We start from the raw sequence: 144,179 nt of genomic DNA, 5'->3' as shown, positions 1-144,179 counted from the left end.
TGGTGAACATAGTTCAATAAGAAAATATTTTTTTAAAAAAGTCATGAAAATGGGGAGGAGGACCAGGAGTAATCATTCTTTTGCATTCTTTATCTCTTTTTTATAGGTCTAGTAACACAGTGTCCATGCAAATACCTAATGACTGACAGACAGTAGCCCTCTGGTACATGATTGTTAAAACTAAGAAAGGCAGGGATGCCTGGGTGGCTCAGCAGTTGAACGTTTGCCTTTGGCTCAGCTTGTGATCCTGGGGCCTGGGGATCGAGTCCCGCATCAGGCTCCCTACGAGGAGCCTGCTTTTCTCTCTGTCTGTGTCTCTGCCGCTCTCTGTGTGTCTCTCATGCATAAATAAATAAAATCTAAAAAATAAACACAAACAAAAACAAAGAAATGCAGAATCTGGTTCACATAATTCACTTATCCATTGCTTTGTCCACAAGGGCAGGGATTTTAATCTCTTTTGCTTTGTTTTGCTTCTCCTCAGTGCATAGAACAACTGTATGCACACAGCAGGTGCTTCATAAGTTATTCTAAACAAGATGACTAAAAGGATTCTGTTATCACATGCTTATTGCGCATCTGCTGTGTCCCAGGACTTAGGCCAACACCAGGGCCACAGGAATGCAAGTATGTTGGTCTTGCTCCTGAGAGTTCTTAACCATTGAGGGGGTGGGTAGGTGGAGGTCACAGAGAACCAGGATATAAATAAATACTTGTAATAATGTGCAGTTTCTTAAGAGCATGGCCTGAGAAGCATCTGAACCAGAATTGCCCAGAGCATGTGTTAAAAATGCAGATCCTTCCACCACAGCCAATTTGTAGAACCAAAATGGCTGGAGGATGGGACCTGGGAATCATTTTTTACCAGAATCCCAAATAACTCTGATATGCCCATGCTTGGCAACCCCAGCAGATGCGCATGCTAAGAACTGCGTTTGGGTTATTGCAAAGTTCTGTGACAGCTCTTGTCAGGGCCAAGCGGACTCGGGGAAGCCCTCTTAGGGTGGCAACATTGGAACTGTGGTTTGAGAGGTGAGGAAGAGATTGCAGATGAGGAAGGGCATAGAGACGCCTGGTCAGAGGGGAAGGCACAACACCAGACAGTTCCCCACAGTTTCTGAATCAGAGGAGGTCTGAAAGAGAAGAGAAGGGAAGACAAGTCAGTATAAGGAATTCAGACTTTATAAAGCACACCCTATAAGCAGATAACACAACCAGATTTTTAGAATTTAGGTACAATGACATGCAACGTTATATTAGTTTCAGGTGTATGATGTATTGATTCGATATTTGTATCCTTGCAAAATGATCACCATCAGTCTAGCTAACATCCATCATCACACTTAGTCACAATTTCTTTTCTCCTTGCAAGGAGAACCTTTAAGGTCAACTCAGCAACTTTCAAATGTGCAATACACTATTACTCTGGTTTGATTTCTTTATAACGAATAATCATGTGGATTAATTCAAATATAATCAAAACACTGAATTGACAGAAGTGCAGACAGATGTAGGACTGTGTTTTGGCAAACACACCCAAGGAGCATAGATGGATTCCTGAACAGAACCCGTGAGACTAAGAGGTGCTGGGAAATGAATGGGAACAGCGATTGGAGCCAAGCTCCACATCAGCACGAGCAGGACACTCAGGTAGAAACAGGGGAAGAAACTGTGAATCTATGAACAAGTTATGTCTGTCTGTCTGTCTGTATGTATGTATTTAAGAGAGAGCACACACGTGTGTGAGCGGAGATAGAGAGAGAGGGAGATGAAGAAAGAATCATCAGCAGGCTCCATCCTTAGCAGGGAGTCCAACTTGGGGCTCGATCTCATGACCCTGAGCTCATGACCTGATGTGAAGTCAAGAGTTGGATGCTGAAGTGACCGAGCCACCCAGGGGACCCATGAATAAGTTTTTTAAAGCATTCTTTATTTGTATATTTAGATTCCTTTTTTTTTTTTTTCATTGCCTCTGAATCCAACCTCATGTCTGGCTCCCCATTATTTTTTCTGGCTAAGATCAGGACACAAGGTGTGTTGGGGGCATGGTCAGGGAGGGGTGGCCTGGGAGAGGCAGGATTTGGGGAGCTGGGGTGGGCCTAGGTATCCGGGATTTGCCAGTCATAAACCTCTGGCTTTGCCCATGTTCTAGACCCTCCCAGAGTCTTAGCTTCATTTTGTACTAATGATGTAAATATTGGGCGTGGATAGTAATGATTTCCCAGGGCCATTTCAAGGGCTGACTGGTATAAAGCAACTAAAGAACTGGGCACGCAGGGGGTGCTTGGGGAACAGACGGGAATCATGGGAAACGGTGGCAATGATACAATCATTATAAAGATAGCATTTCTTTATTCCCTGGGGAGATGAGCCTGGAAGCTTCCCAACCACATTTTCGCTTAGAAGAGTTTGGCCTGGAAATAACCGAAACTGGGAGGATCCCCTCCCAAAAGCTGGGTGTAGAGTGCACCCACTTCACTCAGGACACAACAGACATGGCAAAGGCCCCTTGCGCTAGTGACTCAGCTCAGGCATCTACAGAGGGTGACCTGTGGGAAGCAGGTGCAGCATGCAGCCTCCTCCAGGACCTGAGCTGGCCTCCTGGCCACTGCCCCTCTGCCTGGGAGGTGCCCCTCTCCTACTGAGAAGATGGCAGGAGGGGCTGGGCCTGGCCCTAGAAAGCCCTTCAGAGTGGCAGCTGGAGCACCTCGTCCCAGCTGACTCACAGCCTGGGGCGGGGCACGTTGTTGGGACATGGGTGTTTCAGGGAAAGGGGAGCCTGTAGTGACACAGCCCCCAGACTCAGTGCTGAGTCACCACCTACGTGTCCTCAGCCCCCCTCCCTGCCTCTCGTCCCTGCCCAGGGTCCCTTCTGAATCTGATCATGCCCATTCTGGGAAGGCCTTAGGCAATGGATTGCCCAAATACTCGGTGCATAAACAGCCCAGGGAAGAGTTAAATAATTATCCCAGGAGTCAGGCAATTTCTTGGCTCAGAGAACCAACAATACTTAAGAGTTTGCTGTACACAGACTTTGAATGGGGTTGAAGTAAGTGCGTAGAGGATGACAGGGTGGCCAAACTGCTCCTGTGTACCTGGAACTGCTCAGTTTTAAACTGAGGAGTCCTGGGTCCCAGGAACCCCATTATCCCTGGCAAATAGGGGGATTGGTCTGTAAAGGGCCTGGGTGCTAGAGAAGGCAGGCATCTGTGCCCAGGGTTGCTGACTGGTGAGGACGTGCTGGTGCCTGATATTGAAGTGCGTGAGTGTCTGCTGTGTGCCTGGCACCACCATGCATTCCCTTGTGTAAGCCTCATAGCAATCCCATGAGGCAGGTACTATGACAATCCCCATTTTGCCAGTGAGTAAACTGAGTCACAGGAGGGGTGAGCAACTCTGTGAGGTTGCAGGGGTGGGGAGCACTAGTGTCAGTGTGCAAATCTCAGCAGTTTGGTCCAGACTGAGTCCAGTCTGAATTTACTGCCTAGATCAGTACATACACATGCGCGCAAAGACACACACGCACACACATGCAGGCACAGACACACTTAGACACAGATACCCAGGCACCCCCCACACACACACACACACAATGGGGTCCCCCATGACACAGTGTTGCAGGAAATCTCATTTCAAAGAAGCCCAGTCTAGCAGCGCAGAGTAACTAGAAAGAAACTGGGATCCTTCCATTGGTCTTCTTGAACAAGGCCAAAGAGAATGCAGCTCATGAGCCACCCTTCCTACGAAGCCTTTTCTCTCCATTCCTCACACCCAATCCACAGATACTCTGAATCCTTCCCTTTCTAAACTTGCACAACCTTCTTTCCCTTCTCCGCCTCCTCTCTTTCTCCCCTTTCCTTTAAAAAAAATCTCCCTCTTTCCACTTTCCCTAGAACAAGCCCTGCCAAGGGTCACCCCAAAGCAGCCCTCTTCCCTGCCTCCCGGAGCTCCCCCTCCAGGGTCTTGCCACAGCCCAGGACTCAGGCAGGTGAGATAGAATTTTCGGAGCCCCACAGGTGAAACCAGCCTGGTCTCCGACCCCTAATGCTGCTCCTTCCATACCCATGGCTGAGCGAGAGTCTGCACACCCCATCCCTGCCAGGACTCCCCAAGCCTAGGAAATCCTTTCAGACCCCATATCTACATCTCCATTTCAAACCCACCCGCTTGCCTCTGGGGTCTGTGCTATTATTCCTGGTGTCTGACTTTCTGCAGAACTCTTCAAAGAATGTTTAGCTCATTTTGTTTAATTAGTGCTGCTTTTCCCTCCTTCCTGGACTGGTGTTCTCAGTCTCGTTAGAATCGGGCAGCCCCAGTGGCTCAGCAGTCAGGCAGCCCCAGGTGGCCCTGGTGGGCCGCCTTCAGCCCAGGGTATGATCCTGGAGACCTGGGATTGAGTCCCACATCAGGCTCCCTGCATGGAGCCTGCTTCTCCCTCTGCCTATTTCTCTGCTTCTCTCTCTCTCTCTCTCTCTCTCTCTCTCTCTCTGTGTGTGTGTGTGTGTGTGCGCCTCTCATGAATAAATAAATAAAATCTTAAAAAAAAAAAAAAAAAGAATCAACCACCAACCACTTGGGGATCCCCAACCACTTGGAATCATTTACAATACGAACTGTTGTCCAGGCTCCATGTCACAGCAGTTGACTCAGACTAGGCTCCCTGGTGGGTCTGATGCACCATGATAATTGTAGAGTCTGCTTCACTCAAGCCATGGAGCTCCCATGCTCCATGCAAGTCCAGGAACGCTGAGACCACTCCCAGGGAAATAAATTCAATAATACCAACACCTTGTTAACATATACAACCATAACTACTAGAGAATATACACAAGATGAAGGCTGGTTCCCTTGCCATACATTCATTGAATGCCTCCAGTAAGCTAGACACATTTCTAGGTGTTGGTGTTGCAAAGATTTACAGAACATGGTCTCCGCCCTTGTACAGATACAAGCCTAGGTAGAGGGCTGGGCCCGTGGGCAAGAGCAAGAATGAAACAATAGGCTTCAGTGATGATAGTCACCTGGATCATGGATCACAGGACCACGGGAGAGGTGCTGGGAGAGATCAGGGAATATTTTACAGGTGCAGAGGACCAGCAGGATGAATCAGGAATGACAGAGGCACGAATCCCACCTGGAAAGAAGGGACTGTGCTAATGCTGGTAACCAACACGATGTGTGGTGCATTTTTATGGACCAGCACTGTGCTGGATGCATGCCTCAAAGCAGTGGATGAGACAGACATGCCCCTGCCTGCTGCAAGTGACAGACACAGAAGATGGAATTGCATGTGTCATCATTATTATTACCAAGAAGTCCAGAGTGTTATGGAATCATAAAACAGGAGGGTTTCCAGACCCTAGGGGATCTCCAAGGGCCTCCCTGAGGAACTGACATTTAAGCTGGAACCTAAAGCATGAGTGAGTTACTCAGATGGAGAACAGACACGTGTAAGAACCGCCACACAGAGAGCTGAATAACAGACCAAAGACATGAACGAGTGCGTCAAACTAGGCAGAGGGGGAATGCAGCATCGGCATGTGAGGGAGGGAGGCAGATGGAATGGTGGACCAGGACCACAGCCGAAGAGGCTGTGTGACCTAGTATTCAAGAGTTTGATGTTATTTCCCACAGACAATGCATAGACAGGAAATGCTATTCTCACTATTCCTGGAAAGTCAACAAAAAAACAAGTTTTTAATGATCAGTGTTACAGGACAGCCTTCCCAACATTTTTACAAAAGCCTGGATTGGGTTCCATTAAACCTTTATTAAATACACATGCCATGCTGAGTACTGGGCCAAACCCAGGCAATGGGAAGAGGGGTGCTGGAGATATATGGCCTTGGGAGCCCAAATCCTCATTGGGAGAAGAGACCAACACGCCAGTTGACATTGAATTTTCTAGTTTAAATTATATGGGTATCTGGGAGTGGACTGTGGACAGAGAGAACCACAAAATTATTCAACAGGAAAGGTGCGAATGCATGAAGGACTTAGGTGAATGGCTCTGAGGATGCAATAGTTGAGCTCAAATCTGAAGGTGGGAAAGGCATGGGTCACTTAAAGGGGTGGATCTGGGTGTTGTGGGCGATGGTGTGACTGCCCAAAGCAGAGCGTAAAGGTTCAAGGGTGTGCTGGCTACAGTGAGAGCCACCCTCTTCCCCACTCCCCACTTTTTTTCTTCTTTCTTTCTCCATTTCCCTTTTAAACCCTTGTTTTAAGAAAACTGTAAACCCACATATAGTTGTAAGAAATAACACAAATAGATTCCATATATGTTACACCTGCTTCTCCTCATCTAACACCTTGTGTAATTCTAGTATAATATCACCAGCAGGAAACTGAGAGTACATTGATTCCCCACCACCCATCTTTTTTTAAGGAAAATAAAAATGCACACGTAAATAATAAAAACAGTCATTATCAAAGAGCCCCAGCATCAATAGTAACTAGTTCACTTCCCTCAGACAAATCTTTATGTCTCCCTGGGCAAAAATGCATATGTGTACACACATATGTATGCATATATGTAAATAAGGGTATGGACACACACATATATAACTATATTATTTTTATAGCATATTAAATTGTCTAACTCAAATTTGGAATTGTTAAATTATTAACTAACAAAAGATGACTCCTCTCTTTAAGAAAAAAAACCCTAACTCTAGCTTTAAATAGAGTATTTGAAATAGGATATTAAGTTATAAGTATTTGGGATGAGGAGCTTGTAATAATTATGTTGAACAGCTCCCTTGGTTTTGAGAAGAAAGTGGGCAGTAATATTTTTTTCCCTTTTTATTTAATTCCGTTTGGCCCTGGAACACTCATCATTTTATAACAATTCCATGTGTCATCCCTCTACCATCATTCTATTAGAGTCTTGCTTCCCTCAGGATTTTTGAAATAGATTTCAAGGAAGTAGAAGTCAATGCAATGCCTTTTCTAACACACTAACATATTTTGCTTCTTGCTGCAGGTTCAGATTCCAAGTAAAGATTCTGTCCTGAGATACAGTTAGTCATATTTTCTGTCAGTAGGAAAAGATCGAAAAAGAGGAAGCAAAATAGAAATGTGAACCAATGCACAGGAATGGTACAGGATATTTATAAGAATCAAAGTAATGCAACTTTTAATAATGCACATAGATACTCTAACAAGAGATCTGGCTATTTAGTACCAAGAGGTGTTAGGTGAGGTCCTTTACAAATAACTTGACAAACATCTACAACAAAAATATAAACTCTGCATTATTCATGCCCATTTTCCAGATGGAAAAACTAAGTCTTAAGGGAGGATTATAAGTGGCCTGGAAGTCACTGTAAGAGAATGAAGTAGTGAGTCAAACTCAAGTCGACACAATTCAAAACACAGTGATCTTTCCACCGCATCACCTCACTGGCTTAGAGTTGATTTTTTTTTTTTTTTTTTTTTTTTTTTTAGATAATGCATCTCCGAGGACAAAGAGATATATCATGTGGTGATCTGAGATAAAAATCAAAGACCTCCAAGGTTGTGTTGAAGCCAACTGATAATGAGACTGGTTTTGTGACAAAATGAGGATCTTCTGGTAACTTTTGATCCTTAAATGGTAACTACGGATTCTTGTCCTTTCTCAGGTGGTTGAAAACTGCGTAGATCTTGAAATAAAAACCTTAATTATAGATCCCCTTGGGCCGTTTTTTTTTTAAGAGTTTAGTTATTTATTAATGAGAGACACAGAGACAGCAGCAGAGACATAGGCAGAGGGAGAAGCAGGCTTCCTGTGAGGAGCCTCATGCAGGACTTGATCCCAGGACCCTGGGATCATGACCAGAGCCAAAGGCAGATGCTCAACCACTGAGCCACGCAGGTGCCCCACTCCTACCTTGAGCTGTTTTGAATGGTAAAATATGGGCACTTCCCTAACTGGCACACATCCAGTCTTCAGAACTCCCTTCCATTCTGTCTGACTCTGAAAAAGGGTAGTCTTGAAGGTTTGCCTCTCTTGTGCCATGGTTTATTGAATCTGACCAGGGCTCCTGTCCTCTACATTTACTTACATTCTTTGCAACAACTTCTTGAGATAAGTTCCAATATTACCCGATTTACAGATGAAAAAACTCAGAGGGGTGAGGAACTGACCTCAGGTTACCCGAATAAGGAGTGGCACACCAGGGATTGGAATCCAGGTCAGACTATGCTAAAAGGAGCTGGCTAATAAGGACTTTGAAGCTACTTGTGACAGAAGATGCTCTCTAACATTTACTTTTCTAGATAAAATGGCCCAGACCACACCTTCTTCATCTTTTTCCAGTTGGATGGCTATCAAACAGCCTTTTCAGCCCTCTCAAAGGATGTGAGCATTAGACTTCATTTCATGTTTATGCCAAGGACGTATGTAAGGATACCTCTAACATGTACAGACAATTTTCATTATTTACACATTCAATATTTCCTAGGACTTATTTTGTAACTCCAGAATCAATCTTTGCAGTGTTTTTGTGGTCATTCATGGACAAGTGCAGAGTAGCAAAATATTTGAGTTGCTTGATGCACATGTTCCCGGTGAGGTCAAACAAGATGATGCTCTGCCTCTTTATTTCATACTGTAAAGAGTGTCCTTTTCATAGCATATTTAGTGTCATTTTTCACATTCTGTGCTTTTTTGTTGGTGATTTTGCTGTTTAAAATGCCCCCTAGACACAGAGCTGAAGTGCTGTTCCTGAGAGGAGGAACACTGGAGTGTGTCACATGGAGAAAACAGCTCTGCTAGATGAACTTCACTCAGGCAGGGGTTATAGTGCTATTAGCTATGAATTCAATGTTACTGAATCAACAATACATATTAAATCAAATGATGGTTAGATATTAATTGGTTGATGAAAATGACAGAGACTCTCAGGAACCCAACTCTGTATTTCCCTTAGGAGCATTATTTACTATTTCAGTATTCATGGTACCTTTAGACAACATAACTACCAAGAATAATGAGAATCGACAGTACATACAAAAATCTTTCATTGCTACAATAACTATAGAATAAGAGATGACTGAAAATAATCTTTGGATAGTAGGATACTCTTAAACTATGACTTATCCATACAAAGAAGTTATATACAGGCATGAAAAATAAGTAGTCAGAGAAATTTAAAATTATCATTATTTAATGCAAATGGAAGGGGTGGGAGCAGAGTATTCAACTATGTTAATCCCAGAATTTATCTAATTGGGACGTAGCTCTAAATGCTTACACATGAGACTCAACTTGGAAGGAGAATTTCATGGTGGTCATTTTTGTGTAATGTGCTTATATGGATGTCACAAAGTGCCTTCTTTATAATTTTTAATATTTTTAAGTTAATTATGCTATGTGCATTTAATTTATAATCATAAATGGTTCAAAACAGCTTCATCTTCTTAGAGTTACACATTGTAAATGGGTCTAATCCTTTTGGAATAACATACAGTCAGATACATCAATCACCACAAAATGTTCATAAACATTGGCCTGATAATTTGTACTTTAAGGAAATAATTTTTTGTCAAAAATTAGATGCATAAAGATATTTTTTGTACTATATCTTATTCAAGAAACACATCTGAAGCAAATCAGTGGACATGACAGTGGTGTGAAGTCAGGAATACTGCAAGAACACAACGAGATATCATGTAGCTATTATGTACTGTGTATTTAAGAAACAGTTAATGAGCACTTACTATGGGTTAGGGATATAACAGTGAGCAAAAAATGATACATTAAGGAACTTTTCCTCCAAAGGAAAGCAATATTAAAGAAACACACGATAAAACACCGATTAGTGTTGAGAAGAATGGTCCTTTCATGATTAAAGAGAGAATATTGACCAACTAAGGGAGTGAGGATACTCAGATATTTCCCCGAGGAACATGTGAGTAAGCTGAGATGTGATGTTTATTAGGACTCTGAAGACAGATGGATGGAAGATCTATAAATAAAAAATAAGACTTGTACTATAATTACAATATGTAAATATACATGTGTAGACACAGATAGAAAGGAATTTGCAAAAAAAATAGAAGCAGGTCTATTAGGATGGTGAGATAGTAGGCAGTTGCTCTTTCTTGAAATGATTTTTAATGTTCTTATAGTATTTTTATAGTTCAAATTTTTAAATGTAGTCATTTCTTACATTTTTACTTGAACCAATTATATTTTTAGGCATTCAAAACTACAAATTTATGTTCAAAATAGCATTCTAATAGTCTGGCATGCTTCATTATGTTATTATCTCTCCATATAAATATTATATCTTAGGTATTCAAATTAATATATGTTCACTATCAGAGCAATTGTTCAGGGTTAAAATGTTCTTATTCCTTATCCTACTGTCAGTCAAATGTTCATAATGTTTTTGTGTGTTTCTTTCCAACTTCCCTTCTCTTCATGGTTTTATTTGCTTTTCATATCAGAGTTAAATAAAATGTATCAATGCTATAATAAGCTTAAACCTGACTCTATTTAATTCCTCTCCATTAAAAGAACCAATTGATTTTATTAAAAAGAGAGTAAGAGGAAATATACACCACACTGCTGGTCCAATTATAACAAGTTGACACAGTCAGCACCTTGTCTAGAGTTTGCATTTTGTGGTCTGGGTCCCCCTTCCCCAGTGGGAGACAGCAGCGATGGATAAGACAAAAAAGGGCTTACAAAGGTTGTACTAAAGCCGATAAAACAAAGGGCTTGCACAGGTCATACAAACCCACTTGGGGGTGAGTCTCTACTCCAGTGTTGAGGAAAGAGAGCTCAAGTCCACTCATACCAAACACAGCTCCCATATAGGAGTCTGGGGTAAGGTGAGCTTAGAGTGGAACCTCTCCACCCCCAAGCATGTGCTGGGTAAATCAGTGCATTTCAAACCTGGACAAACTACTCTTCTTTGTGGAAACAAGGATATCTGGCAAAGGCTCCATCTAGGTAGCTTTCCTATTCTGACCATAGTGCTGAGCCCATGCCTCCCCCTGGGACAGTGGAGTATCTACAGAGTATGATGCAGGCCACCTGTCACCTTTTCATCATCTGCAGCAGCTGGAAGTTCTAGAGCATCTCAAGGCTCTGAGACCCGACCATACAATTCAAGACTAAATCAAACTTTCAAGGAGATGGAGAGACCACTGGGTTATGGCAAAACCTACAACAGCCCATCTCACCATCTCCCACTTCTCTTATTTCTTCTCTCTCTTCTCCCTCTGCCTGTCCCGCCACCTCCTTTTTCTTCCTTCTTCCATGTTGGTCCTACTCAATTCTCCTTATTCTTGATTTTGTTTCATAAGACTGGACCTTTCTTTTTGTTCCTCTGTTAATTCTCTGTAGCCATTTTCCCCCTCCTTTCAGCCTCAATATTAATCCTTTCTTGGTCCATCTCTTTAAATGGGAAAACTGATAACATGGCATTAAAATGTCTGCTGCTGACAGGTCTACTGTATGAGAAACCCTGCTCCCACAGTATAGCCAGGTGCCCAATCTCTCTCTCTCTCTCTCTCTCTCTCTCTCTCTCTCTCTCTCTCACACACACACACACACACACACACACACAAAGCACTGATCTGGGGCCCAAAGGCTTGAAGGCTTTATCAGGACTGTTCCTTTGTTCTGCAGAGCTTCACTTTGAAGAAGGAGCTATTATCCTTCCCTTTAGAAGTAAATGAACTCAATTAAAAACATAGCCCAAGTTGGGCTGGGTTGGGGGTCAGGAGAAGGCAGGAAAAGGGGCATTAACAAAGGACTCAAGACCTTTCTTGAACGATTTTAGGGCTCTGTGCAAGTGCTCTCCCTTAGAGTAGTATTCTCTGGCTGCCCTACCTTAAAGCAGGGTCTCTATGCTATTCTCTCAATTCACTATCCTGGTTGTTTATTTTTCTGGAAATTACCACACATAAAACTTAACTGTTGTATTCAAGTTAAATGTATATTTAATTTGTTTGCTTGTTTACATTTTGTCCCTACATTTTGTCTCTGAGAATGGAAGCTCCTAGAGGGGAGAACAGATGTCAAATCTTTGTGTACCATTCAATCCCCAGTTGCTAGGGTAGTGTGTGCTGCCTGAGATGGACTCAATGAACATTTGTTGGATAAATGCACAATTACATAAATAAAACTAAGTTTTTGAGTATACCCTATGCTCTGTTTCAATGAAGGGTTCCAAAGCTAAAAGACAAACAACTTCTTTAAAAAAGCAAACACATGACCTGACACTTAGTGATCTAAGCCAGCATGAGCCATGCATAAAATATTTAAATGATATGAAAGAAAAAACATTAATAAAAATAATGACACAAAAATATTTTTAAAGTATGAAAATTTTTAAAAGATTTTATTTATTTATTCATGAGAGACAGAGAGAGAGAGAGAGAGGCAGAGACACAGGCAGAGGGAGAAGCAGGCTCCACACAGGGAGCCCGATATGGGACTCAATCCCAGGACTCCAGGATCACTCCCTGGGCCAAAGGCAGGTGCTAAACTGCTGAGCCACCCAGGGATCCCCTAAAGTATGAATTTTTAAAAAAGTAAAAAGAAATTTGTGGATTAATTTTAGCAAGATGTTTTATTTAATCCTACTTGTCTAAGTTACTATGAATTCAACATATGTTCAATATCAAAGAATTATTTATGAATTCTTTTTCTCTGTTTGGAGCCTGTATTTGAAATCCAATGTGTGTTTGACATGTGAGCAATCTCCACTCCAACTAGCCCCACTTTAAGTGCTCCTTTGTAACTTGTGGCTGTAGCTCCTGGCATGGACAGTACAGTAGATCTAGCAAAATCTTTTCAATTTGTCATTCAGGACCCTGAGCCAAAGAAGGCTAGGGACTGCCCCATGGCCATGCCTCAGGGAGTCTGTTCTGACCAGAAACAACAGCTCTGAGTTCTCATTCTTCACATTGGGCACTATTCACCTCTCTAGAGGCTCTGCTGATTAGTGACTACCCGCACAGGCTCTTTGCCTGAGCCTCCTGGGTTTGGGCCTCGCTGAGACCTCTGTGCATCTGTGCAAACCTTGGACACATTATTTACTCCATCTGGACTCAGTTTCTTATATGTTATAGGAGGTTATTCATAATGAACCAGGATCAAGTTATCTTAAAAATTATAATTAATTAAGATAAACTCATGTTGTGGGATACATTATGCCTCCCCAAAAGATTTAAGTCCTAACCCCCAGTATCTCAGAACTTATTTGAAAATTGGGTCATTGTAGATATAATCATTAAAGTGAGGTCATACTGGAGTAGGGTACACCCTGCAGTCAGCATGAATGGTGTCCTTAGGAGAGACAGGACAGGAACACATAGGGACAGTTCCTAAGACCAGAGTGGAGAAGCAGAGATTGGAGTGATGTGCCCACAAGCCAAGGATTGCTGACCACCACTAGAAACTAGGAGTAGGCTAGGGAGGATTCTCCTCAGAGTCTCAGTGGGGGCCCTGACCTGCTGACACTTTGATTTCAGGCTTCTGGCCTCCAGAACTGTGAGAGAAGCAATTTCTGTGGTTTTAAGCCACCTAGTGCGTAATAATTTGTTACAGCATCCTTAGGAAACAAATACACCTATAAATGATTTGCCAGACAAAATACAGGATGCCCGGTTAAATTCTAATTTCAGGTAATAAAAACAAAAAAAAATTGTTTAGCATAAGTATGGAGTATTTGAAATATACTTACACTTAGTTAGTGCCCTGAGTTTCTATTTTCTAAATCTGGCAACCTTACCCATTAACCACTTTGCAGTGTGCCAACCACAGCATCATAAAATATTAGCTATTGTCAGGACATCATTATGGCTTCATTAGGAGGGGAAATACACACACATGTATATATATATATATATATATATATATATATATATATATATATATACATGCTGTATGTGCATAAACATATACATCTTATAAACATTCTAGTTTTTTATGTATTTACAAATGGATGTTGTAATACTCATTTTAGCATGGAGTGAAATCAGAACATCAACACAATATGACAAATAAAAATGAAATCAAATTGCCACATGCAGAAGGGCTCCTGGAGCTGCGCTCTGATTCCTCAGGGCTCTGCGAGGTTCAGTGTCATCACAAGTGGGCTGCTCCACGTGCATGCCCTAACGTGGGGTGGTGGCTGCATGTCTGGGCAGGCCTCGCTGCCTTGGAAAACCACTCTGTCCCAACAGCCCATCCCTCCAGCACTGCTTGTGTGTGTCCTTCCTAAATGCTCCCATTCGCTCCTCCTGCGGGAGCTACGGCCTGCCCGTGACAAACTCTGTCAATGGTAATAGCCAAGCAGATGCTGTCAATATCTGAGGGATGCACCCATCATTCTTTCAGTGATACCAATCAGGGACTGTTTCCTTTTCCGTCCCCTCCTTCTCCATCCCTTCCCGCCCCCCAGCTGTGGGCTTCCTGCCATTCATACAGAGATGGCTGCTCTTCCCGCAAGACTGTGTGGGGGCCTTTGGGCTAACATGATCTTAGCAGGCGGAGATGAACCAGGCTGAATATTTATGATCCTGCTTTTCGGGAAGAGCAGATTCTGGGTGTGCTAGGTTCAGGAAGTTGATGAAAAAGAAAGAAAAATGAAGACACAGATGTTTCTGGGATGTGCATGTGTTCGTGCATGTGCATTATAAATAACTATTTAATTTTGCAGATTCCAGATTCTTCCTAGGGCTTGATAAATCCTAGTATCAACTGCTAGTTAATCAACTCTACCAATATTTATTGAGAACATACTATATACCCATACTATATGTCAGCTATCCAGGAGTGAACAAGAAAGATTAACTCTGCTCTTCATGAAACTGCCCTAGCAGTGAGAGGAGACAGATAGAGGAAAGTAAATAGTTAAGCACTTTAAACATTGTCTGTCGTAATTCCTGGGGAGGAAATGACTACCATGCAGATGGGAGCAGAGACATCTACTTTAGGAAGAGAACTCTGAAGAGGTGGCATTAGAAAGACTCCCCCGTCAAAAGGATAAGGAAATAGCTAAGGGAAGTCAGTGGTGAGCCACAGAGGATTTTTCTAAAGGACATTAACTTGCATCAAGCCATGTCTCAGGAACCTCAATCTAGAAGCCTCTGGAAGACCTGGAGTTTGTAAGAGAATCATGCTCTAAGCCATCCGTTGCATGCGATGGGTGCACATCTTCTTTCTGCATCTAGAATGGTTCTAATCATGTGTCATCCTTGGATGAGTTGGGGAAACAGTTACTCAAATCATTTTCTACGATCTGTGGTGCACATGAGGAGCTCCAGGTGAGAAGGGCTCTGAACTTTAGAGACTATGACCAGAAATCCAGGGCCTACTACGATGAGGAGAGGAAGGAGGCAGAAATAGAAATGTACCAAATGTGGCACCCGCCTCAGCTGGTTTCCTTGACTGGAAGTGGGCATGCTGACACCTCCCAGGAAACAGTCTCGGGAGGCTGAAAAGAGACAACACAGGTAAACTTGCTCTGTTTAGTGCCCGAGAGCAGGTGCTATGACATAAGTGTGAGTTTCTAGTCTCTTTTCTTTTCCTACATGATTTACTTAACCCAAACAAGACTAGGGCACATCTAGCAGCAGAAGCCTGCAAAAACCTCATATTCCCAAGTTTTTTTAGAGGATTTAAAACTATCATGGGGGATCCCTGGGTGGCTTTAGCGCCTGCTTTTGACCCGGGGCGTGGTCCTGGATTCCCGGGGTCGAGTCCCATGTCGGGCTCCCGGCATGGGCCCTGCTTCTCTCTCCTCCTGTGTCTCTGCCTCTCTCTCTCTATGTCTATCATAAATAAATAAACCTTAAAACTATCATGGGACCCCAAAAGCCATTTGAGGATCAGACAAGAAAACACACAGACACACACGTATCACAATCTTACCCTCAGTTACATACATGCCATTTCCTCTCTTCTGGAGACAAAATGCACAGATGGCTGTGGAGTTACTGTGGCCAGGAAACGTGTTCCTTGGCGTTTTGTGTGGGCCTCCCTGTCCTGTGCACATCTCCGAGGGTCCATTCATGACCTTGACCTCACCACCAAGTATTCCAAAATGTTCCTCAGCCACTTGGCAAACCTCTGTTATTTTCCAACCACGCTATGTTGCTTATTTATACTTTCTGACATATATTTCGATGCACAGAGGCAGTCGCACTAAGAAACCCACTTGCAATTAACTGCTTTACACTTTTATCACAATGGATCATAATTGCCTGATTGCTTCTCTTCCCTATTACTTGACTGTATGCTTCCGAGGACTGAGTCCTATTTATTTTGGTCTGCTCTATGTTGTTGCTGTCTGGCAATAGCTCTCTGCTGAACAAATAAAGCCAAAAAAAAACCCAAATGAACTCAAAACCACACATGCACAGGCAATATACGAATCCACAAATAGGTCCCACTCCTGGATATTCCTGATGATACTCAGAGACACATTCACACACAAGCCACACATGTGAGTTACACGTATCTCTCTCTCTCTCTCTCTCTCTTTCTCTCTCTCTCTCCCAAGTTGCTCTGTTCATCTTTCAACACCCCTACATCTCTCTGCATATAGATAGTTCTCCATAATTCCAGGTGCCTGCTGGCTTTCTGTGGTGGCATCCTGGCCTGGAACAGCTAAGAGAGACTGCAGCAGGGATTTTAGAGCCCTCTGCTCTTCAAAACTCATTGCTGGCACCCAAGACCAGGTGCTCAGGAGGGGTGAATGTAGTTCATATGCCTGATTCTGAAGCCTATCTTGTATGAGTCAGAACTCGACATTGGCCATCAGGGGAGACTTAATCTATTTAATGCACTCTCTGCTCTGGGGTCCCAGATGGTGAAGAGGCCAAAGCAAAGATGTCAAACTGTGTGTGGTCTTTAAATAGCCCTTGATGTTTGTCACAAGAGTTGAGCCTGGGGCCTGGATCCATTCCAGTTGGTAATTGATAATTCCAACTGGTAATTACGTGCTCTGGGTAGTTTCGGTTGGCATTCCGCACATCCTGTCCTCAAATGGTGAGAGGTGTTCCCGGGTTTCAATGCCAGAGGTGGCTCCATTTCAAGCCCCATAAAGTTTCTAAATACCTTTGGAATGCTGCAGGATGAAAGATGCTATCCTCGTTAAACACATGGGCTTCTCAAAAGAAAACCCATTACTCTCTGATAATGACAATTTTTCCCGGTCCTTATGTTCCTTGTTAAAGGAAAATGTCAATTAATAAAGAACACACGCATAACCCTTCCCAGGAATTAACTAATTATGTCAACCAATGTCCTAGGGGGTCAAACAGGTAATCTGCTTGCAAATTATTATATTCTTCAGAATATACAGAGAGATTCTAGATTGCCTTGATGCTTTTCTTCTTCATTTTTCTTTCACACTTTTTGATATCTGATTACTAAACACTCATGGATTGAGGTCTGCTCACTTGTCTTTTCCTAGCATATATCTCCATTTAAGAAGACCCAGGCCTCTTGCTAAAGGACACTGGACAGGGATCTATGATGGTAACACCAGGAATAAAATTGGAGTCTTCCTTTTCCTTTTCCTAATTCTCTCAAAGGCATTCCAAAATCAAATTCAGTTAAAGACATAAGATGTTGATCCCGGAGGTGATCAATTGCAAGACCGGAGCCCTACTTGGAGTGGCCTTTCCCACAATTTCCTTATTTCCTGAAAAGGTATCTGGGTCTGCAATGAACATACTCAAGACAGTACCTACGTGTTTAGTTCTCTGTTGCTGTGACACAAACTACCCCAAAGGGCAGTGCCCTATTATTTCTCAGTCTCTGGGTTGACTGGGCTCATCTGGGTGGATCTTGTGCCTTTCTCATTAAGGGTCCCTCCTGCAGTTGCAGTCAGCTGGTGGTTGGGGCTGCACTCATTGGAAGAAAGGGACATGAGCTGGCTCTTCCCTTCTGCATGTTGTCTCAGGGCTGTTCCTTTCTCTGGGGCCTCACCAACTGGTCTGTGCCCATCGGTCTCGCCAACTGAGCAGCTGGACTTCATTAACATGGTGTCTAAAGGCTCCTCAAAGTGAACATTTCAAAAAGTAAGAAGCAGAAGCTTCCAGTCTTCTTAAATGCTGAGTTGGAACCAACACTGCCTTACTTCCTCTGCATTCCATTGTTCAGTAGGAGTGGGGGCCAGCCCAGATTCAACGTGGAAGGGACTACACCAGCAGGTGAGAGCCAGAAGGTGGGGCTCACAGGGGGCCACCTTTGGGGAACAGCTGCCACCTATTATTGTCTCTCGTGTCAACCTCCACCAAAGGCTGCTAGTTCCATCTGACCATAGATTCTTCATCTCATGCTCACCTCACTCAGACATGGCACTGCCTTTTCTTTGGTCTGTCTCTCCCTCTATTTTGTTTCATACTTTGGGTTTTGATTTCCTGCTTTCGCTTTGTAGCATCGACACTGACCTTTCTCCTGTATTCGACTTCACTGACAGATCATAATGACTTTCCTTCTCTTCACCTGAAATCTGATCGGAATTCTATCCAAACTCAAGTCAAATATTGTTAAATGAATAAAAATCATACATAATATGATTCTGTTTAAGAAATGTAAATGAAAAATTGTATATGCTTATATAACTTTGTGTATACACATAACATAAAATATACGGATGGATAAACATTATAGAAATTTCCAACAGAGATTTCCTCTAGGCAATATTTGGACACTAAAAAGGGATAACTAACTTTTTTATTTTATACTCTTCTGGATATTAAAAAAATTTCAGTTAGTTTGCACTCCTTTTATAATACAAAATTAATTTAAAAGTTGAATCCAATTTTAGGAAACATTTGCTGAAGTTTTAACAGGAATAAGACCCTGTTCTTGGACTAGTGATTTTAAAAGTGATAAGACACAGTCTTTTTTTTTTTTTTTTCAAAGAAATCCTCAGCTAATTCGGCCATTCAGAAACACACACACAGAGACACACACCCATACCCTGCACACACCACACACCCATCATTAAAACATCATTAAGTAGCAGTATTCAACATACATCAAATAAGGGCCAAAGCCTACACAATGTTTACAAAATCCAAACTGGTGCTGAGAAGTTAATATTCTCAATTTTAAAACCAAAAAGGTGTGACCATGCTCTGCTTCATCCCTTTCATCCCTGTGTTCAGCCAGACTCTGGCTCACTCAGCCAGGCACACACTGACTGAGCAGCCCAGGTAGGAGCCACCCTCCGTGCCCAGGTGTGTCTCTGGCCCATTGATTGCCAATCTCCCAGAATGCCTCTCTCTCCAAGTGGGCAGGATGCAGCCCAGGGGTCATTCCCAGATCACACATATTTCTGAGAACATGCTCTTTCTTGAAACGGTGATGTAATGCGGAGGAGAGTTTCAGGGCTGATCAATGGCAGCGAGGACTCTGTCAGGATGTACAGTAATTTGACTCAGCTCAATAAATTGAGCTTCTGGGGCAGGAAAGAGACCCCCAGGTTCTAAAAATGCTTGTAAAAAGAACCCTGTGCACTTCCGTCTCCTCTGCTCAGCCCGCTCTCCTTCAAGCACCCCCATCTCGCTATTACTAAGACTTACACCAGTGGGATGGATCTTGGTGGAAACATATTGGGCATATTGAAAAGCCCATTGATTTGTAGCCTTCGCTGAGCCTACCATTCTGTCTGACGGGAGCTCTGAGCGCTTGGGAGCACATGCTCTTCATCTGTCCGCGAGAGGCCCGATCATCAGTCATCACCCTTTCACCCCTCAAAGCAGAAGTGGTGTGAGAGAGCATCTTTCCAGTGGTTCTGAGTTGGCCCCAAGGGCTGGTGGGTCAGAGCGAGGCCTCCCCAGATAAGAAAGACCAGAGGCGGCAGACATGGGTACTTTGAGCTAAAACACTGCACATGTTCTGTTCTCCACAATCCTAGAGGTCAGTTCCGTGAACAGTCCCACGTGTCAGAAAACAAAACCAAGTCTCTGAGATAGTAAGTCAAACAGTCTGAGACTTTATTAAATAAAGTCTGAGTATTTATGCAAACCAGCCAGGAGATCTCCACGTTTATCTATTCCCAACATATGATTTTGTTTGAACACGAAACTCTTCAGCCAAAATCAGGAATGTTCTGAAACCTCTGAACTAGTGTAACCATCCATTCTTTCTGTTTTCAAAACAAGGGACCTAAAGCTTAGGGAAACAGACAACTGCCCAAATCAACATGGCCACTAAGTGGAAGGGAGAAGTGGAGCTGAAATGCCAACCAGTAAGAACTATGTTATCAGCCATCACTTATTGAAGATGTGTTGCGTGTTGGGTGCTATGCATCTCACGTATGGTCTGACGCCATCCTTAGAACACAACACAATGGAGACAATGTTGTACCTCTCTGTGAGATTACCATAAGTATTAAATGAGGTGAGTCACTTCTTAACTCCGGTGTGTTTCTAGGTGTAGGTACCTCTTGCTGAAAGATCAACTAAGACCATAGAACTTCCTATGCACACAAACTGACATGAATCTTATTTTCATGCAGCACCTAGAAATAAATTGTCATCTGGAATGCATATTTAACTTTGTACTCAGTGTGTGTTGGTGGGGGGGCACGCAATTAGTAAATACATATGCTGAAGTGGTGACTTTCCTTTTTCTTCAAGAAACTTAAATTGTTTGTGAAACCTTTAAAAGAGATTAAATAGCTGATAATCAGCTTTTACCATGTTATTGACCCTTTCAACACTTGTCTTAGTGATCTTCTGCATCTGAAATGGTGTGCAGATTGTAGGATCCATTCCTCTGACCCGTCACAGGAAAATTCTACTCATGCCTTAGCCCCATATGGGGCAAAGGGGATGGGGCAGGGGTGGGGTAACTGTAGCTCACTCCCTTACCCCTCTGTATCTCCCCCATGGTCCCTTGGAAATGCTACTTATTAAACATCATCAAGATGGTCTAGTATCTCCATATATGGACGCTCCACTGTTCATATCTCATGGCTGGCCTGAGACATAGAGATGGTTGGGGAAGAGCATGGTCCAGTTCAAAGAACATGGATAATACCAGCTCTGGCATCTGCTACCTTTGGGGTCTAGGGTCAAAGATTCACCTTCACGGATTCTATCTTTCTCATCTGTAAAAGCAGAACAATAGTAGACCCCCTTCATAGGGTCCAGGTTGGTGTTAAATGTCATAGGAGTTCCATATGTGTTGGCCACCTTCCCTTCCCTAGACAAAGTACACTTACCCCCTCCCCCCAGCAGCTCTAGCTACACCTAGGAACCTGGCAGAAAGGCAAATTCTCAGGTGCCACCCTAGGTCCAGAGAATCATCAACTCTGGGCAGGGAGAGACCCAGCAGTCTGAGTTTTTGATGCACATACAAACTTGAGAACCCCTTCTTTACACAACTGCCACTTCACAGCTCGTACACTAGCCCTGGCTGTAAGAAACTTCTTTCCAGTACCTCTGAGTCTGCATCTGCTCTTCTCATGGGGCATCATTTCCATGTCCGTTCTATACTCCCTTCTCCTCCCTGGAGAACTCTCACTCTACTTTTAGATCTTTACTTAGAAGCCACTTTATCCAGGAAGCACTGCCTGGACTGCCCTGGCTGGATCCAATGTCCTGTCATGTTATCCCCAGTAATGAGTAGTTGATCAATAAATGAAGTGATAGTCCCTAACTTTCAACCCCCAGGGAACATTTCCCTTGTTGCTCTCAAGACTACCTTCCTCCATCAGCCTTCTTCAACATCCCAAACACACATGGTTCTGCCCTTCTCTGGCTCCCTGCAGAATTTGGGATCTGGCCCAGGCAGTAGTCTGGATCATACAGACAAACTGCTTCTAACTGGGGTGAGGTCATCTCAGTTATTTGAAGGCCATGTCCTGGCCCAGGGTCTGAACATCAGAAGAACTGAACCAATTTATGAAATGTGTTTTTATGTATTTCTCTATTAGCATAGAGTAGACACTCAGTAAATAGATGCTGATCTGGTAAAAAATAATGATGAGACAACATGGTGTCTAAAAGTCCGGCAAAGCCAGTTATTAATCATTGACTTTCTCACAGGGGAAAAGAAATAAGTTTGAAGGGAAGAGACTTATATTTATGCCTTTTTAGACTGGGGAAAGAGGAGGAAAAATTAAAATCTACATATATCCAAAAGGGTCAGGGGAATAAAAGGTAAAAATCAGAAAATATGACTTTGGGTAAGTTCTTCAAATTGATGCAAAAAAAAAATATTTACTGAATTCATAGTAGAAGAATGCCATGGAAGACAAATATGTGCAAATCCTAGTGTGCCTGCCCGTGTGGATAGCACGGCTTAGGGGAAGATTGACATATTACAAATAATTTCAGTCAGAGATTCACAGGCTATTTTGCACTGTTGGAACAGAGAAAGAATTCTGGGAAGGCTTCCTGGAAGAAGAAGGACATTCTCTACAGAGCTAATCATGAGAACAAAGCAAGGAGATACAAAACATACAGACAAGAAGGCTGTTGTCTACAGGAACATCCCTAAGTGGGAGCAGTTCTGTGAAAGGTGACAGGTTGGATGGGGCCCACAGGACGCCTCTGCTCCAGAATGGCCCATCTCCAAGGGCTCCTCACCTCTCCTGGCCTAAACTGTGATAGGGCTCCTGTTTAAGCCCAGGCCAGCGCTTCTCAAACATATGTCTATCAGAGTTCAGCAGAAGGCTTATTGAAATGCAGATTTTAGGGTCCCACTCCTAAAGTTTCTGATTCTATGGGTCTGGGATGAGGCCTGGGAATTTCATCTCAGTAAAGTTTCTAGATGATGCTGATGCTATTCCCCAGGTAGATATCAAGTCCTAGCTGAGAATGTTGGATCACGCAAGCGTTATTAAACATGGCCCATTGGTCACTAAATCCTTGGCACAAGGCTTCAGCCAAACCGCTCCCCAGTCTGACTCTGGCCTGCCAAAGTCGGGAGCCCTCTGGCAAAGCCAAGGGGGGAGGAGGGCCTGCCCAGCACTCTGCAGACTCCCAGCCCCAAGAACTCGCACCTGGCAGAAAAGATTGCTAGGGCCTTACAACGTACATCTAGATACCCGAGACTTGGCTCCCGTTGAAACAAACTCTGCCTGCGTTAATTATTCCATCCAGCAAGGGACTCAGAGGAATCGCGGTGGCTAATTACAAAGCCTTTGGCCCAGAACCAGATTCCAGATTGGGCAGCTCTGGGTTCTGATTGTGGCATTCACTCTGATTAGCCATATGCGGCCCTTCATTACTGCTGATGTTAACACCTTAATCGGAGTTTCTTCATCTTTGAAGTGGGGATGAGGTTGCTTTATTGTTTTAGGTTTAGGTGCCTGGTTGCTACTTATTAAATGCTAATTAGTACATGATAAGTGCAATTAGAGGGTCAGAGCTCTTTGCTAAACCCTCCCAGCAGCTAAGCTGGCCACTCCAAGGAAAACCAGTTCCCCAGCTCAGGGAGAATAATTGGGAAGCTAAACGAGTCTTGAAGACTCTTGTCGCCAAGGCCAAGGTCCAGTTGTTGAGATTTTATACCTTTTTACATTTTCCTTTCATTCTATATCTTATTTGTTCCCTTCCCCCAGCCAATGAGTGGGCATCTCCCACTTTCTATGTCTTTCTAGTGCCTGCTGTGAGAAGTGGGAACCCTCACTCGTGAAGAGGAAGGGCTACCTGCCTTGCCTGTTGGGTTCTATTGTACACCAGTGAAAGAAGTCTGGAGGAGGTTGGTTGCAGGCATTGGCCCACCTGCTCAAGGACCTGGAGATGGTCTGACATAGTTCCCAGGGGAGCGTAAGAAGGATTCTGCTTTTTTTTTTTTCCCAGATTCCATATAGAAGTGAGAATATACAGAATTTATCTGTCTGTGTCTGACTTATTTCATTCAGTAGAACATCCTCCAGATTCATTCATGTGGTTGCAAATCACAGGATTTCTTTCTTTCTTATGGCTGAATAATACTCTGGGGTGCTTGTGGGTGACGTTTTCTTTACCCTTTCATGCATGATACAAATTTTTAGCTATAAAAATGTCTTGTTCTAAGATGATTAAGTTGTGGAATCCAAATATACAGCAGGGTGATCACAGTTAATAATATGGTATTATAGGGATCCCTGGGTGGCGCAGCGGTTTGGCGCCTGCCTTTGGCCCGGGGCGCGATCCTGGAGACCCGGGATCGAATCCCACGTCGGGCTCCCGGTGCATGGAGCCTGTTTCTCCCTCTGCCTGTCTCTGCCTCTCTCTCTCTCTCTCTGTGACTATCATGAATAAATAAATAAAATCTTAAAAAAATATATAGCATTTAAAAAAAAATAAAAAAATAATAATAATATGGTATTATATATTTGAAATTTTCCAAGAAAGTTCTCCTCTGGGATCCCTGGGTGGCGCAGCGGTTTAGCACCTGCCTTTGGCCCAGGGCGCGATCCTGGAGACCCGGGATCGAATCCCACGTCGGGCTCCTGGTGCATGGAGCCTGCTTCTCCCTCTGCCTATGTCTCTGCCTCTCTCTCTCTCTCTCTCTCTCTCTCTCTGTGACTATCATAAATAAATAAAAAATAAATAAATAAAAGAAACTTTTAAAAAAATAAAAATTAGAAAAAAAAGAAAGTTCTCCTCTCACACCCACAAAACATACACGTGGTATCTATGCGGGGTGATGGATGTGTTAATTAGCTTGACTGGGATAATCATTTCACAATATACATGTATATCTTACGCGTTGTATAACCTTACACACTATACAATTTTACTTGTCAATTATACCTCAATAAAGCGTGGTGGGGGGAGGCTTCTGCTACTCTGGGCTTAAGAATTCCTTTGAGGCAGAAGCCTGTCCCCCCTTTTTTTCCTAGAAAAGCAAACACAGGCAGAAAGTGTACCCCTCTCCCAGTGGACTTTCACTGATAGCTCTGTCCTACAGTTATCCTGGCTGCAAGGGGCTCTGGGAGAGCAAGCATTTCCCTGGAGGTGAGTACATTGCTGTTCTGGATGCAACTGGAGTCTCCTGAGCAAAGAGAAAGGAGAGGATGGGTTTGGGGTAAGTTCTGCCCATATCCATCTGATGGCTGAGTTTGGAAACCTGCCGCATCAGGAAATCCCTTCTTTGCCACTTACTAGATGCTTAGCTTAGGCAATCTTGATGTTTCCAGCTTTATTATCTGTATAATTGCGGTAATAATCCCCCCAAGGCGTTTGAAGGGTTAAATGATGTCACATGTGAAATCACCTAGCATGGTCTGTGATACCTAGCATGTGAGAGTAACTATCATAATTAGTAATGGGAATGGCAATCTTTCTCCTGAAATCCCCTGCCTCTGGGTTAGCGCCTCTATGGGTGCTTTGACATTTTTCCAGAGCCCTCCTAGAAATCCAGGAAGATGGCATAGTCCCTGTTGTTACCAAGCACACAGTCTCTCGATTCCCTCCTGCAAGCTGGACTTCGTTCACCCCTGTGGACAGCACATCCTGAGAGCGTATGGACATTGTAACCACAACTCGGTTTGACCTTTAAGCTCCAGGAGCACAAAACCTCCCAGCGTCTTGTTTTTCACGGTTAGAGTCCACACTGCCAGCTCCCCCCCTCACATGGGGCTGGCTCAGGGCCAGTCTGCTGTCCCAGAACTATGAAGGACAGAGACTAATGACCCCAAATTGATATGTAACTTGCCCTAATATTGACCCTAGCCCTGTGGTTAGTGATTCCCATCGCAGGGTAAATGATTGGACTGTTTTGGCTTTTACCCCATTTGACTCTTCCACCATCCCCAATGCCGGTTTGAACAACAAAGAAGGAATCTAAATTTTTTGTATGAAACAGTTAAAAGTCCTGCTATTACTCATTAGTGGATACGGCAGCAAACTTCGTAACTAGAACTGAATCAGCCAGGAGATTGTGCTGGTCTTTCCTTAAGTATGGCACAAGCAGAAATCCCCCCACTGGAGATGTATCTATGTTAAACATCCAAGTAAATAATAATATTAATAATTAATAAATAATTGGTTGAATGAATTACCTGGTGTGCTAAAACATTAGACTAGATGCAACGATCCCTTTCTCACGTACTAAGTTCCAAATATCTGCTAATTTTTGAATCAGGCACTATAATATACGATGGAAACAACATGGTTCCTGTCCTATGTGGGGATTCAGGTTGTGATTGACTCCAGGGGCATTAGGGCTAGGAGGACATAATTATGACTAGTGGGAATAATGCGGATGCCACGTCTGAACCAAGTGCCAGCTCCGTGTGTGTGTTTAAGATGCATTACATGTTTAGCTAGCATGACTCGTGTGACTTCTTCATGTAGGTTCTTCCTTAACCCTCCTTTGAGGTAACTGAAGTTCAAGAAGGTTAAGTAATCCATACAAGGTCACAGGGGTGAGAATCAGGGGGTAGGAATCCCCCTAACAGCTGAGTACAGACCCACACTCCTAACACCAGAGCTAGGCTGCTTAGAATCAAATCCCTGCCATGCCTCTTGCCAGCTTTGCAACCTTGGGCAGGTTACTTAAGCTCTCTGGACTCAGTTTCCTAATCTGTAAAATGGGTTTTATGATACTACTTACTTCACGGGGTGGTGGTGAAGAGTAAATGAGGTGGCATGTGCCAAATTCTGGGGACAATTAACACAGGCAAATAGGGTGACTAAGGGCTGTGACATCTATCTGAAGGGGCTCAGGCTTACACATAGAGCTCTTACTTACAAAACAAGGGCTGCAGGTTTGAAAATCTCCTCAAGGTTACAGGAAGCCTATGCCTACCAGGACCCGGATCCTCAGAGGACCAGTTTGCATCTGAAGGACTGGGTCAATGGGTTGGTCCATGGGGACCTTGCAGTTAGTTCTGTTCTCAGGCAAGTGCCTCAGAGGTAGAGAATATAGAAAATGGAGCTCTTGGTAGGCCCTGGGCCGCCCAAGGGAAGAGGGCCGGCCTCCACATTTTCCCAGATCCGTGTGGGCAGCTACAAAGGAGCTTTTGAGGATAAACAAATACAGAATTGAGAAAATAAGGAAGGAGCTGGCATGTGAAGAATGTGAATATTTAGAAAATGCTAGGGGGTGAAGACAGAGCAGGCTGTTCTGTTATAGGTTAGATGTCTGATGGCCTGGGACAGGGAACCGCAAAAAGGAAAAGAAGGAAGGAAAAAAAAAACATCTTGGGGGAGACAAAGTTCCTTCAGGGTGGATTGTTTCCCACAGGCAAAAATGATGTGAAAGCAAATGACTGTGAGGGAACAGCATGGAGGCCACATCATCTCACATCTCGGTCAATACAATGGTATGAAGGCACCACCATCCACTGCTCTCACAGCATTATAGTTTATTTTAATTGTTTATTATTGCTACTCTTGTTATTATTATTTTTATTACTTATTTCCTGGTAGAGTGATTCATGGGGGCTTGGATCCATCAGTTGGCTAGAGAAAACCAGCATGGCAGCACAGAGATGCTAGCTGAACATGCCAGAAACAGGTTAGTGGGGAAACTCAGGGGTGAAATCAATGAAGGGCCTGGTTATCATATTTCCAGCTCCTGCAGAGAAAAGCAAACAGCAAGGAACTAATTGTTTATGCAGTCAACCTTAAATTGGCAAATTTTTTGATCCTTCATTGATCGTGTCTTAGGCCCCTTTTCTTGCTTCTTGCCTCAAATAACTTCATTTATTTATCCATTCTTGCATTCAACAAACATGTTTGTACATCTAATAATCACTAAACTTTACCATGTTAGCCGGTGCTCTTCCATGAAATTTCAGGTACTATCTCATTATTCTTCAGACTGTAATGTATGTGCTATTAGTATCCTCATTTTATTTTTTAATTTTTTAAAAGATTTTATTTATTTGACAGAGAGAGAGAGAGCACAAGGAGGTATAGCAGTAGGCAGAGGGAGAGAGAGAAGCAGGCTCCCCACTGAGCAGAGAGTCCAAGTTGGGGCTCAATCCCAGGACCTCTGGATCATGACCTGAGCTGAAGGCAGATGCTTGACCAACTGAGCCACCTACGTGCCCCTATTCCCCCATTTTAAGGATAGTGAAATTGACAGTCTGCTAGTTTCCTAATGTCACTATAGTAAATTAACATGGACTTTTTTATATAAAACAGCACAAATTACATATCTTGCGGATCTGGAGGTCAGAAGTCCAACATGGGTCTCAGGGCTAAAATCAAGATGTGGACAGGGCTGCACTCCTTTCTGGACGCTTCTGGGGAGAATCCATTTCTTTGATTATTCCAGCTTCTAGAGGCCACTTCTAGATCGTGGCTCCCTCATCTTCAAAGCTTGTGACAGCAGGTCAAGTCTTCCTCATAGGGCATCATTGTTACACTGACTTCTTCTCTTCCTCTCGTTTTCAGTTATAAGGACCCTTTTGATTGCACTGAGCCCACATGGATAATCTAGGATAAATTCTCCTTTAAGGTCAGCTGGTTAGCAAACTTAATTTCATCTACAACCTGAATCCCCTCTTGCTATTCAAAGTAATCTATTCACAGGTTCTAGGGATTAGGATGCAGCCACAGTGAAAGTGGCTCATTCGTGGTCACAGAGTCAGTGAGTAGCAGGCCTTGCATTGCAGCCTTGGTGGTCTGGCTCAGTCTGCTTTTTACCTCTCCTCACTTCTTATGTCCCAATGACTCCGCTAGAGGCCAGGGACATATCAGTATAAACTATTCTCAGTTTCTGACCTATGGCTCTTATACTCCATCGTGTTCTTGGAGCTGAGTCTTATGCACTATGGATAAAGAAAAGTCAGAGGCACTCAAGGATGGAGATAAGCTTTGAGCTTCAGGGAGCACAGGAAGAAATCAGACTTAGATGAACAAACCGAGTGGACACTTGGGGATGCAGGAGGGGTGGGTGAGGAGGTAGGGTACTGAAAGTATATCGGGACCATAATTAGACATAATGAGGCACTGGGGCTTCTTCTGGGGGCCCGTCCCTTTCCCTTGCTCTGATAATGTGTTGACCTATGCACAATTTGAGTGCTGGCATTCTTGTTTGTATGCGCTTTGTCCATGCTCACATTTAGCAACATGTATTCAAGTTCCTCTGAGCCATATGGCATTGCAGACACACATGTTCACATGGCCCTGGATATGCCCACACCTGAGCAGCTGCCTGCCCAACACTTGATTGTAGATAGCTGGCACATTTCACCGGGGTCTACTAGGGGCCCCACTACAACGCTGGTCACAGGCCATGATGAAGTTGGCCTCCAAAGCCTACTCCTGACCAGGCACCCATCACTAACTGACTTTTGGAATTAGAGGACCTGAATTGGAGCCCAGTCTCTGCCAGGCGTCAACCAATGGACATCACCCTCCCTGACAGTGGGTTTCCACATATGTAAAAATGGGCCTCATGATAATATCTCTAAGGAGCTGTTGCAGAGATGAGTTAAGATGAACATGAAGGCACTTGGTGACTATAAGATGTATGTGAGCAAGTGGTGTTGTTAAAGCCATGCTCGCCGATGTGATAATGGGCTCTCTTGGATGCCTGTGAAAGATCCATCTAATCTACTCTAGGAACAAGAGGAGCTATGTTTTAACAAACCACTCAGAGATCATTTATTTAAATGTAATTTGTTCATTTGGGACACCAAGCACATATTTGAGCATAATTTTAAAATTTTCGTTTAATTTGCCTTTTGAAACTATGATATAATCATTTGGATGTCTCAATGAAGGTAAATCTCCATCTTTGAAAGTAGACTTGTCTTTCTTTCTTTCTTTCTTTCTTTCTTTCTTTCTTTCTTTCTTTCTTTCTTTCTTCCTTTTTAAAGCCAAAAGATATCCACTGCCAAGACTTATTAATAAGGAGGAGATAATAGTTTGGGGCCAAATGTCAGATTTTTCCTGAATTCTGTGAACTAGCTGAGGGAGACATTCCCAAGGAATAGCTTTCAGATCATTTGTGCATGGGCAACGTTGTTAGAATCACAGGAGAGCTTCTGGAGAGAAAACATATAGCTGGAAATGTCAGTTATAGCCAGACTGCAGGATTGCTTATTATGCTCATTCATCACAGCAGAATTTTTGAAGGGAGGCTCCTCCCCCCACTCAAACCCATGAAAATGCAGAGCTTTTTATACCTTATATTCTGAGCCTAGGCAACAATAGAGTGGTTTTTCTTTTTTTTTATGTAAGAATGAGGTTTAGTGAATTCACCACCTAATTTCTAACTTGGCTCCAACATGTGTTAGCTGGATGACCTTGGGATGTCACTGAACTTCATTACTTCATTTTATTCACTTACCCAGCCATTCTGAATTGGAAGTAATTCTGCCCCCCAGGGATCATGAGACAATGCCTGTGGACATAATTGGTTGTCACATCTTAGGTGGGGAAATGGAGTGTGCTACTGGCATATAGCAGGTGGAGGCCAAGGAGGCTGCTAAAAATCTTACAATGCACCAGTCAGCTCCCACAGCATAGAATTATCTGACCCGTAACGTCCATAGTGTCAAAGTGGAAACACCTGGTACTAGAGAGAAATAATGATCGTACTGATCTCGCAGGACTGCTATGAAGATTGAATGAGGTAAGGTATGGAAAATGTTTACCATGTTGCTTGGTGTGAGTTGGGATACAATCAGTGTTAAGTTATATTTATGAATAAAGGCAGTATATTGACTACCATGTTCAACCTGTTGGTATGCCCACCACCCTCCTCTGTTCTTTGCACCCTCACCTCCACTCTGAAAACCATTACTATGATGGGCACATCTGGTGTGCATTTTCACCTTGGGAAATAGAAAAGTGGTCATCCATGCAGGTCAGTGGATGGATGGATTCTCTGTGTCCTTGAAAACTCACACCTATCCCACCACTCAAATTCTCCATCCTTGGATGGAGGCCAAACACCATTAGGAGTATCACTACCTGAATTAAAACAATAGTTACCATGTATCTGGCACTTTATATACATTATTTTAATTTAATATTTCTGATAAGCCAGAAATGATATTACTACTGTCCAGATGGCTGAGGCTCAGAAAATATTAAGTAACTTGGCCAAAATTAAATGTCTAGACAGAGGCACCAGCCAGTTGTAATCCCACATCCATTTGACTCATGTCGAACATGTTATGATTCCCTGAAGCTGCAAAGAGACATATTGAGGAAATTGTGGCACTTCAGCCATTGGACCAGCATTCTGAGCTAAAAGTGCCTGCTCCTTTTCTAAAGAATTTCTCTGTGCTTCTCTCCAGCTCTCTACCATTAAGGAGAGCTGTTAGCTGCCTAATTAAACATATTTGTTTCAGGCATAAAGATGGTCTTGAAGAGTGAAAACCTCTGAGTATTTGCAATCTGTCTTTCAAATAGTATTAAACATTCATTTCCTAGAACAATGATAGATCTCTGTTTTCCCCCTTCCCAAGAAACAGAATCTATGTTTTCACAATCCATAATTCAAACCCAATCTTGGAAGAAATGTTAAAATGATAAACATGTTACTTGTGATGTGTGGCTGTTTAATGATGATGTTATTGAGCAAGGAAATTAGACCCATGTCAGATGTGGTTTTGAAGGAGATGCTGGCAGGAGGGAGAGACTTGCAAAGAGATTTTTCTTCCTGGGAAGAGTATGCTGCTTATGTACCTCTCTTCCTGAAGTTTCTTAAAAACACATTGGCCTTTTTGCTTCCTCTCTGACTCATGTTTCAGAAGTGTGTTGATCTGTTTAAGATTTCTCTTGCTAAATGAAATCACAATGTATTATACCCTGAATTTGAGCTTTTGTTATTGTCATTAACTTTTCATTGTGATTATGATGGAACTATTGGCAGGGGAAAGGGGGCTGGTTTTCTTAATATCTGATTTCTGAACATACTCTCAGACCTTGTATTCTAAAAGGTAATATAAATGCATCAGAAAAGAAACAGATGAATAAGTAACTTAAGTTTGTTCTTGTTTCTACAAAAATAAATTCATGCACTCATCTCCGTACTAACAGCTAGACTTCCTAGATTTGTCCTTTAGACTTTTATCTTTGTGTTTTCTATAAACACAGGGCCTTGCTGCTTTTAAGTGTGGTCCATGGACCGACATCATCAGCATCACCCGGGAGCCTCTCAGAGATACAGAATCTATGCTCCATCCCAAATTACCAGACCAAGCCCTGTACCACTGCAAACAGCCACAGGCAACTCGTGCACATCAGCCCTGGAAGAGTGAGAGTAAAGTCCCTTGTTTAAGGATATGTCCCCACTCACAGTGCCAGCCTTAGACGTCCTCCCTGTTGAAAGAGGGCATGGACAAAAGCTCCATTCTAGTCCTAAAATTATTGACTTAGTAACCACTGTGCACCTTTTCTGCACCAGGTTCCATATAAGGCATTGCAAGCATCCTTCATGCACGGTCCCTGTCCCTAGGTGCTTTTCCATGCCCAAGAGGCAGATCATAGAGAAGAATGAGTAGAATGTTCCACAATGTTCTATAGCTATATATGGTAACCACTTGCCATATCTGGCTATTGAGCACTTGAAATGTGGCTAGTGCAATTGAGGAATTCCATTTTAATTTTACTTAATTTGCATTAACTTAAGTGGAAAAAACTGTGTGTGGCTAATGGCCACCACATTGGATAACACAGCTATAGAAGATGCCAACGTTGTGTGAACAGAATCTGTGAGAGCAATAAGATGAGGGGAGATTTCCCAGCCTAGGAGGGAGAAAGGGCACTTGGAGGCACAGGGTCAAAAGCAGGCCTCCATTTATCTTGGTTCATTCTGAATTGGCCCTCAAATTCGGAATGACACAGAGAAGACTCAGGGACCAGTCTTCTGGGAGGTTTAAAGCCTATTACATTCCCTCCGCCTGCCTTCTTTCTGGTTTCCAGCCCTCTCTCATTCAGAGTTGGAATCATCTTTGCTTTGCATTGTACAAGCTTCCTAAAATGCCCTGTTTCCTTCTTTTGTCAAATGAATCCCTTTTCATCTTTTAAGAGCACATTCAAAGCCCATCTGGAGATTCCTGGCTAATGTCACTTGTATTGACATTGGGCTCCCTTCTCCCACTGTTCCCTCTTCATTTCTACCTGGGGAAGAGAGAGCAGAGCTAAGAAAGCCTGGAGTTAGTGTTCTGCAGACCTGAACTGGAATCCCAGTCTAGCTTTGTAACCTTGGGCAAGTACTCTAACTTCTCTAGACTCTTGCTTCCATATCTGTTCTATGGAGATAAAAAGAAAAAAGAAAGCATATGCTCCAGAGGTGACTGTGACTTAAATGACTGTCTACATGTAACTCTCTTAGCACAGTGCCTGGTATGCTGTGAGCCCTCAAAAAATATTTGTTATTGGTACTATATTTTTATCAGTATATCCTTGATATTGCTGTATTATTGATGCCTAATTATGAAACTATATGGTATGCCCCCCCCCTCCAAGAAAAATCCTTTCATGACTCCTTTCTATGTAACAAAATGCCTGGCCCCAAGTAGCTGTTTCACGAACATTTACTGAATGCATGAATAAACAATGAGTGGATGAGTATGTGGATGGATGAATGGTTAGGTGGATAAATGCCTGACTGGCCCATTGTGCAGAGTTGTAGCAGAGTCTGTACGCTTATTTATTGTTCAGGAAAGAAAGGGGAAAACAAATATAGAAACTAAAACTTCATTTATTGAGTTTAAAAACCGGTAAAACAGAGCGAAAATTTTAGAAGGCATTACCTTCTGGTGGGGGGGAGGTTGGGAGAATGACTGGTACAGTATAGAGACAGGGCTTCTGGAGTGCTAGGGTTTCTTTCTTTTCCATCCAGATACTGGTTATGTGGGGGTGTCCACTTTGTGAAAATTCAGTAAACTGTATGCTTATGATTTGTGTACTTTTCTGTGTATTTGTGATACTTTGATAAAATTTACTTTAAAAAATCTGCCATAATATTTTTTTTGTCAACTCCTTTTGTAAACTCATGTTAATGGCTGCAGAATGTTCCATCTAGTTGATGCACTGTGATTGATTTACTTTTCTGTTTTTCAGACTGTCACCCTCTTCCGTAATGCTTTCATGACTTTTGATGACTATCTTTGTAGGTGCTTGGAAATGCGGATTAAGGCTTATGTCCTCAGGATTGATCCCAATAAGTGAAATGAGAGGGTTCTGAAGCTTTCCATACTATTCCACATCACACACAGAGGGCAGCTGTGGTTGTCATTCTTGTTGCTGGTTTATTTGTTTGCATGAAATAAGTTCACACCATCAGGGTTCTGAGCAATTTGAACTTTCAAAACTATTGGATGAGCATGAACATTTGATCATATCCCCACTAACTGTAGGCTCTCTCAAGGAAAAAAAACAAAACAAACCCTTTTTAAGGAAAAACGTTCTAAGTGAGAATTCATGGTTCTCACTTTGAATTCTGTTTCCTCCGGGATGGCTTTTCCAGTATCCAGCAAGAAGGCGCCTTTTCTTCGGGACCCAATTTCCCAACTCAAGGAAAAGCCAAACGCAGTCGGCTACGTGCACAGGGTGCTGAGAAGCAGAGATTCCCACGCAGAACACAGGCAATTTCATGCACAGAATGGATATTTTGCTCTGTTTGCTGAGCTGAAATCAAGGTGCATGCTGGAGGCCTGACAGCTCTTAGCTGTAGCAGCACAAACGTGCTGTTACAAGATTTGAAAACTGTTTTGAAAGATCTGCTTAGTTTTCCAAAAAGAATTGTCAGTTCCCAGCTAGTGGGAGGCTGGCTGCTGAGGTGGAGAAGGAACCGAAAAGATAAGTAAGCATATGAATCCAAATACACTATTCATGTCAGTGCCAGGCGGATTCAGGGCCGCAGGGCTGGACTTACACTGTGGCTGAAACACGCCGAGAGCCAATCTGACAAGGCGAGGCTTAAAACCAGAAGCAGAAGGAATTGATTTAAGACATTCACTCTCTTGAGTTCACCCCAAGAAGAGCTTGAGACCCTAATGACCGGTGCTGGACGATGGAGACAGATGTCCCAATCTTTCTTCTTAAAAGGAGAGAAAAATAGAGCAAAACTCTTTAGGATTCTTGAGGCTTTCATTTTTGGTTTTAGGAAGGAACATGAAAATTCTTTCTGAGCACCTCTTAGGTTTTTCATCGGGTGACAGAGAAGGAGCTTCTCTTGGAATGACCTCACTAAGTAAATGTGGTTAACATTTGACCTGAATCGCATACCCACTGCCACAGACAGGATCCTGGGCTGTGACACCTCAAGCAAAGAACAGTCAGTGAATCACAATAAAAAAAAAAAATTTGTTATTGTTATAAACTGGTTTCTTATTGTGAAGAAGATGTAGATCAAACTCTTAAAAGAGCCAATTCAAAAGACATAGCTAGCCATCTGGCTATTGCCTGGGTGGTCTGGCTAGATAAAAGGCAGGGGGAGGCATGCTGGGGAAGGAATCTGGGGACACAGAAGGGTAGTGTGGGGATCCCTTTCCTGGAGGAGATCTTCAGAGTCTGGGGAAACTCCCTACCTCTTTCCCTCATGTGTGGAAATTACATACCTATCAACATCTCTCAGTGGTCCCTCCCATAAGTCAAATTAAATGTTGGCATTTAATCTCATTTAAATCAATTTACAAAAAGTGAATTGTACCAAAAAACACATGTAAGTAGACTGTAAGTGCTTTTTTGCATCTGCAATAACTAAAGCTAGCAGGAAACAAGGTATAGGTCCATCAGTAGGGGAATGGAGGAAGAAGTGATAGCGCCTCCATGTAACAGGGCTGCTGAGGCCATCAGAAAGAAGGAAGGAGCCCCTCAGACTCTGACGCAAGAGGATGCCTGTGATCTGTTACTGAGGGCAACACGCACGTGCCAGAGAGATAGCACATACATGCTAAAAGTCTCTCCTGCTGGGGCCGCCCAGGTGGCTCAGTGGTTTAGTGCAGCCTTTGGCCCAGGGTGGGATCCTGGAGACCCGGGATTGAGTCCGAAGTCAGGCTCCCTGCATGGAACCTGCTTCTTCCTCTGCCTCTCTCTCTCTCTCTCTTTTTCTGTGTCTGTCATGAATAAATAAGTAAAATCTTTTAAAAATAAATAAATAAATAAAATCTCTCCTGCAAAGGAGAACAAAAACTTTCTCTTGTACACATTTCTGTGCTACCTTCATTTTTTAAAAAATCAGGTAAATAATATTTTTCCAATGAAAGAAAAAAATGTAATTAAAGTAATCCCTTGGATTGTTGTTAAGGGCTTGTTTTTTCCAATATGAAAGTAGCTGTTTTGGTGAGAAATTTAAAACAGATACCTTTTGTATTAAGCTGTGGCCCTAAACTGGGGGGCTGATTCCTCTTTAGAAGCAGGGTTTTTGTTTGGCTTCCTGTGGTTCTACTAATATATGGACATAATTTGCGATTATCCTTTTCCTACATTCTCTCACAGAGAGAGAATTAGCAGCTCTGCCCGGAAGGCCCAGAGAGGTCTTGCCCAAGATCATATTGCTAGAAGATGCACAACCAAACTTCCAGTTAATACCATCTGAACTAAATCCCAAGACTGGCAATTGCCCAGAGCTGTCCCCATCCACTTATATCTCTAATATGGAGGTCATAGAACCTTACTCTGACTTCTTGGAAAAATTCATTTAGTCTTAAGAGTGAAAGTTTAAAAATTAAACTTTGTGATTTTAAGTTGCTCCCTAGCTATTCAACTTTGTAAAAGTTGCTTAACATTTCTGTGTAGTTTTCTCAGCTATAAAATAGGGATAACAATCACATTTACCCCTCAGGGTTACTGTGGAATTAAATGAACTAGTATTTGCAGAGAAGTAGAGGCAGTTTCTTGTATATAGTAAGAATCTAATAAATACTAGCTGTATTCATTATTAATAAACTCATTTTATAACCTTTAGCATATTAGATATCTCATGTATAAAATGGGGGTGGTAACACCAATTTATCAGGGGTCTTATGACAATTAAATGAGATGATATATGTAAAGTGCTTGACATCAGGTAGAAGCTTAAAACATGTCAAGTGATTTTCCTCTCTGATTTTACTTACTGGATGACCCTCATCATGAAGGAGTAATGACACTTCTGTGAACTGGTTGTTGGCATTTATGAGGAGAGGATGCTCATATTTGCTAAGGGTGACCTGGAGAATTATTTATGAGTCTGATAAACAGAGCAGCAAAGAAAGAGGCCCAACATTCCTACAGCCAAATATTCCTGTGCCCTGAAGCATAAAGGATGAAGTGGAATAGGGCATTCAGAGAGCATTCTGGAAGCCCCTGGGAGACCATGAGGGCAGACAGATGGGGGGAAGCAAGTCAGCATTTCACAGCCTGAAGAAAATCCTCCCAAACCTTGTGAAAGAAACTTTGCTAATCCAACATATAACCACATAGAAAATCCAAGCATGCTTATTTCAGGAGACAAGGAACACAGGTCCTTGATGGGGAAGAAATACATTAGGGAAAATCAAAAGTCCCTTAACCATCATGTAAAAATTAGAGCTTTTGGCATGAACTCCCTTTGTGTTTTACATCTTGGCGAAGGAAATAATACAATATATATTAAAGGGTCAAAATTTGTCCAACTCCTAAGAAAAAATACAATCTAGGGTGAAATGCTTCCCATTTAAACCATATTTGCACTGACTTGAGTGATAACTGTGATATTTTGATATTTCTAGAATTCTTGATTTCATTGTTCTCTGATGTTTAGCTTTTCCCCCTCTACCCCCTCTGTATTTTTTGACCTAGCGTATAAAACCATATTTTAGAGGAAACATACTTAGCCATGCTGAACTACAGTTTTTTTCTTATTGCAAAGGCAATATAATAGCGGTTAAGAGTAGAGGGCTAGCACTGTACTTAACTGGGTTTGACTCCTGGCCCTATCATGTATTAGCTGTGTGATCCTGAACAGGCTACTTGCCCTCTCTGTGCTTTTATTTTCTCATCTATAAAAATGAAGATAATAATAGTACATCCCTCCTGGGTTTGTTGTGAGGATCAAATAGGATAACGTCTGAAATGTGCTCAAGCGTAGTACTTGATGTATTGCACATGCTCAAGATACAATAATTATTATTTTTTGTCATTGTGATTTGATCATTAGTATATGACCCTAACAATCCTCTTGTGATGAAGCGGGGGAGGTATCTTACTGGTGATATCAGCTCTGCAATTGATTTGGCTATTTCTTTGCTGCTTGGTTATGGGTCTTAGTTAGATTTTTGTTACTCTTTTAGTTTCCCATCTGTAAAATAGAGATGATAACACCTTGCAAGAGTCTTGAGGGGATTAAATGAGATCATGTCTGTGGAATGCCTGGCCCAGAGTAAGTACTCAGCAAATGATAGTGTCGTTATGGCTTCTTTCTAAAATACTCAGCATTTTACTCCCAGGTAGGAACATCCAATTTAGAAGTGCTTTTATTTTAGTTTGTTTTTATTTGCTTTATAACTAGTGAATTCAAAAAACTTGAATTACTTCAATACTGCAAAAAGCATGTTGGGTGATCAAGATAAATTCTGAAGGAAATGTACATTCTGATGCCTTCATCTGTAATGCATGTCTATGGGTAGTTGAAGTTTTTATTATTTAAAATCTTATTTGCCTCATTTTACTTATAAGCTCAAGTTTGTCTGTAGTATAGCTACTTGAAAGTAGGAAAATAAATGCATACACACACAAGCAAACCTTTACTATACCTGTTTTTCACTGCTAAAACTGCAGCACCTTAATTATGCTTTATGTATATTAATTGCACAATGAAGGTCTGTTTGTTGAATAAACAAAATGACCTATGAAATTCTCCTGTACTATGTCAAGTTTCTGTCTCTCCACTTTTCTGGCCTATGTAACTCCATGTTTTTGAGGAGTGGTGTGGATCGTGCTACTCTCAGGAGGGGATACAGGTATAGCCAACAAGCGTATTTTCTCTCTGCCAAGGCATGAGGCTGACAGTCCACAATCGAGGACTTGGTGATATCTCTGCTGTGTGACCTTGAGCAAGTCACTTTCCCTCTCTGAACTTTTGCTTCCTCATCTGAAAAATGAAGGGCTGGATTCAATTATCTCATTGTACCTCCTCCTTTATTCTGCTAATGGAGAGCAGGTGGCTTGACATGATGGGGACTCACCGCCTTCATTTTGGAATTTGGGGACACGGGGGGCGGGTGGTCAGACAGACCTTTGTATGAAATCTGCTTTTGCAGTTAGCAGCTGTGCAAAGGGGGACAAAGCTCCTCATCTTTTCAAGCCTCAGTTGTCCTCATCTGTAGAACACAAATAATCAGAGTGTTTTCCAAGAGCTGTTGCTAGAATGAAGCTCCGGAGACGGCAACCCTCAGGAACTCAGCTCAGGGCCTGGCATGGACAGAGCCCTCGATAAATGGTGCCCATCATTCTATATGTCTGCTTCTTTTGTGGCCAGATCCTTCTGTATAGAAGCTAACAGTCACAATTCTTTTCTTCAATCCTCTCCTGGGCTAATTAAGAACAACCTCCAGGACAATGCTGATGAAGCCAATAATATGAATTCGGTGTTTTTGGACTGTGCAATTAGGTCACTCACTGCACACTGGCCCTTCTCCACGTGCTGCGGAGATACGGCATTTGATACGAGCACGAAGATCGGTTCCTTCCTCTCTCAAAGCTCGTTTTATTGATCTCCTGATTCTAATGGGGGCAGGGGAGGAAGGAGCGATAGGGAAATGTTAGCAAAGGAGGCTGCTGGGTCCACTTGTCTTTGTCGACAGAAGCAGTGGATGTAGAAAAGATGGGAAGGAATCCAGAATTAACTGTAGCTTCTAGCATTTGGATCCCTCTCTTCCAATCAGTTCCTAGCAGGTAGCCATTGTTTATTCTCCTCTTATCTTCCTTGATCAGAGGTCAGGCCTGTTTGCAGGGCAAAGATTAGAGAAGTGGCAGATAAGTGGCTGATATCTCTGGTAATAAATGAATATGAGCTTCAGGCCTGGTGTCATTAAAAATGTATAAACTCACATTTTATTCCCCCTTAAAAGTTTACAGTCATCCTTTGGAATCCTTTTTGCACTGCTGTCCAACTTGCTTTTTAGTCATCTTTGCTGATAAGAAAGGGGAAGGAAACTTAGAATCCAACAGAAGACATCCGGATCTGTGCAAAATCCAACCTCCCGTTTCAGGGAGGGTGGCATGTGGAGCTTTTCCTTGGCGTCTGAGGGCCACCAGGAAGAGAGAGATGGTGCAGCAAACATCCTATCTACCAGCTCTACGGTTATCAAGCTGTGAGTCAGGGTCCTGCTGACTTTACCATCACAGACTTGGTGCAGGAAGGAGGCTAAACCCACAAAACAAGCCCAGGCAACTTCAAATGGGGAGTTACCAGTGCCTGGGCCGGGCTGCCATCAGCACTGCAGAACCAGAAACCAGCGTTTGCTCCAGGGCTGAGGAGGTTCAGCTCGACTTGGGACCTTCAGTCCACTGGCATGCGAATGCTACAACCGTGTGCTCTCTGGGGTCTGAACTCGGCCACACAGGAAGATACACCGACTGTGGCCGGGTCATGCCCAAACCGAAGGACTATCAGAATTCCAGCAAAGGGAAAGCTTCTAATTCCAGGGGTGGAGAAAGGAAAGAACTGACCAGGCACCAGGCACTGTCTTGCTACCCTGAACACGCTGTGCTCAATCTTTGTGGCAGTGCTGTGAACGAGATTATTGCCCCATTTTCTGGATGAGGAAACTGAGGCTCCTAGGAGCGTCTGGCTCTAGGTCTCGCTCCAAAGGGGGAAGGGCCCAGCCCTGCTCTGGCTTCTGCTCAGCCCTCACTTCTGCCTCCCTTGCAGCAGTCCTGCAGGGGCAAGTCTGCTCAGGCTGCTGCTAGGGCTGTCTGAGCCAGCTGAGCAACTCTCCTCACGGCAGAGCTTCCAGAGGAGATGGCAATCTTAGGCCGTGGCTCTGGCCACACGAGGAAATCCCCCGCCTTGTCTTTCCAAGGAATTATATTGGAAAGAGTGATAAAGTAGCTTCTTCCTGGTGGTAAGAGTGCTCGGCACTGAAGTGGTTACCAACCATTTTGTTCAACCAGACTATTTACAAGTAGTAACAGAGTATCTGTTTCCTGTCATCTCCATCATATATCTTAAGGCAGAGAGATTGGAAGCCCATTACAGTCTGATATCTAATCAATACACACCGTATTCCTACAGCAGGAAGTAAAAGAATAGGCCCTTGGGAACCAGAGTTCAAATTACTCTACTGTCGATTCCAGATAGCGGCTAATGATAGGCTGTACCCGGGCTGGGGGATGGGCGGGAGTGGGGGAGAAGTGAACATAGTTCAATGGGATAGTTAATTCAAAGAGCAGACATGTGTTCACATTTGCCTCATTTTAAAACTACACGCAGCCCCTTAGAAGTAGGAAAGGTGGGCACATTGGAGTCACGTGCTTCCTTTCTGGCTTCAAAAGCATTTGCTTGCCTTTGTGCAGTGCTAAAATATATTTTAGACATACACATGCATGCATTACACCTAAGTTAGATATGTTTGGGGATCAAATCATACATCTGGATACACATTCATATATGTGCATATATATGTGTGTGTGTGTGTGTGTATGTATGTATGTGTATATATATATATATATTTTTTTTAAATTTAATGAGTATTTATTGAGTGCCTGTGCCTCTACGTACACGGTGCTGGTGACCTGCATGCAGCTTTGAGCGAGTCCTCCACTATGCTGACTACATAGTACTTACTCCTTAGTGGGGAAGGTGTCACTGCTTGGTCGGTGCTCAAGGTAGGTTACCATGACCGAAGAGAGTGTAGAGAGAGTCGTCATTTAGCGAACAGGGAAGAAGGCTGGAGTCACTGAGTTCTGTCTCTCCCACCTACTAGCTTTGTGACCCTTTGAAAGTTACACAAACTCTCTGAGCTTCAAATACTCCACTTGTAAAATGGAAATACTACTACTCATCTCCTGGGTTATTATAAGGATAAAAGAAAGTAAGAACGTGAATGTTTTCATCTCAGCACATGGCCTAGAGTCATTCCTCAAAAAAAGGCCAGCTGCCTTTCATTGTCATGAAGCCAGGGAGCACCTGCATGCTGTGCTGGCCTTTATGAGACCCTGAAAGGGAATCTGGTTATGAGTCTGTGAACAGCATTTACAAAGCTTCACAAACCCTCCTTCCCCAGTCCTCCCCAGTGAGGCTGGGACAGGGGCTGGGCACGCTGCATGTCCTCCCGCAGCTAGTGGCACACTGGCACCTGCCCATAGGGGGCACTAGAGGCAGCCTGCAGGGCGACTATGGGAAAAGGGTCTGCTACCTTATCTTGGCTGGCCTCACTTCACCTTGGCGGTGAGACTTCATCCCTGCAGCAGCTGTTGACTCTAGTCATGGCATTTTGAGAACTCCCAGAGCAGCCTCACTGCGCCCCCTCAGAGGGATAAACAGCAACAGCCTTGTGGGTCTCAGCTCTGAGGCTCCCTTGCCTGAGCCACAGTTAGAAATCAGCTGCTCCACCACCTGGCCTGCCACAGAGCACCTGCATTCTGACATCCCTAACATCTACCATTTGTTCCCCAGCCCTGGGTGTGGGAGTCACCTCCTGCAGGTATTACTGCTGTGTGACCTTGGTGTGCTGGTTTCTGCCTGTTGAGTTTTCCAAAGCCTGTGCAGCCAAGTTCTTTCATTGAATTCTTTAGCTGAAACAGTGTGGTTTGTGTTTTCCTGACTGAACCCTTGCTGATGCAAGGGGGTGAGGGCCAAAGGTGGCCATTGTCCTTCAAAGGAACTCATAGTTTCTCTTAGTCCAAGAACAGATTTCTTCCCCAAGGACTAGAACACAAAAGTAAACACACATACACACACACATACACACCAGTGACATGTCTGTCTCAGGCCTTCCATCTTCTAACCATAGGTTTTCAAACTCAGATTAGAAACTTCAACCAGGACAGCCCAGGTGGCTCAGTGCTGCCTTCAGCCCAGGGCATGATCCTGGAGACCCAGGATAGAGTCCCACGTCGGGATCCCTGCATGGAGCCTGCTTCTCCCTCTGCCTGTGTCTCTGTCTCTGTGTGTGTGTGTGTGTGTGTATGTGTGTGTGTGTCTCATGAATAAATAAATAAAATCTTAAGAAAAAAAAAAAAAGAAACTTCATCCAGTCTGCTGTCCTCGCCACCCTTTCAATAAACTCAACTCCTAGTTGGAGTAATTGAAAAAACAAAATTTCTATGCCTAATAGCAGGCTCAGGTCAGGGAACTTTCCATTAGAAATTCCAAGTCTTAGCTCTGCTGGCCAAACCCGCCTTGCTACCTCAATACATTATAAAAATAATGACGACTAGATTTGAACTCAAAACTATTCCTTCCCGTATGTGAAGTTTTGCACTGTCTTTAAAACAGAACAAAATGCCTTAACACCCATAAGAAAGCCTGGTGAATAATGTACATTAAGATATGAAACTTCATCTAGCCTTCTTAAAATCTCAACATGTTGGGAATTAAGTTTCTTCACTTAATTCCTTTGATTTAGCCAAGATAGGACTGGAACTGAGAGCTTGTGGGCTTATTGTCAGTGCTTCCTCCACCATGACATTTAGGACTCCTGCGTGATGTGAATGGAATAATCGCTCATTGAAGAGTCAGTGTGTTTATTTCCATATTGCTCCACTCCCCCACAGGCAGGCTCAGCACCTAAATTTCCCAGGCGATATGCAATGTCCTCATCTCCCTCTCTGCCTTACTCTGTATTGTGCCTTTCCTGACCCTATGCTTATCCATACTCACCCATCCATTAAGACCCAAAGGTCACCCTTTAACTGAAATCTTGTAGGCTTTGACTTTAAGTTGAAATCAATCATATGCTGTCTTGTTTCAATCTCAAACGATTCCAGGTTTTTAGACGTGTCTCTAGGAACCAAATCCCATTAAGGAAAGGGTCTATGCCTGACATTGTCTTTTGTCCTAAAAGAGCTGAGCACATTTTTATCTATGGAGGGTTTCTTTAACTTACATGAAAATGTTCTTTCAGAAGTAAGAACTGGAATATATAAAATTGAAAAACGAATCTCTAGATGGAATCACTTTTAAATTCTGAGAGTCCAAACTCCACTGTTACTCTCTTTGTTTTGGCTGCCAGTAAGCTCCTGGAGAAATTTTATGCTTAGTTTCCAAAGCTATCCTTAGTCTAGGTTTGGTGCTAAAATTACAGTGCCTCCTTTCTATTCCCCACCCACCATTCTCCACTCAGCCCATTTACTCTCCACCCATTTCATTTCCTGTATCTTGAACTTTAAACTCCATTTGACACTTTTATTATTTTATTGTATCTATCTTTATTATAAGTCTCAATTATATTTTGGAAATAAGAGAAGTATGAGGGGAAACTGCTAAGCCCAGGATTGGGTACATAAAAAAGATAATTTGCATGTGCATGTTAATTTATGTACATATGATTCTTTTGTAGATGAGACCTTTCTACTCTAGAACTACTTCCTCAGTGTATAACTACTGAACAGCTTCAATTATTTTTTAATAAAGGTTATTTTTCCAACTAACAGGAATTTCTCAATTTCCATTGAAAAGTTAGGAAAATACAACAAAAAGTGAAAAGAAAGATAAAAATAATATGTTATATAGTCTTACCATCTAAAGACAACCACAATAATGACCCATAATATATCTTATGTTATTCTCATACAGATGACACAATAACAATAATGTGCACATGCATATATATTTTGATTTTCACATACTGATTAAAACATACAGTCCTATATTTTTGCAAAACATTCACAATTTATAAATTGTCAGAAAATCACCAGAATAAAATATAATTCCAGATTTCCATTTCTGAATAATGTTAATTAACAAAGATCAGATTTATCCTCATAACTTAAACAACTAGGAATGTGTGTGTGTGTGTGTGTGTGTGTATACAACAGCTTTTAGACATTGGACAACAGGTACTATAGGACTATGATTCCCAAAAAAAGTAAATGGATAAGATAAACTCTATGATTTTAACCATTTACAGACTTGAGTTAGTTACCAGGACAGAATACAGAGATTGAAAACCTTAACAGACCCAACTCAGTCTTGCTGATAAAGGAGATAGAAGTAGAGTTCAGGAAAACCTAGGTAACTAGGATTTGTGGGAGAGAATAAGATGGCAAGAGAGGTGGATGCAGGAAGAGCTTGAGAAATCTGCCTCAGGATGCCTTGGATTCTTTGGCTGAGTATTAATTTGTACATGAGTGAGAGCAAATTACCCATGAGAGTAGTAAGCAGAAAAATTCCTGGAGCTCACATAGAACTAAGAATAGTTTGTCTTCTTACCATCTAGAGAGAAAAGATCTCAATAAAATACAGGCCATGAAGCAGAATTCTCAGAAGGCTATCACCTTAGTAGTGGGGCTAAATTAGACTAAATGCTAATCAGCATAACAAAAGTTAAAAGTAAGCCTCAAAAAGATCCAACTAATTCTAAATAACTGAGAGTAAAAAGTACAACAAAATCTAGCAACCAATAGCATATTAAATGTGACACAAAAGTGTCCAGACATAAGAGAAGCAGGAAAATATGACCAAAAACCAGAAGAAGAAAAAAATCAGTGAATAGGATCAGAACTAAAAATAACAGTTATTTTAAGACAATTCTAAACATATCCCACATGTTCAAGAAAATAAAGGAAAATAAGACCAAGATGAATAGAGAAATGAAATATATTTTTGAGAGACCTATATGGAACTTGTAGATATGAAAAATACAATATCTGTAATGAAAAATACTACATTAAATTAACAGATTAGACACTGTAGGAAAATAAAATTAATGGCCTTACAGTTAGAACAACAGAAAGTTAAAAAAAAAAAAAAAGAAGAAGATAAGTGAGAAAAAACCCCAAGGAAATAAACAGAGGGTCAGTAATAACCTCTGGTAAAATAAAAACTAGTCTAATGTACAAGTAATTGGATTCCAAGAAGGAGGTGGAGGAGGCAGAAAAAAATTTTTGATAAAACAACGTTTCAAAATCCTACAAATTTAATGAAAACTAGAAGTCGACAGATTCAAGGAGCTAAACAAGCCACAAACAGAATAAATCCAAAGAAAATCACACCAAGGCACATCAAAATCAAATTGATGAAATTTGAAGATAAAAAGAAAATCTTAAGAGCATCCAGAGAAATACTGCAAATTATGTACAGAAGAACAAATATAAAAAAAAGACAGAAGAATCTTTATTGACAATTATGTAAAATAAAATGGTAGGATATAATAATTTGGATTAAACAGATTAATGAAGAATGGTGGAAATAGTACATATATAAGTAAATATAAATTATTTTTCTTTCATTTAAAAAACTCTTTAAAATATAATTGACTACTTAAAGCAAAGTAACAATTTATTGTGGGATTGAGTAGCTCTATAAAGGTAAAATATGTGACACAAATATCAAAAAGCTAGAAGGGGGGAAATAGATGTATGCTGCTGTAAGGGTCTTCTACTATATATGAAGTGATACACGATTTGGAGGTGTGCTGTAATAACATATATACATATGTGTCATATGTAATTATACATGTAACATATACATATATATATATTTATAGAACAATATTTTTTAAAAGAGAAAAAAAAGACACTGCTAGAACAGTAAGCCATAGTGGAGATAAAATAACATTTTAAAATACTCAATTGGTCCAAAAGAGGGAAGAAAAAGGAGTGGAAAAGAAAAAGAACAGAAGTATTAAATATAAATAAACAACAATATGATAGCTTAACACTCAACCATATCAATAATTATGTTAAATGTAAATGGCCTAAACACTTCCAATTAAAATCAGTGATTGTCACATTGAATCAAAAAGCAAGATCCAATGTATTAACCAGGGTTCTTCAGAAAACCAGAACCAACAGAATATATATATTTAGAGAGAGAGAGAGAGATTTACTTTAAGGAATTGACTCATGCAGTTATAGGGCTGGCAAGTCCAAAATCCTCAGGGCAGGCCAACATTCTGGAGACACAAGGAGAAAATGATATTGGAATCTTGAATCTGAAGGCAATGTGGAAGCAGAATTACTTCTTCCTAAGGGGCCTCAGTCTTTTAGGACCTTCAACTGATTGGATGAAGCTTGCCCACATTACATAGAGAAATCCGATTTGCTCATAGTCTACTGATTCAAGTGTTAATCTCATCTAAAAGTTACCTTTATGGGGGACACCTGGGTGGCTCAGTCAGTAAAGCATCTGACTCTTGATTTTGGCTTGGGTCATAATCTCAGGGTCATGAGACTGAGCCCTGGTTGGGCTCCACACTCAGCATGGAGTCTGCTTCTCTCCCTCTCCCTCTGCCCCTTCCCTGGCTTATGCTCTCTTTCTCTCAAATAAATATATAAATCTTTAAAAAATACAAAATAAATAAAAGTTACCAGTACAACAACATCTAGACTGGTGTTTGATCAAACAACTCATACCATAGCCTAGCTAAGATGACACGTAAAATTAACCATTATACTCAGTTATATGCTTCTGTAAGAATCCTGCTCTAAACACAAAAAAACATAGGAAGATTAAAGTGAAAATATGGTAAAAGATATACCGAGCAGACGTCAATCAAAAGAATGCTGAAGAGATTATATTAATATCATAAAAAGTAGACTTTAAAACAAGTAACATACCAGGGATAAAGAAGGATGTTTCATATGTTCAAGGGGTCAACTCATCAAGAGGACAAAATAATCCTAATACACATGTACCTAATAGAGAGCTTCAAATTCCATGAAGCAAAATATGATAGGACTGAAATGAGGAATTGATAAAACCACAATTATATTTGGAGACTTCAAGACTCCTCTCTTAGTAAATGATAGAGTTGACAGAAAATCAGTAGGAATGTGGAAGACTCAATGCTATCAGCCAGTTTGACCTACCTGACATTTCTAGAACACTCCATCCATCAACAGCAATAATATACATTCTCCTTTAGTGCACATGGAATACTCAGCAAGATGAATTCTTGGCCATAAAACAGAATTCAGTTAATTTACCATCATTGAAATCATATAAAATATGTTCTTTGCTGCGACAGAATCAAACTAGTAGTCAATAATAGAAGAGTATGTGGAAAACCGCAAGACATTTGAATATTAAACCAATATTTACTAACTCATTCATTGACCAAAGAGGAAATCACATGAGAAATTAGATATTATTTTGAAATGAACAAAAATGAAAACATGAGATGTCAAAATCTGTGAGATGCAGCTTCAGCAGCACCTAGAGGGAAAATTATACCATTAAATAATTATATGAGAGAAAAGAAAGCTCTCAAATCAGTGTTCTTAGCTTTCACCCTAATAAATTAGAAGAAAAGCAATAAGCAGGTTTTTATAAAAGGGCTATGTAATTAGTAAATCTTTAGACTGAACATACACAAGCACACACATATACATATGAGAGACAGAGAGCGGGGGAAAAAGACACACATTACTAATATCAAGCGTCGAAAAAATGGGATTCGAATAGATTTCCCATTAAAAGGACAGTGAGGGAATGTTACAAACAACTTCAGTTCAATACATTTGATAACAGATAAAATTTGCAAAGCCCTGGAAAGGCACCAAAACAACCAAAGTTCCTTCAAGAAGAAATAGATAACCAATATAGCTTATATCTGGGACAACTGGGTGGCTCAGCAGTTGAGCATCTGCCATCGGCTCAGGGCGTGATCTTGGAGTCTTGGGATCAAGTCCCACATCGGGCTCCCTGCATGGAGCCTGCTTCTCCCTCTGCCTGTGTCTCTGCTTCTCTCTCTGTCTCCCATGAATAAATATACAAAATCTTAAATATATATATATATGTATATGGCTTATATCTATTAAATAAAGTGAATTTATAGCTAAGAATAACAAAATCAGGAAAATCATAATGAAAATAGTGATAAATTGAATTTTACCAAAGTTAAGATTTTTGCTATTAAAAAACAAAAACAACTATTAAGACTGGGAGAAAATATTTATAAAACATCTGATAAAAGAATTACATCTGGAATATTAAACTAACTCTTACAATTTAACAACAGAAAAACAAGCAACTCTATAAAAAATTGGTAAAATATTTGAATGGGCACTTTATCAAAGAAGGGAGGCAATTGGCAAATTAACTGAACATAAAAATATACTCAGCATCACTTGTTACTACGGAAATGCAAATTAAAACCACAAGAGATACAATGATACACCCACTACATACTAGAATGGTTGAAATGTAAAATCCAGGTAATACCAAATACTGCTGAGAATGTGGAGCAAATGGCTGTCTCCCACATTTCTGGTGGGAATGAGAAATGGTACAGATACTTTGGAAAACCACCAGGCAGGCAGTTTTTTGTAGCTAAATACATGCTTGTCATACCTTCCTGGAAACCCACTCCTAAGTATTTACCAAAGTTAGGTATTTGCCAAACGAAAGCTTGTTTATAAAAAGCTAGTACTGTAATGCTCATAAGAACTTTATTATAGCCTGCAACTAAGAACAACTAAAATGATTGTCTATATGATAGACAGATTGTGATATATCCAGACAATGGAATATTACTCAGCAATACAAAAATAACAGATTATTGATACATTCAGTAACATGGTTCGATCTCCATGATAAGACTACACACAGTGGGATTCCATTTATATAAATTCAAGATACAGCACAAGTAAAGGCATGGAAAGTAAATAATTGCTTTATTTTTTTTCTTTTTTAAGATTTTGTTTATTTATTTAAGAGAGAAATCGAGAGAGAGAGCATGGGCAGTGAGGGGCGAGGGATCAAGGGAGAAGAAGCAGGCTCCCCACTGAGCAGGGAGCCCAATGTGGGGCTGGATCCTAGAACCCTGGGATCATGACCTGAGCCAAAAGCAGATGCTTAACTGACTGAGCTACCCAGGCAGCCCTAAATTATGTTTTTTGGGGGTGAGAATGGGAAGAGGAAACTGCAAAGGGGCATGAGGGAGTTTTGGGGGATTCTGGAAAGGTCCTATACTTGGATTGTAAAAGTGGTTATATACCTATTTATCAAAACTCATTAATTATATTCTCAAAATTGGTGGATTTTATTTTATGGAAATTTTGCCTCAATAAAGCTGATTATAAAAATAATAGTTGTCATTGACACAGAAATACATAAAGAAGAAAAATTAAATCCCATTATCTACTAGTATCCAATCTTTATGGAATATGTACAATGTACAATTAATGTCTCTATCCCATGTCCAGTTATTGATTTTTCTAGCAAAAATAGCATATATATATACACACACACACCTATACAATGTGCATCTGTACATATAGTTATTCACATGTACATAAAATAACTTTAATTACTTAATTTTCATCAAGTTTATGGGCTATAATTTACTTAATCATCTCCTAGTTGAGGGAAATTTAAGTTGTTTACCATATTTCTCCATCATGAAAGATATTGTGATAAACATCTTTGCACATAAAAGGCTTTTTTCAATATTTCAAGACTTCAATTTATTTTAAAATTAACAACAACAAAAAAAAGGCTTTATACGACTTTGGATTAAATAATTTGTTTTCTTCCTAGGAAGATATGGTCCAAGCTCTGTGGTTGCCTGACCCACAGAGTTGATCAGTGACTAATTATGGAAAACAGTTGAGGTTTCTCAGTTATAGACTTCTGTTGCCTATAAGCCAACACTTAAGAAGTACTAACATATGTCAGAAATACTTCTAATTAAATCTCTATATTAATTCACCTGATCTTTACACCAACCTATGAGATAGATACTATCATATTGTCTGTTTTGTAGATGAGGCAACTGACACAGAGAGGTTAAGTGCCTTGCTCCAGGTATCACAGCTATTGAATAACAGAGCTGGGATTTAGGCCCATTCTATCTTCCACCAAACTGCCTCTTGAAATGTGTTAGTAATTCCACTAAGATAACTTCCAAATGGTGGTGGCATTTTTAGAGGAAAATGATCCTCCTACCAACGTTTTCCTTCTTGTTTTTCTTTCCCTTTTGCTGGGCATTGAAGAAAGTTTCCACGTTATCCAGAAGACTTTGTGGCAATGGGTTAAAATATAACAAGAGCTTAAATAAAAGAATAACATGCTACAGTCAAAATTCCAAGAAAAAAAAATGATCAAGCACCAATACCTAATAAATCCCTTCTGCACTGGATCTTAAAAATGGGCAGCATTGGAGTGCTGACATAAATCCTTTGTAGGTTTAACACTGACATTTTCCTGCATCGTGACGCATTGGGAGACAAATAGTGTAAATCCTTTAGTTGGAATTGGTGCCCTGTTTTGTGTGCACAGCTTATTTTCTGAGTTCCACCCTATGATGCACAAAACTTGTTTCAGAGATCTGCTCCCCAAACAGAACGTCTAACTGCCTGCTGTGCTTTGAAACGAACAGAGATGCTCTCAAGTGGCTGTGTGTTCACAAACTTCTTTTCCCTTTCCTCTCTTTCTGGAGCTAATCTCATCCTTTCCATGGCTTTCCATACTTTATTCCCAACAAAATCTCCAGCCCATGGCCTTCCTGACATGGTCAGACGTGATGCATCTTCTATCTTCTCACTATCTCCCCTTGGAAGTCTAGGATCATCTTAAATTTTATATAAGTCAGAAAGAGCTCTTCATTTCCTTTTTCTGCCCCCCCTGGGTCCCTCTTATCTAGTCTATTTCCTTAAGGGGCACCTCTGTATATACCTTTTGCTCAGACAACAGGGGATAAGAGGGTAATTGGACCTGAAATTTCCCTTCCTCACAGCCAGACATGAACTCCACTGATTATGCCTACTTCCATCTTCCTCAGTCTCAATCATCCTCCCCTCTGGCCTGGATCTCTGCGGTAGCCAGCTGACTGACAGGCCACATCCACTGTGGGCTCTCCTATAAATTCATTCTCCCCTAGCAGCCCAAGTGATCTTTTGGAAGCACAAATCTGATCCTGTCACTCCATGGCTGAAACCTGTTGGTGGATTCCCATTGTTTGGAGGATAAAGTGAAAATCCACGGCATAGCCTGCACAAGCCTCTTTGCTCTGGCTTCTGGCCTGCCTGGTAGCCTCACTCACTCTCCTCTGCAGCTACGATGACCCGTCTCCGCTTCCTTGGACACACCACATTCCTTTCTCTTCCAGGTGACATGCTTTCCTAGTCTCTCCAACTTGCTAATTCATACTCATCCTTTTTGTTTGCTCCATGTAAATGCCCCTTTGTTCAAAGGAGTCTTCCCTTGCCCACCCACATCCAGCCTAAGTGTGTCCATCTTCTCATGTTTCCATACTAGGCATATTGGCACCTGCCATAGTGGCAATTATAAAGTCATTTTCACACCTTATGGAATGCCTGATTGTGTTAGTAGATTTTAAGGTTCACAGGGGGCAGGATCTATATCTTACTTGCTTATTACTATATCTCCAGAGCTAACCCAGAGCCTGGCCACACAGAATAGTATTCAGTAAATCCATATGGAATCAACAAAATCAAAAAAGCCTTTCTCTACACAGGTAGAAGTTAGAAATAGCCCTAACACTCATAACGGTTTCCATGTTGGCACAGAGGTCAGCATGGCCTTGTCAACTCCATGCCAGGACGGGAAATCAGCTCACTGTCCTCTGCAGAGTCACCTCCTTAAAAGATACTGTCTGCCTCCTGGTGACATGCTCCTGATGGCCACCAGAGTTTCAACTTCTTCAGTGCCTGAGACCCTTCTGGGCAGGAATACTCAGGCCCACGCCTCCTGTAAAAACTTAATCCAGAAAGAAAAAAAAAAATAAGGAGAAACCAGAAGAAGCCTGCCTTTATTACAGCTAAAACTGTTGGCTTAACTTCCCAAAATACCGTTGAATTTTCTTTCTGCATACAGCTGTGTTTATAGAAGGCAATATCATGTATGTAAATAAATTCAGATGCCGCTTGAGTTATTTTAAAACAATCAGTCTAACACTAATCAGCTTACCAGAGACGTAATCTTACCCTAAAAAAGTGACAAATCAGTACACAGTGTGCAGAGTAAAATACATGAAGAATAAGTGGAATATAAATGTTAGAATGATACCAGTGTCAGAAGGTAGGGTTGGTCATTCCAGATGCATCCAAGGAACAGCCTTTGGCTTCACCCACCTTATCCCAGCTTCCTAGAGGTAGAAGGTTTACAGGTTTACATGTGACATTATTGATAATTTTGTTCCCAATTCTCTAAGAAAGCCATACCTTTCCCACCACCATGCTTATGCTGTTTCATTTACTGGGAATCTGTGGGACCTCCTAGCCTTCCAGAAAAACAGCCTCTGCTTCAATGCCCACCTCAAATATCCTCTCTTCTGTAGATTATATTGTCTTGCCTTAGATTTATCTTTAGACCATCTTCCATGATATAGATGATTCTGCTAACTTCTAAAAATTATTAAGCATTAACTCTGTGCCAGATACTCCCCCAATACACCCCCAATACATGTATTCACTCAGTGAGTCCTAGCCTTATGAGATCCTATTATTGTCATCTCATTTGACAGGTGAGGAAACTGGCCTAAGCTCACACAGCTAGTAACAGCTAAGCCAGGGATCCAATTCCTCCCTCTCTGCCCATTGCTGCTACTTATCAATTGCCAGGCACCACATTGTGTATTGTACTTATTTCCAAGTGTCTAAATTCAAAAAGAGAAATTTGGTTGTTTGAGAAATGTGGAAACTGAGGCTCAGGAGGGCAATGTAGTTTGCTATTCTCTTATTTCTGAGCTAATATGGGATGAAGCTGGACCTAAACTTCCCCTATCTCTGCTTTCTTTCTAGCCAAAAACATGGCAAAGCACTAGTTCAGTTTCCCTCTGGTTATTTGTACAAATAACTCCGTCTTGAGGGCAATTGCCAGCACATGATAGTTGAGTAACAAAGTGGTTCTTTTTGTTTTTTATTATTGTTGTTGTTTAATGGGCACCATGTGTGATGCAAAGAACATCCGTGGGTTTCTCTCAAAGATTTTACAATCTAGCTGAGGACAGATTAATGCCTGGCATCAGCAAGGGAACAAGTGAATGCTAAGACTTTTGTGCTTCATAATCCAATATGGCCTTTGGAAGAGTGAGACAGGAAAGCCCAAGGAGGCTGTTCTGGTCCCTAGTGAGATGAAAAGACCTGGATCGAAATCCCACAGTCCTCCTCAGATCAGCTGTTTGAACTTCACCAAGTTTCTAAACACCCTGAAGCCTCTGTCCCCTTATTTATAACATAAGAATAATCTCCTTAATGTTCTGCACAGGAGTAAATGGGGCAAGTGGCAATGCCCGGTACTCGGTAGATACAATTCCGTGCCAGTCCCTTCTTTCTTTTTCTTTCTCTTTCTTTCTTTCTTTCTTTCTTTCTTTCTTTCTTTCTTTCTTTCTTTCTTTCTTTCTCTTTCTTTCCTTCCTTTCCTTCCTCCCTCTCTCCCTCCCTCCCTCCCTCTCCCTTTCTCTCTTTCTTTCTTCTTTCTTTCTTTTTCTTTCTTTCTTTCTTCTTTCTTTCTTTCTTTCTTTCTTTCTTTCTTTCTTTCTTTTTCTTTCTTCTTTCTCTTTCTTTCCTTCCTTCCTTCCTCCCTCCCTCCCTCCCTCCCTCCTTCTCTCTCTCTCTTTCTCTCTTTATTTCTTCTTTCTTTCTTTCTTTCTTTCACTAAGCTTTTCACTGTTGCCAAGGGTAAGGAATAAAATCGGGCACTCACCATTTTTCATGTGTGTTCCCTGTGTGTCTGGCAGGAAGCCACTGCTCCGCTCATGGCAAACTCTAGGATTATCTCCTAGAGCCTCTTGAAAGTCATTTCATTTTTTTTATAGGACACGTTCATTTGTTTTTTGAACTTCATAACATGTCAAGGATTCTTCAAAACTAGCCAGCATGCAGTACTTACTATGAGTCAATCCTGGGAATTTTAAAAGCATGGGCCCAAGAGGATGGGAAGAACATTTATCAAGATGATTCTTACATTACCATTATTATTATTGCTATTATTAGGACTATTATTAAAACTAACGTCTAAAACCATTATGATTTCTGAAACTATTACTATGTCTATTCCTACCACTGATACTACAACTCCTACCATCCCCACCATCATGTCTGTAGCTCCTCCCACACCCCTCACTGTTATTCAACTACCACCACTGGTGCTCTGTTAACACTCCATATTATTCCTTCCTGCTACAATTACCATCAATGCTGACCTATTACACTTCCTCCTCCTCTGCTTACTATGAATAGTACAACTCCCACCACTACTCTATTACAGCTCCTCCTCCTCCCATCCTTCTTACTACAACTCCAACACTACCCTGCTAGTAATACTACTGCTAGAAGCTATTCAATTTTTGGTAATGTGTACCAAGTACCAAGCATTGTGCTAAACACTCTATATGTATTTTTCACTTAGCCATCATAAAAGTTCTGCATTGAAAGAAAAAAAAGTTCTGCATTGAAGGTATTTCTATTGTTCTCATCTGATGGTTGAGTAAATTGAGGCTCAGAGATTAAATGATTGTCTCACACCCCCATCTTGGTAATTGGCAGGGCTCACACTATGTCCATCCCCAGCCCTATGCTCTTTCTAAGTCTCCATGTTACTTATAGCCATCTCAGCTTGGACAATGTGTTTTTGATTTTTCCATTTTTCCATGTTCTTGTGCAGGGAGATGGGAAGTCCACCCAGTAAGGAAAGACAATGACTGGACACAGAGCTTCAAGGTAAACAGGAAGCTCACACAAAGCAGCCCAGCCAGCCGGGCAGCTTGTCTGTTGACCTTGGCCTTTGTCATCCTCCCCACATCCCTCTCAATGAGCAGTTCCACACCTGAGATGATCTATGCAATGACATTTCCAGGTAGGTTTTTGTTGCCATTTGGATGACCAGCAAGGGAACCACAGATAGGCTCACACAGACACACAGATCAAAGATGGTGGGTAATAAACATCTTATATTCACACAAAATCTTTGCTGCCTGGGTCCTCTTTGCCTGCCTTCCACTCCCATCCCCTGCAGTTGAACAGGCATAGTGTGTTCATCCATGGAAAAAAATGGACATTACTGACCATCTCTAATTCTGTGGCACTGTATTCTGTACACAAAGGACAAACCTACTGGAGGATGCATCCATTCATGTGTCCAATTAAACAATCATTCCTTCAATAAGTATGTAGAAAGGACATAATTTATGCCAAGACAACAATGTTGAATAAGACAGAGCTTTCGCCACTCTTACAGCATTCCTTGCTTTTGTGGAGACTGCTTTCTAGTGGGGAAATGATGAAAACAATAGGAAAAAAACAAGGTCATCATACACTGCGGTATAAGCTAAGTAGGAAAGAAACAACGATCACAGGAAGAAAAGGATAGTTGGACCAACTATAGGTATGGTGGTAGGAAAAGGCCTCTGTGAGAGTTAACCATTTAAGATGAGATTTGCAGTATGGCAAAGTAGCCAGCTAGGACGTGTTTTCAGTACCATTTGGGGGAAAGCATGTTGTAAAGCCTTTAAGTTAGGAGAGGTTGATCAATTCAAGAACTGAGAAAATCCAGGGTTCTAGAGCATAGAGAATGAGTGGAAAGTGGTATAAGGCGAGATGGGAAGGTGATATATGTTTGTATGCTTTGGGGCATGGTTCAGTTGAGAAATCTGGAATCTTTAATTCTGAAGAAAACCCCATAAATTAATTTGGATTAATAAAAAATGATGTTGATATTAGATGAACTAAGTGAGGGATGGAGAGTGGGGCGGGGGTGGGGTGGGGTGGGGGAACAGTTTCCTAAGAATCAAAAGTCAGAAGTCTGACAACTGTTTCTTATGATGAACATGGGTATGAATAACTAAAGTTTAATGTCTGAGAGAGATGGGAGTGAGTTCTGGGCACAGTAGTGTGCACTGAGGCCCTTGGGTGGGGAAGGTATTCAGGGATAGGCTACGGATTCTTCCAGAAAAAGATGGGATTATCGCCATAGACCATAGGCATCTCTCAACCAATGAGACATCCCATCATGTGATTCTTCCTTTAAGTCAAGAAAGATGCCTGCCAGTGGTTTGGTTTATGGCACTGTTGCCTGACACATACAGCTAATTATCAAAGGATGGGAGCTGACCTGACCATGGTCCATCCTTCCTACCACCCTCTTTTCCTCATTCCCTCCCTCCTTTCACTTCTTCCTTGCTGCCTTTTATTTTTTTTTTTTTTAATTTTTATTTATTTATGATAGTCACAGAGAGGGGGGCGGTGGCAGAGACACAGGCAGAGGGAGAAGCAGGCTCCATGCACCGGGAGCCCGATGTGGGATTCGATCCAGGGTCTCCAGGATCGTGCCCTGGGCCAAAGGCAGGCGCCAAACCGCTGCGCCACCCTTGCTGCCTTTTAATTGAGGTGGTACCTGTTAGGATACTGACCAAAATGTACCCCCATCCTGACATCCCTAGATCCGTGTGATAATGTAATTGTTGTCTTTTCAATTCAAGAGGTAGTGCAGAATGCAGGTTCACTCAGTGAGGAGTCCAGAATAATGATGAAGAGTGTCACCTTTGGTCCTGGAGCTGAGTGCTAATACTGGCTCTGCAATCTCAAGCCTGTCATTCCACCACCTCTTTGAGCCACTAGTTTTTTTCACCAATAGCACATCAAAAATTTTTGCATCTATTTTGTAGGATTGTGAAGAAGATTAAGCAATATAATCCCAAGTAGTGTCAGAATAGTGTCAGGTCACTTGTTAATGATGATAAAGCTTAAACTCTGAGGTCTTTCCCATAGGCCCATCCCAAGACCCTGGAAGTATTTAATGTCCATAGTATTTGATAGTTTGTTAAAATGTATAATTTGTAATCTTTTATTTCTAAATAAATACTCACTTTCATATTGAATTTTGTATATATAATATTGCTTTATTTTTTCTTAAGGAGAATCCCCAAATTACATAAGCGTTAGGCCCCACAGAACCCCCAGAGTGTCCAGAGCTCAGTAGCTGGCATGTAGGCAGCATTCACTAACTGATAGATGGCAGAGGATCCATTTAATTTTTTAAAGCTTTTAAAGATTTTTCATATTAGGGTGCCTGGGTGGCTCAGCTGGTTAAGCATCTGACTCTTAGGTTCAATTCAGGTAGTGATCTCAGGGTTGTGAGATAGAGCCCCGAGTTGGGCTCCACACTCAGCAGAGTCTGCTTGGGATTCTCTCTCCCTCTGCCCCTCTTGCTTGTGTTCTCCCCAACCCCCTCTCAAAAATAAATCTTATACAAAGATGTTTCATATTAATAAGTTATAAATCATGGTGGCAATTAAACTGAAATATATATATTCTGATTGTTATTATCATTATTGGTGACAGTATTCACAAATATGCTCACTATTTCTACAGGAAGCTAAATAACTGGTAAAACTTTCATGTCAGACTCTTTCTGGTGCCTTGTAGCTAGTCACAGAATTTCTCTAAAGCCCCTAAAATAAAGATAGATAATTCATGAATTGGCAGGGGATGCAAGAGAAAGGTTTCCTAACCATCAGTGTCCGGTGAGTTATTTTTCCATAGATCAATCTATCTGGACTTTTCCATTAATAATACATGGCCTTTCGACAAAAGTTTCCTAGGGGCCCCAGCGAACCCCTCACCCACACAGAGAACAGTCAGCTACTTGCGATCTCTCCATTGTTTGCCACAATTGGAGTCTGAGAGGCTGTCATCTGTCCCACTCTCCTCTATACTGTGGCCTCATTTTTCTGCAGTGTCCAACTCTGGAGATAACATTGGTAAAAAATGTGAATACTTCAGTGCCCATTAGAACACTCTTTGTTCAAATTCACTCCCACCCCATTTCTGTGCAAGGAGCCTGGTGAGGAGGAAGGCATGAGCAAGGGGAAACAGCCAAGTTGCATATTTAAAATGCCATCAGTTTGATTTCTTTAATGCAATATGGTCATTTTTAATCTCGCCCTGTTTGATAAATACCTGCATTTCAAGTAATTGTTCAGATTGTGTCTGTTTTTATTAGAACTTATTTGTCATTATTTGACAGTCATTTCTAATCACATTTGTCATGTGTTCAGTCTCCTTTCTGAATACTGATAGCTCCTGGAATAGAAGTTTCAGAGGCACCATTCATTCCTTGAGCACACACAGTATGCCCACCACCCAGGATACCATTTTCTCGTCATTCAAAAATGAGGAAATGAATAGCAAAAATGAGTGGGAGGTTTATCTTTAGACACAGAAACTAGAATTGTTTGGAAGTTTTTGGAATTTTGAAGACAGATTTTATGCAGTCAATTCCATCAATTGTGCAGTTAGGGAGTTTAGGTATTTGGGAAGTTTGAACACAACACATTGACAAGTTTAGACTCAAAGTGGTCTACTGTATTGGTTCAGTCTGAATTCCTAGCACTGTGGGAAACTTGACATAGCCAAGTCATGTCATTCAACAAATAGCCATCCATCTATTCATTCAGCAAATATTTAGTTATTTACAGTATCCATTCACTCGGATATTTATTCATTCAATAGATGTCTATTCATCCATTTATTTAACAAATAATTGTGTTTTCAATGGACATTTGTTAAATTTCTGCTGTATGTAAGACACAGGAATGGGCCATCTTGCCAGCTGCGATTGTTCTTACCATAAGCCTATAAAATCCCAGGAAAGGCCTCCTGTCTTCATGTCACCATCCCCAGAAAGGCCATAATCTTTGTTGCTTATGTCACATGGTCTGGCAGCCTCTGTGAGGTGGAACAATGGGAGTGAGCAAATGCTGTAGACTACTCTGTGTCCTCTCTGTTACTTCTTTTTGTCTTCCAATGAACACACGACAAGGTCTTCTATATATACAAAGCTGGATACTAGGTGCTCAAAAATAAAGACAAAGAAAACAACATCAGCTTTACAAAACTTTTTTTTTTTTTTTTTTTTTTTTTTTTACAAAACTTTGTAGTTGAGAGGCACACAAGACACTTTTGGGAACCCAAACTTGAATGTAGAAGCGAGGTGGAGATGGACATGAATGAAGCTGAGTCTTGGGAACAGACCTCTCCTCTGTACCTGCTCCAGAAAGTAAGGCAAGCAGAAAAGACCTCCAGGAACAAGCAGAATCAAGCAGCCCACTCTGGCTGTAGACATTGTATCCCCACCCCTCAATGCCCCACCACCACCAATGCAGAACTTAATTACCAAAAGAAGTGAGGTGAGCACTTTCCCAACCTTCCTGTGAGTAGCCTGAGCTGAGTCTGGACTTGTGGAAACCCTCCCTATCATCACTGCAAGGCCTGCCTAGCTGGGTGTCAGCCCCTGGGTCGGGAGGGGGGCATCATGTCCATTTGATGCTGGAGTGTCTGAAGCAAGGAGAGACAACTGCTGGGTTGGGCTCTGTGTTTCACAGGCATCAATTATAATATACTCAGACCCCTCCAAACACTTTCCCTCTCCCAAACAGCTTATAATTAGGGAAGGATAATCATGAGCTTAGCAACTCCTAAAGGAGCACCTTCACAAAGTGGACTAGCCCAGCAACATCTGTTAACCCTTTCAGAGGGAGAATCAGGATGGAGTCTGCTCTCACTGGCTGCTTTTCAGGTGGACAATAATAAAACCGGGCGGTATACCCAAATGCCCGCGACTGAATTTCTCATGCTGCAAGAGCAACAGCAGGCAGGCTGTAGTGCAAAGTATATGGAGGGAGGGTGTTGAAGTCAGAAAGTAAAAATAAGATTTATTTTACTCTGCCACTGATAATTATAAAGCCTGAGCAACTTCCTCAAGCTCTTGTACTCTCAGTTTCCTCATCTGTAAAAAGGAGAAAAATCAAATCTATACGGCAAGGTTATTTTAAAAGTCTGTAATGCCTATAATGTACCCGGGTAATATCTACACACAGCAGATAATAACTGACAATTATTATTACTTATATTAACAAAATACACTATCATTTGACAAAAAAAATTTTTAAAAATCCATATTTTTGCAAAAATTAGCCTGGCCTCTACAATTACCCAGTTCTTGACGAAACCTCTTATTTTATTCAAAGGTTTCTTAAAAAACCTTTGAGTATTTTACTCTAAAGTAAAAAAAAAAAAAAAAAAAAAAAAGACATGGGAGCTTCGGTTTGGAGGAAAACTCATTAAGATAATCTAACATTTCAAAAGAACATAAAATCATTTTCCAGTTTGATTTGGAGTTTAGTATCAGTTAATTTCTCTTTGTTCTTCTCCTCTGGTTGTGCTAATGTCCCCTTTGTGTGTGTACATTTGTCCAATGCAATCTAAGAAACAATCACCTTAATTGATCGGGCGTTAACCTCTAACAGCTTAAGACATAGGCTCTTTATCTATCGCTCAATCCTTGCTGCAGATGTAATTCCCTATAGTGCTTACATCTTTGTCACCACACCACTGGTTCCTTCTCAGAAAAGCATTTCAGTAAATAAATGCTACTGCAAACAAAACAGACCACTTACTGGAGAGGCTCTGCCATCACAGAAAAGCCTAGTAATGGTCTTATGCTGTGCCCGGTGGTGTATATGATGATAAATTTCATACAGGTGTCACCCTTTTCAAGCCCTCGGCAAGGATGGATGGTTTACAGTAGGCTGATCCATCATCCAGGGCAGGTGGCACCCTATTGGAATTTCAGAAATCTGTTCCCAATCACATTCACTGTTGGGTGACTCAGTAACGACCCTATTTGCGGTGCGTTACTGAAAATCAATGTGCCGCATTCAAGGTCAATGTACTGTTGGAAAACTCTTTAAGCACTGATGGATGGATTGTCCTCATTCAGAATAAATGTGAGAAAAAAGTGACAGCTGAGCATCCCACAGTCACGCCAACTTTCAAAGACAGACTTCCTCCTTTGGCGGGCAGTGGGATTCCCAGAGGGGTGACATCACACATTTCCTCTTATTCTCTGTTTTGGGGGATGTGTCTGCATTTGTTAGTGTGTCTTCCCTCACACAATTAAAGCATCAACATCCCGAATCTCTGTGGATATTTTACCACCCCAATGCTCTAAAAATCCCCATAGGTCAGTTTGGAATCAAAGGACAGAGTATGAGCAAAATCCAAGCCCAGCACAACATAGACTACTTAAAACATGTATCTTTGGAGCAATAATGTGAAAAATAACCAAGAGGTAAGAAATTTGTTCATTCAGTTTATTTCACAAACACAAAATCTTCAGAACATACCATGCAATGAATCTGGGTTCAGGAATGTAAAGATGAACAGCTTTGCTCTCTCCATTGCACAAGTTCGCAGCCAAAGAAGAGATACAGATACACAACCAAATTATCAAACATGATGAAACGTATGCCTTGTGCACAGTTGTGTGGGGAGAGAGGTGAGTGCACAGTGATATATACAATTGAGAGCATACGTGAGGACGCAGCCAATTCTCTGTGGGACCATTACCAATATGATTTGTTGTGATTAACACTTAGGAAAGTGGAAAAACAAGTAAGCTGGAGTTTGTTCAGTGAATTCTGGTCTCCAGTGTATTTAAACTTTTTTTTTTTAAAGATGTCCCTGAAGTGGCAAGGTAACTTTTGACAGTAATAGACACTAATGTTATAAAACAGATCACATTTTATCACCATAACACTTTCCTCCTTATGACCTATTTATCAACCAAGCAGAGGTAATACTTGACCAAATTTCTCAGTGTTTCCCAATGGTAAGTTAGAAGATTTTTCTGGGAAAAAAGTCAGAAAGTATCTATTTTATAGGTAGAGAATAATTTTCACTTAACGTTTCTTTTTTTCTTTTTGATTATACGTATTAGCTTTCTCTTTTTTTTCATTTATTTATTCATGAGAGAGAGAGAGAGAGGTAGAGACGCAGGCAGAGGGCGAAGCAGGCTCCATGCAGGGTGCCCGATGTGGGACTCGATCCCGGGTCTCCAGGATCACACCCCCGGGCCGAAGGCGGCGCTAAACCACTGAGCCACCCGGGCCGCCCACTTATTAGCTTTCAAAACAAAGGAAATATGATTTATTGCCTATGTAATACATACAGGCAAAAATTTGGCAGCTGCCAAAACAATACAAGTGATTTAGGAACTATTTAGAAATGTTTCATATAAACAACATGGTGGTATCAAAGACACTGTTGCAGGTTTTTTTCCCTTTATAGGCAATGACTGAGTCACTTGTGATCTCCAGCACATATAGTAGCATATAGTCATAGCTCAATAAAGAGCTATGAATGAATGAATGAATGAATGAATGAATCAACAGGTGAGTGAATGCACACATTAGATGCATAGATTAACTACAAGGGAGACAACTATATTTTTCTATTGTATGGAAATTGCCTCTAACATTAATTTGCTTAAAAGGTCTTTTTTTATGTGTTCAAAGTTTTCTTTATCTAGCACTCTAACTTGCATCAATAATTATTCTGTCTGGTTATACCATTTTTCTGGAATGCTCCAGAAATCCCATCTCCTGGGGTGGGTTGATCATATGAGAGTTGATAGTTTTGCTGTTTCTAAAAGTTGCAGGTCTCTGGATTCACTTCTTTATTTGCCAACCTAGTTTTCATGTATTCCAATTCAGATTTATTCCAGAACCTACTAATACATCCATTATTCAAGCATTTATTAGCACACACGGCATGCTAGGAGCTATGCCAGTCACTTGGGAGTTAAAGAATTTGTGAGACCCCTCCATGGACACTATTCACAATCTAGGGCTTAAAGGGTTTCAGAAGTAAATCATCAGACATGTAAGTGGATCATTTTAAATACAGCATAATAAGAAATATGGCAAGGGAAATAAACAACACATGAGATAGAATATGAGAGTAGAGGGAACAATTTGTGAGGATTTCCTGCTAATATAACATCACACCTGAGCTGGGGCATCTAATGAGAAGGAGGCACTCCAGGTAAGGAAAAGAAATGGTGTATTTCAGCAAGAAAACTACATTTATAGAATCAAGAACATGAAAAACAGTATGGCTTGCTTGACAAAAGGAGTTAGTTTAGTTAGGTCAGTTTGGGCAGGGAGAAAAAGGAGAAAAGGCTGAAGGGGCAGATTAGAACTTGATCATAAGTAGAGTTTCAATATTCATTCACAAGGCCTTAGGATGAAACAAACCTACACACAACAAAAAGCCATCAACCATCTTATCTTTCTACAGTACGGTATAGCGTATATACAGAAAAATGAACAGAAGATGAGCACACGCATGTCACAACTCCTAGATCCAAAGGCAGATCATGCCCAGCACCCAGAAGCCCCTCCTCTATGCCCATTTCCAGTTACTTCCTCATGAAGGGTAACACTATCCTTGTTTCTAACAGCATAGATTAGCTTTCTTGGTTTTGTACTTCATGTAAATACAGTTAGTGTTTGTTTTTCCTCAATATTATGTTGGTTAGGTTCATGTTACTCTATACAGTTGCTATTGGAGCTATGACAAATAGTGCTGCTGCGAACATTCTAATGTCTTTTGATAAATATATGTACACATTTCAGTTGGGTATATATTCAAGAATGTTTAGTTTTAGTAGATAATATCAAATTGTTAAGTATGGTTGGTTTGGTTTTTCTTTTAAAGATTTTATTTATTTATTCATGAGACACACACAGAGAGAGAGAGAGAGAGAGAGAGAGGCAGAGGCACAGGCAGAGGGAGAAGCAGGCTCCATGCAGGGAGCCTGATGTAGGACCCGATCCTGGGACTCCAGGATTACACCCTGGGCTGAAGGCGGCGCTAAACCGCTGAGCCACCCAGGCATTCCAAGTGTGGTTGTTTTAATGTATTCCTCAATCAGCCATACAAGGAACTTCCAGTTGTTCCACATCCTCAACATAACTATGTTTGTTTGTTTTCTGTTTGTTTTTGTCTGCTTATTTATTCAATTAATGTTTACCTTTCCAACTAGGCTATAAATTTCAGGAGGATGAACTTGTACTTTTTTTTTTTTTTTTACCATTTTATCTCTAGTGGCTAGTATAATGCTTGATGCAGAGCAGGATATACATATGGAATCAGTGTAATAACCTGTATTTTTAACTACTAAATATATGATGGATTAAAATGAAGAGTTACAGGTGAGAGAATATATTAATCTCCATTTTGCACCAAACTACTTAGTGAATTTGGCAAGTGAATCCACAGTAGCTAACGTAATGAGGAAGAAATTTTTTTTTGATGCCAGTAACTTGTTAGAAAACAATTGTCTGTGTTCGTCTCCTTTAGAGATGTTTTTGCATTGTCTTAAATAGAGCCTTATGTCTGCTTTTGTGAACTAGTGGTAGGTAAAATATCAAAGGAAAAATATAAAAGCAATGCAGCTATGTGCCTTACCAGGACCTCATACCAAGTCCACATTCACAGTCATCAATTAAAGAGCTTGCTCTCTCTCCACTGATTAATTTCTATTTGGCCATTGTTAATAATGAGGTTAGAAAAATGTGTTTACACAGGGCAAAATGAAATGAAAGCCACAATATACACACATAAGTCATCATTTAAAGAGCATCATCAGAGGTGAGAGGGTGGCTATATTACGCCCAAGACCCTGCTGCCTCCCTGAACCCTGCTTGCCCATGGAGGGACCTTCAGTCATATTAGGTTGTAATGAACGATGACAACACAAGCACAAACCTGTGAGGTAGCAGTTTGCACCTTCCGTTATGTAAATCTGATGAGCCATCTGTTACTGTACAACAGATCACCCTAAAACTTGGTGGCTTAAAACCAAATACTCATTATCTGTCATGGTTTCTATTGGTCAGGAGTTCAGGAGTGGCTGAGAAAGTTCTGGTTTGGGGTCTCCCATGCAGTTGCAGGAGTCTGCTGCTGACTCAGATTGGGTAATCTCAAAGGCTTCTTGACTTTCAAATCTGGTGCTGGGCTGGGAAGACTTGACCAGAGGAGGGCTGGAGCAAATAGGGCTCCTGAAGAACTTCTCTCTATCTCCATGTGGCATCTCAATGCAGACTTTGCAGAATGGTGAGGTCGAGGTAGCTGGACTTCATACAGGTTGGCTCAGGGCTCCCAAGGTTCATGTCCCAAGAGAGAGCCCAAGGCAGAGCTATTTTGTCTTTTATTATCTATTTATAAAAGTCATGAAGCTCAAATCAATGCCGTCAGCACCACTGATGTCTTATAATGCTAGAGCACCCATTGTTTGGCCAAGGAGTAGTTGCCAAACTCTGGTAGAATAAACACTAGGCTATCATTTATCTGCCTTTGAAACTCCATTTATTATAAACTAGTCTACCACGTTGCCTATGTTCTGTTTCTTATTATCTTTCATGAAATCTTAATTGTCCTTAAATGTACCTATATTTTTTATTATATCATGTAATCTTTATAATCATTATGTGAATTCAGTATTGGTATACCCATTATATAGATAGAGATATCGAGGATAAAAGGGTTTAGCAGAGATACACATCTAATGCTAATGCCTGAATATGCATCTAAAATGACATGTGGCACTTTTCATTCATATTGTGTAGCTCTCAAGGTCTACATAAGGACAGTGCTATCGCCTTCCCCTGAGCAAGTGAGGAAGGTCAGAGGGGCCTTTTAATGCTTCCCTGATTGCATTTCCTTACCTTTTCTTTGCACCATTTAAACACATTTATGTGCACATTTGTTATATAAATTCTGATCATAAAAATAATGCATGCCTATTTTCCACAATTTAGAAGGTATAAATAAGTTTAAATCTAAAAATAAAACCCATTATCCCACCAACCTAAAATGATAGCGCAGATATACTTTTTTTTCTTCCAGATATATATTCATACACACACATACGCACACATACACAAGCAAATGTTTTATACATATAATATATGCGTATATTTCAATATCATAAAACATTCCCCATAAAGTTTATTTTTAATGGTTGCTAAATAATTCCATTGTGTATATGTAGCCCATTTATGCAATAATTAACCTTCCTTTTTAAAAGGACAGAAGATCATAATGTAATTCTCCTCAAATCACTAATTACACTTTCTTGTTAAAACGCTCATTCCATTTCTTGGTAAAAACCAACTAACTCCTTCAGCTTAGAGTATGAACTCTTAGACTAATGAGGTTACACATATTCTATCTATTGGCCATAGGACATGTAGCTGGAAGGACTCACAGAAAACATGAACCTCAACTCCTTTATCACATGTGCAGAGAACTAAGGCCTCGAGAGAAGAAAGGAGTCTTGCCAAGGTCAACAGCAAAATCTGAGAGTTCTATAGCATAGTAATTGCTACAATCTTTCTAGAATAAGGTGTCTTTGTCATTCATTTAGTTATTCAATAAATATTTATTGGATGCCCCATAGGCACCAGACACTACATACAAAGCAAGGAGTGACACAGATGTGCCACCTGCCCATAGAACCTTGTCACCACACCCCCTCCTTCCACTCGAGAGGTCTCCACAGAGTTTTCTGAGCACGTGGCCTGCATCCCTCTGCCTGAGGCCATTTTCCAGCTTCAGGAATGTGGTAAACCTTCTTGTACAGGCTAATGTGTTGAGAATTAACTTTCCAGAAGTGACCCTCAATCAAGGATAGTGAGAGTTGGTGAACTGATACCCCAGCTTTCTTGCAGTGGGGTCATTGAGAGGCATGTTCCACACAGTCTCTAGTGGGTCCCTAGTGGCTTGGAACCTCAATGACCCCCAAAGAACCCAGTCTTGTTTTGCTCACAGGGCCTCCTGGGATTACCTCCCCAGATGATGACAAAAACAAGGCAAATGCAAATACAAACTGTTCTGCTCTTTAGTTATTCTAACAGTTTTCAATGTATCCTTTATTGGGTGGAAGTAAGGAAATACAGATTTCATCTAGGAAATAATATATTTTTATTTGACCTAGGAGCCACCTGCACTGAAATCCTTGTCTCAGGCTCTGCTTCTGAGGGAAACCCAGACCAAGACAAGCTCATACCAATGTTTACCATGTACACTCTAAAAAAAATATTACAAGATAGCAACAAATAATAGAACAGGGAATCTCTTCCAGTTATCTGTTGCTATATAACAAAACTTAGTGTCTGCAATCATAATTAATTATTATGTCTTATGGGTCTGGAGTGGATGGACTCAGCTGAGGGCCTCTCAGTTGGAGTCCTTCTGTGGATATAGTCAGATGGTAACTGAGACGGGAATCACTTGTTCACTCAACTCCCTGGCATGGGAACCAGTGTCCATCTCTAAGTAGAGCTTTTCCACATGGCTAACTTGGGTTCCCTCCTCCCAGCATGGAGGTTTCTGGCCAGTGAGACTTTTAACGTGGTCGATGCCTTTCCATAGCATCTAATCCAAGAGGCACCCAATGCAAGTAGTAAATATTAAAGGCTGAGCCTAAAAACTAGCACATGCCAGTTTGTACCATATTCTATTTGGCAAGCAGTCACTTAGTATGCCCAGATTCAAGGAAGTGGGCATAGACCCGACCTTTCAATGAAAGGAGTGCCAAATAATTGTATTAGCAGTAGTAGTGGTAGGAGGTGGGGCAGCATCTTCCTGCATAAGAAATATTTAAGGTGAGTCTTGAAGAATGTAGGAGAAAGCCAGGCTGATGGACTAGAGAGCATTCCAGATAGGGAAAAGTACACGGGCAGACACTCAGTATTTTAAGGACTTGAAAGACAGCAAGGGTGGATGATGGTGGTAAGTCCAGGGGATGTAGCACAAAGCCTGATGAGGCTGGGCCATGTAGGGGATATTAACTATCTTAATTTGTAGTTTAATAGAAATCAGAGGGACACCTGGGTGGCTCAGCAGTTGGGTGCCTGCGTTTGGCCCAGGGCACGATCCTGGAGTCCCAGGATTGAGCCCCACATCGGGCTCCCTGCATGGAGCCTGCTTCTCTCAATGCCTGTGTCTCTGCCTCTGTGTGTGCGTGTGTGTCTCTCATGAACAAATAAATAAAATCTTTAAGAAAAATAGAATTCAGAATTAAGAAGGTTTGTGATCTGATTTATATATTTTTTAAATCTCTCTAGTTCAGTGACACTCAAAATGTAAGCCTCAGATCAGTGACAGACTGCAAAGTCTGTTTCCAGACCAGGAGCTGAGCACAGAAATGGAGCACGGGGATTTAAAAACTTCTACAGCAGGATCCCTGGGTGGCGCAGCGGTTTGGCGCCTGCCTTAGGCCCAGGGTGCGATCCTGGAGACCCGGGATCGAATCCCACGTCGGGCTCCCGGTGCATGGAGCCTGCTTCTCCCTCTGCCTGTGTCTCTGCCTCTCTCTCTCTCTCTCTCTCTCTCTCTCTGTGACTATCAAAAAAAAGAAAAAAAAAAAAAAAACAACTTCCACAGCATTTTGACTGCTGTAACATCCAAGCACATTTTTATTGTATTTCTTTGTATTTTATAAGAATGGTGGTCCACAATACACTGGGGCAAAATACCTTGTCTTTTATCACAGATGGTTTGTAAAACACTTCTCTGGCTACTGTGCAGGAGGCCTCTGGAAGAATGGAGGTGAGTGGGGAGACCATTATGTTGGGAACAGTGACATGGGCAACTTTTGTGGAGGTCAGGAAGAGAGAGAGACTTAAATGAAGTATTGAAGATGAAATCGACAGACTCAGTGAAGAAAGAGAGGTGAGTTTCCAGGATGGATCCCTGGTCTGTGGTTAGAGACAGTTTTATCCATGGTGCCATCCAATGAGAGGTGAGTGATGGGAGAAAGAAAAGAGAACTCAGTTCTGGATTGCTGTGCCTATGCCATCACAACTTTTTTTTTTTTTTTTTGAAACTTCTAATGGTCATTGAAAAGGAAATACGTACTTAAGGCTAAGACACATTATCTTTTATTTTAATTAGAAGCCACCTACGATACTGAAACAAGTCAACATAATTCACTTTTTTAATCAAAGAGAATTCTTTGAGAGCAGAAGAGATATAGCATCCAAATAAACGAGTTGTAATTTTCTTAATGAACTAAGTCATCATGAATCACTGTGTGGAATCACCCCTGTGCTGTAGAGCCTGTGACATTTCCAACAATGCGACACTATTTAGTAAATATTAAAGACTGTTAGAGAAAGAGGAGAAGAAATGACCTTTCAATCTATATGGAGCATGTTAATTACTAAAAAGGCGGCAATCAGTTGTAAAGAATTGTCCTGCTGTCGTCACCGCTGGAGCACGCACACGCCTTTTAGTTATGAATTATCCTTAGAAGAAATACGGACACATGACATTTACATTTGCAATGTCGTTTAGCATAAGTATGCATTCTTATTAAAGCCTTTGGGTCCTACACAGTCTTACATGTGGGTATGTTTTTTTTTTTGTTTTTTTTTGTTTTTTTTATTATTTATGATAGTCACAGAGAGAGAGAGAGAGAGAGGCAGAGACACAGGCGGAGGGAGAAGCAGGCTCCATGCACCGGGAGCCTGATGTGGGATTCGATCCCGGGTCTCCAGGATCGCGCCCTGGGCCAAAGGCAGGCGCCAAACCGCTGCGCCACCCAGGGATCCCCACATGTGGGTATGTTTTTAAGCTCAAATGTATTTTCAAGTTTTCTCTGGAAATCTGCCAAAGAGGCAGCGTAATGTTATAGGGAGAGAACTAGAGTTCTATGTATCTTATCCTAAATCCTGAGCTGCCACTTACCACCAGTGTGATATAATTGAATTGCACCTAACCCAGAATGTCCCAAACTTCTCTGATCAGAGGCCTTTTTATCGCATAACACCTCTTGATATTCCAGTTTTGTGGAATTCATCGTGGTGTGGTGGTTCACAGAATAGGAATTTGGAGCCTTGAGCCTGGATTGGTGTCCCAGCTCCACCATTTACTAAATATGGATGTGGAACCTCTGTGACCATTGCTTACTTTCTTTGTTAAGTGGGAATGAAACCCTTTACCTAGTAGAATTCTTGATGAAAAAAATAAAGTGAGGAAAAGGCATGCATAATGGTTGGCACAGTACAGCTTAGTAGACAGCAGCCATGCTTGGGTTTTTTGTACCCTCTGTGCCTGGCACATAATAAATGCTCATGGCCTGTCTAACTCCTTCTGAGAAGACAATGCAGGTGTTCAGGACCCAGGATTGTGGCCAAATCACATGGCTGAGACAAGAACCCTAGTCTCCTGAGGCCCATTTCTGAGGCCCTTTCATTCTAGAGCATGATTTCTCCATGCTGGAAGAGGCTCCTGTGTAGTTTAAAGAGGAAGAAAGGTAAGACGAATGGAGAATGGACTAAAACTAATATATTTGTTTAAGATTTTATTTATTTATCCATGAAAGACACACAGAGAGAGGCAGAAACACAGGCAGAGGGAGAAGCAGGCTCCCTAAGGGAGCCTGATGCGGGACTCAATCCCAGGACCCCAGGATCATGACCTGAGACAAAGTCAGACCCTCAACTACTGAGCCACCCAGGTGCCTCTAAATCTAATATTAAAGCAAATCTAAAATAGTAAAACTAAAGAAGACAAGAGAAAGAAAGGAAGAGGGGAAAGGAGAGCAGGATCGTTGACAGAAAGAAGGAAGGAAGGATAGAGGGAGGAAAGGAGGGAAGAGAAAAAGGAAGGGAGGGAAGGAAGGAAGGAGAGGGTCCATTATAGATAGGAATGAAGCCTCCGAAAGAAAGTCCAAGCCATAGGAAATTGCCACTAGACTCACAACAATCAAAGCTGTTCACTGTGGAACTGGATTGGTTCAGTCCTGACTCTGGCCCTTATGATGATGACCACAGATGATGACTTTACCTAAACTTCATAAGCCTCAGTTTCCTTATCTTTAAGAGGGGGGAAATACTTCTTTTCTCTTAAGGTAGTTACAATGAGGAAACAAAACAACACACATAAAACACTTAGCCCTTTGCTTTCTGGACCAGGATAACATGGCATTGATATGGGTCAGTATATGATTCTCATAGCCAGGCGATAATCTGTGGCACTTCCAGAACTGAAAATCTTAGAGTCAGCTCAGTACCAAGAAATAAGACTGAGCAGGGGGGGAAATGAATGGGTGAACTAAATGCTTGTGGAATGGGAATCAGTTTATGAATGTGGAAGCTCCTAGAAAGAACCCCTAGAATGAGAGATTTTACAAGAGTGAGGTAGATTCCTTGGGTGCAGTAAAAAAAAAAGGGTAGTACTAGGTGTGTTTCTTAACAGCAAACTGTATAAAGATTGGAAGGAAAAATAAACATGACATTTCATTAAACCACTATCTAAGACCAAGTGTGTAGGCCAGAAGAAGGTATAATTTAATAGACCTACTAGCAATCTGAAGAGCATCTCTTTTAAAAATGAGCTTGGATTTCTATGCAAGAAAAACTAGAGGGTGTGGCTGGCAGAGGAAGGGAGGCTTTCTTTGGCAATCAGTTTGATGAATATAGTCAAAATTGATTTATCGGGATGCCTGGGTGGCTCAGTGGTTGAGCGTCTGCCTTCGGCTCAGGGTGTGATCCTGGATTCCCGGGATCGAGTCCCACATCAGCTCCTTGCATGGAGCCTGCTTCTCCCTCTGCCTGTGTCTGCCTCTCTTTCTGTGTCTCTCATGAATAAATAAATAAAATCTTTTAAAAGTTGATTTATCAAGATCTAAAAATGTGACAGGAATGAGCAAATTCCTGTGTTTGAACTCAGGAATTTCAGACATAGGGTAATTAAGAAAGAAATGCTGCTTGCCTTTAAAATTTTCAGGGCTGTTTGGACATGCTAAAAATGTGTAGAAAAACATTCATAGGTGGGTTTCAGGAAAAAGAGTCGGTCTAATCAAGAAAAGGAAGATGGGATGAAAGTGAACAAGCAGGGCACCTGGCTGGTTCAGTAGTTGAGCATCTGCCTCTGACTCAGGTCGTGATCCTGGGGTCGTGGGATCACGTCCCACATGGGGCTCCCTACAGGGAGCCTGCTTCTCCCTCTGCCTATGTCTCTGCCTCTGTGTGTGTGTCTCTCATGAATAAATAAATAAAAATCTTTTTTAGAAAATGAAAGAAAGTGAACAAACTGAAAGGCAGAAAAGAGGCAAGAGAACCTTCTGGAAATAGCGTGTATCTATAGTAAGCAGCAGCATTCAAACCAGTGGTGGCAATATTGGGGAAAAGATACAAGTTACAATGATTTTTAGTGACGGAATGAGACCACCTTGAGATGTAGTGACCTCTGCATCACTTGAGGTATCAAAACAGATACAGATGATGAGGGAATGACTTTGCTGAATGGAAGTGTTAGGTTCAGTTACCATCCCCCATTGTGCTCATCAAAATATTGTTACAGGATATTCATAGTTATTAGAGAAGGAGTGAAGAGAGCATAATTTGCTGGTCAGGTAATTAGGGGAACCACTAAATTAGCCTTAGTAAAACATGTCATACATTGTTAGCACTGAGGGTCTCCAAGAGGGATGTTAGTATGCACCACTTCCCATAGTACAATAGAAACCTTCTGCAAGGACAGATAACATGCTGGGGGCAGGGGGAAAGAGGTATGAGGAAATGAGCTATATTATCTCCAAATTATTGTCAACTCGAAGACTTCATGAGTCTATACGAGAAGCCACATCAATGTTGCTAGCTGTGGTCAAATGTAATGGCATACATAACTAGGAAAACCAAGAAAACAAATGTCATAGCAAAATTAGGGACCACTGTCTTAGAGACAAGGAGGAAGAATGAAGGGAAATGAAGTCACCAACCCTGTAGGGATGTCTTCAAGTGATTGAGAAGCAGAGTGGTGAGTGGTGAGCATAAGATTTAGGGTAACAGATAACTTATATGTTGTTAATAGGAAAAAAAAAAAAACAACTGGACAATACAGAATTAAACAACAAAATGAGAACCAGAAAGAATGGGAAGGACATGAAGTAGTGGTGGATGTGGGTGTGTCTTTTATTTTTAATGATGAGATGTACCTGGCCTGAGGCCAGACCAATGTGGACATAGTCAACTTCCTTCCCGATGGGAAGAGCTCCTCAGGAAATCCATCCCGGAGGCTTTACAGGAAACATGGATTCAGACAGAGACGTCCCTTAGCACACTGGCCTGTGAAGCTGCTGCCCTCTCCCCTTATGGGGCATGGCTATTTGGAGAAGTGAGATCCATGCACATCTCCCTGGACTAAAGACCTGTGAAGAGCATATTCGGTCTCCACTTCTCTGTTCCCCCAGCCTTGGGGAAAGGCATGACACTTGCCTGGTGTCAAGTACCACTTCCTAATCCCCCCACCTCCTCCAGAGGATCATAAGCTCTCCCTGCCAGGAGGTACCCTGCCAGTGCATTCCCAATGTGCATCCAGTACCCCCACAGAATTTGCGCTCTAGCAGCCCTTTCTCAGCCACATGTCACTCAGATCTTTCCTTTGTCCTCTTCCAAGATTTGAGGTCTCGTGGCTAGCTCACTCCAGCTAGCTCCCAATGAGCAGAAAGTTCTACTCCCTTCCTTTATTTTAGAAGCTGCAAAGCTAAATCTGAAGGAGTACAACAGAGACGCAGCTCTTTCCAATGAGACATATCTATTCCTTCTGGTTGCAGCCCCACCAGATGCCTGTTCTGCCCCTTCTCATCAGCTCTCATCTAGAACAGCTTTATATTTCTCACCAAATCCACAGCCTAAGAAGTCACTTTATAGTCCTTCAGTACATCTGGAAAGATTAGAGCCTATGAAAAAAAAGAGAAAAGAAAGAAAGAAAAGAAAAGCCTTGGGCTCAAGTAATTTAAAGCTGAAAGCTCTAATCTGGAATTGGTATATTTATCCTGGTCTTTAATTATTAACGTTGCTTTATTGATCCGATACCTAAAACGCAAACAACAAAAACTGTTCAAACTAATTATTGTGGGCTTTCTACCTTTTGGGGCTTCTCTGCTAGTCTTCGAATCTAAACCTTTTCTTCCACCAATCAATGGGGTTTAATTCATTAACAAGTTCTAGTGCTTTGTTTAGATGGTTTGGCAATCCCCCACTCCTCACCCCCAAGAAACAGGAAGTGTACTATATCTCATCCCTGGCAGTAGTCACATGGCCTATATAAATGTATTTTCCTTGGAATTTTATTTTTTTAAAGATTTTATTTATTTATTCATGATAGAGAGAGAGAGAGAGAGAGGCAGAGACACAGGAGGAGGGAGAAGCAGGCTCCATGCCGGGAGCCTGACACGGGACTTGATCCCGGGACTCCAGGATTGCACTCTGGACCAAAGGCAGGTGCTAAACCACTGAGCCACCCAGGGATCCCCTTCCTTGAAATTTTAAAACCAAATTTATCAAGTCCACTTTCTGGTATTCTGTGCCCAGCAGCCACCCTATAATTCATAAAAAGTTTCCATACTTCTTGATCTTATGACAAAGACATTGTATTATTAATGCATTTTATATACTGGAGCAGGACAAGATTGTCATGGAGACATGAGGTCACTGCAACACCTACTCATGCCTTTTCACTGGGTCAGCCAAGGATGTCAGTTTGGTAGAGATGTCCTTTGGATAATACTAAATAGGGATTCTGATGGGTTAAAGCAGGGTGCTACACGTGAGGGTCATTTCCTGTTGGAGCACTGGCCCAACTTCTGATTCACAAACATGGCTCTAGACCCCATTCCAGGCTGCTAACTCCTTACCATCCTGTGCTCTTGGCTAAAAAGGTAATAGGAGATGAAAGCATGACAAGATTCTTCACCACTCCTAGAAAAACAATTCTAACTCCTTTGAATGGATTATAGGAAGAAGACAAGTTAATTAGGCATTTATTTACTTAGCTCAGTGAAAGATACAATGAGCACTTCAAAAATATGTGTAGCATGAATGAATGAATGTCAATCAACAGATTCTTTGCCATCAAGGAACTTGCAACCCAAAAGAGATGCAAACAAAGAAATGACCCATCTTCCCTGTCACTTATGTAAACCCTAAGGATAATATATGACGTTCTCTGGCTCCATACATTCCTCCAAACCCTTTTGAATATAATTGTGTGCTCCATTTGTATCATCTTTTGGGTAATAAGGACCATATGTTAAAATTCTCCATGGAAATAAGGAGAACTACATTTATTTTGTTGGTTAAATTATCTGCATGCCCCGGGGAAATCATTATGTTTAACATATGCAAGGTGCTACAAGAAGGTCCACACTAACAGGGTAGAGACAGTTCTTTCTTGGCCTTGAGGAACTTACAATGAGTTCAGAAAAACAAGTCAAGCTGATATGAACCACATGTAAAATATGATATAGCTTTTAATTTTACATGACCCTACTTTTTGGACATAGTACATACTAAATCCATAATTCTTAAATGAATGCCCATATCTCTAATGACACTATTCAGAATGTCTGAAATAATGCTTGAGTGATTTTCAAAAAAAAGTTCTAACTCTCTGGTCAATTGTATTGCCTTCCTTTCAGCAATTCAATTTGGGGCTGAAAGGTGAAGGCTGTGGTTATCCAGTGCCAAAATGCTAAGAGAGGACTGGAAAATTAGGCTATTTTCCTAAAGATATATACCAAGGGACTATCCAGAAGATGGACAGACTTTTTCAGAGGTCTGGCATGATAAGTTAAAGGCAGAAGTTGACAATATTATATGTATGTTTGATATTGTGCTTTTACATACATTTAGAAAGTCTTCCAAAATATTAAAGTCTTCTAAAATGACACAATGGAACATGACTGAAATTGATTGTGTGTCAGTTTTAATTATGGAAAATTAATAGTTTAAAATTTACATATTTATTTGAAAGAGATAAAATTCTCTAAATATTGTTCTGCAATTATTTTGCTATTATAAATGCATAGTGATATTTCAAAGGATATATTTCCTTTGTGGTGCCTGGCAAACTAAACAGAATTTTACATAGTTATATGGAAAATGGCTAAGTGTTTCCTTCAAGATATATGACAGCCATAAAAAATCCCAGGAGCCCAGATGATGTCATATATAAGACTAATTAACACACCTACAGGATAATGTATGTTATATGGTCTTTAAATTTTTATTAAGGTCACTGTGAAGTATGGTTTAAAACTAATGATGGTGAAGACTTTGGGCTCAAACACTACTTGTGGGAGTGAGGAATAGCAGTGGAATAGCTTCATGATAGTGATGGGATATCCCTCAACTTTGTCACAAAAGTTCATCATCCCTGAAAGAGCGCCCTCCCAGGGAATGAGACTTCAGAGTCATAGAAGGTTGTCAGGTGGATGAGTAGAGAAACAGCATCCAGTTAGAAGGCAGATAACAGCAAAGGCATGAATTTGCAATAGATCATGACACACCTATTTCTAAACAGAAGATGGGAAATTGGTGGGGGATTAGGCAGCAGGTAGATGGCAAGATAAAAGCCATGGTGTTTTGATTCTGATAGAGTGAAGAAGGCTGTGGTAGAGAAAGTGGTGCTCATTTCTCATTCTATCTACTCTCCCTTCTCATTCTACCCATTCCCCCATCATTTCTGCACTCTTGCATTTAGGGGCAGCCCGATTACCAGCTCTGGCCAATACACTATGGATACAGGTGATGGCTGTTGTTCCCAGGCTGAAATTAACTATAGGTGGACCCGAATCCCCTCTCTCCCCATCCTTGTCCATTTCTCTCCGATGAAGACCCACAGAGCCTCCAGTGGAGAAGGCAAAGCCATGAACACCCAATAAGCACACGGAGGTAAATTATCCTGGAGAGTTGCCTGGACCCACAGTAGATTTTACATGAGTAATAAATAAACCTCTGTTAAGTCAAGCCACCAGGATTTTGGTACACTCTAGCCTACTCCCTCCTGACTAACACAGGGAGACTCTTTAAACATTACAAAATGGGATTGACAAGGTTAGGTAGGCTTATTAGGAAGATGTTGTGGCTGACTCAAAACAATTGAATTGAGAACTGTGAACCTAACATTTACTGGCATTTGCAGGGTACCAGTCTTTTATAAGGAAAGATTTCCTCATTTGATCCTAATAACTTTTTGAGGTTGATGTTACTGTTCTTATTCCCATAGCAAGAACAAGAGATCATGGCAGCAGAGATTCAAACTCAGTCTGTCTGACTTGAAAACCAAACCCTTAGCACTTCAGTACAACTGGAGTTGATTTCCTGTCAGACTCGGCTGTCATGGATGTCCCAGAATGCCTTGGGGGTCAAGCATGTCAGAATAAGAACATAGGCTCCCCTATAATTGGCACAGTCCGTGAAAATGGATACAGCATCACACACACAAACTCCCAGGTGATCTTGTTGGAGTGATGATTTTCTCCAATCTTCCCACATCCCCAAATGACTTATGCCAAAGCTGCTCATGGTGGATTTGGTGCACCTATCACACAGTAGGCACCTTCCTTCACAAGGACTAATGTGGGGATTGGTGTTGAATCAGTTGGAGTGCCAGGCACAAGGGAGGGAGACAGAGAAGGCTGAACCCTGAGGGGCTGTTTTAATGACCCCATTGAAATTTCACTATTGCCAAAATTTGCTAGCCAGGCACAGGCTACAGATTTTTTCACTGGAATATACTGACAGGCATCTATTAGGACAGTTGATTTGACTCAATCCTCAACAATGTCTGGGTTTTCCTGCGGCTCACTGTCACACCAAGTCTACATGGACAGACTCCTTTTCATTCTCTCTAAGTTCTGTGATCCATCCAAGGACTCTTCCTCCTGTTTTACCTGCCTGAGTCTCTGCTGGGTCTTCCAATCATCCTAAAGTTCTAAAAAAACAAGGCAGGGGCGTAATTTCACCAACTGTCTCCCCACCCTCCATGGTCAAATCCCTATGATAAGTGATTATTTTTATTAAGCATAATACTTACTCAGGAACTTTATTAAAATGTCGTTTCCAGGCCTCTCCAATCCCTGGAGATTCATAGGTCTAATGTGAGATTCACAAATCAGTAGGTATTTTTTTAAAAGATTTTATTTACTTATTTGTATGTTTATTTGTTCAGAGAGAGCATGAGTAAGAGGAGGTGCAGAGGGAGAGGGAGAGAGAGAATCTCAAGCAGACTCTGCTCTGAGCCTGAAGCCCGACCCAGGGATCCATCTCATGACCCTGAGACCATGACCTGAGCCAAAATGAAGAGTCAGATGCTTCACTGACTGAGCTCCTCAGATACCCTCACAAATCAGTGTTTTTCAGATGAACCAGATAAACATGATGCAGGTAGATCATCCTTTGTGGTATAAATTACCATGTGTCAGACCCCTATGCTGGTCACTGATGATAGCCTGCATACCTGGCCTTAGGAAATTTATCATCTCCTGGATATACAGATGTGAGATCCAATAAATTGCAACACAGCAAGAGCTGATATGTAATAAAAGTGCCCCCTACCTGAGGGATCCTATTTTTGGCCAGACTGAGAATCACTAACAGTAGAAGCTCATCCTTGCTCCCATTTAGCTAAGCACTGTGGGCAGAGAAGTAACCTTTGATTTGAAGAAGTAGGTTCTATCCCAGATCTGCTGTCTCTAAGCCATGACTCAAAAAAGCCACTCTTACCTAATGTCCCCAGGCAAAGGGTTTGTCCCTCTTCCTGGACCTTATTAATCATGAGGTCATCCTTTGGTGGCAGCATCAGAATCTTATGGCTCACCTTGCTCTGCATAATGCAAACTCTTTGACATGAGTGATGCTTTTCAAAGTATCCTTCTTTGACAAAGAAGCAAATTAATGTTGGGTAAGAACAAAACTAATGATCAAATAATACAAAGGAAAAGGAAGGGCTAAAATTGAAGATAGTCAAGGAGTTGCCAACCCTGGTGGTTTATGGCCCCTGGGTGGCAACAGGAAGAAAGATAATGCATTTGAATCCACATCTTTGTCCTTACACGTTCATTTTCTTCTGCAATCACTAACCCCTACCCAGCTCTCAAGGGGCACCTCTTCTGATGAGCATTCTTTTATCGCACCCACTTCCCAGACTGGGTTGCAGAGCTTCCTTGGGCCATTATTGTATCTCCACTCACACTGTCTTCTAGCTCCCTGTCCTTTTGATATCATGTTTGCATATTTGTCTCTCTCTTCCTTGATAGTCTATGAATCACTGGAGGGCAGGGGCTGCACCTATGTCTTTGCAGGTTCTCAATTTGGACTGTTGTTTGAATCAATGGATTTCTGAGGATAATGAGGTTAAAATAGAACTTTTGCATGGATCTTTCTTTTCTTTATTTCTTTCTTTCTCTTATAGTCAGAGTGGCAGGGTAGACATTTTCCCCACTTGACTTGTTTGAGCACTAAAGCTCAGAAGTTTGAAGGAGTTTTCATGAAGTCACTCCTCTAATAAAAAGATATGTTTGAAATTAGATTGGTCTTAATTCAAAGTCCATGGTCATCCTGCTCTGCCCCCTGTTCCAGGTAGCTGACTACTTCTCCAGAGGCCTGGGGAACCTGAGATGGCCTGCTTCTGAGCAACCTTGATTAAGTGATGCAAAAGACATCCCTTGATGTGAAGAAGAGAAATCAAGTACTGTGGCAATAACCCAGATCCAGGTAAAAATAAATGTGTCACCAGTAGGAACTCATTGATCTTTGAATTTATTTTAACCACATTCTAGGTTAGATTTGTCTCTGAAAGTTCCTATTCATACCATGGTAGTGTCCTAAATAAGGTATTTTCCTTTCCTACTTCCTTGAGTATGTTCTAGAAAAGTGGCTTCTCTGATGATGCCAATGACTACTTGGTATTCAGACATTTTTATTTAACTCAGTAGGTCCCTCAGCCATTGGTCCAGTGCATAGAGTCTTCTCTCAATTCTTATTTTAACATTTGTTCTTGGTTATGTTATAACTTTTGAACTTTTCATTTGAGAAGGGTTTAATAATCTATAGGTTTTCTATTTTCCCCTAGTTCCATTACTAGCATTGTCCTTTAGGGACATGAAATGCCATTATGTTATCCTGGCATTCTCACCTGCCCGAGTAGCAGATTTGGTCAGTTCTTTGCGCCTCCAAGTTAAGATTATCACATGTCATAGGTCAGGGGCTATAGGAAGAATCCATAGGTTTGAGAATGTTGTGTGATGGTGAAGGAACATGAGCAGATTCTAAGAAGCTTAGAAACCCCTCACCTTCTACACAAGTGAGTACAGAGAACATTGTAGGGGAAGATGAGGTTGGCAACAGCACTAGGTAGGGAATTGGTGCCAAGAAGATACTTAGAGGAGTTCATACTAGGCCTCCTGCCCAAATGGCCAATGGATCTGAAATTGCGCACATAAAGCAAGAACTTGGCACAGGATTCGAGGTGATGAGTGTGCATGATGCCTCAGTTTGTACAAGGGAGGGAGGCTGATGGGAAAAGTTTCAAGTCATAGATCTAGACGATGTCTGGGTAAGTCTCATGGAGCCAGAAAGTGTCCCAGTCTAGGACTGCAGTGGTTTTCTTGCAGAGAGTAAATAAATATGCTGCCAATATTGTATTGAGATGGAAAGAGATCCATATGAAAGAAAAGCACTTAGAAGCATATCACAATTGGCTAGACCAATGTTCCAGGGCTTAGGAGGGTTGATGAGTTGTACACAACACCGATAAGTACTTGATGAGTGGAAGGTTCATTTTGGTCTATCCCACATCTTGCATCATCTTGGGGAGGTAGACAAAGATGTCAAAGATGGGAAGCTGGGGAAGAGAAATATCTTCAGTGGGTGTAAGTCACTAGGTAAGATTCTTTCCTTCAATTATCAACATGTATTTTCATAACAGACTTATATAATGTGATTAGGCCAATTAGGGCCAGGGCTAGGGCGAGTGAGGGAGGGACTAATTTCAGGTACAACTCAGTATCTTTTATCTTGTCCTAATCCTGATCCAGTCAGATCCTGTCTTTCTTTAAAATTATGGTTTTTTTCATCATGGATATTTTGCATTAATTTGAATTTAATAAACTGCTGCACTAAGGTATTTTTTTATCTTGATTACAGAGTTTTTGGTGCCCCCTTAAATTTTGCACCTGAAGGGAATGCCTCACTCACTCTACCATAATCCTGGCCCTGAGGTCTATTCTGCAAATCAGGAAAGTAAGGCTCAAGCATTATTTGGCCTGTGACCAAGGCCATGTGCCTATTCTATAGGAAAGGAGATTTCAAACTCAGAAAGCCCTGACTCTGAAGCCCCACTCTTTCCACCCTCTGTTGTCTCTGTCAGATAAGCTTATCTACTACCACTTGAGCAGGTGGGAGCACCAGGCAACATGTATTGCCAGCAGGGATGTCCCTAAAGGACAATGCTATTAATGGAATTGGGGGGAAGTAGAAGACAGATGGATTGCTAAACCCTTTTGAAGGCTTATAATATAACATAGATCAAATGTTAAAATAGAAATTGAAATAAGACCTTATACATCGACAGATAGCTGAGGAACCTACTAAGTTAAATGAGAATTTCTGAATACCAAATGATTGCTGACATTGTCAGAGAAGCCATTTTTCTAGAACTTAAGGAAGTAGGGAAGGAAAAGTTAGGACTGTAGCATTGTATGAGTGGGAACTTCCAGAGACAACATCTAACAAATGATGTGTAAGAGTGATTAATGGGAATTAGGCATTTAGTTAAAATAAATTCCAAGACCAATGAACTCCTGCAGACATTATTAATTTTTATGGAGTATGACCATTCACTGCCTTAGTGGGAAAGAGTTATGTTAAGAGGGTGGACTTTACCACCTGCAAAATAATGCTCAAACAGCATCAGGCTGCCAAATATCTATTGTGCTAGTTAAATGATTTTTTTTTTTTTAAGTTTCTGCCTTCTCCATTGGCCACAAACTCAATGAGGGCAGATGTTATGTTGACTTTGCTTACTCTTTTATCTTTCACACACAGTAAAATGCTTAATAAATATTTTTGAATGAACATATTTCTCAGAGATAGGAAATCCTATGAGATGTTTTTGTCAGAGGTTAGGCTGTATTTTAGACCCAGCCTCCTCAATTCACATTCACACTCTCTGAGCTCAAGCATGCTGGCTTTTATTTGGTCTTGAAAGAAGCCACAATTAGTCCTGTCTCATATCACTGGCATATGTTCTACTTTCTGCTTAGAGTGCCTACTGCCATGATTTTCCTGTGTCTGGCTTATTTCAGCTCTCTGGACTCAACTGTAATGTCACTTCCTAAGAGATCTTCTCTGACCAGCCAGTTTTGGGGCTGGCTCAGCCTCTTCTCCTCACTATCCATCATCCTATCCCATTTCTTCACATTTCCTCCTTTCTAAAAAGATCTCATTTTTCTATTGCATTCTTGTTTATTTTCTGACTTTCCCACTAGAGAATCTTATCTCCTTGAAGGTATGGAAATCATTGGTCTTGCTCAGGGCTGACAAGGTGTGATGGCTTTGGAAGCATTTGATAAATATTTGTTGAATGATTAAATGAGTCAGTGGCTGAATGAAAACCATACAGCCTTACTAGTATGTCTTACTAAAGAATGAGAAAGATATGCATGGAAAAATCTCCAAGACACATTAGGCAAACAAAAAGAAGAAAAAGATACATAGAATAACCCAACTTATTTTCAAGTTTCATGATACATGTGCTTATCTAGACAGAATCACACTATTGAGCTGATCTGAAGAAGTTCATACAGAAATAAGTATAGAATAGATAATTATGCCTAATGGAAACATACATTTCTAACTTGGATCACAGCCAACACGTGAGTGATTCTTCCCAACCTAGGAAAGGGAATGGAATATAACCCTTCCAGTCATAGCAAAATGCAGATCATGATGGAGAACCTAGATATTGATATAGATAGAGATATAGATGATATAGATATAGATATAGATATAGATATAGATATAGATATAGATATAGATAGATATAGCAAGCCTAGGACAGTGCTACATACATAGGAGACATTCGTTATTTGTTCACTGGATGAGCAAAATAAGCTAATCCCAGGTAAAACAAGTGGTAAAGCATTATATTCATCACAATGGAAAGAAACACTATCTCTGAGAAATCATATGATGGAGCCTAGATGGGATGTGAAGTTTGGGCATTTGTAGCTGCAAAGAGTAGAAATTTCCACCAACACTAATAAAAGGTCACTATTGTAGGTCAGTGGGAAGCAGATTCTGAGATGGAAATTTATATGCAGAAACTTTATTAGAGAAAGCTCTCAAGATCAACACATGCATTTGGAATAAAAGAAGCAGGGCCAGGCAATGGGAGAAGTGGGGCTGGGATATAGTAGTAATGGAGGCTTCGACCAACCTCTCAGGGATCTAGAGTTACTCTTTAGAGTTGTCTTGAATTGGGACAAGTGGGCCAGCCCTTTATACCAATGCATCTATAAGTTACTGGATGTGAGTTGCCTTTAGGCAGGAATTGTGACCTTGAATAAGGTAACTCTTATCAGCCAAAGGCAATCCCTAAGGAGGCAATGCCCCCAGCAAATAGACAGATGAGTACCTGCATGCCTCAGTCCTACAGGTGGGTCTAATGGTACAACACCACTATGTTAACTACCCCACTAATCACAATGCATAAAAGATATATAATAATTTTTCTAAAAATATGTATGTTAATAGGTAGAAGTTATTATAGCTAGCTCTCAGGTTAATGCCCAAGTTTATTAACTCTGAACTAAGTATTATATTGCTACCATAAAGCTCCATTTCAAGAATAACAACAATAATACTCATTAAGCCATTCAATATTTATCGAATCTTTATTAAGTGCTAGGCATTATTCTAGGTGCTGTTGATAGAGTGGTGGAAAATAAACAACAGATGAACATGTCTGCCCTATTTAAACTTATATCCTAGAGGGAAAATACAAGATGAATATAGCTAGCTAGATGGATGGATGGATGGATGGATGGATGATAGATGGATGATGGATGGATAGATAGATGGATAGATGATAGATAGATGATAGATAGATAGATAGAATTAGTCTGAGGTTGCAAAAAACACCATAGAGAAAAATAAAGCAGAGGAAAGACTAAAGAAAGGTTGGTACAAGGGTTAAATTTTCAGTGTTTTATGACTGAGCATTGAAGACCTCCCTCAAAAAAAAGTAGCTTTTGAGCAAAGCCCTGAAGGAAGTGATCAAGCCATGTGTATACCTGGGGGAAGATGTTCCCAGCTAAGAGAACAATAATAGCTGGCATTTATTGAAAGCTCACCATGTGACAGAAACCCTGTGAGGTGTTTTACAAATTATATCTTGTTTAATCCTCCAACAGGTAATATTAGTTCTCTTTGAGAAAACTGAGACCTGCAGAGATTAAGGGATTTTTTTTTCCCCAAGGTCATTCAGCAAGTAGGTATAGGAGCCAGGATTCAAATCCAGTGTGAAACTTGAAAGCCTTGAAAGCCTCCTTCAGAGGAAGGAGAGAGAAGGGGAAACTGGTATACTTGATCATAGAAGTGCATCCCATCACTGGCTCCATGAAGCTCATTGTGAATGGTCACACCCAGTCACTCCACCCAGCAGTGGAGGAGCGGAAATGTTGACCGGGTCAGCCCAATTCCAAAGCCAGAGTGGTTAACCACTCTACTGCAGGGCCTACTAAAGAGCCCAGACAGGACTGTAATGCCCAGACAGGCAGGCTGGGTCAAGGCAAGCCCTTCATGTGGTGCTGTCTTAACCAGGCTTCCTGTGTCCAACTCAAAAAGCAACCAATCAACTAGCCAGACAACAAACACACAAAAAAGGGAAGAGTCCAGGATCTGGTGAGAAAAAGCAGCAGAACGAGCAGGGCAGGTGATAGTGTGGCTGAGTTTATTCTGAGGGACGCCTGCTGTTGGCTCTGTGCCCTCAGGCCCCATTGTATCTCCTCAAACCCCTGAAAGAATTATTGGCCTCTCTGGCACCTGTCCCCCCAAGCATCCTCCCCAGCCCCCAGGTCACCATACCCACAGGATGCAGCCTCAGTAAAGAGGAACAGATGGGTTTGACTGTGGACCATTTGGCCTTCACCCAGGGCCTCACGTTTGCCATTTCCCACACAAATCAAGCTGATTCTGCATCAGAAGACCCTTCAGCTTTTCTAACAGATCCTAACTGAAGTAGATTGAAAAGGAGGCTAAGAATTGGTGCTGCTTTATCCAAGTTAGGTTTCACCACAGCCTTATTTTTCCCAAGAGGCTTACCAGTTAGGTCTGATATTTCCATTTTATGGAAGAGGAATCTAAAGCTAAGAGAAGGTAACAGCAGGTTGAGGCTCTTCCCTTTGGTGCTCGCTCATTCCATAGACATCCAGATCCAAGTATTTATGGAACTATGAGCAGGGCTCTAAGAGAAATACTCAATTAAACACATATTTCTGAGTACTTTTTGTCTTTCAGGCAGTGAGTTAAATCCTGGAGTTATGAGGATTTGGATTAGAAACAGAGAAACCCTGTCCTCAAGGAGTTCATGACTTAAAAGCTGAATATTACTTTCACCTATGACACCCTCCACCACCTCCAAGTAAAACCAGGTCAAACTCTGAGAGAGGCTGATCCAGAAACATGCTTGGTGCTTAGAATGTCCTGAAAACTGCCCTCACCTGATCCCTTCTTAGAGCTGGGAGTTGCAAATGCTCCTGTCTCATTCTCTCTCTCCTTTCCTATTCTGACTGTAAAGTCTCATTTGAGTCAATTTCATGTGCATTTCCCTACCATTGCTCAACTGGTGGTTGGTTTGTTTTTAGCTAATAGTTGACTTTTCTAGCTTTCTGGACCTCAGGGAAAATTCACAAGTGAATTTTTCAAAAGATACAAGCTACCAAGATACTACTATTTCTGTATATTTAAAGCCTTCTCTTTATTGTCTTCTTGGGTTCCTTCTTCATTTTATTTCTTCCCCATCCCACCCTTTAGCCACTCCTAAATGAATGCATGAGGCCTAACACAGTTTTGGGAAGGAAGGCGGGGAGAGCAGGGAGAGGGGAAGTCAGGGATGAATCCAATTAGTAGGAGATAGAAACCTCCCCAGATGGGGGCTTCTGGCTCCTGACTTATTAAATTGCCTTTGATGCCTCCCTGATATCTCCCTGCTTCCCACATACTTGAAATCATCCAAATCACCTCATTGCTAATCTCCATTTGCTTCCCTGACTTTGAATTATTTAATCCTTTTTTAAAGTCTCTTATCTGACTCAGCAATCTTTAAAATATTTTGAGGAAGATGTTTTTTTCTTCCTACTGGAAAATAGCCATCAAGTATAACCACAGGCCATATGTTAATTAGACATCTAATCTGCCACTTCCCAGGGGGGCCCTGATAATAGTTTTGCAGAAAATAAGTTTGAGATATCTCTTCAAGAAGACTTTGGTTGTCTTCCTTCTCTGGCCTTTCCCCGGAAGTGTGTTCTCCTGAGTCTTCTATCTCAGCATTCATAATATATCTGATGCAAACCTCTTCCAAGTAAAATTTTAAAAATAAGGCTGTTTGCTACAAATTAGGAGGGGGAAAAAAAAAGAACACAGGTAATTAGATATTTTTCTTTTTTTTTTTTCAATTATATCTCCTCACCCAAAAGTTAAAATTTCTTCATATTTTTGGATCCCATCCTACCATCACCACAGATGTGCCTATGTTCAAATTCCATCCGTTTCCTGCCTAAGCCAGATGTTTCCTGGCCATCACTATGACACTCACCCAATGTCTTCTGGTGTGTCCTCTGGTCAGGACGAAAGCTATTTCCAGTCACCATTTTCTCACACAGAATGAGTACCTTCAATGTGGCCTTCCTCAACCTTCCTTTCCTTTCTCACCATGGCTGCCAAGAGAGCCTCTGAGCAGCCTCCACCCATTCCACTCGTTCCATAGTGGGGACTCACTGTCCCCACTCTTTCATTTCTTTTCCTCCCTGCATGGATTATCCTTTGGGTGCTATGCCATGAATCCCGAATTTCTTCTCAAGTTTCTTGAAGTGAAGCATCAGAAAAACATCCTATAGGTTATTTCTCACCCACCTTGAAACACCTCACTCATAGGATTCTATGGTGTCACAGACTACATTTCCTTCCCACAAAGCATTAATGTATCCTACTCAGCAGTCCAATTAAAATATATGATCAAACCATTAAAGATGCTGTTACTTATCCTAGACAGTGGAAAAGAAGAGAAAGCAGTAAGATAAGTATAACTGATTCTTTGGTCAGGAATGTTCCATATTCTAACACAAAGAGTTACACCCCCAGAAAGGTCAGCAATTGAATTTATATACTTTATTTGAATCAAGTTCATGGTGTTGAATAGAGACTAGTATCCCTATTAATTTTATCAGAAAAAAATCTCTTGTCCCACCATGTATATATGTATGCATTCACATCATTCATATGCATACACCCCTGGTCCATAGTATGAAGCATAACGCACTTGAGACTAAAACAATAAACAATAAAAATGTTTGAAAGTTCAACAGTGCAAGCATTTCCTAATAAGAGGTTTTATTTATTATTTTTTTAATAAGAGGTTTTAAATAAAGAATAACAAATCTAGCCAACCAGAAGAACTATAAATGTTATCAAGCAAAGTAAACATTCCATTTGTAATTGTTATTAAAGATGAATTAATATGAAATCCTCAAAATGGCAGACTCCAAGAGTGAGATTCAGTGGGCTGGAGAAAGAATGCAGAACTATGTATGAGCATAACTCTAATATGGTGTTGGCAATTTTGCAAAGAAAAGGAAATACCAATTCAAGAATTCTTATAAAGAATTATTGCCTACTTACTATGTTTTTTAAGACCACTTCTAAATTAGAACGTGGTAAGAGAGAAAGAAACACTTGATTTTTCTTGGGTACCCACATTCTAGCCATCTTTTAGGCCCCTTCTCAATTCCATCATCTTCCATGAAGATTTCCTTGCTGCCCAGAGTTCATTTCTCCATTATTTCCATCGATCTCAGTTGGGCTTCTTGCCAGAATATATGGCTTGGGGCATTCTTGTCCAAGTCACCATTATTATTCAACTAAGCTACAGAGAAGTCTCCACTGGTCATCCTGTGTCCTTTCCTGCCCCTCCCCATTCTCCCTGCTGCATGCAGCTGGTGTGATTCTTTGAAAACGTGCATGTGTTCATATCACTTCCCTTACTTTAAGCCTTTCATTTGTTTTAATAAGTGGAATGTGGTCCAGACATCTTCCACAGCTCATCAGATCCTGTGTGACATGTAGTGGGCACCTCCCTGTCTTCCCTTTGTCCTCTTTGCTCCAGCACCACAGAACACCTCTTTGCCCCATGACTAAGCCAAGTTCTTTCCTGTCTTTGAATCTCTTATGCACTATTCCAAATATACAAAGAGCTCTTCCCCCAGCACTTTGACATTTTAAGTTTCTCCAGGTGATTTTTTTTCCTGAGCACTAAAATGTTTCAGAAGAGAAAGAAGCAAGCTTGTTCTGTAAAAATCCAAATAGTAAATATTTTTGGTTTTGTGGGCCAGATGGTATGTTAGGACTGCTCAACTCTGCCGACTGTAGCTTGAAAGCAGGCAGAGATAATACCTAAATAAGTAGGCACGGCTATGGGCCAATAAAACTTTATTTATAAAATCAGAGTTGAGAAAAAAAGAGAGAAAAGAAAAAAAGAAGAAACCAGATTTGGCCTACTGGCCATCGTTTGCCAACCCATTGGTCTAAAAAGTTCTTAAGTAGGACCATTTTTCACAGAACAGATATCTAGACTCCTAAGGGTATACATATTTGCATTTTTTGAAAAGCTCCTTAGATATTTCTGATGGGCACTGCGAATGGAAAAGCTCCTTAGATATTTCTGATGGGCACTGCAGATATTTCTGATGGGCACTGTGGATGGAAGTATAGAAAAAAATATACTTACATATATACATATTTATTTATATACTGTATATTTAAATTTATGGATTAAAATGAGGAAGAATTTTTTTAAAGATTTTATTTATTTATTCATGAGAGACACACACAGAGAGAGAGAGAGAGAGAGAGAGAGAGAGAGAGAGAGAAAGAGGCAGAGACATAGGCAGAGGGAGAAGCAGGCTCCATGCAGGGAACCTGATGTGGGACTCGATCCCAGGACTCCAGGATCATGCCCTGAGCTGAAGGCAGGTGCTCAACCGCTGAGCCACCCAGGGATCCCAAATGAGGAAGAATTTTTAAAGTTCCTTCCATCCTTCAGTAAATTAAATTGGGCTACTTTGAGAAGTAGTGAGCCTCCTGTTCCTAGAATCTTCAAACAGAAAATCAGTAAGTCTCTGATAGAAATGTTTTTGGAATTCCTTTCAAAGCTCAATGAATGAAATAATGCCATTGTTTCCAGAACATTCTATGGCTTGACAGTGTAATAGAGCTTGAATTTTGGCATCAAATATAACTGAATTCAATTCTACCTTCACCACTTACTAGGTTTTTAATTCTGAAAAATCTTCTTAACTTCTCTGATACTTGGTTTGCTTATCTTTAAAATGTAGAGACTAATTAATACTTGATTGGCATGGTGCCAGTTGGGATACATGATACATGTATAAAGTAGCTGGCACAAGCTCTGACCCTATAATAGGTTCTTAATAAATTGCATACATTTTTAGTGTTAGTGTTAATATTGGTATTTACTTAGTTCCACATCTCACTACTTTGCTCTTATATGAGAAATTCCAAGTTGTAGCTTAGAGTGTCTAAAAACATGTCCCATCAACTGTAGGTTCAGTATCCCCATCTAGTACTTCCCCATCTAGTACTTGCACCGTCCTGTGACTGGCTAAATTTGTTTAACATCATAATTACTGATGAATCTCTTTTCAAGCTCATCTTTGTGGGCACCTCAGTTGGCCATTCAAAGGGCCCTTGTCTATTCAGTTTATGGAATGGCTGCATGGAGCACTGAAGCTGTCTTTGCAGAAGGTTCTTGAAGAGCCTCCCCGGCTAGATGACTGCCCCTAGAAACTCTCAGACCATAAACAGAACTTTGGCCATATGCCTATAGTTAAATGTTCACATTTTGTGCCCTTTTTGTGCTAGACCTGTGGACTCCACCTTCCCTGAATTTCCCCTAACTATAGGGACCATGTGAATCTCTGAACTAAGAAATTGCTTTTTATGATTCTGGGATGTGCTGTCCCTGCACATTCTTAGTCTAGGCCAGCAGTCCAGAAACTATCCTACAAAACATTTTGCAATACTGTCCTGAGTACAAGAAGTTATCAGTGTGAGCTTCCTATATATCCAAATGGTGCTTCTCAGTATATCACCTTTGGAGGAAACACCGGCCCAAATCATTAGCTTCCACAGCCACAGATGGTACAGATAAATCTCCAATCAATACGTGCACTGATAAGTTCTTATCAGTGGGAATGGATCCTAGGAAGTATTCTCTAGTTGATGTTATCACACTAAGTAAGCCACTAATAACCCTGCCTTGTGTGTAATTCTGTGTCCTAGAGACTGAATCTCATACCTTAAAATCCACATTGGGCCTGAGCACTGCAAATTTCACACATGTCAGTGTTAAAGTATAGTGGGAGATAAATATATTTGATGTTTGGACTATTCTTTTCTGGCCCTATTATGCATTATGAGCCTTTGTCAGAGAAAGCTTTGGAAGAGTAGTAACTGAGATGAGGGTTTCATGGACAGTGATCTCCATGCCCATCATGAAGGTTGTGCTGAATCACCCAGCAGTTTGCTGATTCATCAGGACAGTTCAGGAGCCATCATGGCAATGAGCCAACTCTCATCAAATTACATCCCCAAAAATTAATTACAGCTGATTTTCATGTTCCTCTCTTAGAAAATAAAATGTAAGTCCATTTACTATAAGGAGAATACACTCTCAAGCATTGGGTTTTCAAAGAAGCAATGATATGGGCTAATGGCCCATATATGGTTGAAATACATTTCTTTCACATATGTGCCACCATTCTCATTGGGGTGATCGATGATTTCCTAGGGCTAGGCTCATTCACCTTATTTCCTTGAGAATTTTAAAAGACTCTATACCTAAATATATGGCTAAAATATAAAGCATGACTTTTGACAGTTTTAACTGGTACAAAGTGAGTACCACTTAAGTAGGATTTTAAATGTTTAGTGAATATTGTAGATTATACCCATGAGTGTGTGAATTCTGTATGTCTGTTAAGTATATTCTTAGTATCAAATCCACTACTGGCCAAAGGGAATACAGCAGTGAAAAAGACAGACACAGTACTAGGCCCATAGAAAACAAAAGCTTATGTCATATAAATAACTAACTGATTCAATAAAAATAGGATCTGGTATTAGTCATAGTTCTCTAGAGAAACAGAATCAATAGTGTGTTTGTGTGTGTATGTGTGTGTGAGTGGAGAGAGAGAGAGAAAGAGAGAGAGAGAGAAAGAGAGAGAGAGATTTACTTTAAGGAACTGGCTGTCAAGATCGTGGGGCTGGCAAATTGACATCCTCGGGGCAGGCTGACAGACTGGAGACTTAGGAAAAAACTGAGGTTGCAGCCAGGGTGCAAAGGCCCTCTAGAAACCAAATTCTGTCTTCCTTGGGGGATTTCAATCTTTTTTCTCTTAAGGTCTTCAAATGATTGCAAAAGGCTTACCTACATTATGGAAGGTTATATGCTTTATTCAAAGTCTCCTGATTTAAATAATAATCTCATCTAAACAAACTTTCACAGTGACATTCAGACTGATATTTGCCCAAATATCTAAATACCGTGGCCTAGTCAGGTTGATGCATAAAATTAACCATCACAGGGCTTACCACCATTAAGTATGGGGTGTTAAAAGAATATAAAGCAAAGGGGACTAACCTACTGTGTGGGCATGGTAGGCAGATTCCAATATGGCCTTCAAGGATTCCTGCCTCTTAGTCACATTTTTCTCCTCTTGCATGTGGATTGAACCAAAATATAGCAGGTGATGAGATGTCACTCCTGTGGCTTCCATCTTGCTAGCAGACTATCACCTTCTCAATGAAACAAGGTGCCACGTGAGAGAGATCCACAGGACACACAACAGAGTGTGACCTAGAGTTAACAGTCAGAGGAGAACCAAGGTCCTTAGCCCAATAGCCCATGAGGAACTGAATACTGCCAGTAGCCAGCAAAGAAGCTTTGAATCAGCTACTTGCCTAACTGAGCCTTCAGATGAATCTGCAGACCCTTGACCGACACCTTGATTACAGCCCAGTGAGACACCAGCTAAGCTATATTCAGATTCCTATTCGAAAGGAACGCTAAAATAACATGTGCTAGTTTGGGATGAGAAGTTTTAGGGCAATTTGTTAAGCAGTAATAATTACTAATACAATGAGCTAATGGGAGCTTCACCAAAGTAGTGATGATTAATATGTGACATGAAAGGTGTGTACGTGTGAGAGTGTGTGTGTCTATATCTTAAGAACATAGCAGAAGGTAGAAACTTAAGAAGTTGGTCAGATTGTGTATGCAGATCAAAGGAGAAAATGCTTTGCTTCCTATATAGAAGAGAATATCAGAAACGGGGCAACTGAGTTTCTGGTCATGTTTCAGACATCAAGGAACTTTCTTAGACTCTTAACATGGGATTTGAAGCAGATTCTGGGTGTCTTCATTGCTGTATTTTTGGTGCTGTCACACAGCGGGCAAAATAAATACTTATTGAATGAATGAATGAATGAATGAATGAATGAATGAATTGATCCAAGTTGAGTGTATACATTTAGACAAGGTGAAGATTTTCAGGGGAAGCAATGTCCCAGTTGTTTGGAGACATTCATTCTACCTTGGGCTGGTGAGGAGACTGGAACATGCTGAGGTCTTGAACATGATGAATGATAACACAGTCCAATCACAAGTCAGGGATGTTCCAACCCAAATCCTCTGTTAAAAGTGACTGACTCAGCATTTTAAATTAGGAGTAACTGTTGTGAACAGGAATGAGGATGGGATAAAGAGAGTTCCCAGCTGGGCAGGTCACTTGACAATAAGCTAGTCTGGTGCCAGGTCTTTCCTGCTGATGTGGAATTCTGTAGTTTCAAAGGGCCTCTGGATGGGAATGTGTTGCTGCTGCATGACCCACATGCTTCTGGAATCTCCAGCGCGCTCCATCTCTCCAATGGCTCTGGAAATGCAGTGTGAAAAGCACCCAGCCACTCAGTTCTGAAACCAAAAGCTGTAGACCCCAAAGCATCAGCATTACCTGGTAGAAATGCAATTCTCAGGCCCCACTCCTAACTCAAATAATCAGAAAATGGGAAGGGACAGAGGGACAGCCATTTGTGTTTTAACAAGTCCCCAGGGAATTCTGACACATGTTCAAGTTTTGGTTATAGTGAGGAGAAACTACTATAGAAGGCCCTGCAACATTCAAAAAGAGTGACAATGTGGATATAACCCATAAACGTGGCAGTGTGAATGACACATGGAGTCAAATCTAAGAGTCAGATCTAAGATCTTTAAAAGTTAATGTTGTTGGATTTGGTGATTGATCAGAAGCAGAAAGCAAATGTGAAGGAAGCCTCTAGGCTGGCTAAAGACTCTAGCATGGGTCTTATGGATGGAGTTGGTAGGGACTGCAACAGAGGATTCCTGGGATGCAGGACTTAAACTGTTCTATCTGGGAACACCCTGGGCAAAGCCAGTCAGTCAGTCACCCCAGCAGCAGAGTTTTGGAAATGGGTAACGATGATGCTGTTTGTTCTGGGCTGAACTCGGTTCCCCCCAAAATTCATGTGTTAAATCCCGAATTCCCAATGTGACTGGAGACAGAGCCTTTAGGAATCAATTAAGGTTAAGTGAGGTCCTAAGGTTGGGCTGTAATTCTATAGGACTGTGGCCTTCTAAGAAGAGAAATGGAAAGGGATCTCTACCATGTGAGGACACAGCAGGAAGGAGCCCATCTGTAAAGCCAGAAGGAAAGCTCTCACCAGAACCCAGTTGTGATCTTGGACTCCCAGCCTCCAGGACTATGAGAAAATAAATTTCTGTTGTTAAAGCCACCAGTCTGTGGTATTTTGTTATGATAGTCCAAGCTGACTAAGATGATGATAGTTGTATTTATGGAGCATTTATTATGTGCTTAACATTGTGAAGAATTTCACATAAATCATCTCATATAATCCTTCTAACACTCTCTAAAATAGGCATGATGATCATAGCCAATTTAAAGATTAGTAGACTGAGGCTTAGTCAAGTTAAACTACTCACCAAGATTACACAACTTCTAAGTGGCAGGGCTACTGGTTCTCCATTTTGACTGTATAGTTTTGAATCTCTTGAGAGATTTAAAAAATACTGGTGTTTGAATCACTATCAAAGGTTCTGAGATATTTAAAACAGGCAAAGTTATCATATAGGAAACATGTAAAGAAACAGATGCCCAGCATCACCCTAAACTGATTAAATCAACAACAGGCACTCTCATATTCAATGTAAATATCCAGGCTAGATTTGAAACACAGATCCATCTGTTTTCAGGTAACAGACAAGCTACTCCTTCTGATTTTTACATTTTAAATGCTTGAAGAATATCCAAGAGGAGTTGTTGAGTGCATATAACCTGGCACTCAAGCCTCTGTAATAGGTTGAAGGTGGGACTGGAAACAAAGACCTAAAATGGTCAACATGAGCATGGAAATTGAAATCATGATTCTATAAGAATTAATCAAGGCAATTAATGTAGAAGTGGAGCATTCCAAGGAATATGATTGACTTTTAGATATTAAAATATTTTGTTTCTTTGGGATAAAATAGTCCTATTTAGATAATATTTTAGTAAGGATCTTGCCCAAGGCATAAAGATCAATCCTGTGGCCTTCTTTGACACATACAGGCAATAGGGCCAAAGGCTCTACATCAAAGCTCAATCCGTTGAAGAACAAGAGATTAGCTCAGATTTGGGACTTGGCAGTTGCTATTCTCCACAACATGTCTGAGATGTCATGTAGACTTTGTGGTTTAACACCATTGACTCAAAGGAGTTAAGCCAATTAAGAAACTTGATGTGGATATAATATCAGGGAGAAAACCTCTAGACCAAAGTAAAAGAAACAAAATTATCTCTTTTTATTTTACAAATTTATTTCTATGTCATCTAGATAATAAGCAGAAAGTAGGAGAATTAGACATTAATCTTTCTACTATTTAATTTTAATTGTTCTCTATTGTCCTAGAGTCTAGGTCGAGAATTATATTGAGTGGTACAATATCTTGTCCATTTTTGTAGCCTTAAGGCCCATTTCAGTTCTTAAAACATTGTAAATGCTCAATAAGTGCTTGTTAGATACATAGGACATGTGTGCTGATGAAGTGATTCAAACTGGCCAAAATCAATCAAGGAAGCCCTCCAGAAGTCATGTTTTGGCCCAGTTTTGGAAAAGATATGAGGACCCAAATCTGACCACATTTCCTTTCTTCTTAATGTATTTAAACTTGTAGGAGGGTACACATTACCGGCTCATTCATTTACAGCTATGACCTATGATAACACACAAGAAAGAGGGACCATAAAAGGAAGTTACTTGTTGCTGGTGGAAAATATGGGGAAATTACATGTTGATGGTAGAAAAGAAATTTGGAACCGAGTTAATCTTATTTTTTATTCTAAGAATCAGAGATCCTAAAAGATGATGTTTTCTCCCAACGATCAATGGTATCTATCTGCCTACCTACCTACCTATCCTCTATCAATCTATTGCCTATTTATCAATCACCTGTTCAACGAGAGAATGCATTCTATACGCTCTTTCATAAATTTTCAAGGTATAGTTATAAAACATTATGACCAAATTGCTTAGAAAAACTATTTTGAGAACTGGGATTAGGTGATGAGAAAACTAAACTGTTCGACAAATGGTTTCCATGTAGTAATTATCTAGGTGAAAATGATTCTACATTTTCTTCATGCACAGAGTCAAATTTTGTTAAGTGTCAAAAGTTTCTTTTCTATCAAAATCAATAAACTGGCAAGAAACTTCTACGAGCCTGCCAGCCTTTAGGGGGCTTTTCTCAAATTGGCAAAAGAAGTCAATTGAAGAAACCACTTATTTGATGAAATTGGAGAATCCCCAAATTCATAAATCAATTTCCAAATTGCAGGGAAAAAAATATTACTTTTTAAATGCCTCTAATTGTTATTCATTATTCTAGGTCTGTGAAACTTCACCACAGTGGTTTATTGATGAGGCAGCCTTCAAAGAACATTATTCAGGCACAGGGGAGTGAAATGCTTCGAACTACACCGAAATAATAGATTGCAGGATAGGGCACCTGATTTGATGTTTGCTTTGGGCTAAGTAGAAAAATGGGAAGTTGGGTGAGTTTTCTTTATCTTCCATTTTTTTTCTTTGAGTTTCTTTTCTTTTTCAAACGAGAAGAAAAAGAAAATTATTAGGGGTGGGGATTAAGGCAAGCTGTTGGAAAAAACACAGACATCAGTCAGATTTTTCTCCTAAAAGTCATCTATGTGAGCCACTGTTTGTATTTGTGAGCTCAAAACTGGAACCTCAGGTCTGATAACTACAACAGGATTTCTCAGAACCTGGCCTGCTAGCCAAGGAAAGTACCAGGCCTCCCTGGGAAGTACTTTCATATATCCACCTGGATCAGCCAGGAAACACCTGGACATATCCCCAGTCCTGAAAGGAAAATTTATGGCTGTTTTTCCATGAGGGCATTTGAGAAATGAACCATGTCTTTGATAAGCCAATGCCAAACAATTTATTGTGTGGAACCCGCAAGACTAGAGGATTGTTTGTATGGTGTACACAGCTTTAAGCAGCTAGCTTTGGGCTTCACTTGAAGGCTTCAACAGTTGCCCCATTCATTCATTCGTTCGTTCGTTCATTCATTCATTCATTCATTCATTCATTCATTCATACGTTAATTTGTGGCCCATCTAAACACAATGATCAAAGACCTTCCATAATGCCCTTCAGCCACAGACCAATCTCTCTACCCCTTTTAACATTAAAACTCCTATAACATTATAGCATCCCCTATATCCTTGCTCTCTATTTCCTCAACTCCCATTCTCTCCATGTCACCTCAATAGCTGATAGGAAGGCCACATCTTGTGAAACTCAGTGGTCAGTTATCTGAATTCCTTTTAGTTAATGGCTCAGCTTCATCTGACACAGCTGACTGCTCACTTCCAAAATCACTCCAGCTTTCAGATGTCATCTATGTTCTGATGCTTCTCTCACTTATGTCTCCAACTGTGTCTTTTCCTTTAAGATCCACATGTGGCAACCTAACTTCTCTCCTGACTTCTTCCTGTGGACATCTGCCAGGAATATTTAACATGTGTGTCCAAGACAGAACTCTTAATTCCCCCCACTCCAAATCATTCCTCTGACAATTGCTTCTATCTGTGTCCATGGTGTGTCTGTCCACCCTATTGCCAGACCCCAAATCCTAAAAGTCACTCTTAATTTCCATGTTTCCTTTCACTGCCCCATTATGACGATTCTATGTTCAGAATATATCTGGAGTGCAGTTTTTTGCAACATCTTCCCTCCCCTACTCAGGTTCACCCCCTCCCATGCTCTTGGATTCCCTCCTGCAATAGTGTCTTTTCTTAGCCCCTCCCTGTTTTTTCCACAGACAGGATACTTTAAAAGTGTAAATCAATTCTGACTACCCAAGACACTACTCCAATGACTGTAATCAAAACAAAACTCAGATACCTTAACTTGACCTCCTGCGAACTTGCCTGTGCTCACCTCTGTCTCTGACCTCTGGTACTGATCACTCGTTATTCTTCCCCTTCTCATTGCAATCTAGCTTCTCAGTCCTGGAGGCATCATAAATTTTAACTGTACATTAGAATCAAATGAAGAATTAAATCCAAAATACCTGGTATTCTACTTGGACCATTTAAACCAGAATCTCTGTGGGAGTACACTGTACTCTGTGGAAGGACACGTATCTTAAAGCTCCTCACATAGTAGGGTTAGTATGCAGCATAGAGAACACTTTGTCCTAAATCTATACAAGGATGTTCTCGTTTCATCATCCAAGCCTTGAACACTCTCATCTCTCCAGAGATGGTTTCTCTGGCCACCCCAGCTAAGTGCTCCCCCTGTTCTCTGTCACCCCCTTAACTTGTAACTCATCACTCTGTATTTCCTTACAGCACATGTCATTACCTGAGATTAACTTATTTGATTCCTTGCTTATTGACTATCTTCCCTTGCTAGAATTGAAGAGGATGATGACAGGGCCTACCGTCTGTTTCCTGCTGTATTCCTGATGCTTACCACTTTGTTTATCAGCCAGAACTCCAGCACTTGGCCCGCCAACTTCCTAGGGAGGCTGGGAGATTTAGGGAGGCTATCTGTGATCCCAGGAAAAGAGGACACAGCTGGGTGGCCATCTAGTGTCTTTGCCATACAACATGGGAAGGATATGTTTTTTTTTTTTCAAGAAGCCAAAGAAAGAGCTCCTGATCCTGATCCCCAAGGGGAAGTGTCATCTAAGGAGAGACCTTTAAAGCAGGTAGTAGGTAGGTAAAGGAGAGGATAAGGGAAGGATGAGGTCTCCAAGTAGAAGCTCCACTGCGGTTGACACAGCATTTGATGATTTGAATACGTCAGCGTGGCATGTTCCAAAAATTGGAAATAGTTTCAGTGTGACTGGGGCTCTGGGGGAATGGAGGTTGAGAAGTGTCACAAGAGAGGAGGCTGGAGAAGTAAGGGTGCAGACTCTGAAGTGCTTTACAATCCACAAGAAAAACTCTATCCTCTATCTTGAGATTATTGGGAGAAAGGGAGAGTTGCAGGGTCTGATTTGCATATTATAATATTGCTAACATAAGGACAGGAGTTGGGGGAGGGTAGGTGCACAAGATCTGATGCCCTGGAGACCAGCTACAAATAACAATAATCCAGGGGAGAAATACTTAAGATAATGTTTAAATGCCAAAAAGAGAGAATCATACACTGTGCCCATCCATTTGACAGATTATTCTGTGTAATTAATTTTTGAAAATTGGATTAGCTGGTTGATGGTTCCTTAGAGCACCAGCCAAGGGCTCTGCAGCCCTGAGTGCGTCCCTCTTGAGCTCAGGGAGCTTGTTTTCTGTTCTGCAAAGCCTTCTATTAACCCTGGCATTGTATGAGGATCCTTTAGGTGGTAAATGAGAAAAAACCCAAATTCAAACTAGCTTAAACAAAGGGGTCATTTATTATTTCTTATAACCGAACTTGGGACAGGCAAGGGTGAACAAAACTGTCTTCAGAGTTCGCTCACTCTCTCTCTCTCTCTCTCCCACATTCTGGCTTTGCAGATAGGCTTCCTAGATATGATGCCTCCTGCCTCACTTCCTGTCACTGCCACTGTCTCTGCTCTTTCAGGACCAGCTCTCCATATTGCCAGGGAGTTCACAGAGCCAAGGGCACCTATGTCTTCTTGCCTTTGGACATGTTGGACCTGGAACCTGCAGGGTCTGCCCTCTTTTTTTTGTTTGTTTGTTTGTTTGTTTGCTTGTTTTTTAAGATTTTATTTATTTATTAATGAGAGATACAGAGAGAAAGGCAGAGACACAGACAGAGGGCGAAGCAGGATCCTCACAGGGAGCCTAACATGGGACTCCATCCCCGAACCGGGATCACCCCTGAGCCAAAAGCAGATGCTCAAACCCTGAGCCATCCAGGCTTCTCAGTCTGCCCTCTTCTCTGCCTGATTCATTCCCATAAGAACTTCCCTGCTCCGGGCAATGATCACCTGCTTCAAGGAGTGTTCCTGCTTCTTTTTGAGTAGATTAGTACCTTCTGCGGTGTTTCTCAGCATTCTCTATCATGTTTGATTAAAATTTTTGACATTTTTGCCTACTTTTCCTGTTAGTCTGTGATCTCTCTTAATCTTTTGACGTTTCTTTATACCCAGGACTAGAGACTGGGTTTGGCAAACACTGGGTACTAAGGAAGGCCATCCCTAACCTGGTGGGTTTCTATTCTAGGTAAAATTTTGCCTGGCTTGGGAATAAAATATAATCCAGGCAACACTATACGTTCCACCATCTTTACTATGAATAAAATAGCCCTACTGATGAGAAGATGGTGCATGTACTTCTTGTTGAGCATATGCCAAGAGCCATACTAGGGCTTCCTGGACTTCTGCCATCAACCCTGTAAGAAGGGTTACAGTTGTTTTCTCATTTCAGGGACAAGCAAAGTAATGCTTGGGGACTTTAAACAACTCATTCATGGGCACACAGATAAGAAGTGGTCAATGACAGAACTAGAATTCAGACTGAGGTATATTTGTCAACCAGAGTCCAGAGGGACCATTCACCTCTCAGCTGATTTGGCCCCATCCCACCCCCCAAGCTCATATCCCTCTGCTCCCTTCTCACTAACACACTGTAGCCTCAGTCACCTTTGCTCCATGCCTTGAACAGCCAGGCTCACAGCTATTCACACCTTCCCTCCCCCTAATGCTCTCCCCAGGACTTGCTGGCTCACAATGCTTCTCATTCCTGGGGTCACCTCTGCTAGGAGGCCTTCCAGGCTCCCCATGAAAGAGGCCAACCTCATCATCGTCTGTCTCATCTCATCTTGTTCCTGCTTTGTGAACACCTGATGTCATCTGTCCTCAGGTGCATGATCTCTCTCCCAGTAGAATGTCTGCTCTGGGAGGGCAGGGCAATTACATCGTCTAAAAGGGTAAATTATAGGCTTATCTTAAACACACCCAATTATAGTTTTACAACCAGTAAGGCTAGTAAAGGTGTTTGTTTAGAATGGATATACTTTTAGGATTTGGGGACCGTTGTGGTGTTTTGCAAACTTGCTTCCTGCAAGTGTAGCAGCCTCTGACATTTTCTTACATTCCAGAGTCACTGCCTTTTAACTTGCTTGACCTTTAGCTAAAAAACAGGATAGGCTAAGAAACCGGGGTCTAGTTTATTCTCCACAACCTGAAGAATGTGAATAAAAAAGAAAATTTTAATGAATACTGATGGACAATAAAATAAAATAGCAAAGTTTATAAAGAAATGAAGGCATAACAATCATTTTGTTAGAATCCTACTTTAATCAGAAGTAGCACCAAAATGAATCTAATCTGACATTTTAATTTGCATTCAGAATTCAGGTTGTTCTAATACTGCCGATTGAACACCAGAAGCTGAAGTTAGTTGTTCTGTGGCATTTTGTGAGGGAAAAGTTCTTTTACTATTTACTGACTCTTTTGAAGAGGGAAATAATTTTTAAATCAGAAAATAATAAATCAATCACTATTATTTTAAAAATAAGAGAGAGAGAAAGAGGGAGAGGGAGACCTGGCTAGCACCTGCCCCCTCCCTGGTATCATTCACGAGATGTATGATAAACATTTGTCAAATGAATAACCAAGTGCTGTTTGCCCCTGGAAGCTCAGCTGTCCCTCAGAACTTCAGCATCAGACCCATCTCATCATACATAGCCAGAGGCCTAAAATGGCTAATCCCCACCCCCAGTCACACGGTGGAGAGAAGCTGGCAGAAGCAGTACTTTTTAGTGTGCAGAAGGGAGATGGGCAATGATCAGCTTGCACGTCCCATCTCTGTAATATCCATCATAGATCAGCACAACCATGTGGGGGTGCGTCCAAGGAGCTATGGCAAGCGGGCCTCTCCATTAACACACAGGACTGGGAAGGGCCTCTCTCTCTCTCTCTCTTTTTGCTTCTTCCACAAGTTTCTGAGCAATCTAAACAGAACTAATTCTAATGTGCCAGTTTTCACTGCCCAGCAAACAAAAGCAGCATTGGAGCCCAGCGATGTGGTCATGCCACCCCGTTCCCCCTCTGCTGGGCTCTGTGCTGGGGCTGCTGCCATCAATAGCCTCCTTGTTGCCCATCGCGGCCCCCGTGGGGTTACCAGGGGACTCTCTCATCTCAATGGGCTCCCTCTCTGCCATTGTCTTCTCATATCAGTTTATAGTCTCGAGGATATAGACTGCATTACAATTAGTCATCATATCCAGAAGCCCCTGAAACTTATTGGCCACACAGAGTTTATTGGCCTTTGTGACAGGGACAAAGGGAGGCTTGTTGGAAGCTGGACACAAAAGGCAAACACAAGGTATGGATTTCTGAATAATACAGAGGCGGGGGAATGACAGCACTACACAAATGACTCTGTTATGAAGCAGAAAGAGGGCCCTTCCCCCAACTCTTTCCAGCTTTTCAATGAATTTGTCTGACCTGGTTCTTCAAGATTTTTCTGGGTGTCAGGGAATAACCTGAAGTAGGCAGGTAGCCTGACAGCCGACAGGAATCCTTCTGCAAGCGATGTGTGGTGGATGTTCATGGAGCAAGTCATATCAATTCTGAATGGGACCACAAAATGATTCCTGATGTTTGAGAATAAATAACACGTTCAGACGCACCTGTATGTTCATGCGTGTGTGTGTGTGTGTGTGTCTGGGTGTGTGTGCCTGTGTGACTTCGCATGTGAGTGTCAGTGTATGTATGAGATGTATGAGAGTACACCGTGTGCAGACATGAGATTTTCCACATTCAAGTGTGTCTGAGAACGTGTGTGAGGATGTGTGTACTCTGAGTGTGCATGAGTGTACATGCACGAGTACTTGTGTGTGTTGCTGTGAGCATGTGTACGTGGGTGAGTGTCAGTGTACACGTGAAAGTTTGTACGTGTGACTATATGTGTGTGTGCATGAGGGTGTATGGAAGTGAGTGTGCATATATGTGAGTATGTGCGAGTGCATGTGTGTATGTGCATGTGAACATGTGTCAATCTGTGTGAGTATATGGGGCCAGCATGTATGTGTGTGAGAGTATGTCTGAGTGTGTGCTGTGCAGGTTATTGTATGTGAATGTGCATGCTCCCTCACTGGTTGAGAGGTCAGCGTCAGTGCTGTCACAAGCTGCAGGTGTCCCTACCACAACAGCCTGCTTGCTCCATGGTCCCAGGGACCATGGAAACCCCCAGCAGGATCACAAGGAGTCACAGTAGCTTTGGTGACTGCAAAGAGTTCTGATCTCTGATGTGATCAAATAAATTCTCTTTCATATGTAACTGCCACTGCAGCTCCCAAGAACATTTCATCAGGTTTTCCAGAACCTTCTAGGTCCTTCTAGCTCAGAACTATAGAAGTTCTACTTAAACTTCAGAAGTATATTCCCTTTTTGAAAAGAATAGGATGAAAAAAGTCTCAGAAACCAGACCTTTCTCTGTCCGCTTCCTTATTTTTATTGGTTTATCTATCCACAAGCTCAAATCAACAATTCTACCTTTCTCTCTTCCTCCCTCTTTCCTTTCCTTTCTCCCCTCTTTTACCCCTTTCTCCTTACTCCCTCTTCTCCCCTCTGAATGCTCAACTTAGACATAACTTCCTGCAGACAGCTTTACTAAGTCTCTTCCTCTGCCACACCAAGAAACCACCACTGTGCCCTTTGCACTAATCCTAACAGCAAATATTTATGAAGTGCTTCTTATATGAGTTACTTTGTTTAAAATACATTAAGAAAACATGATGTGGTTAAGAAAATACCATTGCTATGTCTTGATCGTGGGCCTAAGTACTTTGCTTTGCAATCCGATATGTCCATGAGAACAGAGACTAGGTTTTCATAAGTTGTGTACTCTTTCTCCACAGAGCTTACTATAAATCCAGAGATGCTCATCTTCCTCTTCATTTCCTATTCATTCCTGATTGTCAGTAAGTCTGCACATTTCCTTATGTTTCTTAGCAGGAGCTTAGGGCTGTTAATGAGATGTAGACACTTGGCCAACCCTGACACATATCTACTCACTGTGTAATAATGGGCAAATCAAATTCACTCACTCATCCATTCATTCATTCACTCCTGAGTTCACTCAGTATTTCACAATTATTTTAAGTATCTGCTTATGAACCAGGCACTATTCTAAACTCTGGGAATGTAGCAGCAACTCAAAGGAAGATCCTTTCCCTGGGAAGCTTGCATTCTAAAGGAGGCAGATAATGGTAAACAAGAAAAGGAATAAATACAAGTTAGTGAAACCTCGCTGTGCCTCGGTTTCCTACCTGCAAAACTGGAATTGAAGTAGTACTTGCCTCCCTGCCGCCACTATGCAAATAATACCGAAATGCTCTTAGCACAGCACCTCGCCAAGAGGAGTTGTCCAAGCATGTGAGCTAAATTTCTAGAGAATTCAAAAACATCCATGTCATTCAATTACTTTCTATGATTAGTGGGTTAGTTTGTGCCTTTGCAAATTTACATTCTTAATTCTGACTCCTGGTTCTGCCTTTTACCAGCTGTACGGGATTGACATTTCCTCCTAATTTCTGATTTTCTCAACTACATTGGGATAATGAGATAGAATATAGAAAGTCCTGAGCCCAGGACCAGGTCAAGAACGGTTAAGACCTTCACGCATTGACGTAGACTAAGAATAGGCACTGGGCACCTACAAATCTGCACTCCGCTCTTGGCACTACTTGTAACTCTCAAGGCTGACAGTGGAGGTACTTTGGCTTTTCTCTATCAGGTGCCTCATCTTTGAAACTAAAATCACACTTACCTTGTAGGGAGGTGAGATGCAAAGATAACCTGTCTCTTAATCTATTAACATGGTTGATCAAATGTTAATTTCCTCTCTCTACTTGTCACTTAATCAGGGTCCTGCACAGGAAGGAACAGATAAATGAATGAGTAAGCTATAACATAGAGTGGTACACATTTTTAATTTCAGTGAGAAAAAAAAAATATGCTAAATCTATCTTCCATTTTTCTTACCTCCTTCAGAATTTCTACATCTTTCTTCATCTTCTATGTATGGCCTGCAGGCCCAACAGAACTCACCACCCCTTTTTGCACAACTCATGAGCGGATAATGGTTCTATCGTTTTTAAATGGTTAGGAAAAAATTAAAAGAAGAAGAATATTTTGTGACATGAAAATTGCATGAAATTCAAACTTCAGTGTTCACAAATACAATTTTATTGGAGCACAGCCACACTCATCCAATTATGTGTCGTTTATGGCTGCTTTTGAGATATAAGGGCAGAGCTGAATAGTTGTGACAGAGGCTTTGTGACCCATAGAACAGAAAACATTTACTACCCGGCCCTTTAAGAAAAAGTTTGCCAACCCTTGCTCTGGTTGGCCAATTTGACCTCTAATTGTGCTTTTTTCTGCCAACCATCCCCTTAATGAACTGTAATTTTTATTTCCAAGAACTCAAATTTTTAACAACTGAGTTGTCCTTGTATTAATGTTATAATGTCCCGCTGAATCAGCCAAGGGATATTAGATAAGTTTCAACTTATCTGTTTCCTGTGTGAAGTTTACTTCCTTGTATATTACTTTTCTATTTGAATTTTATTTCTCCTTTCCAAAGGCCAGTTCCCCTTCAATGTTGTTATTTCTTAATTGTCTATGCCTTTGTATAGTTGGGATAGTTGGGAGTCAAGACTAAACTGTGTTTCCCACAGGCCAAATGAGCATCTCTGACCATCTGTTGATGGAGGCATGTCCGGAATATAAGAACTTCCCCTCTGGCATGTAGAAAAAGGGTTGGGCTGAGTCTGAAATTAACTTATCTTCCTACAGGGGAAGAGGGAGCCTGCTTATCACTCCTAGGGCTCATAAGTCACCTGAGATCATTGGCTTCTCCATTTCCTGCACCCAGCTCTGGAAATCTCAGTCCAGCCCTCTGAGCCATGGATCCTTAACTGAACATACACTGATGATCAATGCAGGGTTCTGTAAATATCTGGATTCTCAAGCAAAATATGTAATTTTCTGGAGGAGAATGAATGGCCTGTATCAGTTCCCTAAAGGAATCTGTGTCTGCCCCCAACCCACTCCCTCAAAAAAGGTTAGGAATCACTATACTTACTGTGGAAATGAAGGGTGATCATGAATTGACAGTATCTTGTTCAGTTGCAAATGGCGAGTAGCTTGGGGAGTCAAGAACAAGGAGTGCCCTCCTTATTTCTGAACCATGAGCTGAATTAGTTACATCAAAGGAAATTCAACAAGAAGAGAGGAGTTGTTCTCCTAATATTATGAAAGTCAGCAAGGTACCAGACATGGTTCAGGTCCTCCTGCATACTTGGCCTCATTTACTCCACATAAAGCCGTAAAAATGTTGATGTTCAAATGTTACAGATGAAGAAATTAAGGCTCAGAAGAGTTGGATGCATGTCCCATCCCTGGCAGGAAATCCTGAGCCAAATCAGGTAAGATGCATCCAACTGTAGGGCTTGTTTATCCAATGGAAACTCAAGCACTTATAACTGCTTTATTTCCTAAACCAGGGGAAATTGAACCCAGAGGGACTGAGCTTCCTGCCGTTGTCCAAGTGGGAGCAGGGACAGCCAATCAGATCTGGACGCTTTGGTCCTGGACCTGCATTTTAATCTCCAAACTCTACTTCTTCCCCATAACAAGAGCCACCTTCCCCTTAATTAAAATTCCCTTACAAATGTAGACATTCAACTTTTACTAATAATTATTCGGAGAGGATTTTTAGCAATCAGCACTACATAAATATCTGTACCTCCTCTAAGACCATAAGAATTGCAGTGCTTTCCCTTCCCCTAGTTTATTATTTATATACTGCCGCAGATAGACATAGCTCTTTGTGGCAATTAAGATGGGCCTTCCAGTCTCCTCTTGCGGAATGAGGCTGGAGACGATCATTACCACTTCGATCACAATTACTATTAATTGGAGAGCTCTCCCTTCTCTATAAAATATGTACTACTCGAAAGTGCGATAAACCGCCCAAGGAATATGAACTACATGTATTGTGAGGGCTCCGGATTTAACAAGTCATTTACCCTGTAATTACTGGGGGGGAATCCTCTTAATGGGGCATAGGATGACATGCTCCCATCAGCCAAGGCTCGGGCTCCAAGCAGAAGTCACATCCCCATGATGAAACAAACTATGGGGCTGACAGCACATGGCTTCACACATCACACTCGTGTTTTTATTTTTAAAACAGCTGGAAGACCAGCAAGTACTCCTTGGTTCATGAAATCTCTAGGCTTAGCTCAGAAGAACCAAACTTCCCATTGACTTATCATTTATTCATTTTTTTAAGTCATAGGCCTAGTATACGCCAAACATCGTTCTTATATCCAGACCCTGAGATACCAAGAAGAATACAACATAGTTGCAGCCCTAGAGAAGTTGACCCTGTTGTGGAGGTGATGCCAGGTCAATTGACCTTTAGGTTACAGAGTGAAAAGAGCCTTTTCAGAGAGGGCTATTGGCCATGAAAAAACAAAAACAAAAACAAAACAGGAACTGCCATCTGCCTGCAGAAGTTAAAACATACTCTTGCAAAGGAAGTAAGAGTTGTTCTGGAGGAAGGATCAATGGGGAGATGACATTCTCAAAGCTGAGAAATCAAAGAATATTTAGAATTATATGAGGGTCCATTTGAATGCACAGGGGGCCTAGTTGGTGCACAGAAAGTATGACTTGTGGATTGGTCCTCTCAAACCCCCCAACAAGAGGACTGGCCCCTCTTATTCTTACTGATTATCATCACCTCTATTCTGTGGTTCTGTGCAATTAACAGTCTGGCCTCTGCATCAGAATTATCAGAGTAGAATGTGAGGGAAATTAGCTGCCTTCTCCATGATCAGTGTCACAGGCTCCTGGGTTAAGAAATGTGTGACACAATGCTGCCTCTGAGAAATCCATAACCTAGTTTATCATCACACACAGCCACAGAACTCAGATGTTCATGACCAGAATTGTGCCTGAGCCATCCTAAGAGGAACCAGCAGAACAGTGGGGGTCTCTTCAGAAGGCTTGGTATGCAGACAGACAGAGGCTCAAGTTTTAACTTCACTGCTTCCTAATTGTGTGAGCTTCGGCAACATTCTTCATTTCTCTGAGACTCTGTTTCCATATCGGAGAAATAGAGATAATGCAAATTATTTCACTGGCACTTTGCAAAGCTCCAATAAGCCCTGGAAGACTCTAGAAGCCTTTCTGCCAACTGTACCCTTAAGATGGTAGGAATTATTATCATGGCCTTTGATTAAATTTTTTCCAGAAGAGGGTTTCTCAACTTGGCTGCCTACTAGAATCACTTCAGGGCCATCAAAAAACACATGTGCCTGGCCCCACTCCAGAAACTGTGGTTTATAAGTTCTGGGTACAGAGAACTGGACACAGAGAAGGTTGAAAACCACAGCTTTAAGAAGAGCACTGGAAGCACAGATGTTGATTATTTCAACTGAAATTTCACTTTCTCCTCAAGAAAGCTCCACCCACCCCTACTTTTTTATTAAGATGCGTTTCATTTAAATACATTGCTGTATCTTCCTTCTTTGCATATAATAAGCAATGGCATTATCTTAAAATATAATCAAAAGTCTGTCCCCAAGTTCCTACATGTATAGCAAAACCAGCCTGCACTATGTGGAGAATAAAACCTGGAAACTAAATACACAGAGATGTTTAAGGGAGAAATATCTAACTACAAAGGAAGTCCATGGGCTTGTGTGTAGCCATTGGTGTTTGGACATAGAGATTGTGAATTACCAGGGAGAGAAGTTCATCTTGATAATCAAAGGTATCAGCCTTCTTGATTAAGTAAGAGAAGTACAATCATCGAAAGGACTTGGTGCCGCTCTGCATTTACTGTTTTATTGGAGGATGGATGCTCTAATCCACCTTACATACCTCATTCAGTTTAACATCTCAGTAGTTTAACGAGATCGCTGCTACTATCCCATTTTACACATAAGCAAATGAGGTGCTGAGAATATGGGGAATTTGCCTAGGGCCATATAGCTGGTGCATAGGAAGATCCAGGATTTCTTACTCCTGAGCCCAATCCCATAGCTACCGAACTTGATGTAATTGCATTTAATGTAAGCTGCAGAGATATGGGTGGGAGAAGATAGGTGTCAGAGTGGACTTCATTTAAAAGATCTGGCTCCTAAAAAAATCTAGGTTCCTAGGGTCAGTGATGAGATATTCAAAGATCCTTCAACATCCCCTGTAACCCTTTTATTTTTTTATTTTTTTTGTAACCCTTTTATGAACAATCCGTAGGGTTAGTAGGATTTGAGAGGATTTTCTGAAATAACAACTGAAGCCCCATACCCCAGCACAGCACAAGCAAAGTTTGTACACAAAGTTTGATGGGGACTGGGTGGCTCTCCTCTGTCTCGTACCTGTGCCATGTACAACTTGTGGCCTCCACGGTCACTATAACAGAAAGAGAGATTGTGATAGAGATTTAGAAGGGCTGGGCCTGGCAGCCTGACTCTCGGGGGGCCCAGGAGAGGAACAAGTGAAACATACACAGCAATTAGTCTCAGCAGCTGTGCTAGGTCCTAGACCTCCTCGTGTCCCATGAGTCTCAAACTTTTATGTCTTATATCCTCGGTCTCTGTATCCAAAACCAAAACAAACTAAACCAATCAACAGAAATAGTGCCAGTGCTCACACATGGACAGAATCAAGAATGCCACCACTTGCATATCCTAGGGCTGCTACAACAAAGGACCACCCACCAGAGAGCCTAAAGTGGCAATGTGTCCCTCCCAGCTCTGAAGGCAGGAATGCCAGATCAATATGTCTGCGGGCAGGGCCCTGCCCTCTGAGCCGCTGGGTGGTATCTTGCCTTGAGTCTTCCCAGCTCCTGGTGGCAGCCCTCAGTCCTTGCTGTTCCCTGGCCTGAGCTCCATCACCCCCATCTGCTTCCACTCTTCCATAGCTGTCCTCATGGGCCTGCCCTCTGTGAGTGTCTGCCTAGAATGTTCCTTTTGATAAGGACGCCAGTCATTGGATTAGGGCCCACCCTAAGGACTGCATCTTAATTTGGTTAAATCTACAAAGACCCTGTTTCCAGATAAATCACATTCTGAGGTCCTTGGGGGTGAGGACTCCAACATGTCTTGTGGAAGGGGGGAAGGGGGGGTACAATTCAACACACAACATCAGCTTTTCTTAAAACTGGCATCTGTAGGTTTAAGGCACATTCGTTGTCGCTGAATATGAGTGGAAAACCACACAGCCCCAGCAGTGTGGGGGGATTCCCCATACTCCACGGCCACACAGTTAGCTGAGGGCCTCAGCCCTCCTCTGTCTCTAGGCTGATATTCTTAGATGAGCAGGAGAACAGGCTAGAAAGAAATATGGAGTAGCTCTGTGTGAAGTAAAGATAAATATATATTTTTTTTAATTTTTATTTATTTATGACAGTCACAGAGAGAGAGAGAGAGAGAGGCAGAGACACAGGCAGAGGGAGAAGCAGGCTCCATGCACCGGGAACCCGATGTGGGACCCGATCCCGGGTCTCCAGGATCGCGCCCTGGGCCAAAGGCAGGCGCCAAACCGCTGCGCCACCCAGGGATCCCCTAAAGATAAATATTTTTAAAATCCCTTCTTTCTACACTGTGGCTTTTCTATAATGGAAAAGTACCATTTCTGAATTCAAAAATCAGAACCTGTCATTTGCCTGCACCAAACTGTCTCTCAGACCTGACATTCATGCAATAGACTTATGAAGATCGAATCTGGTTTCTGGGCCCCTACTCCGTTGACTTGCCCTCCGTGATGCATGTTCATTCCACGTCACGCGATGTCTGCCACAGCTGACGAGATGAAACTGTTCTGGGTGTTTTTGCCTGCCACCTTCAGGTTCTCGGCTCTCCTTGAGCTACTCAAGGAGTGGCCTCAGGCGTGTTGCTGGGCCCCAAGTTCAGTGTCTTTCTGGCTAAAACAAAAAGGCTTTTCACGCTCCAGACCCACTGCAAACATTCCTGAGCTACTTTTGGATCGCTTGATGCTGTAAGAGAGGTTGTGTGCTTTTATTTCAGATAGGGACTTTTGAGAAATATGAAGCTTTTCGAAAGATTCAAACAAGATGAACAGTGATGAGGGACAGAAACAGGGTATAACATGTACATATTTACTTTATCATTAAGGGCATCGCTAGTATCGCTAACCTGAAAATCCTAACACAATAAAGTAATATGAAACAAAACAAAAGAAAACGAACCCGGGGAATAAGTAGCTCACTTTCTGACAGTAAGGAAAAATTGAGCCCAGCCAGGTTTCTGCGCTCTGAACCAGGGACTTGGAGCAGGGATGGGAACCTCGAGGAAGCCTGCTTCTCTTTGAACTGTCATCTGTTTGTAAGACAAACAGCAGCTTCTCCACCTTGTCAGCAGCCTTCAAGGCATTCCCACCTTTAATAGGATTGAACAAGCTACTCTGGGTCCCACCTCCTACCTGGAGAGTTCCAGTCTCAGGGGATACCTCCCAAGGGCTGGTAACACAAGATGCCCCTTGGCACTCTCCTTGGACTGCATTTGAGTTACCCCTGACAGTAAAATTTGCATACATCACCAAGCTGCACCATCCACACCCATACATGCCTCTGGGCCCTGGAGTTGCAATGGGCTCCTGCAGCCTGGGTGTTACCTGGCTGGAAGCAGGCCTTACTAAGACAGTCTGCTCCCTGGGAGGCGATTGTGTCAAATGCCTGAGATTAAAAATGACAGGGTGCATTTAAATGTAAATTTAAGTGAAGAGCAAGTCTTCACTGGTGGAAGTTTACCTCCTAATCTGCAGCTATCTGCAGCACTGCTCCCGGGTAAGGCCAGAATCCCCACCCAACCCAACAGAGCCTCTACTAGCGCACTCTCTTGTTTCAGAGTGGACAAGGAGGGAGCTGGGGCAGGGGCGCCCGCAACCACAGGCAACCTCTCACCTTGTTAATGCTGGCCCTGTTTGGACCTCGATGCTTTTTCTGAGTTGGGAGAGACACCAACATACACAGTACACACAAACATGGACATTCTAATGTGATCAGACAAAATCAGATACACCCTGGCTCATCCCTACCTGTTTGCACACAAACTCCCATAAGACATCCGATTCCGGGGATCCCTGGGTGGTGCAGCGGTTTGGCGCCTGCCTTTGGCCCAGGGCGCGATCCTGGAGACCCGGGATCGAATCCCACATCAGGCTCCCTATATGAAGCCTGCTTCTCCCTCTGCCTATGTCTCTGCCTCTCTCTCTTTCTCTCTCTGTGTGTGTGACTATCATGAAAAAATAAATTAAAAAAAAAATTAAAAAAAAAAAAGACATCCGATTCCATGCATTCATCCGCACACACCTGTATATACATAAGTGTGTGTGTGCTTACACAGCTATAGAAGTAAGAAGCAGTGTTGAGTATGTATGGACACCTGAAGTGCGGCTGCTAGGGCTCCTAGTCCTGGCTCTTCTGAGATCTGTGATCTGGGGCAAGCCATTCTATACCACAAAATAAGAATCAAGTCCTCCAGGCCCGCGTTGGGACAACTGAAATTAGCCAAACAAAGAAGACAAATTCTGTATGGTCTCCTTTATATGTGGGATCTAAAATTGGCAAACTCACAGAAGCAGAGAGTAGAATGGTGTTTGCCAGGGGGTGAGGGAAGGATATTATGTAAGTGTTACACAATGGAAATCATTTCTGTAAATCTGCTACACAGCATAGGGCCGTAGAGTGCTACTGGGCTATAGCAATACTGTGTTACATGTGAAACATTCTCTAAGAAGGTAGATCTTAGGCTAAGCACTCGTATCATAAAGTAACAATGACAGCAACGATAATAATAATAATGAGAGCTGGAAGAAACTTTGAGAGGTGGGTCTATCTAGGGCCTTGATGGAGGTAATGGCTTCACAGGTAAACAGCCCCAAACTCAATGAATTGTAAACACTGAATATGGACAGCATTTTCTATGTTGACCATACCTTAATAAAGTGTTGGGGGTTTTTTAAAAGAAAAAAAAAAACATAAAATAGTAATGATACCTACCCTCTGTTTTTCTTCTGTGGGATAAGCACGGAAAGAAATGGAAAGCTCTTGGCAAGTCAGAGATACTCGAGATTTCCATATCAACATCATCATCATCGCCCAGCACTGTCACCCTCATCATCCTTGTATTTGCATCTGAGGATACCAGTGAGTGAGCCAAAACTCTGAGCTATTTGTTCCTTCCTGGAAAGCTCTCCAACTGGCACTGCATATCACCTCCAACCAACAGACAAACTGCCTAGACAGGTGGGATGGCTGAAAAATCAGGACGAAGCTTCTGTTTGTATGTTCAGCTTAAAAGCACACCACCACCACCACCACAACCACACCACAAAGAGAAAGGACTCAGCCTACATCTGCAAGTAAGCTTACTGATGCTAAAGCTGCTTCTAAGTACCCAGAGTCCGGGACAAAGGCTTCTGCCACTCAGACATTATAAAGCCACGTAATGTGCAGAACATGACCAATAGAGAAGTGAGAAGAGCTGACCTTCACCCTCTTGTGGGGCATCCTAGTGAAGTGGCACATCTGCATACAGACCAAGCATGTGGGGCAGGGTTGGTGCTTGCAAGAAGGAAACACATGGAGTTATGAGGACCCAAGAGAGAGGGCACGTACACCAGTGAGGGGCAGGAGCAGATGGGTGAGGTGTGCCTGAGGAGGACTTTACAGACCAGTGAGATGCTGGGTGGGTTTGAGGAATTCAACGGTCCCACCATGAGTGAGGTGGGAAGGGTGAGCCTGTCATCATGAATGAGGTGAGAAGACTGTGGCAGCAAATCAGGGCCTGCAGATGGGGGGTCGACACAAAACAGGGGGGCAGGAGAGAGAGCCTTGTCCTTTCATTGCTCATGCTGTGTAATCGGGTGCTACACGCAAGTCAAAATTATCCTTAGTGTCTTTATCATGCCACAGCCATACTATCTTCAAAGCTCACCTCTTCCAAGAAGCTTTTCTTGACTCCCTGCTATGGTGACCTTTCTGCAAATTCACGTTCACATGCCTTGATGCAGCCTTGGAACATGCAACTCAAAGTCCCAAGGCACTATCCAGAGAACACCAATTCAAGCTCAAGAAGTATGCACCAAATGGAAAGAATCAGGTCATTTTCAAAAGGCCAGTTTCAGTGGTGGGGGAAGATATCTCACTGCCTTTCTTTTCCTGTAAACATCCAACAGTTCAGCTCCACACAGAATTGCTGAGCACCTTGTGGGGTCAGGAGTAATCTGGTCCTTCTCTCCTGAGTGGCAGCTGTTGGCCTCATCTGGAGGCTCAGAGCCTGCTGCCCTCCCACCATGAATCAGGAGGACAGGCCTTCTCCTACAATTGTGGCCTTCACAATTGTGAATTCAAATAACCCAGTTACATAACATGGCATTTGTGATGGCCCATTGTTCTGGCCAGCCCTCTCTGCTTTTGTCCCTTGCTCTGTGCGCTGGACCCTGAATGCACACCCATGCAGGGACCACGCGGCACTCTGCATTCTTCTTTTCTCCTCAGCTGAAATGGATCTTTGCATCTACCAATTATTTACACATATTCCAGTTTCCTCCTCCACAGCATGCCATGGTGTTGTCCAACTCACTAAAATTAGAGAAGAGTGATCTAGGGGAAGAAAGGTAGAAAGAGGCACTTGCTCGAGAGCTCTGCAAATAATAGATAGTTGGAGGAAAACCTGAAAGAGAGACTCTAGTTTCTGAGTGTGAATGGAACCATCCCTATTTCCCAATGTGGCTGATTTTATGATGTCAGCTTGCACCCAGCTTTAATGAAAAGATCCAGTTGCCATCGCATGCCAGGGTGCTGTTCTACCTTGCATATTTCTGTCTTCTGTTTTCAGTCACAAACTGTTTTCTCTTAAAATACGTATTTCTCTGAAAAAGCACAGTAGAACTTTAAAAAACCACAGGCCATGAATATATTGGCCAAAGTTATTTGTTCTTTAGAAAAACTAAAAAGAAAGGAGTAGTATACACTTGATAAAAACAGAAGCGTGCTCATGGATTTCTACCTTTGGCTCCTTGGCAAGGCTAGAAATGAGCAGATGCTGGGAACAAGGCTGTTGTTAAGTCTGGCTTTGCCTACCTAGAGCTGCTGGCTCAACTGTTTTGATTGAACAGATAGTCTTGTTCTTCAGTGGGCCCTCGTGAGCAGCCTGCTCTGAGTCAGCAATATCGATCACTGAACTGGTGGTAGTTCTGACACCTGCAGAAGCATCCCAGCTGAACCCACTTGGCCCTCCTAGTTTCCAAGCAGAGTCTCCAGTGGGGTTGTCCAACCATTTCCTTCAGGATATGGTTCTTCATTGTAGGATCTATGACTGGAGTCACCCATCAGGTGCCCAGAGCCAAGAATACGTGTTGACCTGATCTAGTACATGTTAGGACCTCAGCCATAAAACCTGAGAGCTATGCTGATGGTGATGATGTGTTAGCTTCTTCAGGTTGGAGTTCATTCATACAGTAACCCCCCAGGTGAGGATGCTGTGTACAGGGAGAACTTAGTGAGTGATCACTGTGTGCTGGGCAGTGAATTCAATACTTTAGGAATGTTGTATCACTCAATCCTCCCTACAGCCTCATTATTATCCCAATTTTATGGATAAACACAGTGTAGCCTATAGAGTTGATTGAAAACCTCAAGGCCAAACAACTACCAAGGGAGGAAGTTGGATGTTGAATCTGGGAAGCCTGATGCCAGGGATCCATGGTCTAAAGGAGACAAATGTATGCCCCATCCAGTCTTTCCTTCAGAAAACATATTCTGTTCACTTTCACATTTACTTGTTGATGGAAAAGTAAAACAATGTCCTTTATTTTCGCAGCTAAAAAAGTGGAAGAGCAAAACCCCAATAGTGTTATGTACTGTATGGTTTCACGAATTGAGATTATGTAAGTCTTCTATTGCCATGTGACAAATTGCCACAAGCCTCGGGGCTTAAAATGACACCCATCATTACCTGATAGTTTCCACAGGTCAGAAGTCCTAATGGGATCAGCAGGGCTCTTTCTGCCTAGGGTCTTCCAAGGCCAAAATCAAGCTGACAGCCAGGCAGGACTCTATCATGAGGTTCTAGGAAGGAATCTGCTTACAAACTTATTCAGGTTGTGGGCAAAATCCAGCTCCTCACTGTTGTAGGACTAAGGTGTTAACTTCCTTCTGGCTGCCAGTGGGGCCACTCCCAGCGTCTCAAGTCCCCTCTGGGGCCCTCATTGAATGGCCTCCTCTACCTTCAGAGCCAGCAATAGCAAGTCAAGTCTTGCTGCTTTAAATCTCTCTGACTTCCCAACTGCCACCAGCTGAAGAAAACTCTCTGCTTTTTAAGGGTTCATCTGACCCCCAACTGGATAATTTCCATATGTTAGGGGGACTTAGGACTTTACTTAGATCTGCAAAACTCTTATCACAGAATCTAGATTCTCATTTGATCAAATATACAGGGGATAGGAATCTTGGTGGAGGACATCTTTAGAATTTCACCTACTACAAAGATAAAACTGGGCACCAGAGGATGGGCATTTGAGCTGTGGGTGGAGAGGAGTTGGGGAGGGGCTGTGTCTTCACTGGGCCTCTCCTATGTATGCCCTTGCTACCTCCTGCCTATGTCTCCAACCTCTGATTTAATATCAACAGATGGATTTCTTGCCTGTATGCCAAAACTCAATTTCCCCATTTGTGGAAAGGAGGGTAAAATCACTCAATATCTGTGAGGATTTGAGATAATTAAGTTGAGATAATGCTTGTAAAAGGTTTTACATGGTACCTGCATGTAATAGATGTTCAATAAACACTGGCTATTATCATTACTGATATTATCTATGATTGATTTCTTACTTAGTTGTAGCTCAGCTCATGATAATAAAAATGTCAGAATAAATAGATGGATGATTTTAAGAGTAGGTGATACTTCAGCTCTTTTTTAAAGATAATTTATAAAGTGTTTTTAGGAAGCATTTTAGAAATTGCTGGGTGTTGGCTTTCTGTCTCAACTGCCCAGGCATACAGGCCTTTTCTACTCACCCCAAGTGCACGTTCCTCAAGGAGACAATGCGTCCCACCTGGTATGCTCTTAAGTCTACAGAACAGCTATGTCAGAGGAATAATAATGATACAACAGCCAGTGTGCTTAGGACTTGCTCTGTGCCAAATACTTGACTGTGCACTTTACAAATATTGACTCTTAACCTTTGCTACAACCTTGTGAGAAAGATATCAACCTTATTCCCCTTTTATAGAACAGGAAACTGAGGCTGGGTGAGATCTTATAGCTGGTAAGATGCAGTCAGTGGTGCACACACTCCTACATGGAATTTGGCAGCTTCAAGTATTTCTCTCCCCTTTTTACCTTTCCTGCTCCAGTTTATCACTCACTTTCCTTCAGTGTGTTGGGATTTCTGGTTTCTTGCACACAGCCTGCCCCCTGTCCAGATTACCAGCTCCTAATTTCCACTTCATTTGCTATTGGCCTTCTCTCATGCTTTATGCATCTTCTCAAATGGCCTGGAGACCAGCTTCACATGAACATTAGGATTCAGGGAGACTGAGATAGGGCCTGACACCTCATATTTCTAACAAGCACCCAGGGACACTGCCCTATGGACCACATTTTGAGTGACCAGATGCAGGTGCATCATGGGCTCCATGAGGGTAGAGATCACGACTATTACTCTTGCATCTCTGGGGCCTGATCATCTGCTGGTGAGTTCCACAAGTAAGAACAGAGTGAACGGGTGAAGAAATGAAGAAAAGTATCCCATTCCTTTAACTGGACCTTTTCTGTGGTCAATTTTAAATGAATGACTGACTCCATCTTTGAAGTCAGAGAGGCCTTGATTGAAACCACATTTCTACTCGAGACCCATGTGGCCTTAAACAACTTAACAGCTGAGTCCAAATTTTCTCTTCTATAACAAGGGTTTGATATCACAGAACCTTGTCCATAGTTGGCTTTGAACAAATGATAGAAAATGAGATCCCTGAATTCTCATCCCAAGCTTGAGTTCAATACATCTCCACTGAAACCAGAGTGACCACTGGAGTTCCATCAGCGGTTGGCATTTTGGTCCAAGGGTGAGGACATTCTTGTTCTTCATCAGCCTGTTTTCAGTTGATCCACTCACCGTCTATATAGTAAGGCTTTGTGCCAAAGATGGCAGCAGTGATGAGCCAGAGAAGGATCTGGGGCAGGCAGGAATAGGCGTTGGAGGCTCTAGGTATCATTTAGGAGGTGGGGGTTCAGCTGGGGTCATAGTTACCCTGGCAGGCAACAAGGTAAACAGTGGAGGCCAAGAACATCAATTTCAGTAATAGTCTGCATTGGCTGAAATACTCTCCCCTTCTACCCAGCACATTTCTCCACTTGCAAATCTACCTAGGATTTCTCCTGGAGAGCTAACCCTGGTTTTAGTATACACACACACACACACACACACACACACACACACATATGTAAAAAATAAGTAGCACAGATCACTGTATCTCTGAGTTCAATGCAAATTCTTCAGTGCATCCCTCTCTTGTGTATCCCTTCTGAGAAATGAGATATTGCTTAAGTTTTGCTGTAATATCTGTTAGGCAGCTTAGTTTCTCTTATTTCCAGGTCCTCTTTGAAAGTTTGTTCTCCCTCCCTTTGGAAATTTCTTTTCTTTTTTTCTTCTCTTTTCTCTTTCCTCTCTTTCTCTCACTCAATTCCTTTCTTCCTCCCTACCATCTTCCTTCCTTCCCCCCGCTTTTTTTAAAGATTTATTTATTTATTTATTTATTTATTTATTTATTTATTTATTCATGATAGAGAGAGGAGAAAGAGAGGCAGAGACACAGGAGGAGGGAGAAGCAGGCTCCATGCCGGGAGCCCAACGGGGGACCCAATCCCGGGTCTCCAGGATCACACCCTGGGCCAAAGACAGGCACCAAACCGCTGAGCCACCCAGTGATCCCTCCCCTTTCTTTTTGTTTATCCCTTTCAATCTTTTTCTTTTCTTTTCTTTCTTTTCTTATCATTCCCTGGATTTCCCAAAGAATAACAGGAGAAAACATGGAAAAGAAATTTCCCTTCCCAGACAAATATCTAAAGTGTCCACCACTACAGATGGTGTGACTTAGGCTAAGTTCCTCTGCCATCTTCTTAAAAAAATGTATTTAAGTTTTCCCCATATGGAGAAAAGATAAAGAGGAAAATAGCTCAAAACATAGAATGAGATATTAAGTGAGAAGCCCATTCAAGCACAGGAAAATATTGAAATGATGACAGTTCACAAGGGTTTAGGAGAGAGAGACCCTGGCACTAGAGGGTGTAAATGAGAGCCAGCTGGGAGTCCCCTGATGTGACTTACACACACACACAATACTCACCAAGAATGAGCACCAGTTAAAAATGGTGGCTGTCAGCCAGTGGATCGCCAACAATCTCCCCAACCACAACCCCCTCCCCTTGCCCTGGTCAGAACATAATGTTCTGTGGCTTTGCTTTGGGCTTGACTGAAGTATCCCCACCTCTGACTGCCTTCATATCCATCTCTGGCAACTGTGGACCTTTCCTCATCCCCATTGCACCACTCATTTGGGCCCTTTCATGATTCCTAACTAGTGGTTATTCAGTCATGATTGAGGCAGGAATCAGATCCTTGCCTTATAATCACAGTCGGCCAGTTATCATGGGGCTCAGCAAGTTGGTTCAATGCCACGAGGAAAATATATCATTCTGGGGTTTGGTTTAGACATTTGTCTTCCCTGATTTCTTTCTCCTTATGACTTAGGCCATTACCCAAAACTCTGCAGGGCTCTGAGGTAAAGCAGACCTATGTTTGAACCCAGCAGCTACTGGTACTAGGCTGGAGAGCCTTGGGCAAGTTTCCCGAGATCTGAATTCCACCACTGGCATAAAAAAGGGGGAGATTGAAAATATCAACATCCCAGTGTTGTAAGAAATAATGAAACAAGGTCCCAGCATCTCCCTGGAAAAGGGCAAAACTTCTTGGTAAGTAGGTGATGATCATTTAGTTGTTTGTCAGTCTTTTTGTTGTTGTTTTTTCAATTACTTTTAGAAAGAGTAAGACATAAGAATATGGAGTACAAATTCAGCGGGTGCCATTTATCCATTAAGTGAGTCATTTGGAGCACACATTAGACATATTCAAACCAGAGTGCTTGCATAACAGAACATATGCATAATTTTTGCACTTCAGAAAATGGTGACCACGGTCAGGAATGAACCAGGCTGACTGTGACCAAGCAGGATGCTGCTGTGGGCCCCCATGGTATGTGGCTGCCTCTCTATTCCCCGGTTCCAACACACATGGCTTTGTTCATTTCCTCAGATTATCATGCTCACTTCCTGCCTCAGGATCTCTGTGTGTGGTATTTCTTCCACTTAGAATCCTCTTTCTTCACTCAGTAGGTATTTTTTCAGTTCTCACTGTCAGGCATATTTGTAGGGGATACATTGGTGACCAAGACTGTGACCTTATAAGGCTTATGTTTTATAGGTTTGTGAGGTTAATTATGGGAAGGCTGTAGCAAATAATCCAAGAAAGGGAAAATTCCGGAGTGGTAAGTACTATGAAAATAATTCAATACAGTCATGAGAGAGAAAGTGACTGGATACAAAGGTCAATGAAGCCCTCTTTGAGGAAGATCTTTTGAATTAAGGAGATATTTTGAACTGAGATCTAAATGATGTAGGTAATGTAACTATTTCAGGAAAGATCACTCTAGACTGAATAGCAAGAGCAAAAGCCACACAGAGTAACTTGTTCCTAGGATGACTGCCCAGGAGTTCTTTACTCCCTGCGTATATGTGCCTTCCTGCCACTAAGAAGCAGAATCTATATCTCCCTTATTTTTGAATCTAAGCTGGCTTTGGCAACTCACTTGACAATTCGAATGGGACAAAAGTGATATTCTGGGATTGCTGAGGCTAGGTCATAAGAAGTCCTACAGGTTCTACTTTGGCCTGTTGGAACACACTCGTGTTGTACTCCCCTTCCCATCCCAGTTGCCATGCTGTCCAAAACCTAAGCTCCACACAGAAGTCACATGCAGATGTTCCATTTGACAGACCCAGCTGAGCTCCTAGCCCACAGCCAGCATCAACTGTCACTTGAGGGAGCCATCTTGGGTGTCAAATCTAGTGGAGTCCAAGTCAACAACTGACTACAACTATAAGCAAAAATCACCCAGCTGACCCCAGTCAACCACAGAACTAGGACAAGTGATCATCAAATGTTGTCAAAAGTCACCAAGTTTTGGGGTGATATGTTATGCAGCAGGAGATAACCAGAACACCCTATGACTCTTCTCTGTCTACCTCTAGCCCTTTCAACTTTGTTAATTCCTTATTTTTCAACTCAACATTATTCCTGCAGAGGGACCTGGTGATAACCCTCACCCCAGATGCTCAGGCATCTTCCTATATGTCCCCATGGGACCTTATGTTTCACCTTCATAGCACTTACCATAATCTATAATTTGTATATATTTTTATGATTATTTGTAATTGCCTCCCCCAACTAGATTCCATGTTCAGTGATAATTCTGTGTGTTTTGCTTGCCATAGCATCCCCAACACTTATCACAGAGCCTGGCACATGGTAGATAATCAATAAATATTTGTTGAATAAAGTAATAAAGAAACAATGGAATGAATGCATTGACTTCAGAAAAGATACCGAGTTGTCAAAGTTAGCATACTTGATAAAAGACATTGTCCCCAAACACTAATTCATGTCTGGTGGCCATGAATGGCTCAACTTTTTATCAAAGAAAGCTTACAAGTTAAAATATCAAGTGTCTAGGACATGTGGAGCCCAGAATAATTGATTAAAAGATGGTTGCAGAGGACGAGGAGTCCTGAAGTGGGCATATTATCCTAATGGAATATGAGTGGGATCCTTGGATCATCTGGTTTTCAAGCTATTCCCAGAAGAGTCAGCAACTTGAGGCCTTTAATATCCCCAGTATCCCACACCAAAGCCATAAGCCGCATGCACTCAAAAATGCCTCCAGAGCGTCTAAAACATGGCCCATGAAACTCCTCCTGGTTTACCTTCCCTCTACTTTAGATGCCTATTTTCCTGCTTGCCACCTTTATATAATAAAAAAAAAGTTTTTAGGTCTTATTACCAGCCATTATGAACTTATTATTTATCAGGTACTATGCCCAGTGCTTTACATGCATTATCTCATCTAGTCCTCTCAGAAGCCTATGAGGTGGAGCATCCCCCAATTATAGATGAGTAAATTAAGGGACAAAGAGTTTAAGAAATTTGCCCAAAGCCATGTAGCTAATGAGAAGCAGGGCTAGGTCTCAAAGGCAAAATAAACAACAAAGAATCAAACAAACAAATAGAAAAGATTTGAATGTTTCCAAAACACAGGTTTTTATCCATTCTGTTTCAATGCCTCATAAAAGAACACATTCTCTTGATTTTGACCCTCTTAGAAATCTAGCTCAGAACTAGACATGGCTCTAAGCTAGACACACCACAGGAGATGGCCTGTGGTGACACTCTATCAAGTTTTAAACTGTGAAACTTCTAGCACTGGGGTCAGACTCCCCTTCTCCACCAGGGCCCACCAACCTGGAAACATATCTGTATGGGTGTCACTTGCACATAGAAGGCACTCAGCACTGGCTGGCAAACAGATCTCCACATGGCACTCTGAGGACCCAGGGGACAGGAGCTGAGCACACTGCTAAGCTGACAGCTGGGGGAGGAGCTCGGATCTCAGGAGAACCCCTGAAAAACACGGCCAAAATGAATATCAGGTGCACCAGATACTGTGGGTGGGCCAGTTTCAAAACTGATCAACATGTCTGGGAATCTGAAAGACTGACTCAGAAATCCCCGGGCCCTTGGCTGTACCATTATGTTAAGGCTATAGATCCCACAAGTGAGCTTGCTCTCATCTTTGCGCTTCCCTGACTCTCCCCACCTCCCCATCCCCGCCCTGTGTGATAGCTGCCTCATCAAGTGTGAATCATGAAACCACATAAACTGCAACAAGGCCGTCCTCCTGCCGACTTCTGGGAACATAAACAATAATAATGTAAATTCAACGTACTAAAGGCTTAAGCAAAGCGCTTAAAGGAAATCTATATTTTTTACGTAAACAGTCTTCTGTTTACTGACGTGGTAACAGTTGTTCTGCTCAACTCTGGAAGGTCTAAAACCAGCTTGTCATGGAAGCAAACGATACAACCTATGGCCAGGAGATCGCAAAGGAAAGAGAAGGCAAAAACTTCACTTTTAAATGTCCCTTCCCTCTTCTGCAGTGCTGGTTGGTGATACTTTTGTTAGGTAGTTAGACATCCACATTTCCCTTTGAATAGCTCTGAAAGAATGCTGTGTAGGGCAAAAGGTCTGGTGTGGGTGTGTGTGTGCACGCACACGCATGCACACATATGCGCACATACAGATGAAAGAGAGAAAAACAGGGACCAAAGGGAGGTCGAAGGTGCTAAGGAGTTGAAACTCAGACACTGCACAAACCATGAGAAACTTTCCCACCATCTATATGTCTCCTTTTGTCTCAGAGCTGAATATTGATCCTAGGTGGTGATCTGTATGGCTAGAAAACGTCAGACAACTTGAAAATTCCTTATTGTTGCTAACCACAAATATTCGGGATTTGCCTTATCTAGGTTATAATAAGAACCTGCCAGGGAAAAATTCAGACATACAAATCTTTGTGTAAACTACTTTAAGAGTCTTAAGCTGACAAAAGCCAGAGTAAAGTCTGAAATTTTGTCCTCAGAGTACCCATAATTGAGGCTCCAGCTCTTCATATATTGCAACAGGATTCCAGCAGAGCTTGGGTTTTCCATGTATGTCATCCTATGTTCGGGCCAGGACAGTCTTTCTTTGATCTGTGGCCTCCCTGTCTAAATATCTGGGAACAGTAAGAGTGATGGAATAAGATGGATTTCAGGGCTTCTGGCGCTGATTGGGGCAGGGGTGAGAACAGTCTTAACATTACCCTCCTCTTCATAGTTATTGTTGTCTGTCCAGAATCTAACCACTTTTTCTAAGAGCTTGGGCCAATCATACCTTCACTTTCAGAAATTTAAACTTCAAGCACAATCACCCAGTCAAAAAACAATGGCAGCTAACACTAGCTATCTATCTCACTGAGGCCAATCAGATGAATGATGAGATGCTGACAGGAACACGAGAACTACTAGGAGAACTAGTAGTGTTGGTTGTCCCTGCCTCCCGTCCTGGAAAGCAATCCTGCTGCTGAATAGCTTAACGTATTCTGAGATAAACTAGTTGAGCCAGGCTGTCTGACCCCATGGGCTTAGGCACACCTGTGTAGCTCACAGGCACAAATTCTATTTTGAGGGTATTTGGGGGGCCAATTTTTTTAAATTAATTTTTTTAGTTTAATTTTATTTAAATCCAATTAATTAACATATAGTGTATCATTAGTTTCAATGGTGGAGTTCAGTGATTCATCAGTTGTGTATAATACCCAGTGCTCATTATATCAAGTACCCTCCTTAATGCCCATTCCCCAGTTACCCCATCCCTCAACCCTTCCCCTCCAGTGACCCTCAGTTTGTTTCCTATAGTTAAGAATCTCTTATGGTTTGCCTCCCTCTCTATTTTTATTTTATTTTATTTTTCCCTCCCTTCCACTATGCTTCTATGCTGTTTCTTAAATTCCACATGAGTGAAATCATGACAATTATCTTTCCCTGATTGACATTTCTCTTAATACCCTCTAGTTCTATCCATGTCATTGCTAATGGTAAGATTTCATTTTTCTGGTGGCTGAGTAATATTCCATTGTGTGTGTGTGTGTGTGTGTATACACATATATATATTAGTGTGTGTGCATATATGTATATATCCCATTGTATATATATATGGAATATATATATACATATATATATATATATACATATATATATATATATACACACTCTTCATTATCCATTCATCTGTCAACAGATATTTGGGCTCATTCCATAGTTTGGCTCTTGTGGACATTGCTGCTATAAACATTGGGGTGCAGGTGCCCCTTCAGATCACTATGTTTGTATGCTACCCAGAGCAATCTACACATTCATTGCAATCAATATCAAAATGCCATCAACATTTTTCACAAAGCAGGAACAAATAATCCTAAAATTTGTATGGAATCAAAAAAGACCCTGAATAGCCATGGGAAACTTTTTAAAATTTAAAACATTTGTGACAAAATTTACCATTTTAATTATTTCTAATAATTAAAATAAATTAAGTATACAATTCAATGGCATACAGTACATTCACTGTGTTGGGCAACAATCATCACTATCAATTTCCAAAACTTATTCATCAACTCAAACAAAAGTTTCCATTAAAACAGTAACTCTCCATCCTCCTCCTCCAAGCTTTGTTCTGTCTGTCTCTGTGAACTTACCTCATATGAGTGGGTCATATAACAACCAACCTTTGGTATATGGCTCATTTCATTTAGCATGATGTTTTCAAGGTTCATCTATATTGTAGCATGTGTCTGAATTCAATTACTATTTAAATTTGAAGAATATTCCATTGTATGGCTATACCACATTTTGTTTATCCATTTATCTGCTGATGGCCATTTGAATTGTTTCTACCTTTTTAGTGGAATAACGCTGCTATAAAACTTTGGTGTAAAAGCACCTGCTTGAGTCCTTGCTTTCAGTTCTTTGGGATATGGACCTGGGTGTGGAACTGATGGATCATAGGGCAGTTCTTTGCATAACTTTTTGAGGAACCACCACACATTGTTTTCCTCAAGTCTTCAATGGATCAAATGAATGGACCCACTTGACACCTAAGTCATATCCAGGTCTCATATGGGCTGCTGTACCTTAACTACAGAAGGGAGAATAAGGAATTAACAAACCAAAGGGTTACTTACTTGTATAAGACACCTAGCAGGTACGAATTGGGTATGATTTTTTTCACATTATTTCTTTTAATTCTTACAGTAACCATATAAAACAAGTGTTTTTGATTTTTATACACTCTCCTCATTATCTTTAGCAGATAAAGCAGAGTTTTTAAAGTACAGGAAACTTCCCAAGGTCACTAGACAACAAATCTGTTTGGATCCAAGCCCCATGCTCATTCCACTCTCTACCACAGCTTCTTTTAGTTAATCAGAACACATATGAGGTAAATGATCCTGAGCAGGGAAATCAGCCAGCCAGCTCAGCTAGAAGTCTAAACTGGTCACCTAGGTGAAGTTCCAAATTTCAAGGCAAAGCATGGGTCAGTTCCCAGAAGGCTCTGCATTCTGGCCCTGGGTCATCCTTGTCTGGGCCAGGGTAGTGAGAAAGAAATAGGAAGGAAGGAAGGGAGGGAGGAAGGAAGGAAGGAAGGAAGGAAGGAAGGAAGGAAGGAAGGAAGGAAGGAAGGAAGGAAGGAAGGAAGGAAAGGAAGAAGAAAAGGAAAATAGAAAGGCCCTCTGGTCAACAGTGGGTGTACAACCCCCAGCAGTCATGTACTCTGTGTTGGCTAACCTTTCACATAAAGCTGTCCCTGCTGAGGTTACGTCCCTCCTCTCTGTGGCCTCAAGGAACCCAAGAAACATACTCATTGCTTCTTTGTTATTTTATAAACAGTGCTTGGAAACCACGAGTCATTATCACTCTTCTGGCCAGCCAGACTTTCCATGCCCTTGTGTGCCATGCCCTTAATCTTCCCAAAGCCAGCAGCATCATTCCCTTAAACCAAGAGGATTGTTTACTTTGGCTATAATCAGGGCATAGTTTAAGTATCAGCCCATCTTCTCTCAGTGCCCAACAGGCTTTAGGGCTACAATCCAAACATTCATCCCACCACCCATTCTTTTATTCACACAATCATCCACTTACTCCTAGATCCTCTAAGTTTTACCCAGACAAATATACATCCATATATCTATCCATCCATTCATCTATTTATCCATTTACCCACCCACCCATTCATCTACTGATGCAAGTATCCACCCATTTACTCCCTTTCAATCATTTATCTAGTTACATTTCCCCCATTTATCCACCTACTTACCCAATAACCAATACAACAATTTATCCACTCATTCATGCATAGATGCATCCATCCATTCATTACCTACTCAATTACCCACCACTTCTTCTTCAGTCACTGAATCACTTATTTATTCAGTCACCTAACCACTTCTTCACTAAATCTGTGATGACGTATTATGGGCCAGGCACTGGTGCTGATGTTGGAGGAACAAATGTGAGCAATATGGTTACCCATTCTCTGCCTCTACCCACAATCTTCCATTGATTAGCATCCATTCATTTATCCACCCTTGTAGAATTCCACCCCTGTGGGTACTGATGTCGTCACTGGGAGACTTCCAGTGAGGTTCAAAGAGAGAAACAGACGAACCCTGATTCAAACCCATGCAGAGAGTACAACCAAAAAGGTAGTTGGGAAGGACTGGCTAAGAGACAAAAACTACTCAATAGACAAAAGGCCAGAACTCCAGTTATCAGTAAAAAGAAAGAAAATTTGCAGTGAGGCATACCAACATGGGATCTAAAGAGATTCATTTGGGTACCAACATTAGTCACAGAGATATTAGTAAGTCATTCTGAGTCTTCCTGAGGGTCAAAAGAAAGCTCAAAAAGGCACCTACATGATTAAGACACTTCCATTCATTATCAATTTATTCATTTATCCACCTATCCACACATCCCTATATTTATCCATCTATCCCTCTACATTTGTACTATTCAACAATTACAGCAGGGGCTTTTAACCAGGGCTCCCTGAATAGGTACATTCACATTAATGTAATTAATCCTTGTACCTCCAATGTCTTCCATTGCTACAGACACACAGAAGTGCAAATTAAATATTTGCTAAATAAATTAATGAGGACTCTCAGTTATGACTAGATAAACCCAAACCAGAAAGGGGGTGCCTTGATCAGATAATTTGGCTGGCTCTAAGGATGGTATAAATAAGTTTACTTTTTATATGATTGCTTAATGGCAACATGCAGATTCATCCTATCTGCATTTGAGAAATGAATATGCTCACATGAGGCCTTGACTAGTTTAGGCATGCCTAAAAGATTTGGCTTTAGCTCTTTGACAAAGTGAATCCATCTCCTTCATATTCTAACACACCACTGGAAAGGGCTAAGGCCAGATTCATGCATTAGGAGCTAATCAGACAGATCTCAGGATTCACTAGATCCAATTATTTTTGCTTAACACCACTTCATGAGGTCACCACAGAGACCCTTAATCAAACTGACTGTTTGGGGTAACTACATTTATGTAAACAGAACTCTGAGTTGCTCAGTTGAGGAAGATCACTATGAATTTCGTCAATATAGTCAAGCTATCTGGACAACTCAGATTGAAATTTTGTTTTGTTTCTTAATTTCTAAAATACAAAACAAATTAAGTCCTTTCAACTAAAACCTGGAGACAACATAGCATATCACCAGCAGCGTAATGGATACGAAAGAGCCAGAGAAAGGGAGATTTCCATCTGGCATCACTTACCAGATCTGCCGTCTTCGGTAAGTTACACTGAGTGCCTCTAATCCTCAGCTTCCCCATGTGTTAAATGTGGCAAAAACATTCTTTACTTCACCAAGTTGGATTCTAGTCATTAACCTATAGAAAGTATCTGTAATCTCAATGCCTGATACAAAGGAGGCAGCCAGTAAATAGTAGCTTGATTCTCTAAATAGTTGCTCTGTCTGCCTAGCTTACTTTTCTTGAGATCATTCATTTAAAATAAAACAAGCAAACAGACAAATGTCCTCTAATGTTCATTTGGAACACTGGACCCTGAAAAGGGCTTCCTTGTCTCTTGCCTCATTTGCAATTCATCATTGCCCTTATTCCTCAAATTAGATTTCCATTATACAGATAAGAATACTGAGGCCCAAGCTGAATGTGTAACTTATCCACTTTGTATCAGACTCAGAACTTGAACCCATCGTTTTCAGACTCTGAGCCCAGTTCTGTTGGTATCAGCAGGATCATAAATAACAGACCCAAGAAAATGAGCAGGATAAGAGGCAAAAGGTCACCATATCCCCTGAGACCCATCCAGAGTGTCCTTGCTTAAGTAAATAAGTATGTAGCTTGCTGAGAAGATCCAAATAGATATGCACTCGTGGATCTAGGCTTCTCCCACATGTAAGCAGCATTGTGACCTTCTGATTGGCTTCCAATATATAAGATGATCCTATAGCCTGAAAAGCTGTCCTATTTGCCTGGATACCTACAAGGAGTCTGTGTTTTATTTCACTATTTTCCTGGGTGTGCTTCTGTTTTCTTATTTATTTATTTGAACTACTAAATTATCTAATTAGTGACATATACCGTTGACACATGGGCCACTATGAATATTTACTGCACACTTGTTCACGCATTTATCTAAATAGGTGGCATGCCAGAGCTATGTAATAAGGAATAATGATTCTTTAGAAGAGTTACAGGAAATTATAGAAGGGGGAAAAAGTTTTGCACAGTGGGTTGCAGCTTCCAACCACATCTATCAATTCTTCCTGAGATAGAGCAATTGCATAGTAATGACAAAAAATTTATAGTAATGAATAAATCAATACTCAGCTCTGCGGCAGTTTCAGATGTTACTTTTATAGGTCTTCCTGTGTCTATTATATATCCCTTAACTCTGGAGCTGAGAAAGTGCAGTGAATGCCAACAGCTGTAGGAGAAAGGGAATAGCTCAGACTCCTGAGAACATGGTGATCCATCACCATCCCTTCTCAGGGAGACCCATTTATATCTCTGATCCCTAAAACGGAGCAGCTTACAGTGATCAACTACTCTGTGGACAAGTGTTTGTTTTAAGAATGGAGCTATCATTTCATGGTGAGCAATATGGAAATGCAAAAACAAACAAATAATTAAATAGGCATGGGTAGGATGGAGTAGGAGGAAGGAGGTACTGGTGGAGAGGGAAGACAGAGAAGAGCAGTTGTCTCCCAGGACTTTATTCATTCAGTAAGTATTAGCACATAATAGGCTGGATTGCCTACTATGTACCAAGCATAGTTCTAGGCAGGGGTCAGGCCCTTCTACAATGGGCCAGACAGTAAACATTTTGGGTTTTGTGAGCCAAATGGTCTCTGCTGCCACAAAGCAACTCTGTCTTTGTGGTGCAAAAGTAGCCATATACGATATGTAAAAGAATGGGTTATGTTATTAGGTTATTTTACTAATGGGTTAAGAATAGCTATGTTCCCCCCAAAATTTATTGAGAAAGTAGGTGATGGGCTAGATTGGCCCATGGGGTACAAATTGTCCACCAGGTGTACAGAGCCACATTTCCCAAAGGATGAGCTCTGCACCAGTGGATTGTGGGATGATTTGATAGGGACATGGACATGGCATAAATTACTTAGAATCACACAAGGAGATTTAATTCCAAGTATAAGTCTCTTACAATCCTCTGATTACACCCAAGGAGAGAGTCTCTAGCCTTTACTATCTCTCTAACATTTTGTTAATCTTTTTCAGCAAAAAGAAGCTCCCAAGACACCCAGTCTTGGCAAGTAACAGCTTCTAGAGATTCTTTAGTATTATTCTTTTTTTCTTTTTTTTTCTGAGTTTCCATTCATGGCAACCAATACTTATTTCTTTTTACCATTTAGAAAGGCAGAAACAAGGTTTCTTAAACTTGGCACTATTGACAGTTATGCGGGATCATTTTTTGTTGGAGATGAAAGGCTGTGTTGTATATTGTAGGATGTTTGGTAAGATCCCTGGTCTCTCCCCACCCCTGGATGCCAGTAGCACAACCACGCCTCTACTACCAATTTCTTTGGTGACATTGAACAACTATTTAATCTTCCCAACTCATGTTTCTTATGTTTCCAACGGGGATGATGATGACAGTAGCTCTAACCTGATTGAATTTCTGTGAGGATTAAATCAATTCATTCATGCAAAGCAAATGGAAGAGAGCTCACCTGGGGAAAGCATTCAATAAATATTAGCCATGGTTATTTGTCCTAGCAACAAAATGATTCTGCTTTAAATATATTTATTTGTCTAGTAACTTATTCAAATGAGCCAATTTAAGGAAAATATTATTAAATAAATAATATTTCAGAAAGCATAAAGATATGTCAAATTTACAGAAATGTTTTACAAATACATCGAGGTTGTGAAGCTGATGTATTTGAAGAATGGGCTTTGGATGGGTTTTTATCTGTGATCTATTACTCATCAGATATGTGACTTTGGACCAGCTGCTGAGATTCTTTGACCTCTAGTATTCCCACTGGGAAGAAAGTTATGCCTCCTCAGAGAGGTATTGTAAGGCAAAATCAAGATAATGTTCTCAGGCATTGCTCAACACAATGTAGGTACTCAATAAATGTTACTTCTTTCTCTCCCTGTCCTGGTTGTTAGTAACTCTTACTGGTTGCATCAACTGTTTATTGCATAACAACCCTAAAGCTTAGTAATCTAAAACTACAGTCACTCATTAGCTCACAATTCCACAGGTTAGCAATTTGGCCTGAGTTCAGCAGAGTGGTTCTTCTGCTGGTCTTAATTAGGGTCATTTCTATGACAGCAATCAGCTAGTGACTTAATAGTGGCTGTATGAATGAAGATGGCCTTATTCACATGAATGCCTGCAGGGCCTCTTGCTGCTATAGCTCTCATCCTCCAAAATCTAGCCTGGACCTCTATGTGGAGGCAGCTCTGTTCCAGAAAAGCAAGAGCAGAAGCATAAAGCCTCTTGAGGTCTAGACCCAGAAGTCACACCATGTCACTTCTAGACCACATCTCATTAGTCAAAACAAGCCACAAGGTCATCTCAGACCAAAGCATGGGGAAATTAATTCTAATTCTGGATGGAAGGAGGAGCAAAACCACTTTGCAGGGAGTGTGATTTGCTGGAGTCATTTATTTTTTATTTTTTTTATTTTAAAGATTTATTTATTTATTTATTCATGATAGACATAGAGAGAGAGAGAGACGCAGAGACACAGGCAGAGGGAGAAGCAGGCCCCATGCCGGGAGCCCAATGCGGGACTCAATCCCAGGACTCCAGGATCATGCCCTGGGCCAAAGGCAGGCGCTAAACCACTGAGCCTCCCAGGGATCCCCGCTGGGGTCATTTCTATAACAAGCTGCCATACTGTCTGCCTAGAGCTGCAGTGCACATCTTCCTCCTCTATTTTTCCATAAATACATGTTGGATGCTGTTCACATGACTAATGTGGGGGTATTATGACACCTGTGAGGGTATCCAGATGTTTACAAAACCTCCCAGATTACATGTAAAGTGTAAGCACAAAAATTCACAATCATTGCAACTAATAATGGCATATCAGTTCAAGATCACTCACTACAGTTTACATTATTGCCAGGAGAGGCTACGGAACCCATAGTATTTCCCACTCTGTTCTAATCTATTTCTTCTCCTACAGTCAAGAAAAAAAATTGTCAATGTAGCAATACACTGTGAGATTATTACAAAATTTAAACTTAAGTCTATTTTCCTTAAAAAGAGAGAGAGAGAGATTTATATCAAATGTTAACACTGTAATATCAGGAACAAATTGCATTAGGAGATCTCAAAAATGCTTTGGGCAGGATTCATTAGTCCACATAACTTATTCAAGTTAGGAATTTATTCCCACCCATTCTTTTTCAGTAGCCACAGTCTAAAAATAATGGCAATGTTTTCTTGTTACATTTTCTTCTCTCTGGAAAATGACTTTATGTTTAAATCTATATGTTATCAATAGCTGCACCACTTTCTTTTTTTTTCTTTTTTTTTTTTAATTTTTATTTATTTATGATAGTCATCAAAGAGAGAGAGAGAGAGAGAGAGAGGCAGAGACAGAGGGAGAAGCAGGCTCCATGCACCGGGAGCCTGACGTGGGATTCGATCCCGGGTCTCCAGGATCACGCCCTGGGCCAAAGGCAGGCGCTAAACCGCTGCGCCACCCAGGGATCCCCACTTTCTATATGTAGGTTTCAAACACCAGACTTTCTGGCCACAAACATATGACTTTTAATCTACACACTCCAACAAACAGTACTCACACCCATCAGAGTCTCCAGGCCTGGCTTCCATGCTGTCATCGATCCAGTTTGGATTCCATGGTCCATCCCTAAAACAACCTCATCACTTCAGTTCCTGCTCCCCCTCTGTCACTGCTATGGTAAACCTTAGCCCTGTTTAAACTCATCTCTCTTCTTGCTCTGTGCTTGGACCTGAGAAGTAGAATGTGGTCAGAGAAAAATTCATGACCACGCTTACCAGCCTCACAGATTTCTAGCCACATATCTCAAGTGGGCCTTTGGAATCAGAGCCAACCATGATTCCCCAAAAACCTCCTCTTGTTTAACCAGATAACTACTGACACCTCCTCTTGTTTATCCAGATAACTACTGACACTGTCTCACTCCTCAGCCAGCCAACACTCACTGTCAATAGATGATCCTAATTCTTATTTTATGAAGAAACTGAGCAATCAGAAGAGTGTTTTCTCTTTTCCACCTGTATCTGTGCACGTAGACTCAACCTTCTCTTCTGTTATGATGATCAAACATCTCTATTGCTCTCTAAACCCACTCTCCCTCATCTAATCAGGGATTTTCTCTTAAAGTCACTCCTCCATCATCAATCTACTCAATTACCATCATCAGCATTTGAACATGCCCAAAGAGGAGCATCTACAGATAAAGACGTCGCAACTCTTACGAGTAACTCCGAACGCTTCGAAGGTTCCTCCACATGATTCCATTAAGACAGCTCTTATTAAGTTCCCCAGCAGTCTTCATCTCCTTCAATCCAATTCCCATGTCTTAGACTGCGTGTCCCTGAGTTCTCAATGCCATTGGCTATACTTGTCCCAGGTCATTCCTCTTGAAATCATCCCTTACTTTAGCTTTCCAGTCACCATACTTCCCTGGTTTTCCTCCCTCATCACTGGCCAATCCAATTTTCTGGTCTTTTCCCAGTCTTCAGTGTTGGTACACATAAGGATTTTGGCCTTCATCTATTTTTCTTCCATATCTACAACTCATTCTCAAGGTGAACTCACTTGGACTCTTGGCTTTAAATACTCTCTCTTTGCTGATGACCTCCAAATTTATACCTTGATATATCTAGCTCTGATGTCTCCTTGGAATGCTAGATTCAAAGATTCATCTGTGTATTTGTTATCTCCACTAGGGATAATTAATAAGCATCTCAAACATTAGAGATACAAAATAGAAATTTGTGATTTCCCTCCTCAAATTCCTCCCTTTCAGGAAATGGCGCCACCTTTTACTAAGTTACTCAACTCAGAAATTAAGAGGCTGTCCATGTTTTCCTTCTTTCCATCATCTTTCTATCCAACCCATCAGTAATTCCTATTGGTTCTGTCTTTAAGACATAACAAAATTTGACTCTTCTGACCACCTGAGTGGCCACCACGATTTTTTTTTATGATTTTATTTATTCATGAGAGACACACAGAGAGAGGCAGAGACACAGGCAGAGGGAGATGCAGGCTCCCTGCAGGGAGCCCGATGTGGGACCCAATCCCGGGACTCCAGGATCATGCCCTGGGCCTAAGGGAGGCACCAAACTGCTGAGCCACGCAGGAATCCCCAACAATTTCTATGTCAGATTTGTGAAATATTCTACTTGGTCTCCCTGCTTCCAGTCTTGCCTCTTCAGTTGATTCTCCCCACACAGTTGCCAGAGTGAATTTGTTCAAGATACATATAAATTGGATCATGTCACACTTTTTTTCACAAAACTCCAGTGATTTTATATCACAGATGGAATTTAATCCAGATTCTACACCTTGGCCTTCATGATTTTACCTCCACATACCTCTCTGGGGTCACCTCCCATACTCTGCCTCACTCACTCAGCTCCATCATGTTCACCTTTGTGCTTATAGATATACCAGATTCATTCCCACATCAGACCCTTGTATTTGTGGTTCCCTCTGCCTGCATCTCTCTCCCCCAAAACCTTTCAATGACTCACTCACTCCCTTTGTTCATTTCTCAGCCCAAATATTACCTCTTTGGAAAAGCATCTCTATTTTCCCTCAAGCAAACCTGTCATTCATCATCCTCATTCTTTGCTCTTTCTTTAAAAGACTCTTATTACCTGAAATTCCATTATACATGTATTTTATTCCTCACTCACTGTCTATGCCTCCACTGACACATAATTTTCAACAGATCAAGGACTTGTCCACCTCATTCACTGTTCAATGCACAGCATGTTGTAGATGCTAAATAAACATTTGTTAAATAAATAGTTGATATTATGGGCAGAAATAACAACTGTAAAATATTCTCAGAACTTTTACTTCCTGCATTCATGTTAGACATTATCATTTGGCTTATACAAGGAAGGAGGCAAGAGAAGACATAAGCTTGTACTGGCATGTAGATTTTGTTTAAGTTCTTTACCTACTGCCTCTATCTCCTCCAGAGTTAGATGGAGTTTAAGAAAATGGAGGGGTAGAACTATATAATGTAAAAACAGCCCCCCAAAACCCACAACTATCTAATCATGATACATACTAAATCATTAGTTTTGCTTTCTTTTTTTCTATTTGCCTATAAACTGTCTATACTCCCATCAGACACATCAGGATTTGTAAGAACTCATCAACATTATCTATTACATAAAGACCTGTAAGAGAGACTCCCCTTGCTCACTGGAGTCTAGCCTCTTGCTACAATGGCGACACTCAGTGATAGGATCCAACTAAGAAATGTCCTCATGATTTCTTGGGTTGGTAGAATTGGCTTCATTCAGTCTCTTGTCCTATTGAATCAGCCCTCCCTGAGGTTATGTGTTTGGCAAAGCCGGGGTTAACAGTCTGGTGTTGAGCAGACATTCCTCTATACTACCTGGAACAGCTATGAATGTTTTTGGTGCAATCACAAGCATTTCTTGTGCTGTGTCTTCCACATGCCTGGTAACACTGTATTTTCCCACCCTCTTCTAAGGTAGGTATGGTCCTGTGACTTGGCTTGGTCAATGAAATATAAGCATAGGTGATGTGTGCCACTGCTTGATGGAGACTTTAAGAACCAGTGCACAATCTGACATGTTTGCTCCAGGGCCAACGTGATTGTAGAAGCACATGTTGGAAGGATGCCTGCTTCAGCCAGGAGCCTTATGTGACTCTGATGAGCAGAGCCTCCTGACAACATCTCTGTGCTAGAGATGTAGCTTGAGAAAGACAGACAGACAGATAGAGGTACAGACAGACTCAGAGAGGAATTGATTATGTTAAGCCTCTAAGACTCATGGAGCATGTTTTCCCAGCATGACCTTGCCCATCCTGACTGCTATCCCCTTCTGAAGCTTAGGTTCTGGAGAAGGGCTGGCAGCTCTATAAGCTTTGACATTAACAATTCAGTCATGGAGACTTCTTGAAAAAACACAGTCTGTGGTATGGTGGAGCAAACAGGTGCTCAGACAGTCATTATGAGAAACCCCAGTAGAGACTGAGTCATCTCTGAAACACTTCAAGAATTTTGTCTGGCCTCCACCTTCAACAGAAGCCAAGTCTTCAGCTGAATGTGTCTTGTCCTCTAGCTCCTTGCAACTGCAGCCAAGCAGGGGACTGGGACACCCACTATTATGTTGGCTTCAGAGCACAGAGCACAGAGGTTGATTCACAGCATAGAAAAGGCCCAATGAGGCCCACACACACCACAGGGCCTTCAATGGCCCCACAGGCTCCCATACAGAGAGAATAAACTCCTGCATGTCAATCACAGCCAGATTTTTGACAACGACTAGACAAGTCTGCATCCTCGTTCCTCTAGTTGTGTGGTGTGGGCAATTTACATCACTTTGCTGAGTCTCCATTTCTTCAGCTATGGAATGAGGAACTTAATAGTATATACCTCAACTAGAGAGGTGAGACTCTGTGAGGTAATAAATATCAAGAGCTCTATACTATCTCTGTAACATATTAGTCAAACCATATGAAATTGCCATTTTTATAGAGCAAAAATCATCAACTTTTGGCAGTTTCATATGGTTTGACTTAGAAATGCCAATCAACAGGAGCTGGTTTCACTCCTGGAAAAAATTGATAATCCAGTAAGGGCTATTCATGTCTGTCATTTGTTCCCCCTCAGGATTCACAAACCAGGGAGTTTGGATCCTTCCCATTCAGCTGGATTCTCTAAATGGACTACATAGACTAGAATATCATTAGGCAAATGCTGTCACTGAGTCTGTAGGCCACATGTTCTGGCCTTGGCCAATGGTCTTCTCTCAAGACCAAATCACCAGTACCTGCCCCTGGTTTTGCTTCCCTTACATCTGCCCCACAGCATTAATTATGCCCCTAGATGGACTAAAATATGTTGACTATACAGAACCAAAGAGCTGTCTCTAAAAAATTTGCACCAAGAATCCTAAAATGTATTGTCTTTTCTGCCTGGGATATAGAAGCAGCACATGAGAGAATCATAAAAGAGTGGAGATTCAAAGTTGTCTGTACTGCCTACTGGACAAATCAACAGCATAGCCCTCTCCATTATTTCTCCCCACTTCCAGACTCAGGTTACTGTGAAGTAATAATGAACTCAATGTAGCTGTAGAGAGTAGCAGGCTATTTCCTGCCTCTGTGTATTTGTTCTTACTATTCTTTTTACCTGGAATTCCTTTCTTCTCTTCTGTTTTCCTCTTTCCCACATCTCAAGTCATGCTTTATGATACACTAAGACTATGTGCTTTATGAGAGAAGGGATCTTGTCTACCTTGTCCATGGCTTTTTTTTAATGATTTTATTTATTTATTCATGAGAGACAGAGAGAGAGAGAGACAGAGAGACAGAGAGAGAGACAGAGAGGCAGAAACATAGGCAGAGGGAGAAGCAGGCTCCACGCAGGGAGCCTGGTGTGGGACTTGATCCCAGGTCTCCAGGATCAGGCCCTGGGTTGAAGATGGCGCTAAACCACTGGGCCACCCAGGCTGCCCTTGTCCATCGCTTATACTCCTAAAAAGGTCCTGTATTTAATAGATGTCAGTTGAATTAATGAGTAAATAAACAAATGAGTGAAAAGCCCTGCTCTAGCATCAAGTGCTTCAGAAAGGTTGGCTGGATACACGTCTTGCTGGTGAGGATCTCTTCCTATGTTCTCCTGAGGCACTTCTGTACATGTCTTAATCTTTGCCTTCACAACGATAAATGTGTGGCATTACTCTATTGCCCAAGGCCAGAGACTGCGTTTTTCATGTTAGAGATTCCCTGAGTGAAGCCTTGGGATCTGGCAGAGAAGGTGCTCTGTAAATGTATCCCTGACTCTTTTTCTTCCCTCTTTCTTCTTTGGCTCTTTGCAAAGAACCCGGGCACCTCAAGCCCTAGGCTGGGAGAGTAGGGCTTTCAGACCCTAATGGAAAGATGAGTTCAGCTCAGGAAACTACCTACTGGGGAGGGGTGGAGTGGGGAGAGAGGAGAGACCTGTGCTTTTTACAGGCTACGTAGAGGACTGTGAATTCTCCACTTCTAAGCAAAATGGCAGAAGGGAAATATAGGTCTTCAAACAAGTGATTTATTCTGTATCAGAAACGCATTTACCTGGCCTATTTTGCTGAACAGAAAAACCTCAGGTTCACTTAGTAAAACTCAATCTGAATATTTCTATCCTTTATTTCCATACAGATTAGCTTCATATGGCCTTGAGTATAAACACCGCAGATTGGCTTGCGGGTTCTATGTGGGGAAAGAGGCAGCATGGAAGGGAGATCATCGCTATTTTAAGTTTCTTCACGGTTCAGCAGGCGGCTGCTAAGTTCTAAAGGAGCAAACAAAATAAGAAAAGTTTATTGATTAGTTTACAAATAACTGGTGTATAAGAAAAGGTACTGAATGGCAGGCTGGCTTACTGATGGCTTACTTCTTGCGGCCCTTTTCATTCTGTGGCCTGAGGAGCAGCCTCGAGGGGGAAATAAAAGCAGCAAAGCAAATGCGTTGTCTGGATAAATAAGAGTTTGCACCAGGTTAAAAAAATAAACAGGACCCTTTATTTGTTGCTGATTTGGAAGGAGACCAATGTATGCCTACTCTTCTTCATCTTTTCATGAAAAAATCTTTTAAAATTTCTTTTTCCTCCTCTGGCCAACACAATAAGCTTGAGATGCTGGACTCTAGGTCACAGGTGACAAGCTTTGATATGGTCTCCTCTGGTCACCAACCAGTCCCTGAGTGGTTTTAGAAAAAAAAAAAAAAGCAAAAGCATTAAAACCATGCTTGTCGCTGGGCTTATAGCTGAGAGATACGGACCTGGAGAGGGAAGTCATTTCGGCAGCGGGGAGAAGGGGGTTGTGGCCCTGGACAAAATAGATACAGGAACAACACCAAGATTGTAACCTGCTTTGCTCCGCTTCATCTTTGTGAGATCTTGGCAAGGTGCTGGCTGATTGGGAGGATGAGCTAAGATGAGGTGCACAAAACCCTAGGGTCAGGTAAGTAAGGTCTTGGACAATGCTGCAGTCAGGGCCATAATGAGATTTTGGTCATGTGAAACTTCTAATGAGATCTGGGAGTAGCATGCAAGAGAGGTGGCTACGATGTAACCCAGGCAGAGAGGCAGGGACCTTCTAGGCCCCACCAAGAGTCTGGTCCCAGGTCCACATACTGGCGTATCCCAAATGTGGAAGGGCTACAGCATGTCAGATTCTAAACAGAACACTTATCAAGTGCTAAAGATCCCTGGATCACAGAGACAGTGTTCTTGTCATTTCAACTCCCCTTCAAACTTTCTGCTTATGCTACTAAGAAAGTCACCTTGAGCTTTGCTAATTTCTCTTTTTAACACAGTCATGGAACCCCAGGTACAGTGCCTATACAATCAGTTGTCACTGGCTATAATATGACTTTGCCTTTTGTTGACACTACATTTAATTTCCAGATCACCTTCTTTTTCTGGGAAGTGATTGTTTTCAATCATGTTAGTGATAAATGTATTTATTTTAAAAGAAGTCTTTATAAGTTTTTAAAAAGTGAACCACCTTAGGCACTCTCATACATTGCTGGTGGAAATATGAATGGGTACAAATCTTATAGAGAGGGGATCCCTGGGTGGCGCAGCGGTTTGGCGCCTGCCTTTGGCCCGGGGCACGATCCTGGAGACCCAGGATCGAATCCCACATCAGGCTCCCGGTGCATGGAGCCTGCTTCTCCCTCTGCCTGTGTCTCTGCCTCTCTCTTTCTCTGTGACTATCATAAATAAATAAAAATTAAAAAAAAAATCTTATAGAGAGTAATTTGACAATATTTAACAAAACCACATTTGCATTTAGCTTTTGACCCAGCAATTTCACTTCTAGGAATTTACCCTGAAGATATAGCTCCAACCATAAGAAAATACATGTGTACAAGTTTATATTCATTGCAGCATTGTTTGCAATTGCAAAATACTGGAAATAAGTGCTCATACACAAGAGATGGTTGAATCAAATCCAGTATATTCATACAGAGTCAAGAATGATATCACAGTAAAAAATAATGAGGATGAGGGTTCTATTAAATGATAGGGAGCAACTTCCAGGAATTATTCTTAAGTGAAAAAACTCAAAGTATAAAGAATATCTATAATATGTTACCTTTTCTGTAAGAAGGAAAAGACCATGAGAAAGTATACATGTATCCTCCTAAATACAGAATAAGTCATAATCCAATGACCTTGCTTCTGTGCAGGGATAGGTGGAAAAGGTTTAGGAAAGGTAGAAAGATTGGAGGTGTGGGATCAGGAATGGAGAGGGGCATTTCTCTGAGGGCATCTCTTTATTGAGTTCAGACACCTGTAAGCATGTTAATGTTTTACATTAAAAAAAAATCAACAGTGATAATGGAAGAATCCTAAAATGGAATACAAACAGTAACAGATGGGATGCCTGGGTGGCTCAGTGGTTGAGTATTTGCCTTCGGCTCAGGGCATGATCCTGGAGACCCAGGATCAACTCTCACATAGGGCCCCCTGCATGGAGCCTGCTTCTCCCTCTGCCTATGTCTCTGCCTCTGTGTGTGTGTGTCTCTCATGAATAAATAAATAAAGTCTTAAAAAAAAAAAAACCAGTAACAGATGAACTAACTCTATATTGAGTGAATAACATGATCATACTGAAAAGAGAATAAAGAATGAACCCAAATAACTTAAATACAGTATCCGGATGACATCCCACAGACTAAAGACAAAAATAGCTGTATGCAAATATTGACATCTAGTTAGTAGATTTGTTCTTCACAGTAATATGGATTAGCAATTCTGAAAACACTCTTTGTGCATTCTAAGGTTGATGAAATAAGTAAATACACTGTGGATAATGGGATCACAGTTTCTCATGGTCAAAGAAGAAAGAAAGAAATGTGGAAAGGGGCCAGATCAGCGTGAACCCTGTGTGTTAGATTGGAATTAAAGGTATTAATATGAACTCCTGATTTATTGAATACAGAAGGATAGATAGACGTTAAGATAGGTAGATAATGAGATACAGATGTGTAGGTTTATGGGTCTGTTTCTGTGAGCATACACATACACATATATAATATTTCTGTTTTGTAGCTCTGTTCACCGAGAGGGCCTAAAGCAATGACATCTCTATAACAATGAGCTACTGTTGTCCAGATCTTAGTTTCCAAACATCATTACTCTCCAAAAGAATCTGGGGCTTCTTGGAAAAATGGCTGATTTTAGAGCTATATCTGGAAAAGTCTAATAATGTGAGCTTGGAATAGTTCAAGTCAGAAAGTAAGGATGTACTAGAAGAAATATGGAAACATATCAAAAGGACATAGGAGCCAGTTTGAAGGGGCTCTCCCTAGCAAATCTGGGACAATCTGAGTATCAGAATAAATGTGAGTCTATACTATATAAGTAAATACATAAATATATAAATAATATATTGTAATGGATAATAGAGTGGGTATAAAAGGAGAACTTAATATTGCTTGTAACAGAATGTCAGCTTACAGAGAAAAAATAAAGAAATTAGGAAATCATCATTTGGCAATCCTCATAGTAATAACTGATTCAGGCAATATTCATCAATCAGGCTTAAACTAATGGATCAGGTGTGATGAGAAATAGGATATTTACTGAATCACAAAGTACCTCTCGCAGAATATTTATTAATGAAAGAGAACAAGGATCATTTTACAGTGGAGAAATCCAGTAAATCCCACCTTATGGGGTGGTGAATTTAGCACCACCAGTAATGGGATTTTCTGCCCCTGAAGCTCATATTTGAGATACAAAATCCCTGGTTCTGGTGTCAGCGGACCCAGCACCTGCTGGCCTGCCCCCCCAGAGGCCCCAGGTCACCGTTTAGAGCACTCAGCTCTCCTCTTCCCGCCCAGACACACTCCTTGGGGGCAACTAGGGGCATCCTAGCAACTGGCATTGTGTGCCTCTTGATACTATGTTCTGCCCAAAATACATTGGGTCAATCCAAACTGAAGGGCATTCTTTAAAATAACTGGCCTGGACTCCTAACTATTTCAATGTCATGAACAACAAAGACCGAGGAGTTATTGCAGATTGAAAATTATATATGTATATATCTGTGTATGTGTGTGTGTGTGTGTGTGTATATATATATATAGTTTTTTTGGTATAAAGGACATCTTCAGGGAAATTAGTAAAATTTGAGTAAGGTAATCACATCAATGATATCAAATTATTAATTTTGACATTTGCAATGTGGTTATGTGAGCATGCTCTCAGTTTTAAGAAACACGTACCCAGGTCTAACGTCTATAATGTATTCTCAATAGCTCAGAAAAGAAAGTATACCTATATGCATATGTACACATGCATACAAACGTATGTACATATAAATAGTTCAGAAATTTTATAGAAGAAAATAATAAAGTAAATATAGTAAAATGATAACATTCAGAGAATCTAAATGAAATATATATAAGAATTCTTAAAAAAAAAGAATTCTTATAAATTTTTTGTAACTATTTCAAAATAATAAGTTAAAAAAAAGTGAGTCTATTAAGTGAATAAGGCAAAAATCATGAAGAGAGCAAAAACATGACCAGAGTCTGGGAAAGACTATGGCTGACGATGGAGACCCAATAAAGGGTCCATGATCTACATGGGCAGCAAGGCCACAATGATGTATCAAATCCCATCCCTATCCCTATGTCAACCATAATCCAAGAACCTAAGTGCAACTTGAGCAGTCTTCTGAACATCAGGAAAAAAGCAGGAGGAGCCCAGACTTCTTTTCTGAAGGGTTGGCCTCATGCCTCCCAGTTGGGAGGGGAGAGGACAGACAGGCGGTATTTTAAGGCCTTCACTAGGCAGTAGTTACATAGGAATGTTCTTGCATGAAAACAAGGCTCTTCAGCCCAAAGCCAGACACTGGCTTTAGGGGATTACAGGTAAACTTCAATTTGAGGTGTTCAGTAACACAGAGCAGCCAGGATAAGGAGCAGAGCAGAGGACTCTCACACAGGAAGAAAGGTATTTCCTTTAGGAGAATGTGTTCACATATGCAGTGATTTGCCCTATGTAGTTGAGCAGAAGAAAGCTATAATGTTTGAATTGAAGGGAACATAATGTAGTGGGATGTCAGAAAGTCCTGAATTCTAATCTCCATTCTACCACTTAGTAGATTTTCCCTCCTTTCTGAACTTTTTATTCATTCGTAAAAAGGTGATTTAAAAAAAATCCTGC

The sequence above is a fragment of the Vulpes lagopus genome, chromosome 10, assembly GCF_018345385.1.
Source record: "Vulpes lagopus strain Blue_001 chromosome 10, ASM1834538v1, whole genome shotgun sequence".
NCBI classification, from domain to species: Eukaryota; Metazoa; Chordata; class Mammalia; order Carnivora; family Canidae; genus Vulpes; species Vulpes lagopus.
The sequence above is the reverse complement of the archived record's forward strand: the minus strand, read 5'-3'. Positions refer to the sequence as shown.